Source organism: Pavona decussata, unplaced genomic scaffold (assembly GCF_977016875.1).
Source record: "Pavona decussata unplaced genomic scaffold, jaPavDecu1.1 SCAFFOLD_61, whole genome shotgun sequence".
Classification (NCBI taxonomy): domain Eukaryota; kingdom Metazoa; phylum Cnidaria; class Anthozoa; order Scleractinia; family Agariciidae; genus Pavona; species Pavona decussata.
This window is the reverse complement of record NW_028145482.1, coordinates 3,662,596-3,779,760: the sequence shown is the minus strand read 5'-3', so window position 1 is coordinate 3,779,760 and position 117,165 is coordinate 3,662,596. Positions and strand designations below refer to the sequence as shown.

At 39.9% G+C, this 117,165-nt stretch overlaps 8 protein-coding genes, 1 long non-coding RNA gene and 1 pseudogene across 12 annotated transcripts; 5 read left to right on the top strand and 5 right to left on the bottom strand.

Annotated features, from left to right (window-relative positions):
- Positions 1-5,515: 5,515 nt before the first annotated feature.
- LOC146479165 (putative palmitoyltransferase ZDHHC24) lies at positions 5,516-9,900 on the bottom strand. Its single transcript, XM_085111380.1, has one exon. The coding sequence runs from the start codon at positions 9,867-9,869 to the stop codon at positions 9,018-9,020; it is 852 nt and encodes a 283-aa protein (XP_084967506.1). The 5' UTR covers positions 9,870-9,900; the 3' UTR covers positions 5,516-9,017.
- Positions 9,901-11,381: 1,481 nt separating this feature from the next.
- On the bottom strand, positions 11,382-30,447 carry LOC146479163 (uncharacterized). Its single transcript, XM_085111403.1, has 7 exons — positions 30,335-30,447; positions 18,021-18,173; positions 17,714-17,805; positions 17,040-17,149; positions 15,581-15,898; positions 14,111-14,848; positions 11,382-13,602 (listed from the first exon to the last, which is right to left on the bottom strand). The coding sequence occupies exons 1-7, from the start codon at positions 30,353-30,355 to the stop codon at positions 13,115-13,117; spliced, it is 1,920 nt and encodes a 639-aa protein (XP_084967529.1). The 5' UTR covers positions 30,356-30,447; the 3' UTR covers positions 11,382-13,114.
- On the top strand, positions 27,713-29,095 carry LOC146479164 (uncharacterized). The gene has a single exon (XM_085111421.1). It carries the CDS (start codon positions 27,838-27,840, stop codon positions 28,957-28,959), a length of 1,122 nt encoding a protein of 373 aa, XP_084967547.1. The 5' UTR covers positions 27,713-27,837; the 3' UTR covers positions 28,960-29,095.
- Positions 29,243-50,503, top strand: LOC146479161 (uncharacterized). Of its 2 annotated transcripts, XM_085111386.1 has the most exons (5): positions 29,243-30,370; positions 31,176-31,442; positions 34,498-34,550; positions 43,001-46,821; positions 47,668-50,503. In XM_085111386.1, exons 3-5 carry the CDS (start codon positions 34,548-34,550, stop codon positions 48,197-48,199), a joined length of 4,356 nt encoding a protein of 1,451 aa, XP_084967512.1. In that variant the 5' UTR covers positions 29,243-30,370; positions 31,176-31,442; positions 34,498-34,547; the 3' UTR covers positions 48,200-50,503. The 2 variants fall into 2 exon arrangements, with proteins under 2 accessions (XP_084967512.1, XP_084967513.1); XM_085111387.1 differs by lacking the exon at positions 31,176-31,442.
- Positions 35,645-40,488, top strand: LOC146479162 (uncharacterized; annotated as a pseudogene).
- Positions 50,133-56,778, bottom strand: LOC146479160 (protein-tyrosine sulfotransferase 1-like). Of its 2 annotated transcripts, XR_014865027.1 has the most exons (3): positions 55,034-56,778; positions 52,642-54,366; positions 50,133-52,567 (listed from the first exon to the last, which is right to left on the bottom strand). XR_014865027.1 is itself a non-coding variant. In XM_085111424.1 (2 exons), exons 1-2 carry the CDS (start codon positions 55,891-55,893, stop codon positions 54,159-54,161), a joined length of 1,068 nt encoding a protein of 355 aa, XP_084967550.1. In that variant the 5' UTR covers positions 55,894-56,778; the 3' UTR covers positions 50,133-54,158. The 2 variants fall into 2 exon arrangements, 1 of the variants encoding a protein (XP_084967550.1); XM_085111424.1 differs by having other exon boundaries at positions 50,133-54,366.
- A 1,432-nt stretch (positions 56,779-58,210) lies between these two features.
- On the bottom strand, positions 58,211-67,556 carry LOC146479159 (uncharacterized). 2 transcript variants are annotated; one of them, XM_085111419.1, is made up of 6 exons: positions 66,814-67,556; positions 64,798-64,943; positions 61,772-61,927; positions 61,322-61,462; positions 60,693-60,758; positions 58,211-60,352 (listed from the first exon to the last, which is right to left on the bottom strand). In XM_085111419.1, the coding sequence occupies exons 1-6, from the start codon at positions 67,427-67,429 to the stop codon at positions 60,221-60,223; spliced, it is 1,257 nt and encodes a 418-aa protein (XP_084967545.1). In that variant the 5' UTR covers positions 67,430-67,556; the 3' UTR covers positions 58,211-60,220. The 2 variants fall into 2 exon arrangements, with proteins under 2 accessions (XP_084967545.1, XP_084967544.1); XM_085111418.1 differs by having other exon boundaries at positions 66,808-67,552.
- A 6,009-nt stretch (positions 67,557-73,565) lies between these two features.
- Positions 73,566-100,588, bottom strand: LOC146479157 (conserved oligomeric Golgi complex subunit 7-like). Its single transcript, XM_085111401.1, has 23 exons — positions 100,354-100,588; positions 99,546-99,590; positions 98,349-98,404; positions 97,510-97,594; positions 97,340-97,429; positions 97,178-97,246; positions 96,883-96,918; positions 96,085-96,205; positions 95,493-95,575; positions 94,920-95,030; positions 94,311-94,469; positions 93,783-93,834; positions 93,463-93,590; positions 90,707-90,781; positions 89,550-89,615; positions 88,832-88,994; positions 88,490-88,699; positions 78,218-78,351; positions 77,606-77,695; positions 76,893-77,007; positions 76,185-76,319; positions 75,222-75,312; positions 73,566-74,326 (listed from the first exon to the last, which is right to left on the bottom strand). The coding sequence occupies exons 1-23, from the start codon at positions 100,444-100,446 to the stop codon at positions 74,248-74,250; spliced, it is 2,286 nt and encodes a 761-aa protein (XP_084967527.1). The 5' UTR covers positions 100,447-100,588; the 3' UTR covers positions 73,566-74,247.
- Positions 88,591-90,695, top strand: LOC146479158 (uncharacterized). Its single transcript, XR_014865029.1, has 3 exons — positions 88,591-88,713; positions 89,416-89,482; positions 90,437-90,695. It is a non-coding gene; the product is annotated as an uncharacterized LOC146479158 (long non-coding RNA).
- On the top strand, positions 96,075-106,188 carry LOC146479156 (exosome complex component RRP4-like). The gene is made up of 10 exons (XM_085111428.1): positions 96,075-96,211; positions 100,657-100,784; positions 100,931-101,032; positions 101,562-101,607; positions 102,334-102,423; positions 103,191-103,256; positions 103,800-103,868; positions 103,988-104,188; positions 105,290-105,415; positions 105,874-106,188. The coding sequence occupies exons 2-10, from the start codon at positions 100,666-100,668 to the stop codon at positions 105,949-105,951; spliced, it is 897 nt and encodes a 298-aa protein (XP_084967554.1). The 5' UTR covers positions 96,075-96,211; positions 100,657-100,665; the 3' UTR covers positions 105,952-106,188.
- The last annotated feature ends 10,977 nt before the right edge of the window (positions 106,189-117,165 follow it).

The following is a 117,165-nucleotide window of genomic DNA, read 5'->3' as shown; positions in this document are numbered from 1 at the left end:
TACCACAACGTGTACTGCAACAAAGTTTGAAAAGGTGACAGGCAAAACACGACTCCCGCTGGTTGCTCAATATACCTTAGACTTCTGGATTAAGTGCTTTCCTGAGTACGTTTCTTAGAGATTTTCCTTTTAGATCAAAATTTGGTGAGATCTCTCTGTTGACCTTTTTATTTTGATCATGAAGGAAACTACTTAAATTTACCGAATGGAGGTTTTCTTATCATTCGGAGCCGTTTTAATTAGTTCCTTTATGCCGTTGGGAACGCGAGCTCTTTGGCATTTGTTTAGGCTTATCGGTGAGGTCTCAGGGAGCAGTGAAAACATTTTATCTGTAAAGAAATAGGACCCGTAAATTTCTTTTCTCGTCCAGGACGGTGACAACTAGATTTTTCACTGTACATTTTCGACACCGGACTTCCCGGATCTCGTTTCTTTAGAATAACATTTCCCGCTTACCGCTTCGTAAAATTGTCAAATCCCGCTTCCCGTCCCTAATTCTAATCCCGAATATCGTTGCTCTTTTCCGCTAAAATCCCGAATCCCGACCTGGAAAAAAACCAAATCCCGGATCCCGAAAAACCTATTGGGGACCCTCTCCAAGCCCTTCATCTTTCTACATGGGATCAGCACTTCACTTCCAATATGGCTTGATGTACTACCTTGAGCCGTTCTTATCATGCTTGACAAAGCTGCATTTCCTTGAAGCAGTGAATGTGTGCTATCACAGAATAGGGGCGCTTATTGGGATGGGAGTGCTTACGCAATAGGGCCTAGGGGCGTTTATTAGAATAGGGGCGCTTATTAACAAAAACACATTCGAGGGGGGCACTTATAAGAGAGGGGGCGCTTATTGGAACGAGGGCGTTAAATCGAATCATTACAGTACGTGGAAGACTATCACAGACTATCTACGCTCATAACTTTGGTAGTTGCGACAAGAACAACTACTGAGAAAAATATTCAGGCTTAAACGCGTCCGGTATTTTAATGAGCTCTGTTGTACCGGTGCAGTGTTCTACCAGCTCAAACCTCGGTCAAACGTAAAAAATTTAAGAAAAAGTAGTTAATATAATTTTTTATTTTGAGTGCCTAAAGCTGATAATTTTTTTTAATCATTTTACGTTTTACTAATAAAGTTCAGGAACCATTGGGTGAACTGGGATCCCCGGATGTCACACATTCAAACAGGAAACAAAGACGCACAGAGCCGATCAATTTCCACATACCTCACCGTTAAAAAATACTTGAAACTGAATGATTTAATTACTCACAGGCTCACAAAAAACTTATCATCTTTGAGCTTTCAATTCATGATCAACTCAACGAGTGACGTCACATTTCACCTCCCGCCATTGACGATTAGGGACGAGGCGGGCGTTTACTTGTGTCCACAAAAATTTATAGAGACGGCAATCTCGTTCCCAGAGCCCACGTGTCTTTTGGTCTTGGCGTTGACCAAAAGACACGTGGGCTCTGGGAACGAGATTTTAGAGACGGTCGAGGACGAAATGTGCAAGGGCATGCGCAAACGTAAAAAGTTGAAGAGCGCTCCATCGCGTTTACGGTAAATGGTAAACTCGCAAGCGAACGCAGATGTATTTCCGGCTGAAGCGACAGCCGGAAATACGTCTGCGTTCGCAGGCTAATGGCAAACGTGAGATTCGCGTTTATGTTTTCTCGAAAAAATGAGTATGGGTAAATAGATGGCAATAGTGCAAAACAATTCTGGCCATACTAACTTTTCTACTCAATTATATATTGAGAAACTTACCGTAACACAGCGAGCAGCAAATATAGGATAAACATGGCCATATGGTCATTTCTACCGTTAACCGTTTAGCGCTGGTAAACGTAATTCTAAATATCTCTATTTTTTTGTTTCCAAACGTAAAACCAGTCAAATTTATGTTCGCGTGAATGCAAAATTCACGCCACAGTTGAATCAGTTCCCTTGTAAAACAGCCAGCTATGACAGTTGATAATTTCAGTACTTTTTTTCAGTTTTTGTAAGTGATTACTTCTGAATTTGGCAAAATTGTAACTCTACGAAAATTCCATCAACCATTTTCGTACGATTTCCCGAATTCCAAGTGCCTTAATAATAGAAAGATAATCTTTTGTACTCTTTTTATTGAGTAACGCTGGTAGAGTCAAAGTGAAGACTTATGTGAGTTCAGATGTTTGTCAGTTGGGATTGACATACAATACATTGTGAATGTGTGTAGATCGCATTTCGCTATTTACTGATATTTTTCCAGTTTATAGCTAGAAGAACCGTTGTGTTTTATCCGTGTTCAATGCTTCCAGCTCTTCGTCACAGGTTGATATCAAGGCTCAGTCCTTTCAAGGTTATTCCGCCGATAGGTGCACCGATTTACAATTTTCAAAACCACGACGACAACATTTGGGCGATCTTGCAGAACATCAAAGAGATCGAGAAAGCTTTGTCACAAGAAACGGCGAAAGCGTTATCTTCCTTAACAAAAGATGAGTTGAATTCTTCACCCAGCGATCAACAAACAAATTTTTCACAAAACGAGTCGACAGAAAGCGGAGTAAATAACCACGATGAAAAAGAATATGAGGACGAGGAGAAATGCGTGGAAGAAGGTTGCCGGCAGGTGCCATGGAGCTCGTGTGAGTCTGAAGTGGAGTTTAGTATCAACATCGGTTCGCAGCTCATACATCGTTACTCCTCATCTGAGGAAGAAATCTCATTTGATAGCGAATGTTAGAGTGTGTTAGGAAACTCCGACTTGAACTTTGCCAGTGCTGAAATGCTTTCAAAGTGGAGTTTCAAGAACACGACGACATGCTTGTCCGGCAATGAAGAGGGTAACACAAACTTTGGACCCAGAAAAACTTAGTCAGGCAGCTCAATAACTATACAAACAATAAGTTATACACTTTGAATTTGACAGATGAACTGGCCTAAAACCCGGGCAGAAGGCGGATTCGATTCTTATCTCTAAGCGGCTAAACTGTATTTGAAATGTTACATATAAATCCGACCTCAGTGAGCTCAATAAACTAAAATACAGGCCAAACTGAAGACTTCTAAATAATAGGCCAGGCGGTTATCGTACGTGTGACGACTAATATATATCAACCCTGGTTGACCCTCCCGGCATTTGCTGGAAATTAGGACTTATGCTACGAACGTCAGCGAACCACGCTCTCTTTTTTGTAAACACAGCGGACTCATCGCACTGTACTGGCTGACATGAAAAACGGCAATCTTTAACCTTTGAAAATAAACCACGCACTGGAAACCAATGCTTAATATGTAAGTCTTAGTTGTAGATACCGTATTTATTCGATTAACCGCCCACCCTGAAGGACCAAAAACTCGCCCACCCCCACCCCCTCCCAACAAAAAAAAAAAGTTTCTGCACTAGTCCAGCGTGAAGTAAGAAGAGCGTCACTGAACTTTTATATTGTTTATGGCTTTTTCATATTAGCTTTTGCACGCTGTTTTGTCTTGTTGAAGCGAAATAAACTTGTTACCTTTGTTTTGTTATTCTCTAAAAATGACCTCGCTTGATTAAAATGTTGGAAAAATAATAAGTGCCCACTTGGAATTAGCGCCCACCCCGGCTCATGGGCCCAGAATTAAATAAGCGCCAGGGCGGTTAATTTAATCGAATAAATACGGTATATATTTTTTTTTTAGTATTTTATAATTTTGTATGTTTCTCTTTGAAGTTTCCGTGGTTAATTTTTACGTACATTTTTTTAACGAACTTTCATGCTAATAAGGACATCAGTGTCACGTTATCCAAAACTTATACTTTCTGTTACTTAATGGTCGCGTGTTTGAAGATTTTCAATCACTTGGCATCAAATTTACAACTACTAACCGATTACTTGACGCAATGACGCAATCTGAAAGCGAAAGCTCTGATTGCTATTGCTGTTCCCCTTCAAATTATTTCATCTTCACTTCAGTATTGCAAAGAGAAGGGAATACAAAGGCTCGTGCATTAATCATTTCGGCTTGTGAACAAAACTTATAAAGATAATTATTTAGAATGCATTGTGGGTTATTTACACAATGATCAAATGTTAAACAATTAAGAAGATCGAAAAACTTATTCTAATTCTGACTTGATCCGACAAATTGGCCCAACTGGTATCTTTTTAAGGACTTCTCAAGAAAAGATATACAATAACAAAGAGTTTATAGAGCAAACAGTGTCTGGCTAAAATGAATAATGTAAAAGAAAATGCTGAAAAAGAAGGAAAGCATGAATGTGGCGTAGATTTGACCTTCCCCGCACCTAGTAGGGCCCGTTTCTCCAAAAGTCCAGGTAACTTACTGGGCCCGATCAGTACATTTTTAATTTTTTTTTTCGCCGATTACACAGTGATTACAGACATGGTACTTGGCCAATATTTTGACTGAAATATAAGATTTTTAAAATTTATTATTCAAAGCTAACAAAAATTGACTTCTGTTAAGAAACATTTATCACCAAAGACACTTATCGGGCCCGATAGGTTACCGGGACTTTCAATAAACGGGCCCCTAGACCCTAAATGAATGCCCATTTTGTGATCTGGGGCCAAATTAACGAAGCCCTCCAACATTAAGATGTATTCTAAGTAGTTTCTTAACAATAGCCAATATTGGACTAACAAAAGGCCGTTGTTAAGAAACATTACTTAGGGCACATCATTCTTAAAGTGCACCTAGCCCCCAAATTTTTTTATGTCTTAAATAAATCTTTGCACCTGTTTGAAACATATTGCGCTATTTGGCGCCTTTTTTAACCAAATCTTGACTTTTTAAGGCTGTAAAAGTTACGAAATCTAGCCATCATCTGTCCCATGATCGAGCTAGTAAGGGGCATGGGTCTATCCCTCACTTGACGTCACAAACTGATTTGCATTGTATTAAGTCTTTGTGAAAATGCATGCAAAGCAGTTTGTGACGTCATGTAAGGAATAGACCCATGCCCCTTGCAAGCTCGGTCATGGGACAGATGATGGCAAGACTTCGTAACTTTTACAGCCTATAAAAAGTAAGATTTGGTTGAAAGAAGGCGCAAAAAGGCTCAATGCGTTTCGAACAGGTGCAAAGATTTATTTAAGCGAAAAAAAAATTGGGGGTTAGGTGCACTTTAACTTAGGGGGGCTTCATGAACCTGGCCACTGAATCCAAACTCCACGCCATTTTTTCAGACCACCTAAACCTTGAATATATCAATTTCAAACCACATTGACTTAAAAACCATAGCAATTGAGGCCACACATACCTATGTGGCTTATACAGGGGAGTAACCCATCCCCCCAGGGGACCAGGATTACTTCTCATTGTCACTGATTTGCACAAAGGAATTAACCTTACAAAATAGAAGATTAATAATTGTCAGATTTGAATGAACCCATAGTATAAAACTGGCAGTAACAGAGTCATTGTTGTCATTGAGTAACAACTGCCCAGGGGTAAAATTAATGCATGTACCATGAAAAATATCAGGATTCCGTCCCCCTGGGGATTTAGCAGCAAAAGTTTGTGCAAGCAAATAATGATCTACTTTTATTGAATTCTTCCAAACAGTACAGTTAAGTATACAGTTGCACCATGCAAAGACTTCAAGAAATGTTTTAAATGCCTATCTAAAGAATCCTAATATTTTAAGGTGAATTGGTCACATTGATCTACTTCTATTGAACTCTGTCCATTGAGAGTTCTGTGGAAAGAATGTGGAGGGAATGTTCTTAATACCTATCCAAAAAACTCTAAAATTTGATGTGAGGTTGTGAAATCCCTCTGTTATTTTTTACATTACAACAAGACTCTAGTCAAGACTCTCATGTTTAAAAACAGAAAGATAGACGGTTAATTTAAAGCTCAGTTAATGAAGTGTTTAAAATGAATTGTTCATCTTGTTGTGAGCATGGACTATTTTTCTTTATCACCACACTGTAATAATACATGAGCAATGGGTAACATACAGTTCAAGTTCTAAAGCAGCCTGGTTTGCAACAAAAATCAGCATTTTATCAACATTTCAATAAAACTATCATATTACCGTCCAATACACTGTCCCGTGTCTTTGATTTCCACCTCTTCCTCTACCTTTAATCCCTGATTCTCTCCAATTCAACAGTTCCTTAACTGCTGCCATTTTGTGTTTTTCAGTACTTAGTCCCTGTTCTAAGCTGCCCACAGAAACCCCCAAACAAACACTGGGTAGGAAGTTGTTGCCAGTTCACAGTAACAAGCTCATAAGAAGATTGCACAGTTGACCCCAACATTTGGAAGTTAGCTGTGCAACAGATTATTCAAATAAGGTTTCTTCTTGCCCTAACGGTCAGGGCCAAGACAGTGTTCTTGACCTTACAAGATCATAAAGAAAACAAAATACAATTTCTATTGTATTTTCAGTGCTGTGATTGGATGGAATGACGGTATCTTGGCAACAGTTGATCAACTTCCTACCCAGCGTTTGTTAGGGGTTTTAGTCTAGGACTAAGTCATTTTGCAGCATAGAACTTGGACTAAGTAGGGAAAAATTCAAAATGGGAGTGATTGAGGAGCTGTTGGATCAGACAGGAATTAAGGGCAGAAGAGGTGGAAATCAAACATCAGACAGTAAGCTGATAGTTTTATTCAACTGTTGATAAAATGCTGCTTTTTACCCAAATACAATGTTTCCCATTGCTCATTTTAGAAACATCGTGGCAAATGACAAAAACATGGGCACGTCTATATTTGTAGTTTTCTGATGACAAAACCAATTGACATCACAAGCAACTGAAATTGCAAACACTGTGATTTAACCTGCTCCAGCAGTATAACTAAGAATCACCAAAATAATTATGTAATTATTTTTGACTTCATCAAATGCATTTTAAAATGGAAAACTTGATAGATGGGTCAGTTCATTATCAGACAAGTCACCAAGTGTAGTTGTTACACATAGCAATGAGAGGCACATAGCAAATAAATTGTCACTTCAAATCTCATTACAGTTGGTTGATAAAAATCATTTTGTACATAATATTGTTGCTGGTTTTGGCCCATTCCTAACCTATTTCTGGTGTGACCGTGGGGAAATAGGTTATTGAGATGATATACCTGTGTCACACTTTAACAATTCACACAACCTTGAAAAGGGGTAGGCAACAATTCATACTGAGTCATGTAAACAATGGTTTTGCATAGATAAATGACTAATCCAGCTTAGTTTTTTGCTTAATAGTGATTTCATATGATGATGAAAACTGACGCTTCTCACAAAAATAAATTTATTCCTTACAAATGGGCACTTTGCAGGTAACGGTCACGTGTTGCAAAATCCACCGTGCTGGAGAGCAGGCTATACACTGGAACATCCAAAACAAAGAAAATTCAAGTTTGACTGGTGAAGTCACTTTGTTTTGGATTTCCAGTGAGCAACGTGCTCTCCAGCATGGCGGACTCTGTACCATGTTACTGTTAACTGCAAAGGGCCCATTGAACACTGACTAGCAAATTGAAGGTTACCGCTAAAAGATGACATAAGCAAGGATCAAGCTAAAGTCATTTATGGTGTTTTTGAATAGCAAAAAGTGCACTAATGTCTTGTCATGGTATGGTGCTTTAGCCAATTACCATGCCTTGTTACGCCCTTAATGCATGACTGGAGCAGCATATAAATTGGCCACCACTTAAGCAGGGGCGTAGTGTCCATACACGCACGTACGCCCGTGCGTACAGCTGAGATCTGAGAAAAAAAAATTTCTCATTAAATTTGCTGGGTAATAATTTCATATTTTCACGTTATACTGGCGTTTTTTACTAGAATTCCCATTATCCAAGCATTAATCATTCAGTGCTGGCCACTAATAATGGCAAAATGCATTTGAGTGGTAAGCAAAAATAGGAAAAACGCCTCATGTACCCCTCCCTCAAGGTCAGCCAGCCTCACCAGTTTCCCCAGCCCCGCAGGTATTCTTGAAGGAGAGGTTACTATGCCATGACGTGTGGCTTCAGAACAAAACGTATTTGCCGTCAACGGAGGTTAGGAATATACTTGTGAGGTCAAACAGTGAAGCCCCAGTGATTGACTTTCCAAAGAAACTGTTAGAGAATCCTATGAGTATTTTTGCGACTTGAGGAGCGTGATCACTGGCTTCTGTAGTGTTTTCGTGAGTTTCGTGACACAGAGTACACACAAAACCAAAGTCACAAGATGGCAGCACAAATGGAGTGGCATGGATCCGAATGTGATGCTGCAGACTTTGGTTGAGACTCTTGACCACCCAAACTCCCAATTTTATCCCAGTGTATATGTTACTCTCGTAACGTTGTTAACTTATCCTGTGTCTACATGCACTGCCGAACGTAGCTTCAGTAGCATGAAGAGACTAAAATCTCCTCTGCGAAGTACGATCACAGACGAAAGATTAAGCTCTCTAGCAATCCATCATATACATAAACACAAGAACGTGGATAATGACAGGTTGGTAACGGAGTTTGCCTGTCGTTAAGGGTCGACGCCTCGCCCTTTCCTTGTGACCTGTCTTCATTGTTTTGGTTTTTTTTTTTCTTTTCAGAACACTGTAGCTTACAGAAAAACATTAGGGAAATGGTTAAAATAAACAACTTTCTATTGCATTTTTGCCCCATTATTTATTGAAAATGCCTCGCAGAAAAACCTGGAGATGGCATTTCCGAGACCCTAAATTTCAAAATTTTCCCCAAACCCCCCTAGTTGTAAGCGCCTTTGGCGCTTACGAAAAATTTATTCTCAGACGTACATCTTCAAAATCTCACGCTACGCCCCTGTTAAGTATCACCCAATGCAGCACATTACCTCAAACTAACAATACTCGCGGTGCCAAATTAAAATCGCAGTAGAGAAACCAATCCAGATGCAAATCTTTTGTCACACTTAATTCATCAATGAAGGTTCACTGCAAGGAGTGGCATCTGGATCAGACCTTCATGCAGATGTTTTGTTTCAACGAGGAAATGGCATTTCTAATATAATATGACTACTGTTAAACTACATTTTATTTTAACCTTACAAATTCTTTTCCTCCTCAAGATATGTCTTTTTGAAATTTGTCCCATCTCCTGACAAAGGTGAACTTACAGTAGGCCAGATCCACACCAAATACCACCTCTCTCCAAACACCTGCAGGAAGTTCATTTTCCAGCCAAGATCATACTCTCTCTTTTTCTTTTTTCGCTCGTACGACGTTTGACCTCGAAAAATAATCCCAGCTTGGAAGAATAGCAGCCCGCTGAAAAGCAACAGAGCGAAGATAGAAATTCCGGCCATAAAGGAGATGAAAATTCCGTAGAGAGTTGTGTATCCTAACAACCATATGACAACTGGAGTGAAAAAAGTCAGCAACGTTAGATAGCTGAAACCGCCGATTTCCTCCGTTACATATTCGTAATGAAAAACATTGGCATAAACAGCTCCCATCCAAAGATGCAACGCCATACACATGTAGTAGCGATAGTTCCTGAACCCGACGCATTTCCCAGCGAAAATACAGTGGTGGTCGCGCTTCAAGACGCACTCGTTACACACTTGACAATGGTGGGCTCTCGGAGGCGAGTTGAGCTGGCAGAAAGGGCAGTACGCCCAGCCTGGCTTCAGCACAGATGGCATTCCTAGATTTCTTCCAGTTGTGTCTGTCGTTATCAGCATGAAGAAGTTGGCGAAAACGTTCAGCCACATGAAAAATCCACAGAACACGTGAACGCAGTACCCTGTTGAGAAAGGAGCATAGTAGAGCGGCAACACAATGAACAACTCAAAGAGTACGATCATCCACAACATAACGATCATGAACACGAATGCAGCAAAATCGGAAGGCTTTTTGGGCTTCAGGCCGCCGAACAAGCCACTTTTATCCTCCATACTCGCGGAAATTTTGAAAAATCAATTCTGAAGGGACTCAAAGACCTTGGTAACCACTCAAGCAAAAGCCCCAGAAGGACTGGAAACAGTGACATTTGGGGTCCTTTGAAGGTCCTTTGTCTGTAGCGGGAAATAAAAAGGTGTTTGTCTGTTTGACGCTCGGTCCCCACTCGCTCAGGAATCAGGAAGAGAAGGAAGGAAGGGAGGAAGAATAGAGTGTGTGCACGACGGCCATGTTGGAGGACCGAAATAATACAATGATTTTCCTTTGGGAAATATATTCTATTTTTATATGCAAATATCTTCTATTGTTTTAGTCCTCCAACATGGTCGCCGTGCACACACTCTATAAAGAGATTTAGGCAAGATTTCCGCACAGCCCTACATTAATTACATACATTTTGCAACGCAGACTCATTCATGCTCGTTCTTTGTGTAAAAGGTTTAGTACTCCTGGTTTAGTATGACAGTGATGTATGTTTACTTTATGGGGCTGCATGGAAATCTTTCCGAGATTTATTTCATAAAAAAAAAAATAGATGATTTGGAAAATAAAGTTATTTCAACCGGTACGCTGATTTGGAACTAAATGAGGGAATTGAAAGGTGTCCCTCCCCCCACCACCCACTTATTTTGAGCCAAATTCCCCAAATTGAAGCTTTAGTATCTCTGGAAAATGCATTGTTACCCCTAATTACACCTGATACTAAGAGCACTTGCTAAGTCCTGCTTTCTCCGCATAGTTTTAAACCGCGCAAAATACCCCTGTATTAGTAGGCACCACCCATGGGGAAACCGAGTATCTCGAGATGCACAGAACGTATGCGCCGTAACAAAAGTAGGCACCGTCCTTAATTGGGAATTCTTGACTCATCTGCTTCTAGTTTACTCCGACTCACATAGACAGAATAAAGGTTGTCAAAACTGGTTAAAACTGACTTGCGTTGAGTATTGCATGTAATTTATTGGTATAAAAAGCACTGGGAATCACAGTATCTGCTTCAGGTACATGGTCACCGAGGCATTCAATCGAACATTATTTATATATTTAACAATTATTCCACTCGCACTTGTTGGATACGAGATGATAGATAGCCATAATTATCTCATATCCGACAAGCGCGAGTGGAATAATTGTTTTATTACAAACAATCAAGTAATAACGGTAGACCTTGCTGATTTCCTTTTCAAGAGCAACCAGAAAACAATTTATGGTCGCTACTACTCGGGCATGGTTTAATGGCTCATATACCATGGCCGCTAAGCCAATCAAAACCCTGGAATTGCATTATACAATGATCCAGTTTTTAATAATTAATTATATGAGTAGCTCAGTGAACGTGGCGCTAAGACGTTAACTAGTCCAGTACTCCAGAAAACTGCGCCCACACATCTCCTCATTCCTTTAAAAAGTCTGCGCGCAGGCTACCATTAAGTGTGATGGTGGGATTTAGTAACAAATAGGGTAAAATAGCAAGGGTTTTTCAGTACTAAAACGACTGAGGACAAACACACGTTACATACGTCAACTTTAATCTTTCCTGTGATCTCTCACGCAAAGTGCGCGCCAAAAGAAAGAACTGGAACCGAGTTACGTAATTCCGTTATCACAAGCTGCTATTTGTGACTTTCAGTTGAGAACCTCAGCTACTCAACTCAAAAGATACAATGGCTACTGAAGTATCTTCTTGTTGTTTAGTGCATAGAAGTAAGAACTAATTAGAACTAGCAACAGTATCAAGAAAACAAGGTATATTTTATTACAAATTGATTTAGATTTCAGGTATATGGTAAAAGGTATAACTGAACACTAATCTAATTCTAAACAGCATTGATTAAAAAACGTTAAGAGTATTTCTAAAATAAATCGAGGATTAAGTATATATATCTATACTGAGTCCTAAGAAGAAAAGTTACAGATACACCAATATATGTAAGTAAAAAATATGTCCAAAAGCAGGTGAGACTATGCACCGCTCATGCCCTGGCACCCTGAAAGCTTAGCATTTTTCAGATGAGAACGAAATTGTGCCAGTGTTGTCCAGGATTTAGTGACTACTGGCAATTGCTTCCATATGTGCGCAATCATATACAAAAAGAAATTGTACATGACAGGACTGTTGTATGGTGGCTGCTCTACATTTCACCCAGTATCAGGCAAATTGTATTTCGTTAGAGGCTAGGTGCAAAAAACTGGAACTGAAGATAATTTGGGCCATCCAGTCTAAAGCTCTTAAAAAATAAGATAAGCGATTGTACGATGCGTCTTCGCTCAAGCGTATCCGTCCTAGCCTTAGCTAGGCAAAGATCATAGGTGGCTGTGCGGAGTGCCAAAATTCAGCAGCGTCCCGATAGCATAGGTATTGATATACATTGTAAAATTCTGCCTTACAGTGCTGTGACGTTACAGATACAGTTCCTTACATGCTTTATTTATCGTGAATCATGACAATTTATTTTAAACATTTTCTCATTATTAATGTCTATCTATCAATTTGTTTTTCTAAGTAACCTTTTACTTTAACAGTATTTATCGCTTCTTTAAAATTCATAAATCTACCCTCCACGCGTTCTTCCTCTTTTTAAGTTCTTAATAAAAACTCTAAAAACACGAGCGTCAATCATGCGCATTGACTCAGTCTGACTAGCCTCACAAGTCTCGGAGGGAAAACGCCCTAGAAAATAACATTTACTGTTTCCCTCGAGACCAGAAAGTGAGCGCAAATTACTTTGGAAACAAATTATAAAAGCAACAGGTTTCTGTAAACATTGTTTATTCACTAGCCGGCCATGGACATAGTTTGATGAGAAACTAAGAGCGCTTGATTAGCGAGAACAGGCCAGCCAGAACGCCCAGTCCGTGAATGGAGTGAACCATTCTCAGGGTCGGGATCTACAAATTCTTCGATATTGCATAATCAGAGAAATGTAAGTGGCATTTTGAAGAAATTCGAAGACCTGGCGCATAACCAAGCCTTAAACGTGGGGAATTCCGTCCGCCAAATTACAGGGCAGGTCGGCCAGTTCTGACAAATGGAAAGTGATTGATAAACGAGCTGATGGAATTACCGTGCCTACATAAAGTTATTGTATCGTATCATATCGTGCCCTACGCATATGTAATTCAGTCTATCTAGTGAAGACAAGTAAAACCACCGGTTTATCAGGTCAAAATGACATAATGCATACCGGCTTGAGAGCAAGAAACAAAAGATTCTTTTGATTCTACTATTTAATGCTTGTGCTCATTTAGGCTTAATGTTCTCTGTAACTTTGGTGTAATCTTTCCACACAAAATGTATCTCTGAATTACGATCTTCGACAACAGCGGTGATCTGTTGTTGTGAGTACAACATGCAGTTACCTTTGGCGTTCTCACACCAGCTTCCTGGCACAGGATTACACATGACAAAGACCCGACAAAAGGCATCCTGGGAGCAAGACGAACTGCATTCTGTAGTATTGGAGGCTTGTACCGTTCCGCGGGGCTGTTGATCTGGTTTAACTCTCAGCCAATATAAGGCAAAATTTTTCTTTTCTCTCTGAAGCCTTGGCAGGAAAACGACTAATTTGGAGGTTTTGGTGACTGTTTTAAACGCAAAAAACTTCTTTTTCGCGTCCAGGAATTTGCACCCCCTCCTCTCCGCACTGTATTGCATTGCAATACAGTTCTCCTCTAGAAGACAACTAGCACGGCAGTCCGTTTCATCCACGTTTGATAAATACCTATAGCCTGCAAAGATAAACAAGAGGTCTGAGTTGTCATAGAAAAAATAAGGAGAGCTTCTAGAATCGGGCTCCTGATCTTTGTCAGATGCTTTTCACTTTTATGCGTTTTACATGGCGCGTGATCACTTGGCGGAAAGGTTAAGCATACATCAACTTCCTCCTCTTCGCATCTCGTGTTGTGGTTCAGTTTTTGTACTCCCTATTGTCAATCTGATGGCTACCTACAAGGGTAAAATAAATGTTGTGCTGCTAGCACTAATGATACAGATGATAATCATAGAATTAAGTCAGCAGTGTATGTTGTAGGCAAGAGTGCGGTGTCCCCTTTTCTTACTAGGCTTACACTCACTTGGAAATTCATGGGTTCAGACTTAGCGCTACAACGTACACTGCAGTGTTAATTCCACGATCCATCGATGATGGCGCTAAAGACATGCTTTCCTTGCCATTTTTTAGCTATATATCTTCTCCTTCAATCTATAAACAATTTTAAAAGTCAGTGATAACATTACCGTAAAATACTACATCAACGCCTTGCAGAGTTATCCCCAGATTAATGCTGTCAGCGCACGAATCTACCCGTCCCGCTTGTTTCAAAGCCTGACAATAATTATTGGATGCGTTAATCAGCCTCACGCGCACGGCGCTCAAGTCAACCTCAGAAAGACGCTTGCTAAACCTTTCAGTAAAAAGGTTATGAATGGGTGACAGAGAGTATTTTATTGGAACCGGGTTTTCTTGAACTGAGGAAGCCCATGTCATAGCATCACCGTTGCTAGGAGGAGCCGCTCCTACGGTTACAGTGCTTGTTTCCACGGACTTCTGAAAGTTGTAGGCCGCGGATCTCTGCTCCGAATCCATTGACAAGCCTCCCCCTACACTGAACAAACCAGAGTAGCTTGCTTGCGCCTCTACGCTTACTTTCCTCTGCCTTAGCTCCTCGTATTTTGTTTGGCTGACTTTGTGTTTTTTCATAAATCGCGCTCCAAACGTTACTTCTGACACGTAATGAGTTCCATAATATTCTATGAACTCAATGATGTCGTTTTTATTAACATCTGAAGCAGCCAGTCTTTTCGCCCAGCTCACGAAACCTGGATGAAATGGCGGCGGGTCGGTGACGTCGATTTTGCTAAAGTAATAACGGCACTGCGCCTGGGAAATTATGTACAAGAATTCTCCTGATGACATCTGTGCCACGGATTCTTTGTAGCTTGCGCTGGCTGAAAACTTAAAGCCCCATCCACCACCTGAGAAAAACATGAAAACAATCATTCCATTTGGGTTGGGCATCCAGCGCCTTCGGTGAATACGTGTTCCAAAGACGTAAATGACCTCAGAACAAGTCAAATTGAATTGGAAAGTGAAAGGAGTTTCTTTAGTGTTTTGTCCTTTAAAACGCTAGTAAAATGGGAAAACTAACTCCTTTTGTTTTCAAAAAGACGAAATATGAGGTTAAGGCCAGCTAGAATTTTCCGGACGCCAACAATACCGCGCCGGCTATGGTAGCCTCACATAAACATTCCTAAGAGCCAACATACAGTATTGGAAGTGCCACACCATTGCTCCTGCGATTGTTTCTATTGTTCGTTACTACTGACTACAATATTTTGGGTCAGTAAATGGTTTGCAACCAATTCATAGAGATCCAAAAGACAATGGTATGGCAGCCATGTTGGATGACAGTACTTCATCCAACATGGCCGCCATACCGTTGTCTTTTTGGATCTCCAGGGATTGGTTGCAAACCACCTATAATGCGAAATTCATCACATATAGAGGCGCTAGCTTCTGCAACAATCTCTGCTGATAGCACAAGAATCTTTTGAACTCTAGTACAAACCATGTTAAATTGTTTCAACTACTTTCCCTTAGAACTGACAATATCTAAAAGTTCAATTTTAAAAGAGTAGAATGTGAATTTTCAAGGAAATTCAGTTTAAGGAAGGATCATCTGTCCTAAACATTTCTTGGAGACGTACCTTCAATGTTCGCTGATGTCTCAAGGGACTTGGACATCTCCAGTCTGTTTCGTATCACTTTGGACGAGAAGGAGGTTACACACGACACATCAGGCACGACAAGTAAACCCTCGGGAACACTGTAGCGACAGTCAGCGGTTTTCCCTCCTGAATTATAGTTTGATAAGAAGATTGGGTGCGTGAAGCCAGGATCATGTCCTGTTGCCAGTGGATAACCTTTTAAGATGTCATATCCAAAGAACGCATAATCGAGATCCGGAAACGACTGCTTCCAGTGAGAGTCTTGACATTCTTGAAGGCGAGAGTCTACCCGCACTCCTGATGATTGATTCAGATTGAAATAGAAAAAGAGAAAGGTGTAACCGTATGGTTAAAGTACAAACAAAACGTCCTTATATGTTATATAATCTAGCTTTACCAAACGAGTTTTACTTACAACAATTCGATTTCCACTCGATACTGCTGAACGTTCGCAGAATTTATTTATTAACGATGTCACTATTTATTGGCATCAGCCCGGCGTTAATTGTTTCTTATTAGTGATATCCATTCAACATATAACTAAATAAGTAACTGTTGTCTATCGCAAATAACATGTTGCCGATTGTTGGCATGTAGATGTTGAGCGCAGTTGGCCCGAATTAGTTTCAAATATAGAACTTCGGTCCCAAGAAGGCTGCTGACGTATTGACGACTTGAAAAACTAAATTAGGTGTTAAGCAAATACTAAACTATGCAAATGAAAGCCAACGCCTTCGTCACTTTTCAAAACTGCTCAACTAAAACAACCCGTTAGAGCGTTTTCAACTAAATAAAAGATCAGTTTTTACCGTTACTTCCGTGTTTTTCCTCGATACCGCGCCTCAAGAACATAACACTTATCACTCTCTTTTTTCTGTCCAAAGATCTTTAATCAAACAGAACTTTTGAAACGTACAGTGAGCTTCTTAGGTGGCTGAGAGTTTTAGCTTTTTACGTTTGAAAACTGCTTAAATAAAGCCTGGCGACGAAGAAGAAGAAGCCCGAGAAGAAGGAACGACGACACTTGAAACCGTGTGAACATACGTTTGAATCCCGTTCAAGCCTGAGATTTCTCGGCAGGCTCCTTTAGCATCTGCTTAGTGAAGCTATTATCAAAACAAAAATCATCAGTTTCACTTTTATCTTTCAACCTGCAATTTACACTTATAAATATTTCATATTTTGGTATTCAGTGATAAAACATCCCTAGACAAAAATCCTTTGCCGAATTTACTAATAATTAAAACTGTAGTTTGTTTTGCCTTTCTTTCTAATATATTTACAATTTATTGAGTGGTTAATGTATGGCGAGGTGACCTCTAGAAACCACCAGGCTTATAGTTGAGGCCACCTATTATTTACACATCAAATCCTTAAAACTGCCAACTGCCCCTCTCTCACGCAAGCGCGCATACAGTTGTCCCCTATGCGTTCTTACCAAAGTTAAGAGAAGGTTTGACGCCATTTCCTCCATCTAGAGGCATCTGGAGGTTGAGCATCTTCTTCTGAGACGATTGGTCCGCATAAGGAGAATGCGTTGGAAAATACCTATTATCAAACAAAGTACGTGAGGGATTGGCTTATGGATCGTTCTTTTAACCAAAATGCTATTCACTTGAAGACGAAGCTGATAAATACCCGTGAGCCCCCAGGATTTTTGAAAATTTCCTGCCTGACCTGTTGTTGTTGTTGTTGTTGTTTTGTTACTAAAGTCAACTGAAACATACATTTATTTGGCAGAGATGACTGTTGGGATGGTGGTGAACACCGGCTGCGTCTTTTTCTAACAGAATGTTCTTACTCTTACTGGATTGCATTATCATTGTCCCGAGCTAAGGGATACCTTACGATCAATATTAAAAAAAAAAAAATGAAGTTAACGTGTTTACGTAAACGAAAAGAAAGTAACCTTAAACTCTCGCCTTGGATCAGAAGCTAAAATTGGTGCCTTTGATTACTTTCATATAAATCTTGCATGGCGTAACTCCCTTTCATCTCTTATCAGTCTGGCTCCAAAGCTCTATCCAATATAAGGCGTAGAAAAACTTATTTAATTTGACGGGTTGACAAAACGGTTCAGCACAGTTTATCTTAAGTTTAATGTGTTTGTACCTTTTTGAGACAGTAAAGATCGTCACCAGCACTACCACGGTAAAGCATAGCAGTATGATAACTGCCGACTTCCAGTTCTTTTTAACAGACACCTGCCAGCAAGACAAAATAAAACTGATGTCATCTCATAGTTACTTTCCCCTTTTTTGTATGATAATGCTTCCTTTGCACATGTAAAAACGGTAAAGAATCCAAAATGGTAGCAAGTCATTCCTGAAATCAAACCAAACTGTCATCAACATTTAAAATGCGAAACAGTCTTGAACTGGCCGTATATACTAAGTGATTATCTAAATATAACACCAACCTTAAAGTTTGTAAAACGCCCAGCGCCAGTTGGAAATTCATCGACTTGACTCTGCAGAGCCTCTATCTGTCTTTCTTGCTGCGCTACAGTTCGTGTAGCTTTTCCCACCTCTTCTTGCAACTCAACGTTTTGTAGGTATCTTGCTGCCGGACCCTGATATACAACAGATGTGTTTGAGCTAAGGTTTTGTCATGTTCTGTCGGCTTTCATTAGAAATAACAGTGAAAATGGAAAATTGTGGGAAAGAGGAAGACGTTAGGAACAGTAAAATATAAAATAATGACAGTGAAATAAGAACAGTAGTGTAGTTTATGTTTAGTTAGTGTATATTGTTAGAGGATAAGGGAAGGAGGCTTAAATCTCAGTCACGATGGTTGAGAGGATGGCCCTTGAAAATTTAATGGAAATGTAAAGATACTAGTTAACAGAAGAACGATAAGGTACTTCAGCAACATTTCCTCATCGATCTTTAATATATATATAAAACCAGTGAAATTATCAATATCATCTTTAGAAGTCTCTGGTCTCATTTTGTGACAACCTTGGATTGCTTGGGCTTCTTCAGTTAAACAGTGGCTTTGCTGTTAGAACATCTAAAGTAGACAGCGGTTTACTCCGCCTCATCCCATGTACTTGAAAAAGACATTCTGCGACTTAGAGCCTTGATTAAAAAGAGGAACTCATTTATAGTGACTCGTCCATGCACCTCATTGACACAATTTTTAGGCTTTTCAGTGTCAAGGCCGATTCTTACTTTATACCCTAATTTAAGAAGGTTTTTCGTGTGGAGAGAATTGAGAATTAAACATGTTGTTGTTACATACGCGTTGATTTAGCCGTATTTGTTTTCTTTTAAAAGTGTCTTCAGAGTAAAACTAATTGTACCAAGATGGAGATTTAACGAACTGATCTCCGTCAACATCATATGCACTGCTTTTTGTAAGGTTTGTTGAACATATGACAGGTCCTCCTCGATCATCAAGGCAGACAAAAATTACGACCCTCGAGTTCGATTGCGTACGACTTTTCAGTCTGCCGGGTGAAAGCAAATCAAGAAAAGCGAGAATAAATACTGAAGAATGAAAATCTTCCAGTTTGACCCCACCCATGCTCATGATTATATAGGCATACGAAGTTGAGTCAAGCATCTCTTAGGAGCCGACGAATGAGAAAATTAAATTTTTTGGGATCTTTTTGTTCCTACGGCCGTCAAAGGTTTTGAGGCTGAGGAAAGCTGAGAGTGTGCTGACGTCAAACAAACGAGCTTAAAAATGGTAGTGCATGCATGATTATACTTAAGTTCAGATTTTCTTCCAATCGATTAGCCGAAAAGTGTACACATTGTATCGAAGTCAATGTTCTTTGCGCACCGTCGTCATAATCGCATATATATATTCATAGTAGAGCCGTGTAATGGCAAGTAACGAATTGAGTTACTCCTACCTTCTTCGTGATTCCTGTCACGGCATAAAAGAACGGGTAAGACTTGACCTAGTGCCTTTCAAAACAATATAGACGTACTGACTGTGGGTGTTGCGGTTTTTGTTAATTTACACTTTTCCATGTAGTTTTGTTTTCCGTATCTTTATCCGTGTTAATTGTGTCCTGCACCCTTCATTCCTTCCTGAACAATTTTTCGCACTATATGTAAATTCAGTGGTATATAATATTTTCAACACTTTCATTTTATCACTCACCCACGTAAATCCAGCTATTGGTAAGTGTTTTTTCAGTCATCCTGTTTTTTGGTTTCAGTTGTCATTTTCGCGTTTATTCTTTTTATAGTCGTTCTTAGCTGTTTCCTGTACTTTCTCTGATAGGTATTTTACCAAATCCCTTGATTTGAGTGAATAAATTGCTGATTGAAACCTGTGAGTCTCTTCGTGAGCCTTGCCACTTCATTGTAAAATACCAATTGAAGATTATGGACGGTATCGAAGCTGACGATGCAAGTTCCATCCGAGCGAGTTCCAGGAGTAGAATGCCTAATTCGCTGCAGGACCAGGAAGGAGTTGTACGCGAAAAGCTGAACAGTCTAAAACGGTCTGCAGGTGGCTATGTCGCCACAATGTCTAAAGTGTGTGCTCGGATTGATGATTTACTCGCGGACTTTTCTAACTTGGTGCAAGTGCGGAATCTGCAAGCCACCTTGTCTGATGCATTTATGAATTATGGAGACAACGTCGCGCGGACCAAAGCTCTTCTCAGTGACAGCAGCGTGGAACTTCACGAAATCCAGGGCGTTTACGAGGCTCAAGAGGTCAGAAAACGTCTGTAGGCCGAGTGATGATAGGATCGAACATTTCGCGATCGAAGCTGCTTCGTATTTTAATAAACAAGTGTCAGAAGAATTACCCCGTGTCGACACTTCATCGCCTCGAGGATCGGTGAAATCGCAGAGCAGTCGAATTTCCAAGTTAAGTGCAGCGAGCTGGAGACTTCGCGAAGCCAAAATCGCGGCAGAAAAAGCGGCTCTAGTCGAAAAACAAACTGAGCAAAAACGATCGAGGACAATAGCAATGAAAGTCAAGTTATTGGAGCTTGAAATGAAACAAAAGCAATTCGAATTTCAACATCAACTAGAACTAGCGAAGCTCGACGCTGAAAAAGAGGCAGAGGAAGCTCGGGAAAGGACAGAGTTGGCAGATTTGGAGTTCAAGTTAGCAGAGCACGAGTTTTCTGGTCTGCAGTTTGAGGAAACTCCACCTGAGCGGCATAGTTTATACAGAAACATTGACAATGACGGAAACTTTACAAGCGTATCCGACGCTGGTCTGCAAGTTGTCTACCCTCAAGCTGTTTCCACGCAATTAGGGTCGATCGCGCAGGTTTGCTCCACGCAGCCATTTTCTCCAACCACGTGTTCCGTGTCATCCACAAGAGTCTCGACGGGCCACGTCACGTCTTCGCGTGTCTCTGTTCTTCCCGACACGTCCTCGCGTGGATCAACGTTGCCTGCGCCCACTTCACGTTTTCCTGAATTTTCTGCCACGTCCTTTCAAGCCCCTGCAGTTCCCGTGGTGTCCTCGCGCGTCTCCTCGTTACCTGCGTACTCTACGTGTCTTACAGATTTTCCACCCATGCCTACGTGTGCTCCCTTGCAAGCCTCTGCAGTTCCCGTGGTGTCCTCGCGCGTCTCCTCGTTACCTGCGTACTCTACGCGTCTTACAGATGTTCCACCCATGCCTACGTGTGCTTCCTTGCAAGCCTCTGCAGTTCCCGTGGTGTCCTCGCGCGTCTCCTCGTTACCTGCGCACTCTACGCGTCCTACAGATTTTCCACCCATGTCTACGTGTGCTTCCTTGCAAGCCTCTGCAGTTCCTGTGGTGTCCTCGCGCGTCTCCACGTTACCTGCGTACCCCACGTGTGTTCCTGATTTCCCACCGATGCCTACGCGTGCTTCTGTGGTTCCTGCTATGTCTGCCTCAATGTTGCCGTCGTCGTATGTTCCCAAGTCTCCACGTGCCAGCTCGTGTGTTCCTGCCATGTACCCGGGTGTCTCCCTGTTTTCTTACCAACCGCCCTACAATGCAGGTCCGATATTCACATATGCAGCTCAAGCCTATGGTCCAGTTCGCCTGCCTTGTCACGCAACTTCAGGACATCTTCCACCTTCTCTTCAGCCAATGGGTGAAAGCTTCCTTGCAACTATTGCTACCACAATAGAAAGAATTAGTGCCGATCAAGGTCTACCTCCACTACAAGTGCTTAAGTTTGATGGCTCCCCTGAGAGATATCCACTATTCAGACAGAGGTTTCACCAGATGGTAGAATCGAAGGCATTGGATGAACAGACTAAGATGGCTCGCCTGTTGCAGTTTCTCGAGGGCCCTGCTCTTAGAGCTGTGCAAAGGTACGAGGCCTTGCCAGGAGGTTTAACCAAGGCGTTAGAAGTCCTGCAAAGTCGTTTTGGTCAACCCTTTAAGATCGTAAGAGCTTGCGTCGACACTCTGACTAAAGGTCCCCCCATCGCATCTCAAGATAAGGATGGTCTCCAACGCTATGCAGATATGGCACAAGTCATGTATGATACCCTCGGATCTATGAACTGTTTAGGAGAAATGAACACTGACAATCTCGAGAAAGTGATTCTAAGGTTGCCCAAATGGCTCCAAGACCAAGTTCCGAGAACATTTGAAGAAGCTTCAACGCCAAGGAAGAATTATCCCCACACTCAAAGACATTGTTGAGTTCCTGAATGACCGAGCTGATTTGGCTAATCATCCGTTTTTCACAACTTCTTCTGAGGTGAAGTCACACAAACGAATTGAAGATCGAGACAAGTCTCATCTGCGTCACCTTACCACTCTTACCACAAGTACCTCTAGGGAGGCCAGCAGACTTGCGATCAATAAAGACGCTAAAGCCAGCAACTGCCCCTTGTGTGTCCAGTACCACCCACTGTATCGCTGCGGGGTATTCAAGTCCAAGCCCGTCGAGGAGAGGAGGGCCTTAGTCAACAGAAAGCGGATTTGCTTCAACTGCATCAACTCTACAGAACACACGGCCAGTTCGTGAAAGTCGCCGATGCGTTGTAAGGTACCTGGATGTGGAAGGTCTCACCACACATTGCTTCACCTGTCAGGTCCATCCCGAGAAAACGCTGATCATCACACTAACAACACTGAAGTCACAGTCATCCCAACCATGTCTGCTGTCCTGCCAAGCGACCAAGATGCTCCCTCGAGCACGTGCGCTACTGCAACAATGGCCAAATCCTCTGCGATCTACCTGCAGATCATGCCCCTCAAGATCATCGCCAACGATGGACGATATACAACCACTTACGGCTTAATCGACTCCGGCTCCGACGTCACTATGATTGACCCATCCGTCGCCGATCAGCTTGGTATTCAAGGCGAAATGGGACAACTCCTCCTTTCCACAGTAAGCCAAAGAGACAAACAGGAGAATGGAGTAAAGGTTGACTTCAAAATAGCGCCCGTTGATGATCAGCACTCACACCAGATTACTGTGCGCAATGCATGGGCTGTGCGAGACCTTACCATCCCGCTTAAGCATGTAACAGCTCGCAAGAAGATGGAGCAATGGTCGCATTTGTGTCAAATTCCTTTTCCCGAAGTAGAAAGAAAGAAGGTTTCTATCCTTATTGGAACGAACATCCAGGAAGCCTTTATTCCGTTGGAAGTTAGAAAAGGAAGACCTAATGAGCCCTTCGCGATACGGTCCTGCCTTGGCTGGAGTATCCTTGGCGGTTCCGGCAGTGTAGGCGGTAGGCGTCAGTTCAACCTGCATCATGCTTCTTCTGAAGATGTTTCTCTCAATCGACAGTTGGAAGAATTCTGGCGAATTGGGTCCCACAGAACCGTGAAAGAAGCCTTTGGGCCAATGTCTGTTGAGGATCGAAAGGCGCTGAAGATAATAGAGAACACAATCTCTAAGGTTGACGGCCATTACCAGCTGGGCCTTCTCTGGAGGCAGGAAGTACCCAACCTTCCATTTAACAGAGCCTTGGCAGAAGGTCGTCTTCAAGCTCTGAAAAGGAGATTTAACCGGGATCCTGGCCTAGAGGAAAAGTACCGCACCGTCATAGATGACTACGTTACTAAAGGATATGCAAGACAGCTAAACGAAGAAGAGGCCTGTAAGAGTTCCAAGATCACTTGGTACTTACCACACCACCCGGTGCTAAACGTTAACAAGCCCAACAAAGTACGCGTGGTATTTGATGCTGCCGCTAAATTTGATGGCACTTCCCTGAACGATCGGTTGTACCATGGCCCAGATCTCACAAATAATCTGGTTGGCGTGCTTATTCGCTTTCGAGAAGAAGAAACTGCGTTCACAGCTGACGTAGAGGCGATGTTCCATCAAGTCAAAGTTCTTCCAGAGGACGCAGACGCCCTGAGGTTCGTGTGGTGGGATGCTTCTTCAAATCTCCCCCCTAAGGAATATCAGATGCTTGTCCACATATTTGGAGCAACTTCATCCCCTTGCTGTGCCAACAAGGCACTGCGACAGACGGCAGACGATAATAAAGGCCGGTATAGCCCTGAAGTCATCAAGACCGTACACAGAAATTTCTACGTTGATGATGTACTGAAATCTGCGCCGACAACAGAGAAGGCGATTTGCCTTGTAGACCAGCTGACCAGGCTACTGAGTGAGGGCGGCTTCCACCTAACGAAGTTCACAAGCAACAGTAGGCAGGTGTTAAAGGCCCTCCCACTAGAGGAACGAGCGAATACTTCTATCAATCTCGACCTCAGCCAACTTCCTATCAGCCGCGCACTTGGATTACACTGGGATGCAGCTTCGGATACCTTGCAATTCAAGGTTGTTCCCACGAACAAGCCTCCAACTAAACGTGGCATTCTTTCGACCGTTAGTTCCCTATTCGATCCACTTGGTTTTTTGGGCCCGTTTCTCCTCCCAGTCAAAGTCATTCTTCAAGAACTATGTAGAATGGACGTCCAGTGGGATGACCCTATTCCAGAGCCTTTGCTAACACAGTGGAATGGATGGGTAGAGTCTCTGCCCCTTGTTGCGAACATCAAGATTCCGCGATGTTTCAAGTCATTTTCTAGCACCCGAGTCATCACCGATGTCCAAATGCACTATTTTTCTGACGCATCCAACAAAGGTTACGCTGCAGTTGGCTACTTAAGGCTCGTTGATGATACGGGAAAGGTCCATTGCGCCTTTGTTATGGGAAAGACCCGCAATTCCCCGCTGAAACAGTGGTCCATACCACGTTTAGAGTTACAGTCAGCAGTGGTAGCTACACGCTTGCATCTACTGATACGCGACGAGCTTCAAGGTGTCACGTTCTGGATAGACTCTTTGACGATCTTGCAGTACATTACGAACGAGAAGAGGCGATTCAAGCCATTCGTTGCTAATCGAGTGAACGAAATTTATGAGGCCTCGACTCCTCAGCAATGGCGACATGTGCCAACATCACTGAACCCAGCTGACGATGGTTCCAGAGGGATGAAGCTACATGATCTTGAAGCAAATTGCCGCTGGCTCTCTGGCCCAAGTTTCCTCCTGAAGCCCGAAGAACATTGGCCAGTTAGAAGGAATGGCAAAATTCCAGATGACGACAGTGAAGTTCAAGTTGAAAGAACCGTCATGGTGATTGACCGTGGATCATCACTGGACCTGCTTCTGCGTCGCTATTCATCTCTTAACTCTTGTCGCCTGGTTGTTACGTTTCGTTAACCATGTTCAGAACAAAGGAGAGGTGAGAGGTGGAATATCCCTTTCAGAGATGCGGTGCTCTTCCAAGAAAATTGTACAGTTGGTACAACGCCAAGCCTTTGCTGAAGAGATTGATTCCTTAGTCGAAGGTCGTCCAGTTAAATGTCAAAGCAAGCTTGCAACTCTTCTTCCTGTATTCGTAGAAGGAACCGTGCGCGTGGGAGGAAGAATTCGTCACGCTCCTATCGCCTTCGAAGCTGCCGATCCGATGATACTTCCTAAAGATCATCCAGTTTCTACCCTGATCGTGCGCTACTACCACGAAATCCTGGGGCACGCCGGTCGAGAGCACGTACTTTCCTTCATACAGCAACATTTCTGGATTATTCAAGCAAGGTCACTCGCGCGCCATGTTCTACGAAGATGCATCGATTGTCGCAAGCGAAATGAAGTCCCCATGACTCAGTTGATGGCTGACCTGCCAAAGGAACGTCTCACTCCCTATGATCGGCGGTTCACCTACACAGGAGTCGACTTCTTTGGCCCATTCTATGTGAAGCGTGGTCGGAGTTCAGAAAAGGTGTACGGTTGCCTCTTTACCTGCCTTACCAGTCGCGCCGTGCATATAGAAGACGTGAGTTCATTAGAGTCCGACGCCTTTATTCAAGCCCTCCGCAGATTCATCTCGAATCGTGGGTGTCCCAAAGAAATCTGGAGTGATAACGGAACAAATTTCGTCGGAGCGGACAAGGAAATTCGCGACTCTATTCGTCAGTGGAATCAGGATGATCTAAACAAGCAACTGATTAAGGACGAGATTAACTGCTCCTTGTGCCCAATGTTCCAGTGGAAATTTCAGCCTCCAGCCGCGAGCCATATGAATGGGGTCTGGGAACGGTTAATTCGAAGTGTGCGTAAGACCATGAAGGCGATCCTTGGCAATCCAGATGCGTTGGTTGGACTGGAAACCTTACGCAAGGTCTTCGCAGAGGTTGTTACCATTCTCAACAGTCGCCCGCTTACTTCCAGCAGCGATGATCCAAGCGACCCGGAACCACTTACTCCGAACCACCTTCTGCTGCAACAGGAAAATCTCGCTCTGCCCCCGGGTCTGTTTGTTCGCGAAGATCTTTACAGAAGAAAACAATGGAGGAGAGCCCAATTCCTTGCTGACTGCTTCTGGAAACGGTGGTTAAGAGAATACGTTCCAGCTTTACAGCAACGCCAAAAATGGGTTCGCGAGAAAGGAAACTTGAAGGTCAATGATCTCGTAATGCTTGTGGATGAAAATTCCCCTCGTGGAAGATGGCCCCTTGGCAGAGTTATGAAGATCTTTCCTGGCCACGACCAACGCGTCCGAGTTGGAGAAGTCAAAACGAAGAATTCAACGCTCGTGAGGCCGATTTCAAAACTTGTATTGCTGGAAGAAGAAGATTAGTAACATTGACATTCGCCTACAGTTATTCTCAGAAACCTCTTGGACAGTTTGAATGCGCTAGTTCTAAGAACTTTCAGCGACTGATTAATTGATTCGCCTTTATTGCTGAATTTCCGCAAATTCAGCGAAGCCCCCCAGGATGTTGCGGTTTTTGTTAATTTACACTTTTTCATGTAGTTTTTGTTTTCCGTATCTTTATCCGTGTTAATTGTGTCCTGCACCCTTCATTCCTTCCTGAACAATTTTTCGCACTATACGAAATTCAGTGGTATATAATATTTTCAACACTTTCATTTTATCACTCACCCACGTAAATCCAGCAATTGGTGAGTGTTTTTTCAGTCATCCTGTATTTTGGTTTCAGTTGTCATTTTCGCGTTTATTCTTTTTATAGTCGTTCTTAGTTGTTTCCTGTACTTTCTCTGATAGGTATTTTACCAAATCCCTTGATTTGAGTGAATAAATTGCTGATTGAAACCTGTGAGTCTCTTCGTGGCCCTTGCCACTTCAGTGGGACTAAGTTTTAGCTGAACAATCGTTATTCTAATTGGTCAACCTTTAGCAATATCGCGTGTGCATCAATTTCCCTCCTTTCTAAGAACTCTTAATTCCGCTTTTTATCCAATATCGCTTTTCAAGTGTTTGGCGAACGGCCAATTGCTTCTAAATTTCCCTTTTTTCCGAGAAATGTTGTCATGTGCGTATATCGTGTTCTGTGCTGCTGAAACTGGGAGAGGTGGGGGGGGGGTGGGGTCGCGATTGCGGGCGAATGTATTTTGTAATTTTTCGTGTGTTAAAAAAGGCCAATTCATTTCTTCTTATAGACTTTAACTGTTTTAACTGATGTGGCCGCAATCCCGCTACAATATATTAGAAACATTTTATTTCTTTTCACAGAGGGTCACAGATGAATGTGTATATTTTTTCACAACGTTTTCACGGCGTTTTTTTTTTTTTAAAGTTTTCTCAGAATACGTGCCTAGGAAGTGAAAGTTTTTTTATTCACAAATTTTACATTGTATGCCCTTTCTTGGCTAAAAATGTCAAGGTGTCATCAGGATACAAATAAAGCATGACTTCTTAGAAAGTTGCAATCGATAGTGCCTTTGTTTCTAAATTTGTAATACTCTTGACCTCACATTAAGGAGTGAAAAGTAACTCCTTTGTGTTAGGCACTGAGGTTTATATATTCAATATAGTCAATTCAGTAAAGCCATGGCAAGATTCATCGCAGTATTTTTCGTCTTTGTAGCGTCAACGAATTTGTTGCTTGAGGTAATGGGGCAGCCCTGTAGTACATCAGGAATAAGAGGCGGTATATCTGGCTGCGAGTGCGTTTTCCTCGGGGCTTGTGATGCTCATGGCGCCCAGAAGGCTGGCTTGAATATTGCCGATCACTTGCCATCAGGTTTGGAACTGTTCGGATATGCTTTGCCTGCAAGAAACCTGGCGTATTTATGCGAGGGTGGTTCAGTTGGCATACTGTACGACTGCAACAGTCGAATACCACTGTATGCAGCCACGGTGATTCATGGAAGCCAATTGTCTGGGCCAGACCCAGGAGGTCGACCGGGGAGCTACTTTCGTCTAAGCAAGAGTGGGTTAGACAGAAATTTTCAGCAGTCAAACACGGACTACTCACGGTCCTCACAACGAAAGATTTGTTATAAAAAGGGGCTATCCAGAAGCGCTGGGGAAGTTATTGACGCAGTCTGGTACCGAGCAAAGAACGGGAATAAACGACCACGGTCTGACTTCTGTGGTACATCGGATAAGTTAAATGTAAAAATGCACAGGGGCCACCTTATAGCGTCCCAGTATGGCAGAGGGGACCAGAGCAAAAAAAGAGCAACTTTTGTTTACACTAATGCTGTCCCCCAGTTTGGGGATTTTAATTCAAACCCGTGGCAAATATGTGAAAGTCAGCTCCTTAAATGGGGTCAGAACTACTGTGCAATCAGTGGGTCGGCGAATGTCCAAATGTTTGTCGTTGTTGGTACCATCCCATCAACAATGTCTGGCCCCTCCGAAACGAGATATTTTGGCAGGAATGGATTCAGTGACCACCAAGACACAAAATACCGTGTAAACGTTCCCAGAGAGATGTGGACTGCTGCCTGCTGTACGTTTGAGTACACAGATGACAGAGGAACCAGGCGAACTGGAACTAAGAGTACGGCCTTCTGGAGAAAGAACACTCCTGGTATCTTATCATGTAATAAATTAGACGTGAACAAGTTGGCGCGGGGGCTGAAACGTTGGATCACAGCCAATGTAAATTTGTTTCCTAATTCCAATGAATGTAATAAATTGACGAACTTCGTCAAATTGTCGTGAGAAACGATAGTACTTTTACAGTGATTTGCCGATGTAATGCATTCGCTAACGCTCGCAAAATTCCTAAAAATTCCTACTTTGTATGGTCAGTTAGATTATTTTAGTTGATAATAAATTTGCTGTTTTTCATTGTAAATGTTTTCAATTGTTTTGTTTTGTTCATTTGTTTTCTTGTTTTATGAAAAACACTATTTTACTGTGTCAAGACTGAACAGTATGGTGGAAAAATTTACGGTTTGCACTGAGTTCACCTTACGATAAATATTCAAAGCACGTGAATAGCAGTGAAATAGACCCTGACAAACAAAATAAAACTCTCGTTCGGAGAAAGCGAATAACGGCTGAAACTTGACCAAAATTCAGCCTTCTTATCTAACACCGGTTTCGGGTTTTTTCCAAAAAATCTCTGGAAAACTGGTTTTTGATTGGCTGATCTAATGCATGTAATCATATCCTAATTTAATAATTTTTAAATTGTTTTTCGTGTGAGGAATTTTCATTTTCGATTTTGTTGTTTTTTTTTCCCGAAATTATGGTTCAACATTTACAATCGTTATCATTTCACCCAGTGCAGAATTTATTCCGTCCAGAGTACTTCTTCTGCCCCCAGGAGAGAAAATTGCACATGTTGTTATACAAGTGGTAAAACCATGAATACCGCCAATACCCGCTGTAGCAAAAGACCTTAGGAATATACATAGATTGCTGGCATGAGTATTGTTCAGCACTCTGATTGACTTAGCTAATGCGTAGAGGTATCAAGACTCTGAATTACATGTTCGTGTTTTCTTTACTTGCTTAATAAATTGCTTGTCATATCGGTTGTTCTATTACTGCATCACTCAATAAACTCCAGCTATACCCAATTAGCAACTCTACTCAGTTATAACTCAATTATCAACTCAACTATCAACTCGTCTGATAACTAACTGACTACAAGCTGCGAATGCTCTCAATTAAATACTTGATTTGTAGGGATGTTTGGATTAATTGACCGAGAGAACTTTCAGAATTTCGTTAACCACTCAACTAAGAAAACCCAAATGAACCTTCACGACCACACATTCAAATAACAAGTATCCAATGAAAAACTCGTAAAGAACGACAATTTAAAGACAACAAACTAACAACTGGAATTTTATACCGGTGGTCTGTGCCAACTTCAGCAAGAATTACCAATAATTGCCAATCAGTCAATTACACGTCGACATTTATAAATGACAAAACATTTGTGTAGCAGATGGCGCAAGTGACAACACCAACGCCAAACGGAAGCGACAACTATTATATGCTCGGCGACGTCATCGTCGTATTTAGTATTTAACGTCAAGAGCAGTGCCATGTAATTTAAAGAAACAAGTTGAGTTACTCCTACCTTCTTCATGATTCTAGCCATGTCATAAAAGAACGGGTAAGACTTAAACTAGTGCCTTTTGAAACAGTCTATATAGGTATGTAGTGTATATATAGCCGCGCTGAAGGAATAAGTTTGGCAGAACAATCGTAATTCTCAATTGGATAATTTAATTGGTCAACGTTTGTTTAGGGAAATTAGTCATGCCTCGAATATCTTTGGCCATATCGTGATCACTCTTTGCTGTCAATGTGCTTCAAGTTTTTCACCTTCTGTATTCCTTTTACACGGAGTTGAACGGTCATAAAATCGTCAAATAAGATAAATTAAACAAGGAGATGCTCAAAACCGAACGTTTTTGTCGAAACTATTTGCGTACTTTTTCAGACACGCCCATGACCTTGTCATTATTTTGATCAGTTTTCGTCTTTCTTGGAACTCGTTTTGTCATTTGTGTGTTTTTGTGTTTGGCGCTCCGCCATGCCACCCGCTAGTCTTGAAAATCCTAAAGAACATGGACTGGAACCAGGTTTGTGAGCCCGCGAGAATGGATACCCCCACCAAACCCTAAACGAAACGAAAACCAAACCCATGTTTTCACGAAAACCGCTGGGCTATGAAATCTGGTTTATGTCCTATAAGGTCTTCCGCTCCTCTTGGGCGTATCCGTGTTCCCTTTCTTATATGACCTTATATTCCGCTTTTACCATATATCGAGTTTTCCAGTGTTTGGCGAACACCCAAACGATACTAGACAACACGAAATACATAACAAAAATAGAAATCAACAATTCTCGGAAAACAGGGAAGGTGATGCAGATCTATTTTCGCTTTTCTCCCGAACTGTTTTTTCCTGTTACAGTATCCGTGCATGCCCAAGATGCGATCGCACTAGAAGTGTATGTAATGACCGTTTGCCAAACGCTTGAAAATGCGATATTGAATAAAGTTCTCAGAAGTTTGGAATTGGAAGCGTGTAGCTGTAGATCGAGGAAGACTAGGGACGATATTTGACACTTGGAGGAGCGGAGAAGCTAAGGACTGAAAAGTTTTCAAAAAGGTAGCGACGTAAAACGTCTGTTCCGTGGAAAGACAGAAAGCTTATAAGTTGCCATTTGTACAAGCAAATGTAAGCTTATATTTTATTTGTTCTAACAGTATAACAGGGGAAATGTGAAGTTATTGCAGAAACGTGGTTTATACGCTAGATCATGTATTACTACTAGAACAATGAAAGAACAAATGGAGATTTTGAACATTCAGCGAAACTTTAGTTCCCCGCAGCCGAGTATTTCAAGTGTTTCGGAAGCTCGTCTTTTCAAATTCACGTCACGCAGGACCAAAAAGCCCCTTCAGGCTTGAGGACAAATTTTTATCCTTCATCAATAGCTTCTTTGCAGCCAGAGAAATTTTGGAGACCTTTTATTCTTGGAAGAGTAGTCACGGCTTAACGAGGAATACGAGATTTGACTTCAAGTTTTTAGCGAATTGTTAACGTGAAAAATATCACAAGAAGCTTCGTTTTACTCTTTATGAGCGATGAAATTGATGAAGTTGTTTTGAATGATGATAACTACGCGCTTTCGTGATTAAAGAAACACGGTCGAGATCTGACCTATTAGTTTGGCATGGAAGACTTGTTTTCGCCACTACGGGTCAAAAATTCGTAGTAAAATGGGGACGGTTCTCCCATTTTCCCGCCAAAATGACACTGCTTCACTCGTGCGCGCTTTTTGCAAAATTGGAAAAATTCGTAGTCGCACTCGTACTACAACTACAGTCCTTCAAAATTCTTTGAAAGCCACACTAGCATCAATGAAGTGATAAGAAAACTGCATTTTTTTCTCTAAATGCTCGGGAGGAGGGGCCGAGATTAACCCAGCAAAGTTTCATATGGGGAGGATCTGTCCTGAAGTCCAAACCCATACTCTTTCATATGAAGTGTTTGACAGAAGAGGTTACCCTTTCATAATACCTTCCATAGAAAATGGTACCCTTTCCACATGCCTAATCAAACTAGAAACACTGCATCTCTTTTCACTGGGTTGTGTGAGATACTTCAAAATGCCCTTATAGGTACCTAAATGACAGTTTTCCCTGCCCTTCTCTATACTTCAGCTCATGAAATCCCAACTGTTTTAGATAGTGCTCCAGTCTGAAAAATGTGCCCCCTTTATGTGAAGCCTCCTCATATACATCATCAGGGAGTACCCCCAACCCTTGGTTAAAAGGTATTTGAGCCACCTAGTCTCTGTTTACAGTTAATGCATAGCATCTGATGAAGGAAGCGCCTTCTATTTAGTATATTATTGTATGGCTTGTACAGAGTATTTTGGGGTTTTATTTAAGTCCATGGGGACTTTTATTATTTTGTTTTTCAAATATTTTTTACTTCTGTTCATGTATTATGCTCTCAGCACTCAGTGTTCTCATGCGCAGCAAGGTATTTTGAGTTCTCAGCTCTTTTGACACCTGATTTCCCCATGGTGGGGGGCCAGGACTCCCTTATAAAAGTGACACGGGTGATCAGTTGGAAATTTTGAAAAGAACCCCTAAAAAGGAATTCTGTTTTGTGGAGCTATCCCTAAGAGGTACCAAATCAGTTGATTGACATTAAATACTTCCCCTCGTATTTTCGGCTCAATAGTCTAAAAGGTACCACTGATCATACCTCTGTCGGAAGTCATTTTGATTTAGCACCGCAAGGGAAACCAAAGCACAAATTTTAACTCCTTACAAATCAGGTACACACAACAGGAGCTTAAGGTTGCATGAAGCAACAAGTAGGAGTATTGCTACTCCCCTGCATGCAGGATGGAATGGTAGCGTCCATCTCACATTTACCCCAGCCGATATGTCCCCAGTACCCATTTATATATATACACCTGGGTGAAGAGAGCCAATGTTGAGCGATCGAAATAAACAAGTCAACAGGGCCCAGTTTTTGACAGAGCCCGATTAAGCTAATCCTGGATTAACAACAACTTTGGTTCGACTCTAATTACACTACATAGAGATTTTTGTCCCTCACTTTTGGCATTGACTTTTCTTTACCTCTAGCTTAAGATTAGAGTTTAAAAACAATTTTAATGAGCAAGCAGAAAACCTTGGTTAAGTTTTAATTGTGGATAAATTTTAATTGGCTTTCGAACATTACTGGGCCCTGATTTTTAAAATTTGAAGACTCAAACCTTCAGATCTCAGGCATTCAACAATACCCAGTGATGCCAACTCTCCCGCTTTTGGCGGGAGACTTATGCTTTTTTGTCTCATCTCCCGCTCTCCCGCTTTGGTACATAAATCTCCCGCTTTTTACGTCCACTATAAATATTGAATACTTAGTGAAAGATTGAACGCTGATTACGGCTTTTTTGTTGTCGTTGAACCATAAAGAAATGTTGAAATTACGGTAGAACGTTGAAGAATCCCCCCCCCCCCCCCCCACTGAAGGCCTAAATATAGCCCTAATTCCACAGCCCTCGGAGGCTCTTCGCTGTTGCTGACACGGTTCTGCTGGCTGTCCATGAAGATTTTTGGACGTCTCCCGATTTTTGAACTCCGTGGGTTGGCATGTATGAATACCCTACCCTCAACTGCTGCATACCTCCATATTTAATGCGTGTCTTTGAAAGCAATAAATTCAAGGATTTTGGTGCTCCTATTATAATTTACTAATTATATTATATATAATTATAAGCAATTTTTCCAGTAAATAAATCACTAGAGTAAGAGTTAGCAAGTGATATTTAGAAATGTGTGAAAGTTGTGGATGATTGTGCCAACATTAATTAACTCAAATGAAGTAGACCTAAATTCAGTAGCTGGCAGCTTTACACAAATTAAGTTAACCTAAGATAGAATGGCCATTCGTCAGCTGTACCAATAAATTTCAGAAGCAGGTACTGGGGTGCAGGTGGATTGCAAATTCCATTCAGACTTTCATGGGTGGATGGTGGTTCTGGGTTACTTAATTTGTGTTTATTTTAGGGAATTTTGTAACTGGATGACATATTTTGTTATCACAAGCTATTGATGAAAATTGTGAAGAGTGTCAGGAACAATGAAAGTTAATCAAGTTGTTTTGCATACTTAATTTATGAACCTCAACAATAAAATTATTCTAGCTTGCCTCTTCTCAATCTGGAAGCCTATAAATTATATTAATTTTGCCTATTTGGGTTAAGATTTCAGGACTCTTTGATAATTCTTCATTATCAAGAGGAAGGAAATAACCATGGTAAGTGTGATCTCTGAAATAAATTAGGACTCAGTCATCTTCATTGACCAGCCTTTTATGCAAATTAATATATAAAGTAAAATTGGTGCTTAATCATCAATGTGAGTTTTGTGCTCTAGAGCTGACAGTCCAGCTGCAGGCCTTAAAATTAAAGATTAATCCCTCGGGGGATGGGGTTTTCCCCCACATATAGGTATAGTAAGTATGTAGCCGGCCCCAAATTTTTTTTGGTATGGATTTTGAGCTGTTTGGGTTTGAAATGTGGTATAGATTTTAACCATGTTGGTCTGAAAGTCTGAAAACATAAGGTATCAGTGGATTTTACAGAAACACCAGTATCAGATTCTAGAAACCAGGTCTAATAACAGGGAACAAATTTTAAAGCCAAGGTCTGAAAAAGGTTATTGAAAAAAATAAATTATTACATATTTTAGACATGCAGGTCTGAAATACTTATCAGGCCGGTCAGGGTTTAGAGAACCTAATAAGCGGCACTCTGCCAAATTAAACATTCAGAGGTGTGCTGACCCGCAAGCAATATCCCCTGGACACAGCTTACTTTCTTACATCGACACATGGTTTTCTTGTGATCGTGTGATTATATTTTAAATTATTTTATAAGATGTATAAAACATGGTTTGACGCCAAATTAAAACCCGCACATGCGCGTACCTAACAAAATGAGCTACTATTGTATGTGAAGATCAACTCAGTGATCTTGAATGCTTCTGATAAACTATCTGCACTTTGTTAGAACAGGTGTTCTTAACATCTGAAGATCAAATGCCCAAATTATTGTTTTTAGAAGTTTTTGTAGGTCTTCAAAAGGATGAACAGGTTCTATCAAAAGTAAGCTAGTGTGTGATATTTTATTTATATAACCTGCATGTAGTCTCAACTTCTTTATGCTGGAATCCAGAGTGAAAGATTTCCCCTTGATTGTTGTCTCTGAGGGCAGCTGACCTTAAAAAGCCTGGTCACATTTTTCACCTAAGGTTTTTTTTTAGTTAGTTGTTTATAGTTTTTGTTTATCACATGTATTTTAGGAGAAAAGTAACATTACAGAGCTAAATTTGGGGGGGGGGGGGGGGGTACTATGTTCTCCTTCTTCAAAACCACATGACTGCATGCATTAAAAGGTCAAACAATACATTTTTGTTTGCATCTGACTCCATGTTCTGCAGGCTTCTTTAAAAGTTAATATTTCTTGAAGCTAGTGATTCAATATTGGTTCATTTCACCTTGGCAGAAAATCATAGGGACAACTGGATAATTGTACATTTTCAACTTTTTACCTATTTTGAAAAAGAAAATAGCTAAGACGTGGGTATGGCTGCGACTGTGTGTCCCATTGATTATCCCTTGACACCCATCTCTTGTGTATGTCAGTAAAGACTAAGTTTTAAATTTGGCACATGTATGTTAAAAGGAAAATATTTTATGCTATTGCAGTTGTCATATAGTTAGACACACGCTGGCCGTTTGGTTACTTTCCTAGTTAACCCTCAATAACTTTGTGCTTGATAGGGAAAACTTTGAGGCCGAGTTAAAATGTAAATAATTTGAAATAAGATATGGCTTCTAGTGTCTAAAAATCCAAGGTGCAAAATGTAAATGATAATAAATCGTTCTGGAGTTTAAACTGGCTGGTTTTGGCTGGCTGACAGTCAAGATGTAGATACAAAGATAAATAGATAGTTTTAATTATTAACTAAAGATAAATCATTGCAGTACCAGGGCCGACTGAATTACGATATACTTTACATCATAAAATAGGATACTACAAAGTACTAAAATCTAGAACTAATGGGAAAAAAAATGAAATTATACATCTAAAAGGCCTAAAAAAATTCTAAAAAAAAATTCTTAAATAATTAATGCTCTCATTTATGATGAAGTTATTCTTGTGTCTGTTTGTCATGCACCCTGTACTGGTGTTTCGTACAGGGAGAAGGTTATGAAGCGATTGTTACACTGTACGATTACTCTAAACCAAAGTTAATAAAAGGCAATGGTTATGAAGCTTGACAAACTTCTTTGTTATATGTTTTTCTTGGCGTTTTTGGCCTTTACCGTGCACAAACTACAATAGATTTTGAAATGTGCTGGAGCAGCTGACCAATAGAAACGTTCCTGTTAAAATATTCAACTGTGGTGTGAACATTAAAACAAAGGATTGTGCACGGTCGCGGCCCTTCCAACTTAAACTGCAGGACCATTGTTTTCATGGCAAAGTTTCATAACCAGTCCCTCAGTTAACTATGTCTAAACAGAGTTATTGATCTCTTGCCTTCTGCAAAATAAGTTTAGGATTCTTAGGGCTTCTAGTGCCTCGTTATACAAGGTATACGGGCACATTATACAGAACGCGCGCTTTTGAAATCTTTCCATGTCATATCAGACAAATTGTTGCGCCATTTTAAGCATGATGGACGCTGACTGGGCATCGATATTCTTCGACTGGCCGTATACAAGTAGTATAGAAAAGCAGCAAGTCCTAATTCATGGTAGTTGGGCAGGTTTCAGTTCAAAAATCTTGGTATATATAATTGTGTCGTTCAGGAAATCTTATTCAATCTTGTTCATTCAAATCTTATCGTCTGACCGACATTAATTGTCTAAAAACGAAAGAAGACTTAGAAAAAAAAAAAGAAAAAAGGTCAACACAGCACGGAATAATATGTCACCCCTGATTAACTCACTAGTTTCACTTTTCACTGGCTCGCTTGGCCAAAGAAAAAATAAACCATGCTGTCTCTGTTACTGCCTGCTTTTTAAGTCTTTGGCCTTAGTTGCTTAAGAAGCCAGTTTAGTGTCCAATAAGAGCCTTAGGGGGAGCCATGGTTTTTTTTACGGGAGGGTGGTGGCTTGTGAGTGAACATTAGCCTGCGAGCCAACTTTGTCCACTCCCCGCCCCTCCTCTTCCCGAGAGCCCTCCCGCAGGCTAGGTGAACATATTTTCGGTTGTTAAAGAGGTCGACTCGACCATTTCAATCTCCTTCTGGTCGTCAACTGTTTTGCTTAACGTTTTGAGGACCCAATCCAATTGCAATATTACGAACATTCTTTTTCTTTTCTTAGTGGTCCGTGTACATTTTGCAAGACATGTTTCCAACGTTTTCACAGAAAATGAAGTAATAGTCGCACCCAGGAAGGGAAAAAATGTTAATAATTCGGCGAAAAGAAGTCACAAAGCTATTACACTTGGAGTTTACACATGCCCTTTTATGGCTAAAAATGTTAACGGCATCATCAGGATGCAAATATAGCCTCGCTACCGAATGCAACTCAAAATTTGCATTTGACATCTCCGAAAACCGTCTTTCGTTAATCCTAATTTGTCATCGCACCCTTCAGATTTGCGATTGTATTGGCATGTATTGAGTGAAAATAATTCCTTTGTACGTCTGCGTGGCATGGCCGGATATCGCATGGTCGCTGGACTCTCTAACTGGTAAAAGGTCTGACATCAAATTGGAACTTTTAGCTTTTTATTATCAGGCGTGAAAACTCCAAAAAAAAAGACAGGAGAAAAGAAACACGGACAAAGCGGCGACCTAAAGCTTTTTCCTTCTTTCTCCAACAGAAATAAGGCGATCTACTTCCGCATTCGGTTTTGCTTTACAGCTTATTATATGACACTCTTGCCATCCGTGCCATTCATCAATTCCGAATCCGCTTAGGACTGACGACAAGAAACGAAAGCAAGGAAGATTAGTTCAGTCGTATTATTGTTGGCTCCATTTTGAGCACCTACTCAGAACATGATCGGCAGGTTTATATCATGAATTCCAGGTTTGCAATTTCTCATTCAATTAATTAAAGCCATGGCAAGATTCACCGCAGTAATTTTCGCCTTCATAGCGTCCACGAATTTGTTGCTTGAGGTAATGGGACAGGCCTGTAGTACATCAGGAATAACAGGCGGTATATCTGGCTGCGAGTGCGTTTTCCTCGGGGCTTGTGATGCTCATGGCGCTCAAAAGGCAGGCTTGAATATTTCCAACCACTTGCCATCAGGTTTGGAACTGTTCGGATATGCTTTGCCTGGAAGAAACTTGGCGTATTTATGTGAAGGTGGTACAGTTGGTATACTGTACGACTGCAACAGTCGAATCCCACTGTATGCAGCCACTGTGATTTATGGAAGCCAGTTGTCTGGGCCAGACCCAGGAGGTCGACCGAAAATTCCTTTTCGACTAAGTAAGAGGTTACTCAGAAATTTTCAGCAATCAAACAAGGACTACTTAGGGGCGAACAAACGGAGGGTTTGTTATAGAAAGAGATCCAGATACACCAGAGAAATCGTTGACAAGAAATGGTTTCTAGCAAAGAGGTTAGCTGATAAGAAACGATTTTCTGGCGTTTGTGATGGATCTGACACTTTTAAAGTAGCAATGCACAGGGGCCACCTGATAGCGTCCCAGTATGGCAGAGGGGACCAGAGCAAAAAAATAGCAACTTTTGTTTACACTAATGCTGACCCCAGTTTGGGGATTTTAATTCAAACCCGTGGAAAGACTGTGAAGTTAAACTCGTTAATAATTGGGGCAAAAACTACTGTGCAATCGATGGGTCAACGAATGTTCAAATGTTTATCCTTGTTGGTGCCTTCCCATCAACCGAGTCTGGTCCATCGGAAACGAGATACTTTGGCAGGAATGGATTCAGTGACTACCAGGACACAAAATATCGTGTAAACGTTCCCACAGAGATGTGGACTGCTGCCTGCTGTACGTTTGAATATGCAGATCGCAGAGGAACCACGCGAACTGTGACGAAGAGTACGGCCTTCTGGAGAGAAAACACCCCTGATCAGATCACGCCATGTCATGAATTAGACGTCACCTCGTTGGTGCGGAGGCTGAAAGAAAAGTCCCGTGAAGGCAATATCAATTTGTTTCCGTATTCTAGTGCATGCAATAAGTTGACCAACTTCATTAAATTGTCCGGGTGAGTCAAACGGCAGTACTTTTACGGTTAGGAATTTGCTCATGAGTATTCAATAACTTTCTGTTAGTAGACATATTACGTCTTGAAAACAAAAAAAAAACCCTTTTCCTTGTTTCACTTTCGACATAAGCTAATCATCGTAATATGTAAATTCAACTAAATTCGCTTTTGCCTTGATGCGCTAACGCATCCGTAATTATATCAAATTCAACGAGGAAGTAGCAGTAATCAAAGATTAAGAGAGTGTGATTCGCGATACCTTGAAGTTTACTAATTCAACAATGTGGTGCATCCTTTCGTGTTCGTTTTCGCTGTTTGTTTTTATCTTTACGTGGCTTTTCTTTATTGCTAAAGTTAGCGTCTTTTCAGGATATTTGAAGTTTCTTGGCACATTAATAACCAGTGGAACCAAGTATAACGTGACGCAAAATGTTTCGACCACATTGTTTAGAACCGTAAATCGAATTGAAGAGATAGGTAATCTTAATTTTGAATATTAAGGGATAAGCGTCAACAAAATAGGAGGGATTACTTTCTTTATTCGGTTTGAACTTTCCAGTTGCGTGAACGAATGCGGCCAATTTCCGCGAACCAAGCCTGACCAGTTGTGTGGCAACTCAAGAATAATGCAAAACATTAACGCGAAAACGCTTTTTTGAGTTTTGACGAAAACGGAACTTAGAGGCATCTGATATCTAATTTCAAAGATGTCTATGTTTTATGTTTCGATTTGATGTAAATATAAAAATCTATTATTGAAACCTCGCAACCTCTGGCTGCGGGAAGGTGATGATCGAACGGAGAACCTGAAAAATTCTGTCAGTCTTCTTATGTTTCACTAGTGACGAAGCGTGTGTCTCTTGTAAGAGTATTGAAGCATTGCGAAGTTTTGCTTAGTACTTAGAGTTAAGCTTTGGTTGTCTGTTTGGTCGACTTGTAAAGAGGCCTTTTTGTTTGAATAAAGGTGATTTATTAAAACTTTAAATATCGTTTATTTCATAATGTTATAGGAATTCAGCTAGCTGTAGCATGTTCGTCCCTGATAATTACGACTGAACCAAAAATTTTCTTACAGTTGTTATCAAATTAGATCGCAAAAAAAAATTAAATAAATAAATGGGAATTTCTGTGGCACATCCACAAAGTGGGTATTCGTCCACTGTTTCCAGGTCGGATTGGAATTTGGAAATGTTGATGTTTGTGGAGCAAGAAAAACCGGAGTACCCGGAGAAAAACCCTCGTAGCAGAGACGAGAACCAACAACAAACTCAACCCACATATGGCGTCAACTCCGGGAATCGAACCCGGTCCTCATTACACCTACCTTTCAAGGCCCTATCAGGGATTATACTTTTATAAAACAGATTTGCTATCATACTGGGCCCAGTTGCTCGAAGCATGGTTAGCGCTAACCCGGGTTCATAGCTTTTAACCAATGGTTAGCGCTAACCTTGCTTCGACTGAGCAACTCAGCCCTGGTTTGAAAAAAGTGTAGCAAATTTTAAGGGTTTGGGGGTTTCAATTGCATTCGGACAACTCGTAACGTAGTTTTCTAATGTTTTTGCGAATGAATACAGCCAACTCTCCCATAGCGACCACTTCTCGTAAGCGACCACCTCCCGTAAGCGACCACTTCGTAAACAACCGTTTTGTTTCTCAGTTAAATACTGTTTCAAGAGCTCTCTCGTAAGCGACCACCACTCAAATTTCTTAAGGGACCGCGACCACTTTTTAGGCCAGAAAATTGACATATTCTTTTGTTTTCTGTTTCTGGTAAGCGACCACCCAACATAATCACGTATGATCGTTAGTAAATCATTACTCAGAATTAACAAAAGTTCAATTTTTAATGACGCTACCCCGGACTGCTAACAGATAATAACAGTTTACAGACAGAGAAGATAGCTATAATTAGATCTGTAGGTAAACGGGAATTGTTACAGTGATCTGTTCCAAAATGTTATACAAAGTTTCGTCAGAAGAATGAATAGACGTGAAAAAATCAAATAAATAAGTTTCTATTTGCCTAATTTTTGGCTGCTAAGGTAATATTTTTATGTAATTAATCCAGTATTAGGCTTATTTTGTTGATCTTTCCCGTAAGCGACCACTTTGTCGTGCCCTAAGGGTGGTCGCTTACGAGAGAGTTGACTGTATATTTAAATATTTCAATCGGGTAAAATTACCACTGTTATGATAAGACCTTAGATTTTGTTCACATTTAGTCAAATGTAATTTAGGCTGAGGGACCAGTCACATTTAACGCCCCGCCTGGGATAGGGCGGCGGATTTAAGGGAATCACTTAATCAAGCTGACACAGAATGGGAAATTGTCCAATAAGAAGCAATTTGTTTCCATCTTACATAATATGATTGTGAGTTTTGTTCTAGATATTTATGATCAGATATTTTAAGCTGGTTTAATACCAAAATCCTACGACCCCCTCCAGGCGATGACTGTTCCCTTAGTGGAGCACAGGCCGCGCAAGCTCTAGATGTGATTGCACGGCATACGAACTCTTCCCTGCCAGCATTTGGAAGTTTTGCGTTCATTTGTACGAGAATGGAATGGATTCGTTTAATAACGTAGAAGTTACGATGTTTTATTTAGAGCACCAACGCAGCCCGCCATGTTTTTGTATTCTTGGTTGTTTCATGGGTTCTCAGACCGATTTGAAGCGATTCGGCGAGTGATCTTTGGATGGTTCCCCCGACTACTAATTCTAAAGTAAATTTATTTGAACTGGATGCGCACGGACGGACGAATCAATTTCAACGCAAATAAAATGTTCAAACAGTTATGATCAAAATCAGTTCAGTGTTGACCGTACCTTGTTGCGCCTTTCGATAGTTTCAGCACATCCTACAAATTGCGTTAATAAACTATCAGGTACAGTGTTGAACTTGACTGAAAACACAACATTTGTGCCAGTAAATACAACAAAACGGGAACGAGTTTGGCTCTGTGTACTCCGATGTTGGTACTTCTCGGTACTTGGGAGTTTCACCCTTTCGGTATATTGCGTCAAGAATTTCATTTTGTTATTGAATATTACTGAATCATCCCTTTACAACAGCCATCCTCGAGGTGGTGTGGCCAATATACATCAGCTTATATCAGAAAACTGACCAAAGAGTTGGTTTTGATGAAAGTATTCTGCTTCACCTACGCTGCGGATACAGCCGCTCCTCGTTGTGCCCACCCCCGCTACCTCTAGTGTCGTTCACTGTCGCCTCGCGAACGTCCCCGTAGCCCGGAAGAGCGATAAGAAGCGGCTGAATCCGTAAGCATGGTTCACCAACAGTGAAAGCTTTGCTTATAATGCAGCGTATAGTAGCTAAACCGCAAATTGTTTCCAGAATAAGTGTTGAGCACAAGGAGCATTGTGTTGTACATTTGCACTTATGCACACGAAAAGTTCAGGGGTGGACACGAAAAATGTTCTCAGAAGTAACGTGTGTTCTGGTCTTAAGATCCGTGGTGATGTTTTTTTCAGATGTCCTTAAAGTGTTTGGCCTTTAATGTTTTGACTACGCCAGACAACGCAACTGGTAGGAGCCGTTTACAATCAGCTTGCATTGAAGGAGACGTCGAAACGTTTGGTGCTATCCTGAACAACAGTCCAGGGAAACTTGACAGTGTTATAGCACTGCAAGTCAAGATCTCTAGAAACTCGTCTCATTTCCCTGGCAAATCTCTTTGGGCGGTATTGAACCTGAAACAGTCCGCAAAACATAAGCTGATTTGTGAGCTTGTCGAAACAGTCTCTAAAGACTTTCGTTCTCAGTCCCTGTTACACGTAGCTGCAAGAAAAGGTCAAGTACACCATATTCGTAGCCTGCTAGATCAGTGCGGCGAGCAGGTTAATTCTGTAAGGAACGATTGGTGGGGCCAGCGTAAAGCACCCTTGATGTTGGCTGCCAGATTTAATGATGAAGACGTTGTAGAATATCTTGTTAAAAGAGGTGCCTCTCTTGAAATGAAGGATGACAATCAGTGTACCTCGTTTCACCACGCTGCGGAGGGTGGAAAAGTGAGAAACATGCTACGATTAATCGAAAATGGTGCTGATATTTTCCAAAGGGATATCAAGGGACAGTCGGCTTTTCATTTAGCTGCAGCAAATGGTCACACAGAAGCCATGCGTCTACTACTTGAGCACGGTGCCGATGTCAACGACGTTACACTTCCCTTTGGTGACATTGGTTACACGCCTTTCATGTTAGCTGCAGAAAGGGGTCACTTAGAAACCCTTCAATTTCTAATGAAGAATGGAGGACAATTAAATAAAGGAAATGAAAATGGTTGGCTGCCTTTACATTCTGCCGCTGCAGGAGACCATACAGCCGTTGTTCAATTCCTTCTTGAAAACGGTGGGCATGTATTAGCAAAGACGGCTCAGGGAACTACAGTTCTTCACCTTGCGATTCAATTAGAGTTAGTTAAGTTTCTTGTTGAGAAAGGAGCTGACATTCATGCAAGAGACAACTGTAGAAAAACACCATTGCATGTGGTTGCTGAAAAGGGACAAACAGACACAATAAACTATCTTCTAAGCCAGGGCGCTGATGTCAACTCAAGAGACAAGGACGGTCTGTTAGCCCTATACTATGCTTTGAAAGAAGGCCATGCTTCCACGGCCAATGTCCTGATTGACAAAGGAAGCAACGCTATGCTTACAAATGACGAAAGCCTTTCAGAAATTTATGAAACAGATTTACTACAGTCATCTGCCAGGAAAGGCTCCACAGATGTCTTGCAGCTTCTTCTGAAAAGAGGTTTATCTGCAGATGTTATCCATAGCGATAGCGTGTCATTACGGACTCCTGTTGAAGAGGCCGCCAGCACCGGACAATGTGATGCGGTGAATTTCCTCCTTGACCATGGAGCTAGCATCAATGGAAATGTTGCCTCAAGAGCTGCCCTTCTTTGTGAAAGTCAGTTAGATGATTCAAGCGAATACTGGAAGAACATTTCTCCTTTATATGCTGCTTTGCATGCAGGACAAGGGGAAGTGGCCAAACTTCTCATAGAGCGTGGGGCTGACATTTCAAGCTTGGAAAGTGATAAGCTGAAGTCTCTTACGGATCTTGCGGCTGAGCATGGGCTCTTGGATGTCCTTAAGCTACTTGACAGTAAGGCACTTGAAGATTTGGAAGGTTTTCGTTTTGAAAGCGGAGACGCGATTTTGACATCTGCTGCGGGTCGTTTGGATCTGGAGTTGGTCACTCGTCTCCTGAGAAATGGCATGGATGTAAATGCAAAAAATGAAGCTGGGGACACAGCTCTTAGTTGCGCTCTTTGGCAAAATGCGGATCTTTATAAGATCATGGAAATGTTTAAGCTTCTTGTTTCATCTGGTGCGGATATTAACGCCAAGAACTACAGTCTTGAGACGCCTCTTCATAAAGCCGCCGGGTTACATGCAGATAATGTGGCAAGGCTTTTGCTTGAACTTGAGTGTGAAATTACTTGTGACGACTGTCTTTCGTACTCCCCCCTCCACCGTGCTGTCCAAAACAACCATGACCAACTTACTGAACTATTGCTTCAGTACGGAGTAGACCCCAACCAAAAGTGCGACAAGGAAGAACTGACACCTTTACATGTCGCCACGGAATCAGAAAGTATCCTTGCAGCGCAGGTGTTGCTCCAATATGGTGCTAATATAGAAGCTACAAATGCTTCTGGTCAAACACCTCTTGCTACAGGAGCAGAGACAGACGGTGGAATTTTTTCCATGGTTCAGTTCTTACTTGAAATGGGAAGCAATGTTCATACAACGGACAAATTTGGTCAGACCCCTCTAATGACGGCTGTAGAACATTCTTACATATCGCAATCCACGAACGTAGTGGAAACTTTGCTAGAACACGGGAGCTCCGTGAATGCCACTGACCATCATGGAAGATCTCCTCTTCATTTTCTATGTCCAGGCGCCCAAGTAGAAATCTGCGAACTTCTTTTAGACCATGGCGCTAATGTTAACCTTCCTGATGACAACGGCGAGACGCCTTTGCATGTGGCAGCATCTTGTGACACTAGTATTGTAGAGAGCCTTCTTGAACGAGGTGCCGACGTGAAAGCTTTGGACAGAGAAAACCGCACCCCACTCCACGCAGCTGCTTATGAGGGCGATTGTGAATCTGTTGAGTTGTTGATTCAACATGGAGGTGATGTTCACTTAGCTGATAGTAAAGGCTGGTTGCCTTTGCACTTTGCTGCCTCCGGAAAAAATGTCGATAATGCGGAGATTTTAATTGAAAATGGGAGCAATATCACAGCCGTCGATATTAAGGGGAGAAGTGCTCTTCATGTGGCGGCCAAAAATGGCTGCAGACCAATGGTTGAATTCTTGATTGATCACGAAAGCGACATAAATGCAAGAGATTTCAAGGGACAAACAGTACTTGGTGCGATGGACAAATGTAGTTCTTGGACCGAGTATAGGAGTTGGGACGTTCTAGAGTACTATATTGAGAATGGTGGGGATGTGTATGCTATAGATGGTGCAACAGGTCGAACAACCCTTCATTTTGCCGTAACCCACCAGTTTGTGTCTACCGTAGACAACCTCTTAGACCAGGGATTGGAGCTTGAGGCAAGAGACAACAAGGGTGAAACTCCTTTACACAGGGCAGCAGCAAGTGGATCTCAAGAGATGATACAGCATCTTGTTGACATAGGAGCTGACTTGACTGCAGTAAACGACAAAGGTCAGACGCCATTATTAGTCAGCTTGGCCAATCACAAAAGTAACGTGTTATTGAAACACGGAATAGACATGCCAGTAGCAGATAAATATGGTAATACGGCCCTTCATTTCGTTGTATACAATCCCAGACCATATACCGACTTTCTACCTGAACCTCCGACATTCTCCTTCGATGATGTAAGATTCCTTTTGAAAGGGGGAGCCAGTGTTCATTGTCAAGATATGCAAGGAAACACGCCACTTCACATTGCGTCCGCAGAAGAGAGAGATGACATTGCTGAGCTGCTTATCAACCATGGAAGCGATGTCAATGCTACAAACGTACAGGGAAGAACCTGCCTACACATGGCCAGCTATTCTGGTGCGTTAGAAATTTTACAAAGGCTCATTCTTCACGGAGCACAGGTAAATGCCGTCGATGAACTGAGCAGTACTCCTCTTCACATTGCTTTAACTTTGGGTCACCATTGGTTGGTAGAGCCTCTGTTGAGGAATGGCAGTGATCCTGAAGCTATGGATTGCAAAGGGTGTACTCCTCTACACGCTGGCTGCTGCTTCGATAACACAGGCATGGGGACATCAATTATGATTGACCACGGAAGGTGAGAGAAATACGTTTTCAAAATTTTGCCTAGCATCATTCCGCAGGACACTTTCTTATTACGCGCTATTCTGTCCTAAACGGTGGGGTTGCCATCGGTGCCATGCGATATCATGATTGAGTAAAATAATATGCTTTCAAGGCAACTGGATTATGACAAAGTTATTTTTTCTTTCAACCAAGGGAAACTTTGCGACTCCAACAAACAGCTCATGCAGTCATTTCCTTACCTAAAGAACCCCTTAATACGACCCATTGTTATAGCCGTCAGTATACCCCCGTAAATGCAACCAATAAATCTACAATGGTGTAGATCGGTTTTAATTGAGTGGCGTAAAACCAGGCAATCACAAGTTAATGTAAACAGCGCAGTGAACCAATCCGAACTCGAAGGAACAACATGTAACCGTCGACAAGCGCGGGAAAACGCTTGCGAGCAATGTGCGATTGGTTTTGTTTTGTTGTTGTTGTTGTTGTTGTTTTTTCTCATTGTCGAAAAAGGAACGCAAATTTTGCTAACCAATCACAGAGCCAAAGTAATTACTAAATTACTATGGACAATCAATTGAAAACCGCTCTATGACACAAACTTTCTAAACAATGGGTGGTTCGTCATCCCTGTAGGTTTTTCTCATCGGTGCAGTGGAGCTTTTCCGTTGCCCTGAATGCTGCACAACTTTCCCCTTACTTCAGTGCCCAGAGGATCCATCACTAATCACCGAACGGGGGATAAAAGTTACTCATTACTACAGATATCAGTTATTCCTGTATAGTAGCTCCGAATACTTTGTTCTGATTTTTCTGATTCTGACTTTAATCAGATGTTAAAAAATGAAACTTTTTTCAGCAATCTCGAGGCCAGAGACAATATAGGATGCACTCCACTTCACCTCTGTGCCGTTTTCGATCAGACAGACATTGCTTGTCGTCTACTTGAACATGGAGCTGATGTGAACGCTACAGACAATGAAGGGAGCACTCCGCTGCACCTTGCTTCAGCTTTCTGCGATAGTTTAGGTTCAGACCACACTGGGTACGACATGGTTTCGCTACTAGTTAAACATGGAGCGAAAATCAACTCGAGAGATTCTGAAGGTAGCATTGCTCTTCACACAGCAGCAGCATTCGGTAAGACCAGAATCGTGCGCAAGTTGATTGTTGCAGGGAGTGATGTAAATGTAGTTGACGTCAGAGGTGACACACCGCTTCACGTGTCTGCTGCCTCAGGTCACCTGGATGTTGTTCGCCTTTTGCTGGAAAATGGCGCAAATTTGTATGCTGTTGACAATGAAGGTCTTACACCTGCTAAATGCGCTAAGCTGTTTGGTCACAGAGAAGTCGAACAGTGTCTTGAAGAAAGGCGAGACATGCACGCATAATCACTGGTCTCTTCAACTGGGCCAATCGTGTTAGGAGTGTTTAACTTGAGCTTCTGTGGCGAAAAGAGAACAAAGCATGAGCCTAGTCAGTAAATCTTCCTTGACTGTTCAAGGTTGAATTTGATAAAGTTAAAAACTGATCCTTTAAGTGATTGATATTTACTAGTCAGTGCGAGCAGATCTTTTATCCGGCTGTTATTTCACCCGCTGCGAAAAGAAAGTCTGCGAATCCGAGCTTGCTAGAGCAGCGGTGTTGTGGTGCCAGCTCTCGTTATGCGACTGTAATTCACTTGCCATATTCCAATATAACTACAACGTAGTGAATCGTGTGTAAAGCGGGTGGTAAAACTGGAAAAAACAGTATGTCGGGTGCGCGTCGAGGAAAGTTCTCTGTATTTCTCTTTTTCGTTTTTGCGTTAATCCTCAATTCAAGACCCTGAAATTGTTGTTGGGCTGCGTTCGTTAAGTTTCTCAGCCCACAGTTACTGGATAGACCTGTGAATCAGGTGCGATTTTCACCCACCTTTGCCCCTTGTGATGTCGTGTCTTAAACCAAGCTAAAATCAAGTCGTGAGAAAAACAAAAGCTTCAAGAAGACCAGCTGAACTAGGTTACCGTAGTTTAGCTTAGCATAAGCAGATATCGTCAAGTTCTCTCGAGGCTGTTCTCTTTTGACAGTGCTCAAGATGTGTGATCTGCTCTAGAAAATTTTGAGGTGTCTGAGTAAAACTAGTCGCATACATCAGACTGTCATCTTTGTATTGTGGTGAATTCCACCTACAGGCAGCTTTCTGTATTTTTAGTTGCTTTGGTGTCCGTTTGCTGATTGCGATTTTGTCGACTCTAAGGTTTAATATTTTTGACAAAGCATGAAAAGAAGTAAATTATTTCTGCAGCTTCGATCGTTCCAGTGTGCCCCTGCAATAACTGAGTCACAAAAGTTGACCCAGATATTGATCTCTCACCGGCTGGCATGACATGTCACGGGATTCCAGGTTTCAGGTCAGTTTTTGTGCGCGTATGCAGCTAACGCGTTTTAACATTAGCTTAATTGGTCAAGAAAATAACAAAGGTTTTGACGTCGGGTTCGCAGACGTTTTTCAGGTGAAAAGAAAGCCGGAGAAAATGTCTTCTCTCTCAAGTAATAACCAAACTCGGAATAGGCATGCGGAATACTACCCGCTTAGGGGTAGAAATACGTTGTAACCATAAACAAATTTTTTTACAAAATCCTAGTGAAGAACATTTCCTCCAACTGAAAGTTTTACTGATTTACGATTTTATTACATAATTGTACTTTGTAGGGTGCATTTCAGTTTTAGAAAACCTGAAAGTGACACCAGTAAAAAGCCGCTAAATTTGAGAGAAATGAGGTTCTGTGCTTTGAAACTTTAGGGTAAAACCGCGTTTAAATGTCTTTTCTATTTAGAATGAACGCTTGGCTGCTGCTCTGCGACAGATATAACCAGTGAAGCTAGAGAATTTGATTTCAGCGTAGATTTCGTGAACATAATGTATTGCAATGACTGAGTACCTGCTATTTAGCCCTTTTCCATGGAAATCCAAGATCTTGCGCTGCAAGAAGATACAACTTAAAAACGAGCTTCTCAGATGCCATTGGTCAGTAGCTGTAAATTAATATTAGAGCAGATAGCAGCGAGCGAAGCAAAAAGTGCATATTTATACTTACGGAAAGCCCGCCGGCAATATTCAAATACATTCTTTTGGTTATTTGTTATGAGCAAGCAGTACGTGTTGGTACTAAATATAAGAGATAATTAAATTTATTCGCATAGCATTGTTGACATTGTAAATGCTTGAGTTTGCAGTAGTTGAAATTTTGGAAGTAGGGGTCCAAGTAGTTCAATACAAATATAGGCAGTGTCGAAAGAGGGAGGGCCAAACTTCCTTGTACCTTTGCGTTTTAGCCTCATTGTGTTTTTTATTCAAATAAGCTCGTCAAGGAGTGTAGACCGGTTACCCAGATCGTAAATGTTACCTTTATGGGGCAATACCAGCAAGCAAAGAACATTTAGTTTGTATCGATGGAAACGTTAAAATAATGGTCCGGTTCGGCTTGAACCTGCATGGGTACAGAAAGTAGTGTTAATTGGTTTATTTATATATATATGCTGTAGATGACTATAATGGAAATGAACTGTAACATAAATAGTGGACACTTTTTCAAGTTCTTTCCATGCTGCCAGATATGGCAAAAATCGCTGAAAAGTGATTATAATTTTTCCCACAAACTTTTGTTATCCGTGATATAGAATTTAAGAGCAATTTATGTTTGAGCAAAGTATCGTTTTCAAGTATCTTGAGCAGTTTCGACTACGGCAAGGCAAAATTGCCTTGACAATGCTTTTATGGTGGCTCACAATGTAATGTCCTGGAAAGCCTTTACAAGATCACGCGAAAATCCAAGCAAGTTCAGCAATACGTTTGGAAGGTTTTGAGACAATTTCTGCGAATGTGCTCTCTTTTCATCAAGTGGGATGCAAAGTGACCTCGTTGTAAATATTGTAGCAAGAAAGATAATTGCGAAGCAGAAAATGGATAAATATCGTCCTCAGTCAAAAATGAAGAACAATCAACAATGAAACAGAACATATATGAGCATATCTAGTTTTCATGATAAATAGCAAAGTCAACGTATTTTTTTGCAAGTTTGGTTCGCCAAAAAGACCAGTCAAGCTCGTCAGGCATGCCGTTCGTCTCTTCTCCCTGTCCCTGATAAAAATAGTGTTTCCCGAGAACGGGATCCATGAAGAACAGAGTAATCGAAAGTATATGAAGCAAAAGTTAAAGGCGTAGTTGAAGATAAACTTCTTTATAGTCCTAATAACTTAGATATGTACATTATAACTTCATTAGGGAACTTAAGCAACGGCGACGGCAAAGACAACGTCGAAAAACAATAGATTCAATGAGTAGAAACAATCACTCTGCACGTGCGTTTTAAATTTTGGTACATTTCTTTGCCGTCCGCTGTGAAACAACAACGAGAAATGACCAAATTCAAGGTTTTGTGGAGGAAGTGAGCCCAAGACGGTGACAGTTTTTCGTTCTCTTTCTTAAAACGCCACCCCTACCAATTTGGTTCCTGGGTAGTTTGTTGTTTTTGTACCAGTTGAATGAGTTTAATTTTTGGCGAAGTAGCACAAATGAATTGAAGTTATATTTTCAAGTGACGTTTTCGTCGCCGTCGTCGTTGCTCAAGTTCCTATTCTCTGAACATATAGAACTGCAAAAAGATGTGGCCCAACCGTAAAATAAGTTTGTGAACTGATCTGTTTCTAGACGTAACAGCAGAAAATTAATTTATAAAGGAAAACCAATGGTTGAAGTTCAACCGAACTGCGATATAAACCTAGAAACCAATTCAAGTCACCCAGATTCAGGGAAGGGAATGAAAACAGGTCTTGTTTTGATTGAAATTTCGCGTTGGCCGAGACTCGACGACAAATTCTTAAAAGTGAGAGTAAAGGAAAAACCCTGTTCTCATTACCTCCTAGCCATCCCTGGTCGATGCACCAATAAGAATGTGGTTAACCTGATAACTAAATCTCGGTGGATTTCACTGAATGTCTGTGTATGGTCCACATTTTTCTTATTAAGAAGAAGAAGAGAGTCAAAGGTACCTTGGCGCGCGTGGAAACAAAGTACTAGCTATTTTTCGCGCCAAAATGATCCTTCGCCTCGGATGCAGCCTCTGCAGTCTGGCTTGGACATTCAATGTATTCTGTTTAACTGAAGTAGCGTGAAACCGGGTGACTGCGAACAGGCTAAACTGAAGCTGAAGGAGTTCCGCAGTACTGTTACTGTAACTTTTTTGGTGTGGCCGCGAGGTAAATAAAAAGTAGTCATATTTTGAGAGATTTATACTTTGCAGTAAAATCCTTAGATTCCATAAACTGAGATTAAGTTAAGGTTAAATCTAAGTAGGTATACTTACTTCTAAAGAATATGTAATTTCAAGCAACGTCAGTGGTTCAAAGAAAACGTTCACGGGTTAATAATAACTCATTGTGTAATAAAGCATCTTTCTTAACGAACCAAAAGGAACTTACATCGTTTGTCAGATTGTTGACCAGTGACACATGGTTCAACTGCGTTCAAATGTTGAACAACAACTTGACTTGTTAGACTTGATGCATGTTTGCTTTTGCCATGGAAACATTTATGCATGAGCGAAATAGAGCCTGGCTCAATTTCCGCCCAACAACGTTCAACATGAGAATGATGTATTCAGTCAGTGACGCAGGCATACTCAGTGCATACTCGGAAAAAAGGAACCCGAGTTCTCCCGACACGAGTCGAACCTATGACCTTCCTATTTCTAGCTCAGTGGTAGAGCATCCTAGTCTGAAATGTCAGCCGGCTCCTCCCCCTAACCCACAGGGGGCGCGGGCCCTATTCAGACTATAGAGCATCCAAACTAGTAATCGGAAGGTCTTAGGTTCGACTCCTGATAGGAGCACTCGGATTTTCCTTTTCCCGAGTATATTACCTGTATCACTGACTGAATAATAGATCATCCCCATCTATTTACCATGCCAAAGTTGTTCTAAAGAGCGGACTGATAACTTTATCAGCGGATAAGTCCCGAAGTACATTTTATCTGCTGGGAAAAGTTATCCGCCCTTTGAACAGGGGTCAGGCTCAAAATATACCATCATATTTATCCCACACGTTCACATATTTTTCATTCTCGATCTGTTTCTGCCTGTGCTGTGCATCTTTAATGGATGTATCGGTTTATCAAACAAGCCAAACTAAAGACAATGAAATTGAAATAAAAGCTCTCAAAATTTCTGCCCTGTTGTTTTTCTCTTCTGTAAAAAAAAACTGTCCGACCTTTGCTAAAGAAAGTAAAGAGTAAATTTTCCAGTAAAAATGAAATTAATTCTCTACTGTGCTAGCAATACCGTATTTACTCGAATAAGCGCCGCGGCGCTTATTTAATTTTTCGTGTCTCTTGTGCGGCGCTTATTCGAGGGCGGCGCTTATTTGAGGGCGGCGCTTATTAAAAGGCCCATACCACAAAGCCAAAACATTTTGATTGTACAAGCAAACGCTGACAATCTCCTTACTGCAACAGTTACAGGGGAGAGAAAGAGGGAGGTTGGGCTTGTCGTACCGGCGAAGTTTACAGCCTTCACGCAAGAACTGAAGAACGCGAACACTTTGAAGAGAGAACTGAATGAAAGAGCATATTGAGATATACTCACTTCGAACTAACAAACATCACTATGAAAATAAATTCTCATTGCTGGCTTACAACCACATTGCAGCGATTACTGTGTATTTTCATCATCTTATGGAAATACTCAAATAAGCGCCGCACCGGAGCTGCGGCGCTTATTCGAGGGCGGCGCTTATTAACCATTCCGTTCCATGTGCGGCGCTTAATCGAGGGCGGCGCTTATTCGGAGGCGGCGCTTATTCGAGTAAATACGGTAAGTCATTCAGATGTCCTAAATCATAAAATCGAATGGGCATGCAGAGAAGGGCCCGGTTAAAATTTATCAATATTTGTGACCATCTGGTCGGCCGTTTACGGAGCAAATGGTACAGGATACTCTTGAAAAATAAACTATTCTATGATATTCTGAGATGCTACATATTTAGTATTTAAAAAGTGTACAATTGCAGTTACTGAAAAAACATATATTACATGCATTCTTGAAAAGTACAAAAAGGTAAAGGAGATTTATTTATTCATGGTTATATTTAAAGCTAGAAGCTTGTGGCGCCGTGTACATCAGAGAAACATCTTAAACAAACAGAACAGAACCTCCTGACAAATCCCAGCTTACCAGTTGTCTATTTACAATATGTGGCCGAGAATTTGAACAGGGGACTACCCAGAAGCAAATCCAGCTAGTGTTGAGAGAGGAGACTTACTGGGACCTCCAGATTACGAGTCCGCGCCCGGCACTACGATGTAATTCAGTTATTGAAACAGTTCATGAGTTTTCGTGATAATGGAATCCATCTTGCGGTAGTCAGGCCACTTTTTCCAAGCATCGTAACCGAGTTTTTTCATAACAGGTGCAATTCGGTGAGTACGTTCTAGTACGGATGCTGGTAATTTATCGCACCACTTGTATAACGCATTGACATTAATGGCTTCTTTCACTTGATCTGTTGACTTTTCAAGCCTAACAAGTACAGCAATCATATTAGGAAAAAGAAAAATACATGTTAGATTGTCAGGAAAATATTGCACTAAAATGCTGACAACGAAAGGGAGGCTACGGTGATGGAGGAGAAATTATGAGAGATCATTGTCACGTAAACAATATACACCAATCCAAATCACAGCCCTAGGCAATACGACATGGAGGGTTTGTCTGCTTGAATGATAAGTAGGCACCCACGAGGAGGAAGCAGATGGGTCGACGTAAAGAGAAAACCAAAAAGGCCGGTTTAATTTATGCTACGATTTGTCGGCCCGACAGTGATCGAACTGGAAATGGTAGGACGTGTTTTGACACCTTATTGATTGTTTATTAAGATCTATTTTAAGAATAAAAAGCAGTGGAAGGGAAATACAAAAATACAATAAAGGTACAACTTCAAAACCGATTCGTGAAATGAAATTCAGCCCGATTCAGGAAATCTTTTGCTCTACAAAACCGGCAGACATGCAACAGTTGTACTTGCATGCATGAGAATTAAAAAGAAGATTCCCCTGGGATTAACGCTGTTAAGCACATTATCTTCTCTGTCACGCGATAGGATGTCTTAGGAATTAGGACCCCATAATTCAGCAAAGTGTTAACTATTTTGTTATTATAGCGAATTGATCTAAATTTAACAGCTTACCGTGAGAGAATAACTCCACCAGGTTTTCCTATCTCCGTTTGATGATGTAGCACAACATTATTCCAAGGTACATCCACGAATTCCAAGACGATTTTCATGCTCTCGGTCGGAAACAACACCAGATGTTCGTACGGAATTCTGAGACATCTCGCTTGCCCTAACTCTTCACACTGTCGATTCATTTCACTGACGGCCTCATTCCAAGCTCTTAGCAAAACTTCAGGTCCGTAGTTCATACTGTGTTTGGGATTATACATCCCTCGAATTCCAATTTTCCTGTCCATGATAGAGTTTAGAACCGCGCGACCGTCTCGAATCATGAAAATAAATTTCGATTTCGGAAAAAGCCGGGCTAAATAACTGAGATTTCTGAAGGTTAGAGGATCTTTGTTGCAAAGTCTTGGAGCAGGATCGCCATGTTTGGCTATTATTTCAGCTATGAGAGCCGCTATGGCAGAATCTAACAGGTCTTGAGTCACGCCGGCTTCTTCTCGTCGGTTGTTTTCGACCGTGCTAAACATGTTTAACATCTTGGGAATATTGAGAAGAATTTTCGGGATGACCCTTGTTTCCTGTCCGCATCTGATGTCGGGATGAGCGTCTAGCATGGCCCGCATCAAGGTCGTTCCACTTCTGGGAAATCCTCCGACAAAAATAAACGGCGTGTTACGATCCACGTGAGTTTGACTCGGAGAAACGATGTCTCTAGATTTCGTTGAAACAGTGGGAGAATTCTGAAGTTTTTCATACCGACACTTCAACGATGAAAACCACCTTAGACTGAAGAGGATCAGTAATGATGCTACACAGACGCACAGCAGAGCAAAGCCCTTCGAAACTGCTCGGCGAGACATAAACATGTTTGTGATCCCTGTACATGAACCTTCTTGATGTCATAAACGGAAGATTAGGGCTGCAAAGTCCAAAACAATGGCGGATATTAACGGAGGGCAATCCGCGACACTATAACAGTTCAAATCAAAGACGTTCATTGTTAACGATGTGACCTTGAATGGTTGAAATGTAGATGTGAATTACTTCCCGTATCAAATAAACAATGTTCTTGATGAGACACAACGCACTTAACTAAAGGTAGCTATGGTAACTTTTAAATAATTTATACCACGTTGGAAACAAGAATCAAAGAGTTCTCATCGGTAACTTTTGGAGTTAATTTGAAGTCCATGAAAATTAGTTACTTTGTTTGGACAAAACTCAATTTTTCGGGAGTAAAAACAGTTCAATATGGGGACGGTAATTATTTCAATCTCCGATATGGAGTTATATTTTCCATCCACTGCAGGGAATTTATTTTTTAATGTTTTTGGATTTGAAACAACAGTTTCAAAGTTTTGAGTAATCTGGCATTCAAAAGCTTTATTTTATTTTATTTGTTTTTTACTTTTGTTCTTTCTAATGTCCACAAGTAAACTTAAATTCGCAATTCTTTTGCTTTTATTTTTTGCTTGTTTTTTGAGTGAACGTAGCTAATCTCAGGGAGTTACTAACACAGCTGATCTCCACTTCATTCACGCGCTCAAACTGTGATCTTTAATCAATCAATTATCATTTCATTAAAGTTCACAATTCAAGAAGTAGAGACTGCGTTAAGGGTATTTGATGTAGCTGCAATTTGCTGGCAAGGAAGGAACGGGGACCAGCTTCAAGGAAGAAACCTATTTACATGTGACGCCTGGCGGAAAGTGGAGAGACTAGACTGGGAACGAGAATGACAAACGTATCACAGGAATGGGCCCACTTGTTCAAAGCCCGATTAAGCTAATCCGGAATAACGCAAACTTTGACTCGAGTTTAATTGCTAATCGATAAAAATTCTTCCAAAAGATTTTTGGCCCTCAATTTTCACTTGGACCTTTCTTCACCTTTAGCTCTAAATTAGCCTTTAAAACCATTTTTAACGAGCTAACTGATAGCCTCGATTAAAATCTAATCGTGGATTAGCGTTAATCGGTTTTCGAACAACCCGGCCCTGATCTTCAGTGGCCATGTTGAATCTCGAGGGAATAAAAAGTTTTGTTTTCGCACGGCAACCCTCGGCCGAACGCGAATTCAGTGCGAGGCTTGCCGTGCAAAAACAAAGCTTTTTATTCTCCTGAGACTCAACATGATCGCCGTGTGATAAAGGTCTGCTTATTACAACACTCACTCCGCGGAATGGTGGCATTTGGCAACAATGAACCGAACTATATAATGAAGTCCGTTTCTCAAATGAAACGCGACAGAACTTTAAAATCTCCCGCGAAACAGTAACTAAGAGTCAAACTCACGAAAGCGCGGGCCTGGGAAGAACCGGAAGTAAATGATCAGTCGTACTATTTCCCATGACGGTCATAAAATACAAAATAGATCAGATAAATGATAAGATGTCTGTATGCAGCTATACAAAGTAAAAACATATAAACTGTTCACTGCAAAACGTGCAATGGCTTAGAATCTTCTTGCGAGAGCGAGAAAAACGCTTCAATGAGATTTTACTGTTTTCCTTTTAATTTTCTGACCCCATTGAAAAAAATTTCTTACGGTAGGCATAAATGTTTCCCTGGGGGGTGGGGGGACTCCCATATAACTGAGTGACGGGGGTGATAGTCGCACCTTTTAGGGGTTAAAATTTGTGGTTTGGTACCCTTTAGGGTGCTTAAATCTAAAATGACGTGGCACCTTTACGGCTATTGCGTATTATTTTAGGGTTGGTACCCGTAGGGGCATCCTCGGAGACCCAGGGGTAGTTAGTCGGGTAGCAGGGATTTTCGTGGGCGGTAGTTTACTGTAAAAACGGTTTTACAGTAAACGTTCGCCCACGTAAATCCCTGCTACCCGACTAACTGCCCCTGGGTCTCCGAGGATGCCATAGGGGCAAAAAATTGTTCGGATCACGCACCACGCCCACAAAACAGAATTCTGGTATCTTTTAGTGGTTCTTTTAAAATTTCGGACAATCAACCCCGTCACATTTATATGGGACTTCCCACATCCCAGAAATTTTTTCATTGCCACACATCGCCATATGAATTTTATTGATTGCCATCTGTCTATGTTGAATCGACAAAAAGATATTTTTGGTAATATAGAGATATTTTTGTTGGATGTTTATAGATTTTCTAAAGTTGAGCCAAACACATTTCATCACGAAAAAAAAAAACCAACAACAACAACAACTTGACAATTAACTATGTTTTATTGCAAAATCGAGATTGTTCTCGTTGGTATAAATTATTATATTCAGTCTACTGTAAGATAACTAACAATAATAGCTTATATTAAAAGGTCCAGAATATAGCTCCCAAGAAAAAAAGTTTTTCTTGTCGAATTATGATCATTTCTGACCTTTTAAATGACCTTCCTTGTATTTACCTTCAGTTGTGGTCAACTCTAAGTACTTAAACCACTGGTTTGCCCACAAAATGATAAATCACAGCTAAAGTGTGTCAATCATTCATAAAACCTATTCTTATAAATATTTATTTGAGTATACTACATCATATATGAGTACATCTATATGTATAGAAATTTGTCTATAACTTTGTTTATAATTTTGTTTGCTATAAACCTTTACTGATTAACTAACGCTTTTGGCAGGTCTCCTGAACGACCTGAAATTAATAAGGTGTACCTCGATTCATTTATCTATTAAAGTACAAAAACGTTTCTGAAAATAGCTTCCTGAAATGGAATTCAGCAGCTCCTAGTTGATTAATCACTCGCTCTTTCTGCAGTGGGGTACAGTGGGGCGTCCTCTCTCAGACTTACAGGTACATTGATGGGATCCCAAAAAGAAAACTTTGAGTGACTCTTCGACGTTCTTATCAAAATACGCTTAGCTTTATTTATGTTGATGTTAATGCACTAGTCAGTGACGATAAAACATGCCGCGCAACCAACCCTGCCTTACAAGTTACAACTGTTTGTTGCAAGTATTACCAACTTTTCGCGCGCAACACAGTTTTATGTTGCAGAGAGTATACGTCGCTTCTACCTTTTGCAACATGAAAAGGTGTTGCGCTCAGGAGATGGTAAAACGCGCAACAGTCGCAAGTTCCAATGGAAAATCTGCTGAACGACAAGCAACACGACAGTATCGCCTGTGACCCCTAACATCAAAAAACCAATTCTCCTATCTTGTCCCCATACCTTTCTTATAAAAGTACTAGGGAAAGGTATTAAAATATCAAGACAATTCACCTTGGGTGATTATATCCTAAATTCTCATAACCTGAGGGGTTGAATAAGCATTGATATTACAAGGAGAAATTTGATGCCGATCACTGTTAGGGCTCAAAGAGTTAAGACCAAAGAGTAAAAGGAAAAGAAATGATTTAGAGTTATTGGAGTATTACTTAACAATCTACACGTATTTCAAAACTTGGGTAAAAATCCCCCACAATTGAAAGATGCTGAACAATTGTCCCATCTCCTTGAACTGAATTTTTTTTTGGCTGAAAAGTCACTGAAGGTATTCTTTCCCAGATCCCAGCAATCAAATAACTGAATTAATGACAGTTATGAAATGCTACTGAAAACTTAAAAAATTATTACTGATATTCCTTATAAATAATCACATTCTGTAAGAATCTTTCTTTTATACAATGTTCATCATTATAATCAAATAAAAACAACCTTTGATGATTATGATGAATGTATACTAACTGAGAATAAATATACATCAAAACTGTAAAAACTATAATAAATCAACTCCATTCCATTTTAGAATTAATTAAATATTTCTAACAAAATGATTGTTTTTGCTACTGCTATCGCTGTTTGAGTTTCGACTGTTAATTTTTGATGACAGCTAAATTCTCCTGACAACAGCCCCACGAGTTTTGTACATCACTGTCTGTAATGTACACAAGGGGCCTGGTGAACAGAATAACCGCTGTCCAACTTCATGCCTCTTAATCCTTTAACCCCTAAAATCAAAGAAGAAATTCTCCTATCTTGTCCCCATACTTTTCTTTTAAAAAGTACAGGGAGAAGTTTTTAGATATCAAGAAAATTCACCTTGGGTGATCATATCCTTAATTCTCATGAACTCAGGGGTTGAATAAGCATTGATATTACAAGGAGAAATTTGATGCCGATCACTGTTAGGGCTTAAGGGGTTGAACAGGTACTTCTACTAAAGTTTGTCACCAGTGCCATAAAGCCTGGTTTGTTTGACCTCACACGTTAGAAGATGTGATTTCCTTTCTTTGCACTGAAGCCATTCTTGCCTGATGCCTTACTGTTGAACAAGTCGCGAATAAGCGCAGACTTCTCATTTTCCAGCTGAGTGATTTTGCTGCCCTTGTCAGAAACCTCCTGAATGAACAACAACAGGAACAATGATTAGTGCCCACACTGTCAGGAAGAACCCAACTACATGTATTCAAATATTAGTAGAGCAAGCGCCAATATAGTTAAACCTGGCTACTTCTCCAGCACCCAAAACGCACAAGCAAATTATACACACTTTGACAAAAATAATAATTTCAATGAGTTCTGTAAGTTCTCGGAAAATTAATTATAAACGCAGTTTGATAAAAAGCCATGTCTTTCTTACTGCAGATACAAGAAAAGTGCTATATATTTTGAATAACATTGAATCAAAATAAAACACAATTCTTGTACAAATGTATAATGTATTACATGTGTAACAAACCTTTCTTAACCGTTCAACTTCATCCTGCAACCGTCTTCTTTCATCATCAGCTTCTGAATTAATAGGCTACAGAAGTTAAATAATCGATGTATGAGTACACCACAAAATTAACAACTATCTACATGCAAGGCTTTTATTTACAGTGATTAAGAAAGTTTACAGTTGTAAGCAAGTACTCGTAATTTAGTTAGTAATTTATTTAATGTCAATAACACAGAGAACGCTTGCATAATCTTCTAAACCAGAGGCTCATTTTAAAAGTGCTTGACAATACTAATTGTATGCCAAGAATGTAAAAAAAATAATAATAATTAAGACTGAATTACAAAATAAATAACAAATGAATAACAAGATTATAATAGACGTGTAAATAATCGGGAGCAAAGAATTATTTACAAGCCAGTTTTTACATTGGCATCCACAATGTATTCATTAATTATAACACATTAATTAATTTGTTAAATTTATTCATTAATTTGAGCTGCTCAACATGGCTCACTGAGGTGACTGTTTCATTCACACCGATATATCCTGAAGACTCAAGTATTATCCAAACCTTTAAGGGAATGCTTGATCCAAGAACCCTTTTCTAAGCAAAAGAAAGAATACACTGTATGTCTATGGGGTACCTTTGCTGGTGATTTTCCTTCTACAATTCTTCCTAGGCATTCACTGATGCTTTGTATGTGGTGCTTGTGTTCCTTGAAAGAATTCTCATCCAAACCAAGTTCTTTTCTTCTTGTTTTGTGAAGCAGTAGCTCATACTGAAACTAAAATTAACATAACATGTGTGTTAGCAAAAATGAGCAAGCTATAAATACTGGTACGTGTGACTCATGTCATTGGCAGCTGGTTCCTGGAGAATCCCTTATAGAGTGTATAAGCTACTGCTGTAGGTATGTGCAGCCCCAAAGGGTACATTTCTTTCTCCATATCAAACTTTATTGAGAGTACCAGCACATCTATATCAATGCAATGCAGGATTGAGTTACATGTAGTCAAGTAGAGAATCAACAACTACATGTACACTGTACTAACAACAGATAAGGACACCTCCCCTGTGGTTTGGTTTTAGTTACCTGTTCAAGTGAGTACTGATCTTCATTTTGAAGATGCAACTTTTCTTCCTGAATAGCAGTGATCCTTTTGAAATACCATTTTCTTGCTTTTTCGATGACCTGAAGGCCACTCTGTAACAGATTATGTTCTTCGTCAAGCTCCTGTAACCGTGCCTCCTGTAACAAAATAATATGTATTTTTACAATTTTGAAAAATTTAAACCAACTCCAATTTGTAGAGCTCAATGAACGTTTTTACTTCAATTTTTTACCTTTGTTGTTTAATTTTAGCTATAGTAAATTGAACAAGGCAGTGAAGTTTAATTTTTTAAGACAATGAGATATCAGTCAGTCAATTTACTGCAAGAATTTTCAAAAACCGATTTTTTGTACGGCAAAAAATAATCACATAAAAAAACAACAAAAACAAACTAATATTTCAGCCACACAATTTAGAGCAATGATAGCAATTATTATTAATATTAACTGATATTGTCCACTGTTTATTTTGGACGTTGACAGTGTCGCAACAAGGGTATGGGAAATAAACTTGCCAAGACCCAAGTCACCCTGAAGAGTCTGCCACAGTATAAATAATTTTATGATGTTAAATTTTATTACGTAAAAAGTACAACCAGAGAGCAAACATTTGAGAACTGTTTGAGTCTCATTCATGACATTTTGGGTCCATACAAGGGATTCTACTTTTAATTCTGTTTTATGTATTTTCTTTATAGCCTAATGATTCAGACTGGATCTTTGCAGATTACAGTGTGGTCAACCAGACATTAGTTTGGCTGAGTAGGCTTTATCAGATGGTGTGTCCTCGACATGAAAAATACTGAAATTTATGATATTTAATACTGTTATAGCTGTATGACCAGCAAGTGACCATATTGACGAGCTTCCCTTAACCATAATTTATTACTAATAGAAATATACATGAAAATTTTCTTTTATTCTGACTAGGTCTAAACCCATTCAGAATTAATTTACACTTTTAAATTTACAACACTATAATTTATAAAAAAAATTATAGCCAAATATTAAATAAAAATAATACTTATTTTCCCCAAACCAGTTGACAATCTTACAGCCGAGTGTGGATGATTGTATGGTTCAAATTACGGTAGTTCTTTTCCAGTATCATATTTAATTATTGTTCAAAATAGAAGACATGGCTTATAATAAATATTATTAATTTTATTGCCAGTTTCAATGACTTACAAAACTGACTGTAAAAATTGTCACTGGACTTTGAGATGGGCCTTTGTAGGGCCATTGTGTAGTTCCAGAAAATATTCATACCTCCCAAAAAAGGGATTTTTTTGCTACCCCCCTCCCCCACCCCTCTTGGTACCCCCCTCCCTACCATCCTGAAATTTCCAATCCCATTTTTGGGGTTTGTATCAATATTCAATACTCTTGCCAATCAATATATTTGTATCAATATTCAATGTTCTTGCCAAAGACAGGTCAGCCTGGAGGGGTGCGGTGATAGATGGCCTTGATGCTTTTGAGGAAACACTCGCATCCAACACAGAAGAGAAGAGAAGGAGAAGAAAGAAGAAACAACAAGAGGGGCATAAAGACTCTACCTTTATCTGCCCCACCTGTGGAAAGGACTGTCATTCAAGAATTGGCCTTTCCAGCCATAGCAGAAGATGCTTCCAGCATGAAATTTCATAGTCTGACAAGACGGATGGATGCCAAATAAAAAATATTGATATTTTCTGGAAGTACATACATGTACGTACAGATTCAATTCACTATGCTTCCTTTGGAACACCTTGGTAAACTAACTATTAAATTAGCCCACAATACTTTCCCACTAGTCGTATTGTTGTGCTGAATTACTTCAGCTTTAAAATACAGTAGGACGTTCACTTTCAAATACAGAAACACGTCATTTGTCCAATATACTGAGACACCAGTCTGGACAACTGACTACCAAAACAATCAAGCAAAAACTCTCCCTCACCACAAAATAATTGACCAAATTATGATCAGTAATATCAGTGTGTCTAAATAAGAACTCAGTTTTTGCTTCTTGAACTGAGTATAACAAAAAAAAGCTAATTATCACTAAAGTTTTGACACAAATTCTGAGTGTTATAGTGAAGATGATCCTGCATGAAAAACTTTAAATGACAATATATTTTCAGTAAAATCTTTCTCAGCAGAATTCAAATTACTTCAATTAGTTGTACGATTTTATGGCACAATTTGATTAGTCTCGGCATTACTGATCATCGAATTATTATTACAAATAACAATAATGAAGGTGATCAATGGATAGTCAGTCGATGATCGGTAACATCCAAGACTAATCAAATTCTTAATTGTGCCGTGAAATCTTGCAACTGATTGATCATCTACACTGTACACTGTACAAGCTGTATTATGTTCAAATGTTTTCATCAGTGCCAGTACAAAACAAAGAAATAATCTCATATTGGCATAAGCATTCCTAGACATGCCCAGAAAAGGGAAAGGCAGAGGAAGTACATGTACTACTTGGACGGATATTTTTAATTTTTAGAACAATACTGCTCAATAACAAGTTTTTCCTCTTCTTTTTTCTTCATTGTTATATTTGGTTTGCACATGTTTGTTTTCTTTATTCAAGGGGGTAAATATTAGACCTTAACCTTAAGCAGACAAAGGAATGGTGAATGACTTTTAAAAAATTATGCATCCTGCAAACCTTTAGTCAAATTCCATGGATCTCAGAGCCTCAAGGTCTTGCAGCAAGCTGTCGAGGGTTGTCAACATCTTTTGCAAGGCAAAGCAAGTCTTGGCCTTGTAGCAAAATAATGCCATTCTTACTGTCTCGTATGGTGACAGAATTACCATTTCCCACTTCCATACAAATCAAATACTTTTGCTAATATAATGATAAATGCGGAACAATATCCTTTATTTTATCTGATACCACTGTATCCGCCTCAGCTCTAATGTCTCCATTTCTTGAGATAAATTCATTTAATACTATGGATACACAGATGACTAAACTCACAATAATTCAATTGTAACATAAAACGTACCTTGTCAAACTTGTGAGTTTCTGAACGACTAATAGGTTTGGCATGGCCATTTGTCTGTACAATCGGACTCTCCTCCTTACCCACAAAGTAAACTCTTGTGGTTGAGTTGGACTTTCTCACTGGGCTTTCACTTGTAGATGAAGGACCTAAAGATTGCCATCAATGTAAACAGTATAATTATATTTAATGAAAACAGTGAGGGTGTTTTAATATAGCATTCACGAAGACGCTAGATTGTAGATTGTAGATTGTATCTACAGTCAAACATCCCGGAAGTGGATACTTGTCAGATCATATTCAACTGTCTGCTTTGGAGAAGTATTGGTTTGTGGGTATTTAAAAACAAGATTATCTTTGCACAAGGATGGGAGCACAACTAAACATTGCCACTTACAGTGGAAGCAGTGTCCACTAACAAGCAGCGTCAGTTTGCAGGAGTATGACTTTACAGGGGTATTCAAAGTCCCAGAACAACTTAGAAATACTCTAGATAAGCTTTGCAATATTATTATTAGGTTGATTGATTGATTTGATTGGCTTTTTTTAGGTATGACTTTATGCAATTTTACTGTAGATCTAAATTATTATTGAAATGCTTGAACCAGATACTGAAGAGTCAGATCTTGTAAGCTATCACCAGTCTCTCCTTTCTTTTAAGAAGTGAGAGACACCTGAGTTCACACAAATGCCACCTGCAGTATATAAACTCAAGACAAGGGAAGAAAGCACATTGAGTTTCTGCACAGCAGGAGACTGAAACATCTTCTCCTTCGGAAACCGTGTCTCAAGTTTTCAAAGGGCAAGGGACTTGTCACAGAACTTGCATTTTAATACTTTTGATGCAGCCATCTTTGAATCCGCGGGAAAAAAGAGCGGCAGATATTTGTATAGCTTTTGAGAACAACTAAGTTCCCTCTCAGTCTTGTTTTTTTTAGTCTTGAATTAGCTCCATGGGAGGAGGTTGACATGGAGATAAACAATATAGAAATTAACCAGGAAACACGGAATTGTTCGGAGTGGCCAATCATCTGGGTTGTGAACAGATAAACCAGAAAAGTGCCTCACTCTACCTTGGGCAAAATAAGGATCATAATATGGCATCTTACTACAATATGCTTCTCCATAACAGATGGGTCTAGAAAGAGACTAGTCAGTCTTGACTGGGCTATCACGTAAATTTTTTACTTTTTGTAACTTTGAAGAAATAAAATGATTATGCTTAACAGCTGCTGCTGTTGCATAATCACTAACCTTTTTGATGTAAAAATAAATTCACAATGTTTAAGATCTACAAAATTAAACAAACATCTCCAGCTTGATTGCATGAACACTGCAGAACTAAACATGATTGACGTTATAAGCCTTTGGGGAGACATAATATGATAAGCTTCACTGCAGACCAGTGGTATTTTTTAATCCCCGTTGAGTTCCTAAAGCAGTAACATATACAACACGTTTAATATCGATTGTAAGTTTTTGGATTTAGGACAGATTTGTAATCATCCCCAAGCGTTAGCTAATCTTTCTTCAAAGGAAATCTTTGCCTTAGTACGTCTATGAGCATTCATCCCGCGAAAAAAAAATCCTTATACAGACGAGAGTTTCTATATTTTGATTAAAATTTGAATTTATCAAATAACTTCAACAAAGATTAAAAAGGATAAATAAATGTGTTGTTGTTCAAGGGATTGTACAGCTTAAATCGAGTAAATTCTAACGATGTTTAACGACCTTTGACGTACAGTCGACGTGTAAACACATCGCTAAATTACCTGCTGGTTTCATAATCCCTGTTATGTTTATAGTACAACACCTTCGATTTTCAATTAACGCTGTTTCGTTCATGAAATAAACCGTTTCAAAACAACAAATTTCGTTGTCTGTAGCTTAAATTTAATTAGAAAAGATGCGACCACATACTAAAGTGTGTGGATTACTTTTAGTTTAGTTTCCGCGTAAACCATGAACACTATAATTTTCCCCGCAAGGATAACAATAAAGGACACTCACTCTCACTTCCGGAGCTCATATCGATCCCGCCAATGTTATTGATAGTAAAACTTTGAGAACGTCGCTTTTCTTGGCTTTCCTCTTTCCAGTCCCTTAACTTTTTAATTATCTGAACTTTTTCTCTTCGTTCACTGCCCGCAAACGAGTCTTCGCTGGAATCGGAAGTCCAACCTTTTGTCGTTGTGTCCAACTGCGGCAAAGAACTCGACCGTTTGGTCGCTTGACCATGATCGTCGTGGGAATACCCGTTCACGTTTCCATTTGGAGACCGCGGCTGGATTTTCAGAGCCAATTTCATGCCAGTACAGAGCCTTTCAAAGCTCACCAGACCGTTCTTCGGTGTGACTTTGCGTAAATTTTCAATGACTCCTTCACTAAGCCCGTTTGCTCCGTGTTTAGTTTGCCATCGCGATTCAATGTCAGTGAGTCTAACAAAACCAGTGCCTTTTTCGTCAAGAATATCGAACAACGTTCTGAGATACCGCAGAAATTCTCTCGGCAAATCCTTGGTTATGTCGACGGGTTTAGCAATAATAGTAGGCGAACCTTCCTGCCCGTTTTGTTTGGAAAACAGAAAAACATGCCTTCCAACTTGTCTTGTGTCCATTGACAGCTCCGACATCTTAACGCCACGAAAAAATTCACAATACTGTCCACGCGCAAGCGAGGCAGGGGTTTTTGAGCGTTGTCAAGTGGAACAATGGATTGCTAGATCAGTGGCTAATTTTAATAATTGCTCCATCAAGAAACAAACAATACGTGCGGTTTTCATTGAAAGGCGGAATAAAGGAAGTTTTCCAAGTTTGTGGAAGAGTATCACGTACAATTATTTTTACCTGTGAATAACGGGAATATTGTGATTTATCGCGGTGATATAGGTCCGTCTTTCGTACTAAGGCGGCTTCAGTGGTTAAAGTAAACTTTCTTGTGTCAATGGAACGAAGGCCGTTTTAGTCTACAATGCTCGGTACGTGAAGTTATGACACCCCTTCTATTCAACATTTAATTACAAGGCTGGAAGGCTATATCAACAGAAAAGCGATCAAATACTAATTAAAAAACGGCTCTCGTTAGAGCATGCAATGTTCAGCATTCGAAACAATTTCATTTGGACAAGCAAGCTAACAAAAGGCGCGTGATCCTTGAATTAGAAAAGAAAAAACGTTTAAACCCGACCAATAACCAATAATAAAACAGCAGACACAATTCAAAACAGAGAAAGATCATCTATATCAACAGCTTATGACAAAGATGTATTTTTAGAAACACTAAAATGTTTTCCATAAACTTAGTAAAATTAAAACTACATGGAACTGGCTTCGACAATGTGCTTAAGGTCCGTTTACACATTTTTGTGATTGTTGTGCAAAGATGAAAAACTTTTTGTGGCAATTTTTGTCACGCTGGAGCTCGTATGGTAAAAAGAGGTGATTTAAATACTAGATTTAGGCACGAATTGTCGCCGTGATATCAATCGCGTAACTCACAAATTATATGTTCAACTTGAATTTCATTCAACTTGGCGTCCGAAACTTAGGAAATTGAAGCAAATCTCAGCAAATATAGCACCTGAAATCGGCGCTAGTTTACACATGCGATTTTCACCGCCAGCTTTAAAACGTTGTACTAACTAGCGTTTCAATTCGCCTGTTAAAATGGCTGTTTATATTACCGCAAAACCGATATTCCTCAGTCCTTATATTTTTACCCTGGGTCACGTGTATCTAGCGAGACAGCCTCAGTTCGGAAAAAGAAAAATACAATCATCTTCAATCATCTTCTTACACCTGTCCAGCATTCCAGTTCACTGCTCTCAAAAAGAATATTTGAAAACATTAAGTTTGTTCTAGATAAAAACAATAACTTGTTTAGATTGTTTCCAAACATGTTGACATTCTTTCAACTCGCGGTCGGATACGCATTCAGGGAAACCTCGTATTTGATGCGAAGAAATTAATGGACTATAAATATCTCCATTTCCTGTTGTGAAAAAAGATCGGGATATTAGTTTTTGCGGCATTTAACAACTGATACATTAAATTTGCACAGGAAAACACGCCATCATCTTTATTTAGCCTTCTTGTGATACCATTGTGTTATTGGAAGGTTTATTTAATGTGAAGTGCAATTAAATTCAGATGATCATAAAAATAAAATCACAAGAGTAAAAATAGTCAGTGACAAATGAACATGACTGAAAATATCTTCCGTTGCCCGCAATAAAATCAATGCCTGCAGGATTGATACGGTAAAACTCCTGAAGACGACAATGTGCAACGACGGCAAATTCACGTTTCTCAAAAGAATTAGTAAACAGATGAGAATAGCTATACAGTATATAATGCAAAATAATTCTGGCCTTTGACGGTAACGCGAAACCGGCTACAGTAAAATATAACTCAACTTCACTTAGAAACGGGTTTAATGGCGGACGGCAAAAGGCGAGCGTAGATGAATCGTGGTCACGTGCTCATTTGTTTGCCATTTGTGATCCTAAATCTCTGTTGTTCCTGACCTTTTAAAGTGGCATTCTCGATATGTAAGCTGTTTGACAGCACTGCACTGATTTTTGCATTCAATGGTAATAATGACGATGATGACGAGGATTATTATATATTGTGATGATGCAGTATAAACCGCACGAATGCATTTGTGCAAACAACTTCATGCAGGGCGGCCAATGTAACCTATGAGCTGATAAGAAAAAAGAAGACTTATTTGTACAGTATATAAAATACACGAGAAAATGCTCTATTGATAAAACTGAGAGTCAACGTTGAATAAATTTACGCCTTCAGCAAAATTAAAAAAACTCTAAACTAAAAATCTATTAAAAATCAACTCTAAATCAGGGATGGAGAGGGCGCTAGGGCGGTCCACACCCTTCAGATCCGAGGTCACGGGCAAAACTTATCCACAACCAAATTCGTAGGGCAGATTGTAATAAAAGTCTTATTTGGAAATTACAAGCTTGGTATCTTAAACGTATGGGAGCTGACCCTGTCAACCAGTTGTTAACGGAGATACTGAAGGATGTGGGTCAAGCAAAACAGGATTTTTTAATCACGGTTGATGGCAAATAACGGCATGGTTTTGGGTTTCTTAAGTTGCAGATTTGTCAAACGTGATTTTATGTCCCAATTTTTGCCGGCAAAGTACACAATATCACGTGATTTTTCCACTGACCAGGAGTCCATGCACTGACTCAATGATCAGGCAAACCAAACCTTTGTGTCATAGGTCGATTTGGAGATTTCAAGTTGCGCTAAGATTCATTAGCTTTTAAATGTATGAAGATCCGTCAGATCGTCTGTATAAAGATTCGAAGTAAGCCTCAGCGAATCACAAAGGCTTTTTCGTTTATAATATCTACCCTGAAGTCTCATTTTTCAGAGATAATAAAACTTCAATTTAGGAAAAAAAAACGCCATACATTGCTTTGTATTTAACTGTTTTTTTTTTTTTTAGAATAATTGTTGCTTAATTATCTCTAAAAAATGCGTGGTTACCCCCAATTTTCCATTTGGTTTTCAATAGCCCTTGCTAAGATCTGCTTTCACCGCATAGTTTTAAACCGCGCAAAAATACTTCTTTATTAGTAGGCGCCGGTCCTTAATTACTAGTTTTTACTGTTTGTTCTTTATTGAGGCCAGTGGCATAACTCTGATCTGGAACCCTTCGATTTACTGATTGCCTTTAGATAACATTTACTTTCTGTCTTTTTTCTGTTGTCGAGGACAAAAATTACAAGAATCTGAGTATTACTTGGCAATGTATCGCATTTTTTTGGTGAATCATTTCCAGGGCCTCCTCTCACGTTTTCTTTTGCGCCCGCGCAAGTTGCGCGTGCATGCTTGTCCTAATATGGTGACGTAACAATGGCAACTGACATTTGTGCTAAAGCTGGAACTTAGACGAGCGCTGTTGCCGAAAGAATTCGCTCTGTCAATGGGTGAAAAAGAAAGCAGACATAGCATCTTCCGTCGGCATAATCCTACAACAAGAGGAACTATGTGGACGTGAGTTACGTGATTCTACGACAACGGAATATCAGTGAACGCGGAGGTAAGTTCCTAATATTTCCGAATCGGTAACTTCTCGCGTGAAACCGTTCATCTGCAATTCATGTATTGTGGAGATCACGTTGCTTGACATGAATACAGACATATTAATGTACGGTAATCCTGAAAATCGGGATAAAGGATCGAAAATGAGTTTTAACATGTTTCAGGGAAACCTTAAACTATTTGTTGTTTAATGTAAAGATATCCTAAGCTCGCAATTACATGTAACTGACTTGTTTTCGCTAACATGGCCAGGAAACAACAAATGTTCGTGTGGGACTGAAGCTCGAGTTTGATTTTCGTTGTGAAATAATTTTTGATGGAGTTTCAGTGATAAATTACATGTAATGGTTATGAATTATAAAGTTAAGATATACTACGTAAAAGGATTTAATCATTATAATTGTTGAGGTTGCGCAGGTTTAAAGAAAGCAGGCTGTCATATTTTTAACTTTTACGTACGCTTTCGTAAAACTTTCACTAAAAGTCCGTTTGAAAGTTTACAAATGCAGTGTCACTCAGTCGTCAGACACTATTCCGGAGACGAAAAGTACACTGTTGCGAGCATTTTCGACAAATTTGCGATTGTTTTTGAAAACCGACAATCGAACGCGCGCGCATGAGGCAACGTGATGACGTGACAATGGACTCAACCGACATTTTCGAAACAGTTGAAACGAGTTTGAAGTGATTAGTGGAAAGAAAAACTAAAATCTCGCTTGCCAGCTCAAGACCGCCTATTTCTACAAAGGGCGGTTGCCAGCAGTTGCCAGCAGTTGCCAGGAATGTTTTGAAAACAAAATATTGGTGTAATTTGCTGGTAAGTGCGAGTAAAGAGGTTTATTTTTTAAACAAATTTTAAATTTTATCAAAAGCTAAAACTTCACGCTTAGTTAACTGCACAAGAGCCGGTTGTTTCATATAGGGACTTTTTCTTCACATTTGCGGACACAACATGCAGAGAAAAACTAGCTAATCACGGCTTGTTCTTTCGTTTCGTAAGTTTAACAGGTTTCTCGGCAGTCATAAGATCTAGCGCATCCATCCCAAAAGATTGTTTCAAGAAATTAAAGATCATGGCAGCTATGAATGCAACTTGTGCAGTTACGAAAAGAAAACCAGTGAAGTGCTCTTTCCACTGAGCTATCAAGCCATCTGGGAGCTGACCAATTTGCGAGTTCGTAATATACCCGGGGAAGATAAATTACATTGAAGTGAAATACTTGATACACCATATACGCGAAGCAATGTATCAAACACAAGAAGGTGTGTTTCATCAGATATCCAAAAAATGAGAAGTAGGTTGAAAAAACGAGGCGCAGCCGAGTTTTTTTTTTTTTTTTTTTTAAACGACTTCGAGGTGTTTGGATCTGATGAAACACACTTTCGAGTGTTTGATATGGCTACTCAAATGATCAATAATTCTTGGAGAAATTAAAGGCTAAAGTCGGCAAAAATTTGATGGTAATTATAGGAATACATTTCCAAACCACGGTCACAGTAGTGAGTTTCTTTGTTTTCTCTTGATGAATTATTAATGAGTTTGAGAACTCCTGATGCAAGTTATGTGAACGTAATGAAAGCATATGCTAAAAGAGAGCGTAAAAATAGTATAACACTGTATGTACTTAGAAAATGTCCAGCTCCCAGTTGGCTCAGTTGATAGCTCACTTAGTAGATGCTTGCGCCTGGTTAGATGTCTATTGCAGCCTGGATTTTTCCAGGCTTTCTTTTCGACACTACTTAAGGAACGTGCACCTAATACAGAAGTATATATTTTTTCGCGGTTTATGACTATGCGGGAAAACAAGATCTTGCTAAGGACTATTGAGATCGCAAAAGAAAATTGGGGCTAACCAGGCATTTCTCAGAAATAATTAAGTAGCAAAAATGCTAAAAAGCTTTCGAGTACATGGCAATGTATGGGATCTTTTTTCAAATAAATGAAACTTAATGCTCTCTGAAAAATGCGTTGCTATCTCCATTTTCTTTATTCATTTATTTTTATTTCAATACCTCTTACTAAGATCTTCTTTTCCTGCAGTCATAAAGCGTGCAAAAATACCTGTGGCAGTGAAATGGTAGCCACCGTCCTTAAGAAATCGGAGTTACTCGGAGCAGCTTGAGATGCGCAGAACATATGCGCAGTAGCTAGTTGCGTTCATAACTGCGCTATGGGCCGTTTCTCGGAAGTTCCGGTAGCTTACCGGGCCCGATAAGTGTCTTTGGCGATAAATGTTTCTTAACAGAAGTCGATTTAAATGTCTTTAATCACTGTGTAATCGACGAAAAAACATTTAAAAATAGACTTTTCGGGCTTTCGAGAAACGGGCCCCTGGTCTTTCGTCATTAAATCGTTTAACCATAACTCACATATATGATATTTCATATATTTCACTTGCTTGTGACTGGTTAAAATATCACCACATCTGCGCTAACTGGTTGACTGCTAAAACAAAGCGACTAACTAAGTCCTCTGGGGCCGGGCAAAGTCAAGATTCTGTGAAGATGGGGTGGGGGTTTAGAGACAACAAGTCTGCGCAAGTCCCGGAGACGGGGGGTGGGGGGGACGAAATCTCGAGGCATGTCTCCCAAGGAAAGTTTGAAATGGAGCTGACAAAATTCCCACCTCTTCACATCCAATTTTATATTCATGGCTTGTTTATCGTCTTCAAACAACCACGGCAAACATGCTACGCGACTTGTAACTTTTAATATTGTTATCCTTAATGAGTTCGCGGATGCCAGTAGGATCCTTTCCACTAGCTGTCGTGAATTACAAATAAATATAGCTCCCTACATTCCTTATTTGTCGGCCCACGATTACATGCACGCACACATCAGTGAACACGAATACAATACACAGACAGTATGTAGAGGTTTCATGACTATTGTCACGGCAATATAAATAGATGGCAAAGCTTTCTTATGAGATGTAATCTGGCGTTTCATCGGTTTTATCTCTCATTTGTGGACACCTCACTGTTTCCGTGAGTATCTTGAAAATATGTTCAAGTTTTGTGCGCGTAATCTGTCTTAACCTTCTCAGCTTGTAAACATGGGTATTTACCAAGAGAGGATGATGTATTTACTTATTCTTGAGAATGATGTGTCAGTGTTTAGTCAGTGACACAGGCAAACACGGAAAAAAGAAACCGAGTTGTTACAACATGAGCTGAACCTATGACCTTCCATAACATTTATTCCATTGCGCATACTTATTCCTTTGGGTTGTAAATTATAATTTCTTTGGTATTTTCTACCTACGAAAACTATAAAGGTGACATCTCCGTTTTTTAGAAAATTCTATACGCTGGAAAAAAAAGAATGACCAAGGCATTGTTTGGTCCCTTTCAGGAATAATTTGTGATAAAAGTCAACGAATGCTTCTGATTCCAGCGATTGCCATCATGATGCGATCCTCCACACCGAGATCGGTAGCAACATCGTGGAATCTAAAAGTAGAAAGCAGAATTAAGATAAACAACCAAAACAAAGGAAACTAAAGGAACAAAGTATCATCTTTCAGAGCATAATAATGCTAGACCATGCGGCTTTTGAGACACACCATTTCAGTCTGTCAGGGGCACCCGACGAGGACATTAAAGCCAAATAGTTCAACTGTTGTCTCCTGCATTCTCACATCATTTTATGGCCCTCAAAAGGCAAAATTTGTGTATGAAAACGTAGTTTTATCTGTTCGGATTCTTCAGCTGAAATTTTAAATTGCCTAAATTTTCACTTATGTGCAAAAATGCACCTAACCCTGAATTTGGGTACCTTATATAAGGCAGATCTTTTTGTCATTTTCATATGACTTCATGTTTAACAGAATTATTTGTGTTTTAGTAAGAATTAAGCTTACGGGACACCTTGTGATGTCTATCATACAGTTCATGCATCTCATTAGCGTGCATTTCTGGACACAGAAATTTTAGGGAACGGAATCTTATTCCCCGAATTTACGAGCTGCTGTTGGCTTTCCGAGAATGCTAGCTGGCCTTTTTTCGCACTTTTAACGACACTATTTATTCGCCTTTCCGAAAGAAAAGGGATTAGTTTTACAGCGTTGCGAAAGTTTGAGGTGTCCTTTCGCTTATAGAAAACACTAGTCTTTCTTCACATTTTAATCCGAATTTCTGTGGCAGGTAATGTCTTGCCCAACAGATAATCCACCAAAACAAACTGATGGATGCTTCCGAGTCCGTTTGTCAGTAAATCAGTCCATCCTTCCGTCTGTGAGTCAGTCGTTCAGCCAATCGATTAATTCAAGCAACAAAGAAGCCTTTTCAGTCACTCATGCGAGCAAGAATCAAAGCAATTGATTAAGCAGTTAATACATATCCTTACTTATCCGAAGATGCTTTAAGTAGGGCGTTAATATGCGTCAAGGTTTGACTCGGAGTCACTTCAAGTGCTTCCAGGACGTTGCAGAAATAATCTAGAAAACGGAAGGAAGCGTCATTATCACCTGTAAGGACCTTTTACAAACAATATACTTCATCAGCCAATAGCTGTTGAGTGCAATGATTGGAGCGGTTCAACTTTCCCGCCTTTTAATCCCGACAGATGCCGTAAGGTGACTTGCAAGCGGTTCCTTTTTTCGAGGAGGTCCCCGCGCTTTTAAAGTGAACTCGAATCTGTCTGCTGACCAATATCAGCTAAGAGATGCCAAGCGCATTACGAGTGGTTTCCCGCGCTTCTTATCTCAAATAGCAGACTCCGCTCAGCTACAGCAACTAAGAGCTACTAAGCGGATTGTGAGTAGCTTTTTCCTGCCTTTTTTTTTACTTTCCATGACTGAACTCTAATTTCTAATATCAGCCAATAGCTGAGTGGACTACAAGTAGTTCACGTTCCCGCGCTTTTAAACTGAAATAGCGACAGGCGTGTAATCACCCACATGACCCAACGAATCAATGGCTGTTGAGCTCATTACGAGTAGTTTCTTTTAAAGTGAAATAGATACAAGATGTCTACTCAGCTACATCACGGCTATTTTAAAGTTAAAACTGTGCGAGTTAAGCGCCTTTTCGCCACTCATTATCTATAACAACTTAGCTTGTACGCTATGTAGCCAATCAGATTAAACCGTACACGATAGAAGCTAGAAGAATTATACTAATCTCAAATGGCAGACTCCACTCGCCCACATCAGTCAGTAGATGCATAGTGGATTGCGATTAGTTTTATTTCCCGCGCTTCTTACGTCCTGTGGCAGACCTCCACTTTCCACTATCAGTCAGTAGCTGCCTTGTGGAAATTAGTTTTATTTCCCTCCCTTTTTAGGTCCTGTGACCGACCTGTACTTACCAATATCAGCCAATAGCTGTTGAGTGGAGTAAGGAGTCAACTCGTGGATCCGCAGGATGCTCTCCGTGTAAGCGTGCATGGTGCCACGAGCGATAGATCCAAGCCAGTAGGTGCCAGGGTGGCGTTCATCTTCATCTACAAGGAACACAAGAGAAGATCACAGTGAGTGTAACTGCAGCATTCCTTTCAAAAAATCTGTATAGCTTCATTGTGCAACATTATGTTCCATTACTCCGCCAGCAAACACAAAACAATTTAACGAACGGTGCTTGACGAGCCACCCTTAGCAATAACATAATCACGATGAATCTTTAAACAGCAATTTTTTCGCGTAAGTTGTTTTACCGTACTTATTGGTTGAACAAAACGTCGACTGAAAGTTGACAGAAGTCTCTAGTTAAACGAATTATAGAATTATAGAAACATCCAAGTTTAAAACAACTGCTGCAAGTTTCCTTTTTCTTAGCAAGCAATCGCCGTCCATTTGTGTTAGTGCTTCCACGATCAGTTTCAAGGGTGTTGTTGTTGTGCTTGGAAATTGACCCAAGTGATATCGTACGCATAAATCACTGTTATTATAATTAAACCTCAACGCTTACCCCTGCGTCTCACATCCCAGAAGGGAGTTTGTGAAGTATTTACACGTGAAAGGCCACGATAAGAGCGTTTCACTACTTCATTTATGATGCATGGTTGTTACAGCCGTACCTTGTAGGTCTGGGAAGGGCAAATTCCCAGCTTTCATAGCGGCCTCCAGAGCAGGATTTTCTTGCGTTATAAACGGTTCAAGTTGTTGAGGAAGAGTCAGAAGATAATCACCAATCTGATGAGCACAAACAAATCATGGCATTTACGAAAAACGCAACGGTAAAAAGACCGGAAGATTTTCTAACCATTTTCAAGCATGCCGAGTAAAAATATGGCAAACGATACCCTTCGTACTCCATCTTAAATTTAGGCTACTTTTAAATTGAGTGTCGAAAGTAATTTCGCTTTTGCTTTCTTTCTCTTCCTTTTCTTTAGCTTTAATACTGATCTGTGATTGGCTGACAAATCTTGCGCCACTTTGTGAACCAAGTGGAACTTACACAAAAACGCGCGCTTGGCAACATTTTCTTGTACTTTCTAAGAGTTCTGATTGGCTCATTCTGATGCTTATACGTTTGCAGTGGTTGGTTAGACGGATTACTTTGGTTTCGGTTTTACGACACCCAACTAAAAAAAACGCCATAGCATAACAGTCTCAAAAAAAAAAAAACGTTATTACTTGAGTTTACAGATTTCCCGGATTTTCCAGACCCTCCTATCATTTCCAAGGACTTTCTAGTTCTGGAAAATACCACACTAAAATTCAAGTACTTTCCAGAATTTCCAGAACCCGTGCGAGCCCTGGATTATTACTGCATGAGTATTTTACTCACATGTGTTATGTATCCGAGAGGCGATAAGCTGAATGTGGGGAGTTCATCACTCAAAGCTGCCCCAGACTCAGGAGACTTAGCTGACCAAATCTGAATAACAAAACAAAGTGTGTGCCACAATGTTAGATTCTATCGTTTCCTTTCGGCCATGAGGGAACCTATGGCCCAAACGTCTTGACCTTAACGACAACAAAAAAAAGTCATTGTCAGACTCCGTAGTAACAATCCTCTCAGAACTCAGAGAACAACACTAGTTTCCAGTGAATTGGAATCTTGTTGAAACACTAAAGAGTCGAGGAACACGACTCTTCTGCAACAAATTTAACATTAATTTCTTCGATTGCATATGAGTAAGTGGACAACAGATGACACAGAAGTCTTTTTAACGATCGACCTAATCATTAATCATTCATGCGTGGGTTGGGTGGGTGGCTGAGATCAAAATATGGACTGATAGTGGCTGCCAGTGGTGCCTACATGCTGACGTCCGATCTCACCCCACAGAAGAATTGTAAACCGCCATGAGACAATGTGATATGTACGGTAAATAATGACATTAACATTATCATTAACATCAAAACCTATGCAATAGTCTTAAAACTAAAAAAATACCTGAAGCGTAGGAGTCTGGGCTAGTTGTTGCCGTATTTGAATGAAGACGATGTCAAATGCAAATGTGTGAACTCGTTCGTTCAAAGCTTGAAGTTGATCAGCAACACTGGCCAGCACCACCGCAGATTCACCAGCTAGAAACAAAAATTAACAAAAATTAATTACCAAAAATGCCCAGGCCAGCATGCCTAAGTTATGTAATATATCAAACGGAAGGAAGAGTGTTTCATCCGATTGCCAAACACCGAGAACTGGATGGGTTAAAAAAAAAGGCGAAGCCGAGATTTTTAGACCAACTTCGAGGTGTTTGGAAATAAGATAGTCCATTCTTTTGACTGTTTGATATAGCTTCTCAAAAACTTAACAATTTTTGAAGACATTCAACACCAAAGTTAACCTCATTTCATGACAATAACGATCACATTTTCAAACATTCTTCACGGTAATGATTTCCTCTGTTTTCTTGTCATGAATTATGAATGTGTTGCAGAAGACAATACAAAAAAGGCCAGTTACTCTGAGTATAGGCACGGTCAGAATACTCGGTGGACATAGACTTAGTTGGGACAGCTAACCATTAGACATATAAGTTTAAAACTAAAATTACCCAAAACGGTTAAAAGGTATACAAAGCCAAATCACACAATCACATCAACCATTTCCTCTTAATAATGTACACTTATTCTTTTTTCCCTTTTAGGTCATTTAAAGAAAACGACCACTGCGATTAATAAATCGTACAACAAAGACAACCACAAAACTAAACCAGGAAAAATTGGCCGTCTAATTATCTTACAACAAGCTGGAAGATAAGCACAACCTATTACAATCAACGAAAAAAAAAGAACGTTATAACACAAACCGGCAGGAGACACAGTTATAAAATAAAAATCTAAGGTACCCTGGAAGTTGTAACACAAACTACAAGGATACCCAACAATAAGTAACACGAAGGAGGAGAATACGCAAAACCACACAACGTAACAGGGATTAGTAAGTATAAGGTTATAACAAAAAGAAAGATGAGAGGCAACAAGACACAAGGTAAAGGGGATTGGCAAGTATAAGAATATAACGCAAAGAAGGATGGGAGGCAACAAGACACAAGGTAAAGAGGATTAGTAAGTATAATGTCATAACAAAAAGAAGGATGAGACGCAACAAGACACAAGGTATAAGGAATTGGTAAGTATAACCTCATAACAACAAGAAAGGATCACAGACAACAAGACACAAGGTAAAGGCGATTGGTAACTATAATGTTAAAACACAAAAAAGGATAAGAGGCAACAAGACAAAAGGTAAAGGCGATTATATTGCTAAGTATAAGGTTATAACACAAAAAAGGATGAGAGGCAACAACACACAAAGTATAGGGAATTAAAACTATAAGGTTATAACACAAAGAAAGATGGGAGGCAAACAGACACAAGGTAAAGGGGATTGGTAAGTATAAGGTTATCACACAAAGAAGGATGAGAGGCAACAAGACACAAGGTAAAGGGGATTGAAAACTATAAGGCTATAACACAAAGAAAGATGAGAGGCAAAGAGACACAAGGTAAAAGGGATTGGTAAGTATAAGGTTATAACACAAACAAGGATGAAACGCAACAAGACACAAGGTAAAAGGGATTGGTAAATATAAGGTCATAACACAAAGAAGGAAGGGAGGCAACAACACACAAGGTATAGGGGATTGGTAAGTATAAGGTCATGACACAAAGACGGATGAGAGGGAACGAGACACAAGGTCTAGGGAATTGAAAACTATAAGGCTATAACACAAAGAAAGAGGAGAGGCAAGAAGACACAAGGTAAAGGGGATTGGTAAGTATAAGGTCAAAACACAAACAAGGATGAAACGCAACAAGGTACAAGGTAAAAAGGATTGGTAAGTATAAGGTTATAACACAAAGAAAGATGAGAGGCAACAAGACACAAGGTAAAGGAGATTGGTAAGTATAAGGTTATAACACAAGGAAGAATGAGAGGCAACAAGACACAAGGTATAGGGAATTGAAAATTATAAGGCTATTACACAGAGAAAGAGAAGAGGGAACAAGACACAAGGTAAACGGGATTGGTCAGTATAAGGTTATAACACAAAAAAAGGTGCGAGGCAACAAGACACAAAGTAAAAGGAATTGGTAAGTATAAGGTTATAACACAAAGGAGGATGAGAGGCAACAAGACACAAGGAAAACGGGATTGGTAAGTATAAGGTTATAACACAAGGAAGGATAAGAGGCAACAAGACACAAGGTAAAGGGGATTGAAAACTATCAGGTCATAACACAAAGAAAGATGATAGGCATCAAGACACAAGGTAAAAGGGATTGGTCTGTATAAGGTTATAACACAAAGCCGGATGAGAGGCAACAAGACACAAGGTAAAGGGGATTGGTAAGTATCAGGTTATAACACAACGAAGGATGAGAGGCAACAAGACACAAGGTAAAAGGGATTGGTAAGTATAAGGTTATAACACAAGGAAGGATGAGAGGCAACAAGACACAAGGTAAAGGGGATTGGTAGTATAAGGTTATAACACAAGGCCGGATGAGAGGCAAAAAGACACTAGGTAAAAGGGATTTGTAAGTATAAGATAAAAAAATAAAAAAGGATGACAGGCAAGAAGACACAAGATAACGGGGATTGGTAAGTATAAGGTTATAACACAAAGAAGGATGAGAGGCAACAAGACACAAGGAAAACGGGATTGGTAAGTGTAAGGTTATAACACAAAGCCGGATGAGAGGCAACAAGACACAAGGTAAAGGGGATTGGTCAGTATAAGGTTATAACACAAGGCCGGATGAGAGGCAAAAAGACACTACGTAAAGGGGACTTGTAAGTATAAGATCAAAAAATAAAAAAGGATGACAGGCAACAAGACACAAGATAACAGGGATTGGTAAGTATAAGGTTATAACACAAGGAAGGATAAGAGGCAACAAGACACAAGGTATAGGGAATTGAGAACTATAGGGCTATAATGCAAAGAAAGATGAGAGGTCACAAGACACAAGGTAAAGGGGATTGGTAAGTATAAGGTTATAACACAAGGAAGGATAAGAAGCAACAAGACACAAGGTTAAGGGGATTGGTAAGTATAAGGTTATAACACAAGGAAGGATAAGAGGCAACAAGACACAAGGTATAGGGAATTGAGAACTATACGGCTATAATGCAAAGAAAGATGAGAGGTCACAAGACACAAGATATCGGGCATTGAAAACTATAAAGCTATAAGGCTGAGACATAGATGGATGAGAGGCAACAACACACAAGTTATTAGGAATTAAAAACTATAAGGCTATATCAGTATAAGGTTATAACACAAGGCCGGATGAGAGCCAAAAAGACACAAGGTAAAAGGGATTTGTAGGTATAAGATAAAAAAATAAAAAAGGATGACAGGCAACAAGACACAAGATAACCGGGATTGGTAAGTATAAGGTTATAACACAAGGAAGGATGAGAGACAACACGACACAAGGTATAGGGAATTGAAAACTATAGGGCTATAACGCAAAGAAAGATCAGAGGAAACAAGACACAAGGTATAGGGGATTTGTAAGTATAAGGTCATAACACAAAGAAGGATGAGAGGCAACAAGACACAAGGTATAGGGAATGGAAAACTATAAGGTAATAACACAAAGAAAGATGAGAGGCAACAAGACACAAGGTATAGGTGATTGGTAAGTATAAGGTCATAACACAAAGAAGGATGAGAAGAACCAAGACACAAGGTATAGGGAATTGAAAACTATAGGGCTATAACGCAAAGAAAGATGAGACGAAACAAGACACAAGGTAAAACGGATAGGTAAGTATAAGGTTATAACACAAAGAAGGATGAGAGGCAACAAGACACAAGGTATAGGGAATTCAAAACTATAGGGCTATAACGCAAAGAAAGATGAGAGAAAACAAGACACAAGGTATAGGGAATTCAAAACTATAGGGCTATAACGCAAAGAAAGATGAGAGAAAACAAGACACAAGGTAAAACGGATAGGTAAGTATAAGGTTATAACACAAAGAAAGATGAGAGGCAACAAGACACAAGGTATAGGGAATTGAAAACTATAGGGCTATAACGCAAAGAAAGATAAGAGGAAACAAGACATAAGGTAAAGGGGATCGGTAAGTATAAGGTTATAACACAAAAAAGGATGAGAGGCAAGAAGACACAAGATATAGGGAATTGAAAACTATAAGGTTGTAACACAAAGAAAGATGAGAGGCAACAAGACACAAGGTAAAACGGATTGGTAAGTATAAGGTTATAACACAACAAAGGATGAAAGGCAACAAGACACAAGATATAGGGAATTGAAAACTATAAGGTTGTAACACAAAAAAAGATGATAGGCAACAAGACACAAGGTAGAGGGGATTGAAAACTATAAGGCTATAACGCAAAGAAAGATAAGAGGCATCAAGACACCAGGTAAAGGTGATTGGTAGGTACAAGGTTATAACACAAGGAAGGATGAGAGGCAACAAGACACAAGGTCTAGAGAATTGAAAACTATAAGGCTATAACGAAAAGAAAGAGGAGAGGCAACAACAACGTAAAGGGGATTGGTAACTATACGGTTATAACACAAAGAAGGACGAGTGGCAACGAGACACAAGATAAAACGAATTAAAAACTATAAGGTTATAACACAAAAGAGGATGAGAGGCAACAAGACACAAGGTAAACGGGATTGGTAAGTATAAGGGGATAATACAAAGAAGGATGAGAGGCAACAAGACACAAGGTATACGGGATTGGTAAGTATAAGGTTATAACACAAAGAAGGATGAGTATAAGGAACAAGACACAAGGTATACGGGATTAAAAACTATAACGCTATAACACAAAGAAAGATGAGAGGCAACAAGACACAAGGTAAAGGGGATTGGTAAGTATAAGGTTATAACAAAAAGAAAGATGAGAAGGAACAAGACACAAGGTATACGGGATTAAAAACTATAAGGCTATAACACAAAGAAAGGTGAGAGGCAACAAGACACAAGGTATAGGGGATTGGTAAGTATAAGGTTATAACACAAGGAAGGATGAGAGGCAACAAGACACAAGATACAGGGAATTGAAAACTATAAGGTTACAACACAAAGAAAGCTGAGAGGCAACAAGACACAAGGTATAGGGAATTGAAAACTATAAGGCTATAATGCAAAGAAAAGATGGAAGGCAGCAAGACACAAGTTAAAGGGGATTAGTAAGTATCACGTTATAACACAAAAAAGGATGAGAGGCAACAAGACACAAGGTAAAGGGGATTGGTAAGTATAAGGTCATAACACAAAGAAGGATGAGAGGCAACAAGACACAAGGTATAGGGGATTGGTAAGTATAAGGTTATAACACAAGGAAGGATAAGAGGCAACAAGACACAAGATATAGGGAATGGAAAACTATAAGGTTATAACACAAAAAAGGATGAGAGGCAACAAGACACAAGGTATAGGGGATTGGTAAGCATAAGGTTACAATACAAAAAAGGATGAGAGGCAACAAGACACAAGGCAAAGGGGATTGGTAAGTATAAGGTCATAACAAAAGGAAGGATGAGAGGCAACAAGACACAAGGTAAACGGGATTGGTAAGTATAAGGTTATAACATGAAGAAGGATGAGAGGCAACAAGACACAAGGTAAACGGGATTCGTAAGTATAAGGTTACAACACAAGGAAGGATAAGAGGCAACAAGACACAAGATAAACGGGATTGGTAAGTATAAGGTTATAACACAAAGAAGGATGAGAGGCAACAAGACACAAGGTAAACGGGATTGGTAAGTATAAGGTTATAACACAAGGAAGGATGAGAGGCAACACGACACAAGGTATAGGGAATTGAAAACTATAGGGCTATAACGCAAAGAAAGATCAGAGGAAACAAGACACAAGGTATAGGGGATTGGTAAGTATAAGGTCATAACACAAAGAAGGATGAGAGGCAACAAGACACAAGGTATAGGGAATGGAAAACTATAAGGTAATAACACAAAGAAAGATGAGAGGCAACAAGACACAAGGTATAGGTGATTGGTAAGTATAAGGTCATAACACAAAGAAGGATGAGAAGAACCAAGACACAAGGTATAGGGAATTGAAAACTATAGGGCTATAACGCAAAGAAAGATGAGACGAAACAAGACACAAGGTAAAACGGATAGGTAAGTATAAGGTTATAACACAAAGAAGGATGAGAGGCAACAAGACACAAGGTATAGGGAATTCAAAACTATAGGGCTATAACGCAAAGAAAGATGAGAGAAAACAAGACACAAGGTATAGGGAATTCAAAACTATAGGGCTATAACGCAAAGAAAGATGAGAGAAAACAAGACACAAGGTAAAACGGATAGGTAAGTATAAGGTTATAACACAAAGAAAGATGAGAGGCAACAAGACACAAGGTATAGGGAATTGAAAACTATAGGGCTATAACGCAAAGAAAGATAAGAGGAAACAAGACATAAGGTAAAGGGGATCGGTAAGTATAAGGTTATAACACAAAAAAGGATGAGAGGCAAGAAGACACAAGATATAGGGAATTGAAAACTATAAGGTTGTAACACAAAAAAAGATGATAGGCAACAAGACACAAGGTAGAGGGGATTGAAAACTATAAGGCTATAACGCAAAGAAAGATTAGAGGCATCAAGACACCAGGTAAAGGTGATTGGTAGGTACAAGGTTATAACACAAGGAAGGATGAGAGGCAACAAGACACAAGGTCTAGAGAATTGAAAACTATAAGGCTATAACGAAAAGAAAGAGGAGAGGCAACAACAACGTAAAGGGGATTGGTAACTATACGGTTATAACACAAAGAAGGACGAGTGGCAACGAGACACAAGATAAAACGAATTAAAAACTATAAGGTTATAACACAAAAGAGGATGAGAGGGAACAAGACACAAGGTAAACGGGATTGGTAAGTATAAGGGGATAATACAAAGAAGGATGAGAGGCAACAAGACACAAGGTATACGGGATTGGTAAGTATAAGGTTATAACACAAAGAAGGATGAGTATAAGGAACAAGACACAAGGTATACGGGATTAAAAACTATAAGGTTGTAACACAAAAAAAGATGATAGGCAACAAGACACAAGGTAGAGGGGATTGAAAACTATAAGGCTATAACGCAAAGAAAGATTAGAGGCATCAAGACACCAGGTAAAGGTGATTGGTAGGTACAAGGTTATAACACAAGGAAGGATGAGAGGCAACAAGACACAAGGTCTAGAGAATTGAAAACTATAAGGCTATAACGAAAAGAAAGAGGAGAGGCAACAACAACGTAAAGGGGATTGGTAACTATACGGTTATAACACAAAGAAGGACGAGTGGCAACGAGACACAAGATAAAACGAATTAAAAACTATAAGGTTATAACACAAAAGAGGATGAGAGGGAACAAGACACAAGGTAAACGGGATTGGTAAGTATAAGGGGATAATACAAAGAAGGATGAGAGGCAACAAGACACAAGGTATACGGGATTGGTAAGTATAAGGTTATAACACAAAGAAGGATGAGTATAAGGAACAAGACACAAGGTATACGGGATTAAAAACTATAAGGCTATAACACAAAGAAAGATGAGAGGCAACAAGACACAAGGTAAAGGGGATTGGTAAGTATAAGGTTATAACAAAAAGAAAGATGAGAAGGAACAAGACACAAGGTATACGGGATTAAAAACTATAAGGCTATAACACAAAGAAAGGTGAGAGGCAACAAGACACAAGGTATAGGGGATTGGTAAGTATAAGGTTATAACACAAGGAAGGATGAGAGGCAACAAGACACAAGATACAGGGAATTGAAAACTATAAGGTTACAACACAAAGAAAGCTGAGAGGCAACAAGACACAGGGTATAGGGAATTGAAAACTATAAGGCTATAATGCAAAGAAAAGATGGAAGGCAGCAAGACACAAGTTAAAGGGGATTAGTAAGTATCACGTTATAACACAAAAAAGGATGAGAGGCAACAAGACACAAGGTAAAGGGGATTGGTAAGTATAAGGTCATAACACAAAGAAGGATGAGAGGCAACAAGACACAAGGTATAGGGGATTGGTAAGTATAAGGTCATAACAAAAGGAAGGATGAGAGGCAACAAGACACAAGGCAAACGGGATTGGTAAGTATAAGGTTATAACACAAGGAAGGATAAGAGGCAACAAGACACAAGATATAGGGAATGGAAAACTATAAGGTTATAACACAAAAAAGGATGAGAGGCAACAAGACACAAGGCAAAGGGGATTGGTAAGTATAAGGTCATAACAAAAGGAAGGATGAGAGGCAACAAGACACAAGGCAAACGGGATTGGTAAGTATAAGGTTATAACACAAAGAAGGATGAGAGGCAACAAGACACAAGGTAAAGGGGATTGGTAAGTATAAGGTTATAACACAAGGAAGGATAAGAGGCAACAAGACACAAGATATAGGGAATGGAAAACTATAAGGTTATAACACAATAAAGGATGAGAGGCAACAAGACAGAAGGCAAAGGGGATTGGTAAGTATAAGGTTACAATACAAAGAAGGATGAGAGGCAACAAGACACAAGGCAAAGGGGATTGGTAAGTATAAGGTCATAACACAAAGAAGGATGAGAGGCAACAAGACACAAGGTAAACGGGATTGGTAAGTATAAGGTTATAACACAAAGAAAGATGAGAGGCAACAAGACACAAGGTAAACGGGATTGGTAAGTATAAGGTCATAACAAAAGGAAGGATGAGAGGCAACAAGACACAAGGTAAAGGGGATTGGTAAGTATAAGGTTATAACACAAGGAAGGATAAGAGGCAACAAGACACAAGATATAGGGAATTGAAAACTATAAGGTTCTAACACAAAAAAGGATGAGAGGCAACAAGACACAAGGTAAAGGGGATTGGTAAGTATAAGGTTATAACAGAAGGAAGGATAAGAGGCAGCAAGACACAAGATATAGGGAATTGAAAACTATAAGGTTCTAACACAAAAAAGGATGAGAGGCAACAAGACACAAGGTAAACGGGATTGGTAAGTATAAGGTTATAACACAAAGAAGGATGAGAGGGAACAAGACACCAGGTATAGGGGATTAAAAACTATAAGGCTATAACACAAAGAAAGATGAGAGGCAAAAAGACAAAAAGTAAAGGGGATTGGTAAGTATAAGGCTATAACCTAAAGAAGGATGAGAGGGAACAAGACACAAGGTATAGGGGATTAGTAAGTATAAGCTTATAACACGAAGGAGGAGGATAGACAACAAGACACATTAGGTATAGGGTATTGGTAAGTATGAAGTTATACATAAATGTATAGGAGGAACACAAAGGAGGATGTATAAGTGTCAAATTTAAATACAAAGGAGAAAGGTATCAAATGTCTATCTCAGACATTGGAAATTTGTCATTTTCAGATCTGGCCCCAGTTGTTCAAAGAGCAGATAACTTTATCCACTGGATAAGTCGCTATCCAGCGGAGCAAAGATACTCCAACCAATGCTTTTGGCAAGTTTTCAACACAATCCCATTCTTAAAGTTGACATTTGCTTCTACTCTATTCACAAATTATAGGCTATCGTGAAAATCTTGAACACATTTTATCTAGCGAACTAACCAGTGGATAAAATTATCCGCCCTTTGAACAACTGGGGCCAGGCCTCTAACATTTGATCATACTTTTTTTAGACCCGGTCTCTACAACTGATATCCCTTTTCATAAAATCAATAATGTTTTCAGACTTTGAGACAAAAAATTTAATTGGTTAAAATCTGTTACCCTGTTTCAGATCAAGTCTGCTGAAAAATCATATGGTTTACTGCCGCACATATATGTGCATCGTTTATTTAGGGGAGTACCCCCTCCAGTCCACAGAACAAAGGGAAGATGAAGAAGGAAGAGAATAACTTAGCAGAACTGAGCAGAGGAATGTTTGAGATCAATGATTAGAAGGAAGAATGAGAAGTGTATTATTATCATGAAGGAGAAATATAGTTTAGAATATCAAGGAGTCCTGTATATTACAAAGAATTGGGACGCATATACACGTACAGCACATATTTTGTAAGTAGTAGATATGGATTACATGTCAAGTTTATTACTGAATGGGGAGTACAATATATACATAAGTGTTCTTTTATTTTCAAGATATTTTACAGAAATGTTTTTCTTTTTCTGTAAAACCTTGCATTAGATACCAACAAATTTAGCTTGCAAAATACCTGTTTGGAGCTTTTGTTTTAATTCATTCAAGGCACCAAACTCAGTAGGTCTTTCATTTTGCAGATAATTGTACCAGTGGAAAGGTCTCAACTGAGCTGGTGGAGGTTCTTGAAGTTTTTCATTTTCTTGGGCGTTTGTGTCCTCTTCAGACATCAGGATTGCAGCAATTAATTTTTTGTCCAGGTTTTCCAGTTTTAAAAGCAAATCTCCTGGAAAAAATAAGGTAAAATTAAAAAGATAAATAAGGAAAATATGGAACAGTTTCCTGTTAGTTGACTGTCACCCAAACATTGGCTGACACAATATTCACAAAAGGAGTTACTGTTAGTAATGATTTTTACCACAAATCTGAATCAGACGGAATGCATTCTGGAACAACGTCCAGTCCTCGCTGAGTTCCTGACTTGGTAACATATCTGCTTTAGGATCTATATCAAGGGAGCAGTCTTTTCGTAAAATAGTGATGCATTCATCCATCCGTCCAGCGTATGCACCAAAGAATTCCTACACATACAGAAAATGAGATCAAACACTCATTAATGGATTGTAGCTTCCCAAAAAAGCTTAACTTTGAGAGCACAGGTAAGTGATTTCATATCAATCAACTATTTTACAACCAGTACTGTCCTTTACTAAATATTTGGGGTGACAAAAATAAATAATATACACCCAGGCAGTGAGCTCATTGCATTGTTCTAGAACAAATTATAGTGATTCAATCAATGGCCAACTTGAAGCAAAATAACATCACACCTCTGACAAGAAAGGGTTTGAACTCGTTGGAAACAACAATTATTATTATACATGTAGCTGCATCTCTGGAAGGTAGAACAAGAGCAACCACCTGAACTCTGCATGAAAGCTCTCAGTTAAATAGTGACACCTTAAGCTAACTGTCTATTTTTCTTGTTAATTTGTTCTCAAGATGAGATGCATTGTCTGACTGATAGTAAAATGATCAAATAAAACTGGGCCCTGAAGTCACAACAATGGTAAGAATTTGGATTTTCCCTTCAACTTTGGCTTTCAGACAAATTCTGACATTTTATTGATTCTCACCTCCAGGACATGACAGAGCCCATGAGCTGCATAACCATCGGTTAATTTGACACAATACTCCACTGCCTGTAGAAGAATAATTACCAGAAGAAGTAGTAATTATAGTTCTGCAAAAGGACATCTGCAGTAATAGCAATGTGACAGTCTATCATTTGTACATTTACAAGTGGCTGGTCTGTAAACTGTTACAACTTTCTTGCATTATAATCATGAGTGAAGAAGTATCAAGTGGTCACGTATAAAATGAGTGAAAAAAAATGGTCACAGAAGGCTACGTTAAGGTAACAACCTCCAAATTTTCTTGAGCGGCCAGCTTCTTCAAATGAAAAATGTTAACCCTGCATGGAAACTCATCAGGTACATCGGTATATTTATTATTATTAAAAACTGAATCATTGTATAATGCAATTCGAGGGATTTGATTGGCTTAGCGGCTATGGTATATGAGCCATTATACCATGGCTGAGAAATAGCGACCATTAAATTGTCTGCTGGTTGTTCTTGCGCAGCGAAATCAGTAAGATCTAGCAATATTTCGTGATTGTTGTTAATAAAACAATTATTCCACTTGCGCTTGTTGGATATGAGATGATTATAGCCAACTCGGCGCTACGCGCCTCGTTGGCTATCTATCATCTCATATCCAACGCGCGCTCGTGGAATAATTGTTAATAACAATTTCCATGAGCATGCATTGGATGTGGGATGATAGATAGCCAATGGCGTACATAAGCGTAGCACCAAGCTGGTTTTGCATACCATGTCCAGTGAGCATGAGTGGAATAATAATAACTTTTAATAAAAACAATCAATTGCAAGATCTTGCTGATGTACCTCAGAAGTGAAACAAATTAAAATATTGAGCAAATTTTCTTGCATTGTCTAAGGAAATTAATGGCAGAAACAAACTTTGAGCAACCAATACACTTTCTGGCTGCCTACATGTATGAAGTACTGGAGTGGACCATCACACTAAGGCAGAAATATTCCTTCTACGCTGAAAGGTAGGTGAGGTACTTGCAGTGCTCTTAGTGATTCATAATGTATTCAGGTAAAATTAATATATAATTTATGAACATTACCCAAAAACAAACTAAATGCAACTTAATTGAAACAACTAGAAGAGATAAAATTGTAGGTAGCAGGGCAAAACGTACCTGCTCCGAAAGATGAAATATTTTCTCTACAGATTCAGCCATGAATCCTGCAGTCTCCATGAAGCCATCTGTATGCTGAAAATGATAAAATTAATAATTAAAATATTCAAAATGTACAAGCTAACCTGTGTTCAGTTTCATACTTTTATGAAAAAGGAAATCAAATCAATGTTGATGTCATGAATCCTAAAAATCAACTGATGTTGAACTGACACATATCTTGTCTTTTGTTGTATCAAACAGTCCTCTTTGCCAGGATGCAGATCAGGACTGATAATAATAATAATAATAATAATAATAAAAATAAGAAGAAGAATAATAATAATAATAATAATAATAATAATAATAATAATAATGTTTGTCCTTCGCAAGCAAAGATGACCAAGACTTCATATCACAGGGGTATGGGGTGTATGCAGAGATGGCTGATCAGGCCGATCTTCGCCCGGAAAAGTCTGTTGCAGTGGGGACAGGGGATGTGCGGGGCTGAGCCAGGCTGGGAGAAGGAGTTCTGTGTGTTTCCTTCTCTGCCACTTCTTCTCTTTGTCCGTGATGCATCTCTCCTCAAAGGTAGCCACGCCAGATTTTACAAGGGAACACGAGGCAGGACAGTCCTCGGCGGACTCTTCCCAGGTGGTATAGGGAATACCGCAATGCTTAAGCGATGCCTTCAGTGTGTCTTTATAGCACAGCTTCAGTCTTCCAAGTGAGCGCTTGCCTGTGGACAGCTCGCCGTAGAGTAGTCTTTTGGGAAGGCGGCAGTCGTACATGAGGTGGACATGGCCAGCCCACCAGAGCTGAGAGTGCATAAGGATGGCGTGAATGCTCTCCATTTTGGCCCACTGGAGCACTTCAGTGTCTGGAACTCTGTCACGCCACATCACATTGATCAAGGTCCTGAAACATCTCATATGGAAGCTGTTGAGCTGCTTGGCATGTCAGCCATAGATTGTCCAAGTCTTGCATGCATAAAGCAGGAATGGTAGAACTACTGCTCTATAGACTTTGAGTTTGGTGTCAAGGTTCAGTCCTCTGCGCTCCCAGACATTGTCCTTTTATAGCCTGCCAAAGGCAGTGCTGGCTCTTGCAATTCTGTGGGACACTTGCTCGTCAATATTGACGGAGTGTGACAGAGTGCCTCCAAGGTATACAAACTTGTCTACCGCAGATAGTATCTGACCGTTGACGGTGATGTGGGGCTCTGTGCAGGGAGCTGCTGGGGCTGGCTGTCATCAGCAAAGAGGAAATCACGGGCTGTGTCTTCATGCACTTTGGTCCTTACTTGCAGCCTCCGAGGATTGAAGAGCTTTCTGTCTGTAGGATACCGAAAGCCGACACCGATGTCACCATCACAGAGGGCATCGGTCAGCATGGCAGAGAACATCATGCTGAATAGAGTGGGCGCCAGCACGCAGCCCTGCTTAACACCATTGGTGACAGGGAATGGCTGGGAGTACTCGCCGTTGTCCAGCACCCTCGCATTCGTGCCATCATGGAACTGCCGTACCATCGTGATGAACTTGGGGGGAGGGGGGCATCCAAAGTTGGCCATGATCTTCCACAGCCCCTCATGGCAGACAATGTCAAACACTTTGGTTAGGTCCATGAAGGTGGTGAATGGTTCGACGTTCTGCTCCTGACACTTCTCTTGTAGTTGCCGAGCTGCGAAAATCATGTCAGCAGTGCTGCGCCCCCTGTGAAAACCACACTGGCTCTCGGGAAGCAGGCTGCGCTCCAGGTGATCGTTGAGGCAATTGAGCAGGATGCGAGCCAGGATCTTCCCGGCAATGGACAGCAAGGAGACGCCACGGTGGTTTACGGGTGGTGGGACCTACCACAGCAGCGGCTGCGGTGTAGACAGCATCACAGATACGCGCCCACTCAGTTTCCACATCAGCGTCTGGGTTTCTGTTGTGAGATTGTAGTTTGATCTAAAGCTCCCCTGCTAGTTCTTGCTTGACGAGGTCACTCTTGAGCTTGGAAACATTCAGCCACTTGGACTGATAGATTGAAACAAAATGACAGGATGGGACAAAAAGTAACAGCAAGAAGCAGGATTGGAAGACCAAGAATTAAATCCTTTACTTCGCACAAGGACCCTCTTTGCCTATGGCCAAGCCCACTCCCCCCCCCCCCCCTCCTCCATGCCACCAGTGTTATGTTGCGTGTAAGTTTCCCATAGAAAATGATGTTGACACCCATTGACACACCTGGATTGAAAGAAACAATTTGCCTCAAGCACTGTCCTTTTTACAGTGTATATTTTCCACTGTACCACTGAACGTCCAGTCCTCCACTAAATGCAATTTGGCAACAAAAAAGAATGCTTGGGAAATAGCAACTCTTTGTTTTACTGTGAGAGTGTCTTTAATGGGCAGATTGCAGCTATGCATAAATGGCTTGCACATAAATGGCTATGAGATGTCAACTGCGCATACTATGTAAGCACCTGCAATGACACCAGGTATACAAAAGCTAGAGCTTCAAATGTGTGATTATCAGAGCTTCCAATAAGTGGATTATTCACTGAATTTTAGCTTGTGGCTTATCTGTGGTTACAAGGTTTTTAAACAACCTTTGGAGAAGTAGACATCAGAACTGACTAATTTTTTATGAACATTTGTATTGGAAGTCAAGACCACATACTCAAGCAGCTGTTTGAACTGATGACAGAACACCAGTCCAGCTAGTAGCTCAGGCTTTCAATGACACTGATGGACAACACTGTTATCAAATGAATAAAACATGCCATTTACCAGCCGTGTTGCCTGTAACTGCTCCGTGAGAAAGGTTTGCTGTAGTGTGGGATAATCCAGCAGGTAGGGAACATAAGGTGAGTACACTGCTTCAACCAGCAGTTCAGCTGAAAGTGTGCTACATTTATCTGGAGGATGAAAAAAAATGTTAACTTTAGAAAAGGTAGAGGTATTACAGTTTGAGGATAGCCTCCAGAACCTGAATTTCAAGGTGTCTGTTTAGGGCCAATTGTGGCCATGTTAACCAGTTCAAAGCAATCTAAATGAACCATGGAAAGGGCAATATGAATCAACACCCACCAACATTAAAAACTCAGTACCTTGTTGCTGAGAAACAGCCTTTTCTAAGCTATGAGCAAATCGCAATGTTACCTGAAAAGAAACAATTTTAAGAAATAATTACGGTCTTCTTTCTTAGCGCATACTGCTTACTTTGATGAGGAAAAAAGATGATGTACTGAATGGCAAATAACAAAAAGCTTTCTGGACCACTGACCAAATAAAACCTTCCCAACATGGTAAATTGCCTGAACTCTTAGCCAGTAGATCGTGCAATGAGGCCAGCCACTGTAAAGATGCTAAACAGTATTTGGTTTGTTTCAAAGACAAAACCTTACCTGTTGCCAGTGGATCAAAATACACGAATCACAGCCGACCTTTGCAATAATGGTGCTGCATAATCAGTCGACCTAATTGTCTGAAGGAGACTAGCAGGTTTCAAGCATGTCGAAATGTTGTAATCTACATCTCAAGTGACTACATCATGAGACAAATGATCATAATACACTTTATTATCATTGTATCAACCATGACGAACAACAACCACCTTTTCCTCAACAAAATCTTACCTGCCGTAGTTCAATCAACTTTTCTATGATATTTGGCTCACTCTTGATAAACTCTGTGATGCATGAAGACAGAGAAGGGTCCAGGTGGATTAATGTTTGAGTAATAAGTGTGCATAGCACAGTGCCAGGTTCATTAAACACCTGCCCACACCATGTCACCTGTGAAACAAGCACAGAATTAACCATACAGTCAAACCAGACAACAGAAATTCAAAACATACATCAAGGTTAATCAAATATCAAAGATGACTGTTAAGGTTGCATCATGTAATAAATTGATAAATTATGAGTACAAGTTCTGGCCTATTTCCCCCCTTGAGGTCATGGAAATAAGTCACGTGTTCTAATAGATGAGAACAGGGAAGGTGCTACATTCCATCTTCATATCAACTGTAAGTATATGCTAATTTGCAATTTAATTTGTCACAAAATTTTAATACATAATTGATAAATTTAAGTTATCGATAAAAGAACTGATCTCAAGGTGAATGCTTGTGACAGACATTCCTCTGCATATAATGTTCACTGTCATTTTTAATAATAAAATATGATAATATTACAATTGCCATAAGATTTATTTGCCTTCTATATTCTTCGATATTAGCTTACCTCTGTGTGCCAAGTTGAGAGGATAACATCGTAGAACGTTGATAACCATTCCAGCATTGATTTGTTTGGATCCTCGACTCGAACCTCATTCCAAGTCTTTTGGAGTTTAGTCTATGGATTAACAGTTGAATAAAGATAAAAATTACCAAGTGTTAGTGTTTAGAAACAAAAAAAGAGAGGAGTTTAAACATCAAAGGCACCAAAAACAGGTTCTGAGTATTGAATGTAAAAACTACTGTCTGATGAGCATTTAACTGCCAGTTCCAGTCAATGTACAATGTATGAAGTTCTTTGCAAATGTGAGAAAAGTGAAAAATTTGTGAGTCTCAAATCAATAGGAGCCACAGGGATACTCATGGTGAGTCAAATGTTAAGACACAGTGGGAGGATGGGGGGGGGGAGGTGGGAGGGGGGTGAAGAAGCTCAGCTTATGCAAACATTTGATTTTTGTGAAGGCCTTTTTTTTTTCCAAACATTCTACTCCAGGGTTCAAACTACATACATGTATTGATCAAATACCTGAAGAAGTTACTGGACAGGATAATTATTAATACCAAAACAACTAGTACTTGCCTTGTGGCATCTGATGTAATAGTTCTGAAGTTGGTCCAGTCTTTCGATGTTAGTAAATATTTTAACATATTCTTTGGTGTCATCTACAGGCAAACATAAAACAGGGAAGATGCATAAGAAGGTCTGGTGTGAATTATTAACAATTTGACTTAACATGACCCATATATTAAATTTTTGATGTAAAAATCATTGTAGATTGAATCAACTTAGCTCTTTACTAATTGGACCACATCCTCAAATAAAAGGGTCATTATTTTACTAAATATGCATGGATATTAAATATTAAAAAATAACAAAGAGAGGAGTCTAGATAGAGCATTACTGTATGCATAATTATGCCAAGCCTCTCTTATCCAATCTAAGTCTGAGTTATGCAATGAAACATTTGATTTTCCAAATTATCATTCAGGGACAAGCTGATATCAGATTGCAATTCAGACAAATCTATAGCCAGTTCATGTTCAACAACCACAGACTGATCTTTTGTCACTCTTTTGTTCCAGGTAGCATGAAAGTCCAAACAAACTAGATACATTTGAATTATGAAATGAATGAAAAGGTCATGGCTATATTTAAAAGCAGGGGGGCTTACCAAGTGAGTGATTGTTAAAAGCAGCCACAATCTTCGGACTCAGAAGAGCCTCCAGCCTGTTCTTCAGACCCTCTAGGAGTCTGCGCCTCTGTGCATAATCAGGGACATCTTGTAACACACTCTAAAGGTACAATGTAAAGAGAATTAGAATTATACCAATATATGTGTATTACATACATTGTAATTACACCTGTAGATTAAGCTTCAGGTCTGGTGTCTGAAAGGTGGCAAGGGGCTGGATGCAATTCAGGTGCAACAGGGAGGTTAATCCATGGGTTTCAACTAAGCTGGCTTTTGTTGTATAGTACCTGTAATTGTATTAATCTTCAGTTGTGACATAGCAGCACATCTTGTTTTCTTCACCTGACCAACTGTGCCATATAAGCCTCTGGCTTCAGCATCTCATTGTGTATTAAAGTTAGTTAAAGTTAGAAGTTAGAGACCACCCCTAGAAGATGCCACCACCCAGCAATGTCATATTGAAAGGAATTCAGTGAAAACCGCTTACCTGATACCCAACAACCAACGGGTGGGGGCCAAATTCGACAAGTTTTCAAAACACTTTTAGTGACCTACTGTATAAAGATCAGACTCCAACAAGAATGTAACATAAGTCATGGACATGCAGCTAAGCCCCCAATGTCGTGAACCCCATAGTTCCCAGGACCCATGCGCCAAGAGAAAAACCTACTGACTGCATTGGCTTCAGGTTAAGTTTTCCTAAATTTTTAACTAGCCACATTAAATTGCTTTAATACGATTGTGCTCAGACTTGGGCAGACTTAGCATTATACTTACTAAACTCCTGTGCATTCCTTCGAGCTTTGCGGCTATCTGAAATAAACAATATTACAGTGCAATAATCAGTTTACATTTACATGTATAATTTGTACATTACTGGAAGTTAAATTGTGGATCTTGGGAAGTGGTCTGGGGTCAATGGGTGCCCCTTTTTGCCAAAGAAAGTGGAGTTTAAAATTACTCTAAAGGCACTTTCCATTTGTCAGATCTGGCCAGTTGAAGTTTCAAATTGCTTGGCACATTAGTAGGTCATTTTCTACAAGTAAGTTTATATATTATTAATAATACTTACAGCCTTGACGTCTCCTGACTCAAATACTTTATCCACATCAGATGATAGCACTGTCCAGTTATCTGCTTCCTGTAAAATAATGTTCCATCATTAAAATTATTTTATCAATGGAGTGATCACTGTATGACTGTATAAAGCAGATTTATTACAGTCAACCAGTACCTGCAGAGCCCTTGAAGCATCCTGCATCCTTGATTTCACTCTATCCAGCTCCATCAACATCTTCATTGACTGTGCTGTATTTTCTTCAACCTGGGAATATTTTACAGAGTTATTAAGTTGTATTAAATATTAACTGATGTTTTTCAAACATGAAAAAATATCACTTTTACCACTCTAATGTCCTCCTTCACTAAAGTCATTTGTTCTTTCAAAAGAGAAGCATCATGGCGTATGTTCTCTATCTCCCGCAGAACTCTGGAAAAGTACAGTAATCATAGAGTTAAGATGTAATATTAATATCAAACACCCAGAAGACAGTTGAAATATGACACGTAGTGGAGTATTTTTGATGAACTTCAAGGTTTTTTATATAATTTGTGATGATTAACACTGAGACTAGTGTTTGATATAACTTCTCAAACAAACTGATTTTGAAGGGGAAATTAAGGATGCAAAACGAGGAGTTTTTTATCAGATATCCAAACACGTCACGGTGCATGAATTCCTTTGTCTTTGGCTTTTGGATCATTAATGAGTTTGAGAAGTACATTGCAAAACCAGCCAGTTTTTGTGTGGATATCCAGAACTTTACAAAGTGCCCTTAATTATTAATTCCTCCTAGAGAAATACCCCTGGATTGTTTATTGTGCTTCAATTAGTAAGATTTGAGTTCCAGTTATCTGTAACAGATGGAAATCTTTTTAGTACTAGTTGCAACTTTACTTCTGCTTATTTCTAGATTGTCTATAAGTATATCATTGGTTAAATCACCATTCCAGTCTAAATACTTCCGCTCAGCTAGCTATACAGCCAACTAACTCAAGATCTAAGATGCACACCCCACTAAAGTAAGCACCTCTCCAAAATGGACACCTTAAGTTGGTCCCTACTATATGCAACTGAATTCTCTTAAAGCCAGACACATCTCTAAAATGTATAATTGACTGAAAGTGTTCAATAACCACAGACAATACTTATAATAATTTATTATTATAAGTCAACAGTGTACCTTGGAATGTTATTCACTGATTGTGTACTGGTTTCCTCCAAAGAATTATTGACTTCCTAAAAAATAATATCAACATTATTTAACATTAATATCAACACAGAGAAAATCAGTGCTGGTCAAGAGCACTTTCCATTTAGCCAAAATTTTTGGTTCAAAATTTTGGAATCCTTCTATGTCAAATGAAAAGGCTTTTTACAAGTTACTTGGCCAAGACCTCCAAGAACTAAAGCCCAAACCACAGCTAGTTAACTAACAATGTGTAGTTTATCGTTTTCAATGTAACCTGTGCGATACAGGTAGCTATGTTGGTTATACTCGTGGTCATCTACATGCGCGCGTTGTTGGCCACAACAGCACTTCATCCTCTGTGCGGAAAGATTATGATCACGATCACGCGAGCGCAGTCCCTGAAGACCTCCTTAGCTGTTTCAAAGTACTGAAAAAATGCAGGAACAAATTTGATTGTTTAATTCACGAAATGCTGTACATCAAACAATTAAGACCACGCTTGAATGTACGAACAGATTCGATCCGCGCCAAAGTATTTATTTAAATTACTCAATTATGTTAATCTAAGATCTAACTATATTGAACTCGCTTATATTATTCATTCCTTGAGAATGGCGTCATGACGTCGCTGAAACGTCGGAACCTTGTATCGTTAGTTTTTACTTGCCTGTGTATTTCGAAAGCACTATTAATTAGAACAAAACTGGAAAGTAAATTTTCTGCAAATGGAACAGAAATGTACAGTTCCAGAAAAAAATCCATACCCACCCCATGGAAGGTCATTGGAACTTCCTAGGGGGAGGGGGGTCTTAGAAGTCAAAATTTTAGAAGCAAAGTATAAAGCTAAACTGGAATTTCCTGAGGGGGGAGGGGTGCAAAACAAAAAACCTTCCGTGCCGGAAGTATGGATATATTCTGGAACTGCACAATTTCCATTCCAATCAGTTGGAATGGAAAAAGTGGACTACCATTTTGTCCACTTGATCAGGAAAATTTTTGTCTGATTCAAGCAAGGAGCCTTTCCAGTGCCAGGTGTATGTTATAAATAAAATGCATGCAAAAAATCAACAGTTGCATTAGCTTTATATCTGGTGTGAAATAATATTTTTGATTGGAAAGGGCTTTTTTAGGGTGAGAGGGAATTGAAAGCAAAATTACAAGTTGGAACGTCTATGTTTTCTTCCCAACCTGGATAAATAGCTGTAGCTTCATGACCAAGTTTGATGCATGAGCCTGAAAAGGTAGAAAATAAACAAATAAAATTAATATTAGTTTTTACATATGTAATTTATTACACAGTGAGCTGAGACTAATTCATCCTCATTGAAGTAAATTTTCCTTCAGGCAGTTCGGTCTGTTGTAATATAAATAGGCCTTATCACGGTTTTCGACGCCATTTTGGCAGATAGGCAAACACGTCTGAAATAACAGTGTTTGTATGGGAATCCGATGTAAAATAATTTTCATAAAACATCGCTTCTGAAAACTTCATGAATTGGAAAATTTTGGAACTAGGGAAGGGATTTTAAGAAAAAAAATTGGAGGGATCTAGCTGTGCCAGAAAGCGTCCAGTCGTGTTTTGAACTTTACATACATTTCCCTGTATTTTTTCCCGCGAACTATTTTTAGTAGCAGTTCACGGCTGGTTCGCTATAACAGACAAATGTATGGAAAGTTCAAAACACGACTGGGCGCTTTCACCCCTCAATTTTTTTTACCGTGATAAGGCCTATTGAACGTAAGCTAAGGGTTCATTATTTCCGTTATGTTCATTTTTGAAAACAAGTGAATTAACTCTCATTTTTTGTCACCTTTAAGACTTAGATAAACTTACTAACAGTATCACCGATAAGCTTCAGATTAACACGATATTTTTTGGCGTTTTCCCTGTGTAATACTGATGTATCGTCAATTAAATCGGTGTATTTATCTCCCCACTGTACTCTCTATAAACGCATGAACACGTTGCAATTTGTCAGTTTCTGATAAGACTTACGTCAATAGGAGTTCGATCGTCGCGGATTCTCAGCGCTGAATTAACCCACTCTTTCACATCAAAGTTATCATCGGAGAACTTAGAGAAATCCATGTCGATTTCATGAAAAATAAAATTAAAAAACAAAACAAATTACCGCCAACTCACAACTCATTTGCCGCCATTTTGAATTGTGAAAATACACCGCTGGTCACTAGTAACGAGGGGGCTTGTACAGTGGAACCCAGTCCTAACCCTTCAGCCGTTTTCAAAATGGCGGTCAATTTTATCCTTCACGTGTAAGGTTTATTTTATTGTACGTAGCTGTAAAAGATGTCTGTTGATGCACGACTGCCCAAGAAAAGAAAGAAGATAGCAGTTTTGGCTGGAATTGAACCGAAGCACATCGTGTCTCCAGGCGATGTTATCACAGAAGACACAGGATACATGAGGTTGGTAACAAGATTCAATTCAACTCGTCATGAAAATTCAAATGAAAACTAGAATAGCCTATTTCGGATCCTCTTTAGACTTTTAGGTAGCTATATTTTATCCCAAGATGTTCCTATCAATAATTTTTGTATATATAACGTTGCAGAGGCCATGGTACTTACGTTGATGGTGATAAATTGATAGCATCAGTTGCTGGAGTTGTTGAGAGAGTGAACAAGCTGATCTGTGTACGGCCATTCAAGACAAGGTAATGGACTTATGATGTTTTCAAACATATCAGCTTAAGTAAATGTCCTATCCTTCAATGAGTCCCCCATAGCTCATGCATGGCTTGACTCCAGATGGAGACTTAAAATGTGTTTTTGCAGCGAGCAAGGAGAGGTTAAAGTGACCTGGTGAGAGAGCAGCAAATGTGTTATTGGTGTGTCCATGTGGCATTGATGAACACACCCATAACAGCCTTGCTGCTTTGTGAGTAAAATGAACCTATATGAACTTAAATCACCCATAACACGAAGGCTCCATCAAGCATACTCAGCAGTAACAGGTATTTCATGTTACGGCCCTTAATGATAGTTCCAGATGACAAACTACATGTATTTTCAGTGAGATCTTCCATGTACCATTTTGAGGGATACTCCTCAGTTATTTCCAGTGCATTACTCTCCAAAAATTTTGTGGTACTTGTTATCTTGAGTAAATTAATGTCTGTTTTGGGCTACAGGGAGTATGTACTGTACATACTGTACTATCACTATTTGCCCTTTCATTTCAAGGTACAATGGAGAAGTGGGAGATGTAGTAGTTGGTAGAATAACAGAGGTAAGAAAAAGGCTGATTTTTGTTTCAAAATACAGGGAGGCGGCCCACTAATCTAGGGGTTAGAGGGGCGGACGTGTAATCTGGAGGCCCCAGGTTCAAGTCCCCTCTCTCATCACTAGCTTGGATTTGTTACGGGTTAATCCCCTGTTCAAATCTTCCACCATGCTTTGTAAATAGACAACTGGTAAGCTTCCCTGTCAGTTGGGATTTTTAAGGAGTTTATAAACTCACTTTGTTGAAACTATATTGTATTTGTTTGATTACTCAGCCCCACAAGCTACTAGCTTTGCTTTTAGTTACTTAATACTTAGTACTTCACAATATCAACCACTAATATAACTAAAGCATGACATCATTACTGTACCACAAGCCAAAGACATCGATCCAGTCATAGTTAATAAAAGGCAATAGTTATGAAGCCAGTAAACCGTTCACAGTCCCCTATTTTTCCATGGGATTTTCGAGACTTGTACGCTTCGATCAAACTCCCGCCATTTTGGTTTAACGGTAAAGGCAACCTGGGGAGAATGTCTAAACTACCGAGGGGAGTAGGAGTAGGGTCCCTTCCAAAATAAATTGCAGCACTATTCATTATGTGCCATGGCAAGGTTTCATGACCAGTCCTTCTGTTACATGTAACTAATATAAGATCCAATATGATTTACAATGTAGTTAAAAAAGAAATCTTGATACGGTGTAGAACTTGTGTCATTTGTTTGTTACAAGGTTGGGCAGAAGAGATGGAAAGTGGAAACATTTTCAAGGCTGGATTCTGTGTTGCTTCTTTCCTCTGTAAACTTACCTGGTGGAGAGCTGGTAAGAAAATCACCTGAGATCCTCAAGGCTCCATTTTCTGTTTGCATTATTTAATTCTTTTCTTTGCCATTGGAAGAAATTTGGGGTCCCACCATTAAGAGTCGATAATTTTTATCATTATTCTATTTTTTGTCTGCTCTTTTCATCAAAGAAGTTGCAGAAAGATTAACAATTTGGTAATTAATCTATAATGGCACAACAAACAGTAATTTATAAAAAATTGTTGTGCCATGCTGACAAAGGATTCATCTTTTGGAAGTGATCACAGGTGCAGAATGTTTCAGATACAGAGACTGCTAGCCATAAACATGTTGTAGTTGAAGCTAAAGCATGTGTTTATCATCCTAATGCTTGCCTTATGCAGCTGTACATGTATGTACAACACACAACTCACAACCCTTGTTTGTAAATAACTCTGTGGCACGTTAAAGAACCCACTCACTGTTCGCAAAGAGTAGGGGACATAGTTCCCGGTGTTGTGGTCTGGTCTTTGTGTGTATACTCTCATGGTTGGGTGGGTAAATGCTCAGAGATATTAGCTGCATTAAGCTACTCTTAAAAATCTGAGGGTAAATAAAGATGTGATGATGATGATGATGATGTTGGCATTTAGTAGTGTGTGTTGGCATATAGGACACCCAGATACAGCTGTAGATATAAGAATCAACCCTGCAAGCAGGGTAATGCAACTGTATATATAAGGAAATTACTAGAGTACAAACATTTTATGCTTTAACATAGTCAATATTTGCTGTAATTTTTATCAGAGAAGACGATCTGCTGAGGATGAGTTGATGATGCGCCATTTTCTTGCAGAGGGTGACCTGATTAGTGTATCCTTTTGAAATCTGCCTCTGTTAGAAGCTGTGGCCAGCATAGTGGTTAAGTGAGTGGACAGGTTCAACATGTGATGACTGAGCTCTGTTCTGTGCCTAAGTGTAATGCTAACTTGAATCCAACATACAGAAAAAGATGGTTGAGTTGTACATTAACGATCACAAAAACCCCTTTCCCCCCCCCCCCCCCCCCCCCCGTCTAGACAGGGTTAAGATATTTTACAAATGAAATCATTTCTGGTGAGTAAATATTTTCGTTGCTGTGAGTTTTGGTGCACTGAGGAATGAAGAAACATCCACTCTATCGACGTCTTCAAGGAGTTAACTTTCAAGGAGACTTCAGTAACAACAGCTGCTTTTAGACATGCAAATTTTAATTACCTATATAGGGAATTTTAAAATAGGATTAGGGGTGTGAGGATTTTACTTTGTATATAAATTTTTTTCTTATTACTTTGCACGACCCCACAGACTGCAGAGCTTTAATTTTAATCGTGCGGAAATAAAGTCTGTCTGTCTGTCTTCCTTGACTATTACCAGGCAGAGGTACAGTCAGCATACAGTGATGGATCACTCTCCTTACACACACGTAGTCTCAAATATGGAAAGGTGGGAGTGCATGACATGACATTTTTGTTATTTTCTCAGCTATAATATTTTATTGTCCAGTGTTTTTTTTTTTTTAATAATTATTATTGGTATTTGCCATTTGAAATGTTTTGCTGTAGCTCAAGGAAGGCACCCTTGTTCAAGTTCCACCATCGTTGGTGAAGCGGTGCAAAACTCATTTCCTCAACCTCCCCTGTGGAGCCACGGTTATCCTGGGGAATAATGGCTACGTCTGGATCAGTCCTTTGGATGATGAAGAAGCCACACTCACAGATGGCCAGACAGACAGAGTTGTGACCGAAGATAAACCTCCCAAACAGGTTGATATTGACTATTTGACAATTAGATGGCAAGCTCAAGGTTTCTATCGGCTGATAGTTGGCGAGGGGCAAAGCCCCCAGTCAACTATCAAAGGTGATAGAAACCGAGAGCGAGCCATCTTATTGTTTTACCATACTTCAGTGATCGATCCATGAAGCAAAAAAATCTTTTTACTTCATAAACTTTGATATATTTGTGCAATGATGCATGCTAAATCGCGCGCACTCTGACAAACTGCCGTCTATCGATCGATAGACGGCACCTGTGTAGCCAATCAGATTGTGCATCACGCGATAGTCGGTCACTGAGGTATGCTAAAATAGTATGTAAGTGGGTCAAGGGAGCAAGAGATTGGGAATTTAATGGGAGAGAGTAAACTCATAGACCAGAAATTTTTGGTACACAAAGCTTTCTCTCTTTGTGGAGAAGGAAAAGTTGACACCCACTGAAACAATGTATTGATAACTTCAGAAAAAAAAATGAATTGTTTCAGTGGTACATGGCACCCTGTTAACAATAGTAACTCAAACCATTCACCGACCAAAGCAGGATTTTGCTAATCGACAATAAGTATCAACTTTGGCAGACACCTCTTCTTAGTGTACACTCCATCACGATCCCAGCCATATACATTCTTAACCTGCCACATACGAACATCTCTCCTACTGTAAGGGACACTCAGCTGTGGTCTCAGTCACACACCAGCATTGTATTTTATCCACTGCCATGAGGGACCATTAGTATTCTGTCCTATGTGGACACTTGGTCATGCCAAGCACTAACAGTGCATTTTCAACTCCTCATAATTTGGCTTGTTACCCTAAACAGTTATGGTCCCAGCCAACCACAAACACTGCAGTTTCTATTTTAATCTAACCTCCAATAAGAGGACAGCTCTCCTGAACAGACGCTTGCAGGTGTTGAATGTGTTTCAAGGGTGTCCACTTGTGGGAGGTTGGGTTTTAAGCGATGAGTATTTGATGTTATGTGGTGGTGGTTGATTCAAAGTTCAAAATAATGAAGACACTTTTAAATAAGAGAAAGAAACCCTAACTTTACTTTGCAAATTACGTAATAAATTTAAATACATATCTTTTTAGATTCAACAGTCTGATCGTGAGGTAATAGCTCGTCTCCGTAACTGCGTGGTCACACTTACCCATCATGGAGTAATGTTGTTCAACACTTCTCTTCAGTATGCATATGATGCCTCCCTCAGACACTCGGTAAGAAGCTGCTGCTGTCACAGCAATCTTCCACTTTTCACTTACAGTGTATATTAATTCACTCTTTTTTAATTCCATATAATTTATGTTTAGGTAAAGAAATAGCGTACACAACCTGATGCACAAACAAGAGGGGATTTGGGAGAACTAAAAGGTTTATGTTGAATCCCATGATATGCAGCCAAGGCATTTCGCTTTGTGCTAAACTCATTTGAATGCTTGCAATAGGCGAGGGACGTGAGAAAGCGACCATTTTTGTTTTATTATTTACAGTACTTGAGAAACGAACTTTTTGTCTATAATGTGCGACCTATATACAATGTTTTTCCGCGCTTGGCATGTTGTTGTAGTTGTTTGTTTTTTGTCATGTCGTTGTGTTATTTAAGTTTGCTGTCAGACTGGTCAACTAAAAAAATTAATCCATATTACTGTATATTTTTTTGTTTTGTCGTGTTTAGGTGAAGGAATTGCTTAAACCTGAAATCCAAGAAGAAATAGCGGACACTGTTCGCCAGCGTCTTATCCAAGAAACGTAGATCGTTCCTTAGCAAAACTGTGTACAAGCACAATGTGCGTATGATGTATTCTGCAAAACGACGGGTTTTCTTATTGAAGATTCAGTAGTTTTTCGTATGCCAGTCTTTTTTGATGGGAAAAGTTTAAATTGAGCTTGGATGCTGGTGGTAGACAAGTGCTTTATTCGTTTGATGAAGAAAAAGACATGAAATGTGAAGCTGGGCCGTAAATAAATATTCTGTATTGTCTCTGTCAAAGGCATGAGAAGTTTGCGTCTCCGAGGGGAGATCTTTCGCACACCGGTGGGAATCTTGTGTCTTCGAGGGGAGATCTTTCGCACACCGGTATCTTTCGCACACCGGTCGGAATCTTGTGTCTCTGAGGGGAGATCTTTCGCACACCGGTCGGAATCTTGTGTCTCCGACGGGAGATCTTTCGCACACCGGTCGGAATCTTGTGTCTCCGATGAGAGATCTCTCGCACGCTGTTTGGAATCTCTAACCCCTGAGCGACAGGGAGACTGGTTGTAAGCTTGGTCATTTACTACGATGACATGCGACACAAGTCCTGTATACTGCTAGGGCCAGTTACATCGAAAGCCTCCTGTTTGTTGATTCAGACTTGATTACGCTTGAAAACCACCCTTAAAGTTGTGGGGGTGCGGTGGGAGGGTTGTCCAATACATCCGCACTGTAACGGTCCGTGAAACGTTTTCATTCGGACCGTGATCTCGAACCACGCACCATAAGAAGGAGATTACGGTCCGTAAATTGCATCTCATTAAGGCACGGTGGTGTAGTAGCTAGCGAGTCAGAGGAACGGAGTGTTGGTCTAAGTTGGTCTCTTGGTTCCTTAGACATGAAACTTTGCTCCACATTGTTTCTCTTCACCCAGGTGTATAAATGGGTACCGGCGACATACTGCTTCGATGGACAAGCATCTTGTCCGAGAGGAGCAGGGATGGCGCAGTGGTGAGAGCACTCTCCTGGCACCAATGTGGCTCGGGTGCGATTCTCGGACTCGGTGTCATGTGTGGATTGAGTTTAATGTGGGTTCTCGTCCTCGCTCCGAGGGTTTTATCTCCGGGCACTCCGGTTTTCCTCCCTCCACAAATACCAACATTTCCAAATTCCAATTCGACCTGGAACGCATGGTCACCTTTGAACGAGTTCCTAGAGATTTCTTTTCGTGCTCCGTGAGTAAACAAGCTGCATTTACAAGGGGAAGTAGTAATATTCCCAGTTGCTTCAGAAACTGGCTTAAGCTCCGGCCGTACAGGCCTGACTAAGCGGTGTTCATACTCCCGTACAAAGGCCTCTCTTTTCATTTATCCGAAATCAACTACTGGAAATCGTGATAAAAGCTGGGTGTCTCAAATTGCAGTAAGGTACTAAATGGATAAAGGGGTTAGTTTTAAAAGAAACTGTTATGCTGGGTCGGTGGGGAGTAGAAACTTTCTTCTAGTCTGTTAGACTACTGAAAGTCAAATCACTAGTTACCGGTACCCACTTATTCAGCCTCAGTGCGAAGGTGCTATATTAGAAAACAATAGAACGAACAATACCGTAAAGTTCCGATAGTAACGACCCTCCGAAAGTAACGACCCCGCTAAGGTAACGTCAAAACTTTGTGGCTACTAATAAATCCCGAAAATAGCGAGCCCCCGAAAGTAACGACCCCCCCGAAAGTAGCGAGTCCCCAAAAAGTAGCGAAACCATACAAGTTGTTTTTTTTTTTTTATTACTTCATACATATACCGAATGCCTTTATTGTTTTCCAATCCATAGTCAATTTTTTAATTTACAATACGCACATCTTCGTGCATGGACAAATTAATCACGATAAGGCACCTTACAACAACGGAAAGTCTTAAGCCATCATTTGTCCTTGACATCAGTTCACTGATGGCGTAATGTGAAGACTAAACTGGTAGAATTTCGTATTAATTAACAAAAGGAACGTTTCTTCAAATTAAAATTGAAAACTCTATATATACTGCAGTATAAAACGCATTGGTGTGCCATGGACTAAAAGCACTGAGTTTATCTTTCCTCCCCTGAGTCAGAGAAGAATTCGGTTCAGTACATCGGCTGATTCATTCATGCGCTTGTCCGGTAGATCATCGATGTTTATTTCACTGTCCCTGCTACCAGAAATGGGAAGTGCAAATGGTCTTAATTCTGTCTGTTATTTGAGCTCTGCGCGAATCATATAATTTTTCATTTCGGAGAAAAGAGCTAGCGCTAGCTTGTTTCATGATTTTTGTTCCCCAAAAATAACGACCCCCCGAAAGCAACGACTCCCCGAAAGTAACGAGCCCCAAACGCTGCTAATTCCGAAAGTAACGAGGGTCGCTACTATCGGAACTTTACGGTAGTTCGTGTGGCCTTTGTCTTTTAGCTCCGCCCTGACAAGTTGATCAGCTAAACGGTATTCTTTGCGGAGCAGTGCGCGCGTAAACAGGGTTCGTGCTACTCCTTGAAGTCCTTGAAAAGCTCTGGAATTTAATTTATATTTCAAGGGCGCTTGAAAATCCCTTGAAAAGAAGAATTTTTGCCGAAAGTGCTTGAAAATAGTGAAAACTCCTTGAATTTTTGTTCGGATGGGAAATAATGTAGGATTGTATCGAAGTAATAGGCCTTATCACGGTTTTCGACGCCATTTTGACGGGTAGGCAAACAGGCTTGAAATAACAGTGTTTGTATGGAAATCCGATGTCAAATAATTTTCATAAAACATCGCTTCTGAAAAATTCATGAATTGGAAACTTTTGGCACAAGGAAAAGGATCTTAAGGAAAAAATTGGAGGGATGTAGCTGTGACAGAAAGCGTCCAGTCGTGTTTTGAACTTTCCATACATTTCCCTGTACTTTTTCCCGCGAACTATTTTTAGTAGCAGTTCACGGCTGGTTCGCTATACAGACAAATGTATGGAAAGTTCAAAACACGACTGGACGCTTTCTGTCACAGCTACATCCCTCCAATTTTGTTCTTAAAATCCTTTTCCTAGTGCCAAAAGTTTCTAATTCATGAATTTTTCAGAAGCGATGTTTTAAGAAAATTATTTGACATTGGATTTCCATACAAACACTGTTATTTCAAGCCTGTTTGCCTACCCGTCAAAATGGCGTCGAAAACCGTGATAAGGCCTATCCAGGGATTGAGCGCAGATTTCAAAATCGGGGACAGATTATATCCGGGGAGCTTTTTTAAAGTTGCTATTCACCAATGAAAACATCTCGAAACATAATGCAAAACAAAGTAACTTGCCTTGAATACTCCTTGAATTTTATGTCCAAAAACCAGCACGGACTATGGTAAATTTGGCCCAATATGAGTCATTCAGTTTACGCTTCACCGCTAATATTACAGATCTATAATTTTTGCCGTGCAGTAAGTGAATGTCCCAAGAACAATAGGCATTCTGCGAGATGCGAATGTTTGGTTTTGTTAACAGAGTTGATAGGGTAATTTGGCCACTGTAAAGAGATTCCAGTGTTGACGTTTCGAACGTTGCCATTCGTTAACCCTTCGCTCTGACGAAGGGTTAACGCTCCAAATGTCAGCACTCGAATCTCTTTTCAGTGGTCAAATTACGTTATCAACTCTGTTGGTAAAACCAAACATGCATTAAAGTACTGGATGTAACCATTAATTAAAAGAGCTCAATTCCCCACTCAGTGGTTTCCAGTGGAGAAGCCCATCATAACTCAGAAAATTGAGTTCCCACCATCCGAAAATAATTGAATGCCTGCCTCACTCACACACTCATACGGCCAGGGTCTGAACTGATCCCGGCGAAACAATTGAAAATCGCCTAAATATTAACACCAAAGTTCAGATGGTCTCCTCAGTAGACCTGCACTTTTCAAATGCTCTATTTTCACTGTACCCTTATAACCTGCAGCTGCCTTGGTTTTTTGGGCCCGGAGTATTGTTCTGTCGTTCGTTCTCTAGTTTTGTCCTTGGAAACGGTGTAGGTCGCCCCAGTGTCCTTTCACTGAGTTGTCCGATTAAGTGAATTTAATTTGTCAATTCAATTAAACATTAAGCAAATTAATAGTGCTTAATTATTTTGCCGTTCACAAAACACTGCAAACAGGAACACCCAACACGAACCGTTTGTTTCTTCCATTCCCAGCCTAGATCGCTTTATGGCCCGTTACGCTTGCCGCACACTTGAGGAAAGAGCTGAGCAAACTGTCTTGCGAGACATCGCGAGGCAATTAGCTGAGCTGTTTTCTCAAGTGTGTGGTTCAGTTTTCGTGAAAATTATGCCTCGCGAGGAGAAATCTCAAATATCAAACACGACAGAGATTTTCCTCACGGCCTCGCGAGGCGAAAAACTCACGAAAACTCAACCGCACACGTGATGAAACAGCTGAGCTAATCGCCTCGCGAGGCAGTTTGCCCCGCTCTTTCCTCAAGTGTGCGGCAGGCTTAGCTAACACAGTTTGATCTTATGGGAGTCTTGGCGTTCTACTCATCTCGGGATGGTCCGAGAACCTCTAATTTCTTAAGGAAGATGCTCACTAATTTTAAATATATTTTTCCACTGTGTATGACTATGTGAGAAAAGGAGATCTTAGCAAGGGCTTTTGAAATCCAAAAAGAAAATGGCGGGTAACCACGCATTTTAAAAGCTTCAATTTGAAAAAAAAATGCCAAACGTCGTTATGTAATTTAACGCTTTTTTGGAATTATTGTATGGTTAGTGGTTTATTGAAAAACTTCAGTAAAAAAATTTAAAACTTATGTCCGACGTTTCAAACCACGAAGAAACAGTTGCTTGCCCTTGATAATGATGGAAGTAACATCAAAACGCGGACAACATTAGTTTTAATCAGTTGAAATTGTTATTACTTAATTATCTCGAAAAAGGCGTGGTTACCTCTGAATTTCTTTTTGGATTAAAATAGCTCTTGCTAAGATCTGCTTTTCCCGCCTTAAACTGCGCAAAAAAAACCCTTGTAATAGGACGCACCGAAAATTTAATTGCAGAAATCTTAAGGGAATGGAATCTCGTTTCCCTAATTTCCGAGCTACTGTAGGGTTGCCAAAATGCTAGCTGAATTTACTTCGTATTTTAGGCGACATAATTACCCCTCTGAAAAAAAAATGACTAGGTTTTCAGTGTTACGAAAAATGAGGGGGGGGGGGGTATCAGCTTTATTTATTTATTTATTTTGTTGTTGTTGTTGTTGTTGTTGTTGTTTTGTTTTGTTTTGTTTTGTTTTGTTTTGTTTGTTTGTTTTTTTGTTTATTTCTTTATTTATATTTCAACACTTACACTTCCTTTACGTTACACAGAAAGGACCAAGGCAACACCAAAAACACAAAACGAACGACTACAAACTACAACACGAAACACTGAAAAATAAATCGTTGTACCGGTAGCCAGAAAAGACAGCTATGCAGGTCCTATGCTACCGTGGATCAAATCGAAAAATCAACCCCGAACCGCGATTAAAGAAATCCCACACATTTTGCCAAAAAATGTATGTAAAAGAAAGCGCTGTTTTCTCGTCACAATTTAATCTGAATTTCAGAGGTGGATACAGATATTCCACCGAAAGGAGTTAAAACAACAGAATCAATAGCCTAATCGGAGAGGGGAAGGGGCAGCGAGAAGAAGGGAGGATTCTCTCATTTATCCCAAGCCTTAGAGAATACAGCCAATTAGAAAGCTAGAAACCCGTAGCATATTCTGCGGTATGCAACGGGGCCTACAAATTTTTCCAGCTGAAAGGTCGATTGAAGAACCTGCGACAGGTGAAAATTTTTATTCAGAAAAAATTACTGTCAAGAACTAAAACATGGAAGAAGAATACCCTAGTTTTGACCTTAATTTTGAATTCCTGGAACCAGACGTCGAACAGGAAAGTTAATTCAATGAGTGGCATGGAAGAAATTAGTTATGCAGTGCTTTCTCGTGGTATACTGTGAATATCCCACTCGTGACTTGATATTTCTTGGTATACGCACGAGCGTAAACCAAGTGGGATATTTCACGGTATACCACTCGAAAGCATTGCATAACTAGTTCCCCCTCCCTGATTACGCAGGCTACAAAATCCGTGTTTCACGTTGATAACAAAACAACCAATGGGAATGAATTTTTCATATCTTGATAGAGCGAATGGTTTATTCTCTAGATTCAGCTTCAACCGATAACGCAACCGTTCGGTAGCTTTTGATAATTACTTCCCGTTAAGTATAATTGCTTATTATTGAGTTGAAATGTCATGTAATTTCTTTTTTCTTAGCACTTAATGTTGCGGAAGAATACAAGCTTTGTCCATAGCATCTATAAAATTAACTAAATGAGCTTAATTGATCAGCTTTTATTGATCAGTTATTCAGTCCTGCCCACTGAAATAGCTAACAAACCTAAAACAAAGTATAACAAGGTTAGTTTGTAAAGAAACTGTAGTGTTGCGTCGGTGGGGAGTGAAACGAATGGTTTTTTCAACAGATTTGATAAGGTAATTAATTTGACCACCGTAAGGAGCCGGATTCGCCGGAGTGCTGACGTTCGCTGGAATCTCTTTACGGTCGCCAAATTACGTTATCAACTCTGTTTAGGATAAAACCAAACATTCGCTATAACAAAGCAGATGTCCAAAGGCCTATAAGTGGCTACTTGAATCTGAAAATTATACCGTTTTACTCGGTTGTGGCATAATCAGTGGGTTTTGTGGAGGAGGCAACCTGTTGTGTACCCTTTCTTTTATTCTTTTGATGGGATTAGGCGAAAGCAAAGCAAAAACGAGTTCGAAAACGCAATTACCATTTTCTTTTCGTGAGTGTGTGTAATTGTGTTTGTTAAAATTTGCCACAACCTGGGTTAGAACAAAAACACGGTAAACGATGAGAAAGTAGTTTCATTCTGTTCCTTTGTAAAAGGAATAGCGAGCATCTCATTTAAGGGTTTTTTTTATTTGTGTAACAAAGGACCATGCATGTAACGGTAATGGATTCTCCATTAGTTGGTTACCGTACCATTCAATGACGGCCAACCGCGCTCTAAACCAAAGTGTGTTACAAATTTCTGACCGTTACGGGAAACTTGCTTGGAAAGAGACAACAAAACGGAAAAACAAATATACACCCATTGCTTAATTAATAGACTCGTAAATTCCAATTACGCTCGCAATGAAAAACAATAGCACTTTATGTCAAATGCCCGGCTACAGCTTTCAGCAAATACCATCTGTTTATCGACTAAAATGTGCCCGAGTTTGCCGCCTCAAGTTGTGAACGTCCATTGCTGCGTTTTCAGAAGTGAAATGATAGAAAATAGGCTCAGTTCAAACCAATTCTAACTTTAAGCTGGTGTTTTATTGTTTTTGTCCACGTAAATTACATCAGCTGTCAGTTCCATTTTCTTAATAGGCAACCTGGGGTGCTTTGATGCCCCTTAAGGAGTCTGAACCCCATGACAAATTAGGCAAACAGCATGATGAGTTAGTGGGCATCCTCATGTAGTGTTAGCACTGCTAAATGGAAAGAAAACCCCGGTTGGTAAGTATAAACTATCTAAATCTGATCGATATCAGCCTTCACGATTCAGTAAAGGGATGTATCACTGGGAACACACTCAAACTTATTAACGAATACCTAATTGCCCCTTAGTGTTATATCAGTTTAGTCTTCTCGAGAATGGATCACCCAACGGTTTCGAACAATTAATAGAGCGGGGTCGACACGCGTTTAAAACAATCTTATCACTATCTTATCGCAGAGTACCATAATTAAAGCTGATTGTAGCTCGCAGGAGTAGTTTGATTTGTTAGTGTTTCCACTCATTGACAACTGTACGGTTCACGTGCACTTTGGCTGGTTGAAAATTTAGTTTTTACCACAAACCATGGCTTCTATTTTTCACATATTGTTTGTTGGGGGAGCAATATCGTGATCCATTTGGCGATCACTATGTAAACTAAAGAAAACACATCCTTCCCCCATTGTTTCCCCGTAGACAATTTCGCTTTTTTTTTTTTTTCCATTTTAACCACCCGTGGAGTGCAAAGTATGGTCAGGAGAAAGACACGCACTGCTGTTAAAGGGTGCAGCATAATCTGAGGTGATTTTTTTTAACAGCTTTGTAAAAAGAAAACACGTTTTGTATACAAATGTAAAGTGGATAAAAGGAAATTGAACAGCCGTTGCCTTAAAAGGACGTCCTTTATATGAGTGTGGTTAAGTTTATAAGTAAAGTACTTGCTAAGTTTGTTTGTTTCTCGAATGCTTTTTCTTAAGAGGACACTTCCACACGTCATATCATCAATTTGCATAATGATAACAATATAAAAAATCCGCTTTGAATAGCTCAAAATAGGATAAGTCATAAGAGTCGAACACATAATCACTAAAATAACCGGTTTTGTGAAGAATCTTTCTCTAGGATCTCGGGCTGTCCGGACTAGATTTATTTTGCAATGTTTAACTCATCAGCTAATTTATAAGAAGTATTTAAACACAAGACAAAGAGTTTTCAATTGTGTTGTCTTCAGTTCAATAGTGATTGTTGGAGGTCTGCACGACACCAAAGTTGTAGACCTTTGCTGTCTTTACTTATTTTATTAGTGACATCGATCAATAAAAGCTGGTATTTACTCAATCGGATGATAGATAATTCTGTATACTTGTTGCTATAATCTTCCGGTGTTTTCAATAAGTTTACCCTTTTCTTCCCCTTATCAGTGTACAGCCCAGCATTGATCTACGTTTCGTCTTAGGCCGTTTTCAAACGTCCCATTTTGGTCGCGTCGCGATTAAAATTCAAGTTTCAGACATTGCTAGATAACAATCAAATCTGCACTCGGTTCTTCATGGGCACCCAACGGTTTATTTCGGTGGACATCTGTTCGAAAGGCATCAATCACCTTAGAAATTTGGATTTAGTTGTAAAGAAAATCTAAAGCCTTCTTCTGCAAATTTTAGCTCAAAATTTCGTAACACTGAAAAACTAATTCCTTTCGTTTTCGAGGGGGTAAATATGTCGTTAAAACTGTGAAAAAAGCCGAGGTCAGCTGGTATTTTCGTAAAGCCAACTAGGGAATAAGATTCACTTATCTAAATCTTTCTTCAACTTAAATTTTAAGCTAAATCATCCAAACAGATCAAATTGTATTAGCTGCGTTCAATATGTCTTACAAAGGGCACAAAATCATCTGGAAACACAGGAGTAAACATTTGAAGCATTTGTTTAAATTTTCTCCTTGGGTTTCAGTTTGGGTTCTTCCTTATGTCATTCATCTCACAAGGTAATAAAAGCGTGTTCCTTGCTGTTGTTTGTATGGCTCCAATTTACTGCAGTTTTTAACATCTTCGACTGCCACTGATGTCGGTAACTTATTAATTCGGCCTTTGGCAACACACGATCGAAATAAGGTAATATGTAAATACATGAAAACATGGCGGGCACAAAGAGCTATCGAATGCAAAGTGCTCTTTTGTTCATTTTCCGTTCCGTTCATGTTAGGCATCAGAATGCAAATTTCTGTACGAACATCACAGCATTATCGATGCTTCCCCGGCTAATATGTCCGTCCATGCACAAGCCCAAATACAACTCAGAACAGCCTAGGCTGCCTATGCTCAAATGTTAGCCCCCTTTCACGTGAATCAATTGAAAGCCCGACTCAGCAAGTGTAGCCGAGGCCTAACTCAAGCAGAAGTACTCAAGGAATATCGTGATCCATTTGGCTATCACTGGGTAAATTAAGGGCAAATACTTCGTTTACCTATTGTTTTCCTAATTGTCAATTTCGCTGTTTTTCTTATTCCGTTATAAGATCCCCGTGGACAGCATTTCGTTGTTGAAAAGTGCAAACAGCTCAAAACGCGAGGAACAAATTTATTTTTGGAAGTTTCCGCACAAGAATGTCCGGAAAAAAAAAACGATTTTAATGTGAATGTGGCCTATATGCTTATTGAATTTGCCGCCAGGTTTGTAATTGTGTTTCATTGCCCTATGAAGGCAATCGAACGTTCGGTCAGGACCGAAGTCCATCGAACTCAATCCTATCGTTTGTGTTCGCGGAGTTGATCGAACGCAATCGGACAACGAAATTCCTGCGAGTTCAATTGCTGAATCAATCGAAAAAATCGAGCACAATCGATGTAGATCCGGTGGATTGAGGTCGGAAATCGAGCTGGTATGAGTTCGGCCGTCGGTGAGTAATTATTTGAGCAAACAGTCGCCAACTGCATGTACGAAAACGCAAGGAATACTGTCGGAAACGAGTTTTTTTTCGATACAGGTAAGTTTATTGACAATTCCCCTGTGAATTTCAAAAATTATAGGCATAATAGAGATATATAAGGACGCAAAAATTAAGAATATGAAAAGTTATAACAATATGACATGCGCTATTTGGCCTGGTAGCAACCCGAGTTCACTTTGAAGTCGTGACCTCACCCCTGTCCTCTGTCATTTCCAGCTTGAAAAACACACCCTTTCTCGCCAGTTTCTTTTCTGAAACGTTGAATTGTTCGTTCAATTCCAAGTCAAGCTGGCACTCTTGCTAACCTTTTTCTAACAAGCGCGTTTGAAGCGATATTTTCCCTGCCAGTGGTAAAAAGATTATCCGCTCATGTTTTAAAACACGTGATGCGCTTGTGACGTCACCGCTCGACAATCGAACGTTTGATTACCTAGAATTTTTTGTGTGTTCGATTGCGTTTGATTACCAAACTCAATCGAACTCAATCCATAGATTGAGTTCGATTAATTAAGTTTGTCTAAGTTCGATTGAAATTTCGTTTCGATTGCCCACACAAGGTTGATTTTGTAAGGGTGTGGTCTAGGTGATTGGCATAATTATTACCAACAGTTTGAATCGCTGCACGTCGAGTTAATAATATAATAGGAAGGTAGATAATTGATTAGGAGAATAGAACTAAGCAATTCCTTGATCGAGTTCAAAATCAGGGCCTGCATTCGCATTTCACCCTGGTATTTGACATGTTTTTAAAATCAGATGACCATGAGTTGATAAGTTAATATAGATATTATTGCAGTAGATAATCGATTATCTGTGCCAACCAAACAATTCTTATGTAGTTTTCGCTCTTTCCTTCCGTTTACAAAAGATATCTCCTGGCCTTATGTCAACAAATTTCCCTGAAAATATATTTTACATGAACGTAAGTCAGACAATGCCCTGTTCAAGTCAGTGTTAGTTTCTTTTTTCCATCTTGGAACTGATTATTCTCCTTTTAACTTT

Coding starts and splice junctions, on each gene's coding strand:
- LOC146479164 (XM_085111421.1), top strand. CDS start 27,838: ATGGCAAGATTCATCGCAGTATTTTTCGTCTTTGTAGCGTCAACGAAT.
- LOC146479163 (XM_085111403.1), bottom strand. CDS start 30,355: ATGGCTAGAATCATGAAGAAG. Junction 17,806..18,020: donor GGCGTTTTACAAACTTTAAG/GTTGGTGTTATA, acceptor TCTTGCTGGCAG/GTGTCTGTTAAAAAGAACTG. Junction 17,150..17,713: donor ATCTTTACTGTCTCAAAAAG/GTACAAACACAT, acceptor GTTTGATAATAG/GTATTTTCCAACGCATTCTC.
- LOC146479160 (XM_085111424.1), bottom strand. CDS start 55,893: ATGTTTATGTCTCGCCGAGCAGTTTCGAAGGGCTTTGCTCTGCTGTGC. Junction 54,367..55,033: donor GGTGGAGTTATTCTCTCACG/GTAAGCTGTTAA, acceptor TGTACTTGTTAG/GCTTGAAAAGTCAACAGATC.
- LOC146479165 (XM_085111380.1), bottom strand. CDS start 9,869: ATGGAGGATAAAAGTGGCTTGTTCGGCGGCCTGAAGCCCAAAAAGCCT.
- LOC146479156 (XM_085111428.1), top strand. CDS start 100,666: ATGTCTGTTGATGCACGACTGCCCAAGAAAAGAAAGAAGATAGCAGTT. Junction 101,033..101,561: donor GTACGGCCATTCAAGACAAG/GTAATGGACTTA, acceptor TTTCATTTCAAG/GTACAATGGAGAAGTGGGAG. Junction 105,416..105,873: donor ATGCCTCCCTCAGACACTCG/GTAAGAAGCTGC, acceptor TGTCGTGTTTAG/GTGAAGGAATTGCTTAAACC.
- LOC146479157 (XM_085111401.1), bottom strand. CDS start 100,446: ATGGATTTCTCTAAGTTCTCCGATGATAACTTTGATGTGAAAGAGTGG. Junction 99,591..100,353: donor ACGATCGAACTCCTATTGAC/GTAAGTCTTATC, acceptor CTACCTTTTCAG/GCTCATGCATCAAACTTGGT. Junction 90,782..93,462: donor AGTTACAGGCAACACGGCTG/GTAAATGGCATG, acceptor TATCATTTTCAG/CATACAGATGGCTTCATGGA.
- LOC146479161 (XM_085111387.1), top strand. Junction 46,822..47,667: donor ATTATGATTGACCACGGAAG/GTGAGAGAAATA, acceptor AACTTTTTTCAG/CAATCTCGAGGCCAGAGACA.
- LOC146479159 (XM_085111418.1), bottom strand. CDS start 67,429: ATGTCGGAGCTGTCAATGGACACAAGACAAGTTGGAAGGCATGTTTTT. Junction 60,759..61,321: donor AAGGAAAATCACCAGCAAAG/GTACCCCATAGA, acceptor TAACTTCTGTAG/CCTATTAATTCAGAAGCTGA. Junction 60,353..60,692: donor AAGTTGAACGGTTAAGAAAG/GTTTGTTACACA, acceptor TTGTTCATTCAG/GAGGTTTCTGACAAGGGCAG.